Below are 140,949 nucleotides of genomic sequence, written 5' to 3' on the forward strand. Positions count from 1 at the left end.
CATGACCTGAGCCGAAGGCAGTCGCTTAACCAACTGAGCCACCCAGGCGCCCTCAGTGAGCTAATTGATCACTTCAAGTCTTTAGTGCATATGGAACAGGTGTGAGGCATTGTCCCAGGTGTCGGGGATACGTCCGTTAGCAAAACCAGACCCGCTTCTTGCTCGGGAGCTGGGGGGGACAAAAGTAAAGAAACCAATAAGACAATTTCAGATAAGATGGGGTGATTCAGTACAGTGACTGGTGGGTTGGTGTTCCCATTTTGGATACTGAACAGTGAAGGCCTCTCCGAGGAGTGGACTTAGAGCTGGAGTCTGGAGCAGAAGTGAGTCCTGGAAGGATCTGGGGGAAGAGTGTTCTAAGCACAAGGTACAGCAAATCCAAAGGCCCCGTGACAGGAGAAAGCTGGGGCTGTTCAAGGAACAGAAAGAAAGCCCAGGAGGCTGGGAGTATAGTGAGCAAGGGGAGAGGCTGGGAGATGGGGCAGAAAGGTGGGTAAGAGCCAGGTCGAGCAGGCCTTGGGACAACGCAGGACTCAGCTGTCCTCCCATGTTGTGGGAACCGATCTGAGTAAGCCCTACCACAGTTTCCCAATGCAGCTAATCCTCATGACAGCTCTTGGAGAGAGGCTCTTACTGTCCCCACCTGACAAGTGAGAAAACCGAGGCCAAGAGCGGCCAAGCGGCTTGTCCTGGGACTCTGCCACGGGAAACCCAGAGCACGGTTTCCCCGGACTTGTTCCCTCTGATGCCACAGCCCTGCCCTGGCACCCCAGTCTAGGTCAGGGGTTGGGCCTCTCCTGCATGCACCCCTGGCAAGGTCAGGTCTCCTGAGCAGAATAGTGCCAGGCAAGGCTCTCTCACCAGTATGTAGCGGGTGCTCAATAAATGCGGATTCAGGGCAGGCCCTGCTGCTTTCTTCCAGGGTTGAATGAGTTTCCGAAGGCCTCTTTCTGAGCCATCAGGGACCGGCCTGCCTTAGCCAGGTGTTGAGAACACTGCGTCCCACCCCATGTAAACCCCTACCAGTCCCTTGTCCTCTCAGTAGTCTGGTCTAGAGAATGAGGGGCTCGGCCTACATCCGGGCTGCAGAACTCAGTGTCAGGTGTGGGGTGGGGGGGCCTACAGGGGAACACATGCCCACCTGTTGTATCTTCTCGGGGCACTTGTTACCTGCAATTATCCATCGCTCATTTGCTCACTTGCTCATCATCTGTCTCGCTCTTCATTAGAAAGCAGACACTGAGGTCTGTTCACTTCACCTTCCTGTGCCTGCTTCCTTACCCGAAAAATGGAGCCATTCTGCGCAAGGGCCCAGCAACTCAAAGGCTCTGCATCTGTTCATTCTAAAGTGCTTATTGTGAGCAGGCATTACCTGCCAGGCAGTGTTCGAGCTGCCCGGGGACAGGGCAGGGGCCCAGAGAGACGAAGCGTCTGCCCGCAGCATTCTAGTTGGGGGGTGCGGGGGGGGGGGGGTTGGTCAGAATGCAAAGGACAAATGACTGTGTAACCTACCCGTGGTGCTCAGCGATAAGGGTGAGGGGTGGACGGGGAGAGCTGGCCCTATTTTGTTTTACACAAGGTGGCGGGGGAAGGCCTTTCTGATAAGGCGGCAGAGCAGTCATGAAGGAAGGAGCCAGGAAGATATCTGGGGGAACAGAATGCCAAGGGGTGGGGTGTATCAGGCACTGAGGGGGGAGTCTGCAAGGCCGGTTCCAGGGAGAGCCAGGCTAGAATAGAATGTGTGTGTGGTTGGGGACTTGGGGGATGGCAATGAGGTCCCCGCGGTGGGGATGGAGGCTCTGGTGTTTCTGACGAGTTGGGAAACTCCTACTAAGCGTGACCATGACGCTGGGCATGACACAGGAAGTGGGAGAGGAGGAGGGGCGGAGAGGAGGAGGGGGAGCAGGAGGGTCGGGGGGCTGCGGGAGGAGGGGGAGACGGAAGAGGGGAGGGAGCAGGTGATGGGCGGAGGAGCAGGGAAAGGGAGAAGCGGGGAGCGGGGAAGAGGAGGCAGGGGGAGCCCCACCGACCCCACCGCACTCGGTGCGCGAAGCTCCCCGCGCCGCCTCCCGCGGAAGCGGAAGCGAGGGCGCGGGGCCGAGACCACCCCCGCGGGGCGTGTCCTCCGGACCGTCCGATCCGCGCCCCGCCCCGGGCCCGCCCCGGGCCCGCCCCAACCCCGCCCCGGCCGGCGCAGCCCCCGCCCCCCGCCCCCGCCCGTGGGCTCCCGCCCGAATCCCGGTGCCCCGGGCGTCCCGGGGGCGGTCCGGCCGCGCCGGCGATGGCGCATAAAACCGCCGGCCACCTGCCCGGCCGCTCCTCCGTGCGCCGCGGTCCGGGCCCCGCCGTGCCGCTGCGGCCCGCGTCCCCAGAGTCGCCGCCTGTGTCGCCTGTGTCCCGGTCCCCGTCCCCCCCAGGCGCGGAGCCGCGGGAGCGCCGGGCGGGAGCCAGGGCGCGCAGACATGGGCAGCCGCTCCAGAGCGCGCCGGGCGGCCGCCGCGCTGGGCTTCACTGGGCTGCTGTGCGCCGTGCTGGGAGCCGTCATGATCGTGGTGGTGCCCACGCTCATCAAGCAGCAGGTCCTCAAGGTGGGTGAGGGGCGCCGGCCGGGGCCCGCGCGCGGTCGCGGCTGGAGGGCGCAGGGCGCCGAGGAGGGCGCGCAGCCGGCGGGCGGGCGGGCCGGCCGGAGCCGGGGTCGGCGCCCTGGGTCCGGGCCCCGGAGCGCCGGGAGCCCAGAGCGCATCGCGAGGGGCGGCGGCCGCCGCCGCAGGCCGAGGCTGGGGGCGAAGGGGGCATCTAAGGGCTGTCCTGGAGGGGCAGGCCCCGGGTTGGGGAGGCCTGAATGAGGGGCCTCACCGTCAGGAGTGTGGCGCCGAGGATGAGCACGTTAGGGTGCTCCTCTCGCGCCTCTTGACTGCCGCCGCCTGCGGCCGTATCTACTGAAATTAGGGCTGCACTTTGCCTGTTTCCTGTGAGCCCAGGACGACAGGAACCTTCCATTCAAGTGCTTCTGTGAGACTCACATGGGTGCCCGGGCCTCCGTAGGAGGGTGCTCAGCAGAGCACTCTGCTGTCGAGAATCTCCCCGTAGAAGGCCCTTCTCCGAGGCCCAGGGCTCCGTCCTCCCCGCAACACTGCCTTCCTGATGCAGATTGGAAATGATAAGCCGCTTTCTCCTTAGATTCACACAGGCAGGCACGAGCCCAAGGCTGCGCAAGCAGAGGGCTTTCCTCTGATCGTAACGTTACGCATAGTTGCCCTTTCAACCGTGGAGACAAATTAGCTGGCCTCAGACCATCAGACTCTGCCCTGGGTGTCTGGACAGCCTGCTTAAATGAGCTGGAGTTAAGGAAGGTTGGGGACACTGCAGAGGGTCACACCCTTTCAGAGCTTCGAAGCCAGAGACGGCACCAGCAGTGTGGGGAGGGGAGACTGAGGCTTGCCTTGCCCAGACACTAAGCAAGCACTGATAAAGATGGGGATAATGTCACTTGCCCGTTGACTTCTCTTTTCCCCTTAGCCTGCTTCTTTAGGTGGGTTTCTTAAGAATGGGACTTGTCCACGTTTCATGTCTGTGCCCCGGGCCCGGGACAGGATGCCTGGGAATGAATGAATCACTGGAGGAATGAAGGCTACAATCTGCTTACACCTCTCGCTGCCCCTTCTTGGGACCTGGCTGTCTTTAAACACGGTGCAACGGCTGGCTTTTCTCAAGGTCTCTGGGAGTTATATTGGCCACACTGTGTCTTTTTGTTTGTTTTCAAATCTTGTCCCATTAAGTCCTGTAGTCTGATTCCAAGGAGGTTCTGGCTGATGGTGACCCTGAGCCCTGAGTTCTTCTTGGTGGTTTTTTTTTTTTTGGCCTCTGAGGATGGCAGGAAAAACTTGTGTGGGGTCACCTCAGAGCCTTCGAACTGCTTTCTTCTCTCCCACGGTGGCCAAGGGGTTACACTTTTCAGAAGAGCTGTGAGAGCTCTATCTCAGTGAGAGCCTACGATGTCGTGGTTTCTGTGAGGTGTACCTCCTGCAGACACTGTCATCCAAGTGGTATAAACATGGGGAGCCGTCATGACCCTGTGCAAAGAGCCTCTTGCTTTGGAGGTGTGAGGGTGGGTAGGGTTTGTAGTTGAAGAATCTCAGCCCCATCATTCTTGGACCAATTTCAGGGTGGTTTCTTTTTTTTAAGATTTTATTTATTTATTTGAGAGAGAGAGAGAGCAAGAGAGAGAGAGAGAGAGAGCACAAGCGGGGCTAAGGAAGGAGGAGAAGCAGACTCTCTCGCTGAGCAGGGAGCCCGATGCGGGGCTTGATCCCAGGACCTACGGATCATGACCTGAGCCAAAGGCAGACGCTTAACTGGCTGAGCCACCCAGGTGCCCCCAGGGTGATTTCTTTCTGGGGATGTTGGTCAGTTCCGTGCATATCGGTTCATGCGTGGGCACCTCCTAATTCCCCATTTTAACTCTGGGCTTCCAGAGAGGAGAGTGCTATCATCCTCAGTTGTCCTGGAGCTAGAATTTCCAGGCTTAAAGTTGAGCAAGAGCCACCCAGCATCCTCTATGAATCTCCCAAAGATGATTGGTTTGGGTCCTAGTGGTGTGAAGGCAGGAAGGCAAGCCCAGCCCACAACAGCCACTTCTTGGGCAGCCCAGGCTGAGCCCTGGCCCAGTCCCTTCCCTTGGAAGAAGAATGCCTGTGTTCAGGGGACCAAGTGGGTGGGATGCAAAGAGAGGGAGGGACTGCCTGCCGGTGTTTTCTTTGGTGGCACGTGTCCATGTGCAACTTGAATGGGAAGCCTTGTGCTTTGCTTTCTATTTTTTTATGCTTTTTGGTTAACTAAAGAGTCTGCCTATAAAAGACATGAATTCTTGCTTGCAAAAAAAAAAAAAAATTCAAACGGAGGGAAAAAATTTCCCTCCATTTTATTCCCTTCCTCAGATAATACCACCATTGTTGGGATGTATTTATCTTTCTAGACCTTTATCGGTGCATACATCATGAGCACGTATTTATACACATTACTGCATATTTTTTGCATATACTGAACTATACTGCGTATAAATATTCTGCAGTTTGCTTTTCTTTTTTTTAAAGATTTTATTTATCCATTTGAGAGAGAGAATGAGATAGCGAGAGCATGAGAGGGGGGAGGGGCAGAGGGAGAAGCAGACCCCCCGCCGAGCAGGGAGCCTGATGCGGGACTCGATCCCAGGACTCCGGGATCATGACCTGAGCCGAAGGCAGTCGCTCAACCAACTGAGCCACCCAGGCACCCTGCAGTTTGCTTTTCAATTCACAGATAGCTCTTGAAAATGTTTCCATGTCACAACAGATAAATAGATTTTTTTTTTCCCCACTGCTGCCTGGTATTCCTTTAAATGGCTATCCCCTTAATTATTTCCCGGTTTCTCTACTGACTGGTAATTTTCTCTGTCTCAAGCAAGCGAACTGTGAGTGTCCTGGTACATACATACCTCTCCGCGTACATGTTATGAATACTCGTGCAGGGTAGATTTCCAGAACAGAAATCTCTAGACCACAAAGCATGTTTAGTTTGAATTTTGACAGTTACCGCCAAATTGCCTCTCTGAAAAGCTCTGGCATTTATACCTCTGCCAAGAGTATGAAAGTCCCACTTCCCCCACTTGTCTGCCATCGTTGGAGATTATGCTTTATTATGAGCATTTTGTTGTTGTTGTTGTTAATCTGATGGGTTTGATTTACATTTCTCAGGCTGCTGAGGGGGTTCAGTAGGGATGTGATGCATTCTGAAACCCATGTCAGCTTCCGGAGCCCAGGGCTGCAGAGCTGGCTCTGCCCTTTGGTAGGTGGGGACCTCACGCCACTCACTTCACCTCTGAGGCAGGGTTTCTTCAGCCCTGAGATGGGTCAGATGTAGTTTGCCTACCAGCAAGATTATAAAGTACAAAGGCGATTGATTACATGCGTGTGCAAATACTTTGGACATGCCTCGTTTCTTGTGTGACTCTGACCACAGCCTTGAGAAATAGGTTGAGGTGGTGCTTTTGTTCCCTCTTACAAGTAAGGAAACTGAGGCATAGCAAAGGTCCGCAGCTTGCTGTTTTTTTTTTTTTTTAAAGATTTTATTTATGGGACGCCTGGGTGGCTCAGTTGGTTGAGCGTCTGCCTTCGGCTCAGGTCGTGATCCCAGCATCCTGGGATCGAGTCCCGCATCGGGCTCCCTGCTCCGTGGGGAGCCGGCTTCTCCCTCCGCCTCTGCCTCTCTCTCTCCATCTCTCATGAATGAATAAATAAAATCTTAGAAAAAAAAAAGATTTTATTTATTTATTTGACAGAGAGAGACACAGCGAAAGAAGGAACACAAGCAGGGGGAGTGGGAGAGGGAGAAGCAGGCTTCCTGCCGAGCAGGGAGCCCAATGCAGGGCCCGATCCCAGAACCCCGGGATCATGACCTGAGCCGAAGGCAGACGCCCAACGACTGAGCCACCCAGGCGCCCCTTGCTGGGGGTTTTACACAGCTTGAGGCAGTGGTGGGTCAAGCCACAATCCTGAGTCGGGGCCTACGCGGCAGTAGGGGCATAGGAAATAAAGTGCGAGCCCTTCATCCAATGGATTTCTAGGCAAAAGTTAGAAAGAAGGGACTCAATGTGTATGTTTTAGCACAGATAGTTGGCAAAATATAGAAGTCATTGGAAAAAAGCTCAGGTCACAAAACAATAACCTGTATTTTCAATGGGTGACTATTAGTGCACATAAAATCAGAAAAGGGGGGGGAGGCTACATGTTGGACTGACAGAGTGCTCACTCTCAGGGAAAGGGCGAGGATCGGGCTGTGGCCGAGGGAAACATACTTTAACTGTAATACTGCTTCTTTTTTTTGTATTTATTTATTTATTTATTTGCGAGAGAGCTAGAGCACAAGCAGGGGGAGCAGCTGAGGGAGAAGGAGAAGCAGGCTCCCCGCTGAGCAGGGAGCCTGGCGCAGGACTCGATCATTCTATCCCAGGACCCCAGGACCCGGGGATCATGACCTGAGCTGAAGGCAGACGCTTCACCGACTGAGCCACCCAGGCGCCCCTACTTTTTTTTTTAAGCAAAGAGAATATTCATGTGTTAGGTGTTTAATTAAAAATTAGTAACGAATCCATAGCTCTCCCCAGAGAATGGCCAGTTGCATTAGACGCACCAGCCGTGGGAGGTGCGCAGTGGAGGAACCCTGGACTGAGGTTGCTGGGAGAGGCCCAGGGAAAGAAGTGAGACTCATTCCCTCTACTTGCCCTCAGTAGGAAGGAGTGGACAAGAGGCCGCAGCCGGGATGCGCTAAGGAGTGCAATCGTGAATTACCATGGGCCAGGCAGTGTCAGAGCATCTTTGTGAATGCCATCTTGTTTAGTCCTGGGAGAATTCTGTGACACTTCTCATTACCGTCATCAACTGTTAGGGAGACAGAGGCTTTGGAGAGTAATTTGCCCCAGGTAACCTTCCTGGTGTGTGTGTGTGTGTGTGTGTATGTGTGTGTGTGAGAAAATATCCTGGAAGAGAACGCCAGGAGAATGGGGACTCTTGTATCTACTGTCTAGAACCGAGCCTGGCATGCATGGCCCTCTATGTTTGAATGGATAAGGAATGCTCGGTCCAGGTCCCTGGTGGTACATTTCCAAGTTACCAGGTGTCTCTGGTCCAACAGGGAAGGCCCAGCGGTAGGAGGGGCCCCTTGCTGCAGCTGGGCCACAGGGAAGGGGCTCGTCTGCTGGGCCACCATAGGTTGATGGGCCTCTAAGCCTCCTCCACATCCAGGAGGGGAGCTGAGTCCCTTCTGCTGTCTCTAAGTTGGTTTTCTGGTTGGAATCAGCCTCAGTTGCTTTTTTTTTTTTTCTTCTTTTCTTTATTTGACACAGAGAGAGAGACAGCAAGAGAGGGAACACAAGCGGGGGGAGTAGGACAGGGAGAAGCAGGCTTCCCACCGAGCAGGGAGCCCGATGTGGGGCTCGATCCCAGGACCCTGAGATCATGACCCGAGCCGAAGGCAGACGCCCAACCAACTGAGCCACCTAGGTGCCCCAGCCTCAGTTGCTTTATCCACTAATTTTTTCAGCTGCTGAAGTCTTCCCTAACTTGTGTTTCCATCTCAATAAATGACACCTCGATTTGCTCCCCCAAGTATAGAGGTGAAGATCTTGGGTCATCCTTGATATGGTCTATCAGCAAATTCTATCAGCTTTATCTTCAAAGCATATCCGGATTTCAACCCCTTCTCAGCATCATGACAGCCTTCTCCATCTACTGCTTGGACTTGTGCAGTAGTCTCACTCTGGTCTCCATAGACAGCCAGAGGGATTCTGATAAAATACTCATCAGATCATGTGCCCCCTCAGCTGACAACCCTTCGAGGTTCCCTATGTTACTGTTGAGTGAATATCAAGGTCCTTTCAGTGGCCTGAAGGCCCCCACAATCTGGCCCTCCTTCCCTCTCTTACCTCACCGTCTTTTGGCCTCCCTGCTTACCTGCCACACTATCTCCTGATGTCCTTGAGCCTGCCTAGCCTGATCCTACCACAGAGTCTCTGGCTTGCATTCCCCTCTGTCTGGAAGGCTCACCCCCAGATATCTGTGTAGCTTGCCCGTCATGTCCCTAAAAGTAGTCTCCGTCAGGTTATATGTTTATTTGTGCGGCCTCTTTCTCCCTCCTGAGCCTGGACGTCTGCTGGGGCAGGGGCTGCATTGTCCCTCTCACTACAGTGTCCCCAAGGGCCAGAACGGCGCTTGCATTTGTGGTCGGATGTCGGAACAGACAGGTGGTCAGGGTTTTGAGGTCAGGCTGTTTCCTTATCCTCTCTCCCCCAACAAGACTCGGACTCAGACTCTATTTTGCTCCCTCTCCTCCCCCAACCCCTCCCTTCGAGAGCCACCCAGAGAGCCTCAGGAATGTCCTGCCCTACCCCTGGGTGGCTTTGTGCTGGGGGCAAATCTCCTTGGCCCATCAGTTAAAAGGTGGGGGTTGATGACAGATAAATGTTAATGAGCACTTCTTATTGGCCAGACACCATTCTAAGTGTTTTACACGTATTAAGTCATATCATTTAGCATCCAAATAGCTCCTGTTGCCTCCCTTTTACCCAGGGAACCAAAGCGCAGTTCCTTGAAGTCACTTGCCCCACTTCACACGGCTGCCATGGCAGGACCAGGATTTCCATCCAGAGAGCCTGCCGCCCTGCCCTCCCTGCTCTCTGTGTTTCTGAGTGGCTCGGGTTAATATTTGGCAGCAGGGCAGGCCCCTCCTGTATTCTCTGTTTGGGGTGACCTCCCCTTCTGCTTTCCCTGCATGACCAGCGGGGGCAGTGGGCTCCACAGGTCTTTCTCTTCATAATCACCTCCCCCAAACTGCTGGTCCAGAGCGCCTCCTGGATACGTCCCTTCCAGGGCTGTCCGCCCGGGGTGTGTGTGTGTTCTAGAATCATAGATGCCGAGGGAAGCGGGGAAGGGCGGCCTCTCTCCAGTCTTAGCAGCCTCCGGGGTGGGCCCTTGCCTCTCCCGCGGGGTCAGCTTGGCCAGCCCCGCTCCCGAAGCTCTGGGGAGCCCCGGGGTCACAGCGTGACCTCTCCTGAGCCCCGGACAGCGGGGGGGGGGGGGGTGTCTCCCGCAGGCCTCCTGCATCTGGCCGCGCGGGGCCGGGCTGTGGAAGTGATCAGCGCCGGCGGGTGGTGGGTGGTGGGTGGCGGGCGCCGGGCGCTCGGTCCTCGGGGGGGTTTGGGATCGCAGGTGCGCGCCCGCCCTGCGTTGTTTTGCTTCCTCTTTCCCGCAGGAGAGCCTCCTAGTCCCCCCTATGCCCGGGAGGCCGCTTCCTCTCACTCCGTGGTGACAGCTGGAAACCACGGGCCATTTTTAGTGTCCCTGAGTCGCGTTTGTTTTCCTCTGGTTTCACGAGGGTGCGTGTGTGCACACGCGAATGTTGATGCGTGCACGTGTGTGCCGACGGTGCACACGCCACTGGCGACCCGCGAACTCACGTCGGCACGCGCGCCGATGTGTGTTAACGGGGCTCGGGGCCCCTGGGTTGGCATCCACGTGGGCATGCGCCGGCACGTGGCATGGTACGTGTGGTCCTCGTGTGTTGGCACGCGTGTGTCTACGTGTGCGCTCACACGCGCAAGTGATGTGTGCCCACGTGTGGACACACACGGTGTGCGTGGTCACGTCTGTGGGCATGCGTGTGCACCCATGCTAGCGCGTGCCCGTGCGTGTCGGGTGCGTGTGTACACGATGTGCCCCGTCACCATCTGGCCTTTGCTGGCCTGGCACCAGGGGTGTATTCCGTGTGCCCGGCCCTTCCCGTTCCATGAAGCGTCCCCGGTCCCCTCCTGGAATGACTAATACTTGCCGCGCCGCCGCTCAGTGATTCCACTTGATTAGCTCGAACTCGGTTAAGCTCAATTACCTGGAATCACCTTGTGCCGGCCTTCCTCTAGCAGCAAATGACACAGAAGTAAGTCACGCGCTGGTGTCAAACACTCGGTGAAGTTTCCCGTGGGCACAGCCTGGCCGCAGCGGGGACCCGACACAGGCCCGTGTGCTCCTTCGTCATCTGCGGGCCGTGCTGGTCGCTGGCGCCCAGAAGGGTGATCCCGTGTCCTTGGTCGGCAGCAGAGAGGTCCCCGGCTCATCAGCCACCCCACACCCCCCAGGGCCGGTTTCCGCCACGAGGTGATGCAGACAGACTCCTGGTTCGCGAGCTGAGAGCCAGAGGACTCGGTGGAGGAGCGATGGCCCCTGCCCTTCTCCACGAAGAAAGATCTAATAACCTCGGCCCCATAAAGACGTTTACTGTGCAGAGAATTCGATTGTGCGCCTCGGCCAAAAATAAAAAAACAAAACAAAAGGAGACATTCTTTTATGTACCTCATTTCCCTCCCCCTTGTCAAAAGTGACCTTGGCCTCCACTGGCCCTGGGAGTGACTGGCAGGAGCAGAAATGCAAAGAGACACAAAACAACACAAAACAGTCCATTCTTGGCTCTGGAGCTTTATAGTGCTCAGCAGCTGCGATCACAGGGCATCCAGGGTGATTCTGATCCTGATTTGAAGCTGCTTGGTCTGCCCAGAACTTCCCAGAACCCAGAGGTCCAGGACCCTGGGGGCCCGAGGCCCTGGCTGTCGGTTTCGTGCCTCCTTCTCCCTCCCCCCACCGCACCGTGTCTTCCTGTTCACCGACAGCCTCATGCTGGGGATGGGGAAGGAACGGGAGTGGCCTGACCCTTGTTTGCTTCCTGGCATTTTGGGTGAAGTTCCTTCCACCTTTTCTGGAAGCTCCTAGAAAGACTCTTGAGACACTTTAAATGTCTGTTCTCTTGGTTTTCCTCCTACCTCCCTGGCTGCCTGCTCTTTGTCTCCTGTCTTGGTGCCTCCTTATTTCCCTGACCCCTTGCCTGTTGGCGAGTCCCGGGGCTCAGGCCTCGGACATCCTTTCTGGGTCACGCATTCCCTGGGTGAGCTCAGCCAGCGTCTAGCAGTAAGCGGCATCTTTGTCCCGGCTACTCCCAAATTGATGTCCCAGGCCCAGACCTTTCTCCTGAATTCCAGCCTCCGGCGTCCAGGGGCCAGCTCCGTATCTCAGTTGGGGTAGTGGAAGGCTGCTTGCACGACCCTGGCCCATGCCCCACTCCTCTCGCCACCCCCGGACCCCGTTCCCTCTGGCCGTATTCCTGTCTCTGGCCTCTGGCTGCCCAGGTGGAAAGGCTTGGACCCAGCCTTGGTTCTCGTCTCTCTCTCAACTTCCCACACTGGACCATCAGGATGTTTATGGCTCCCTCTTCACAGTATATCCAGAATCCTACCGCTTCCTGCCACACCTATGGCTACCACCCGGGTCCACGGGGCCACCAGCTCTTACCTGGCTTCCTGAGGGCCTCCCTGCGTCCACCTTGGCTCCCTGGCTGGGTTTTCTCCACGCAGCAGCCAAAGGGAACCTGTGACATTTGCGGTCAGATCACCATCCTCCTTTGTTCAAAACCCCCGCAGTGGGCCTGCCCCAGCCCCTCCTCAGAGTCAAAATTGCATCCTGTGTTGGCTCTGGAGGCTTGCAGCATCTGCCCCTCACCCCTGTCTGCCCTCCCCTTCACCTTGACCTTGCACACCAGCCTTCTGGCTGTTCCTGAGACATGCCGGCACACTCCAGCTTAGCTCTTCCCTCTGCCTGCAGCTCTCCCCTGGTGTGCGTGACATGCTCTCCCCGCTTCTTTAGGGCTTGATTCAGATCTCAGGTGCTCTTGGAGGCCTGCCCTGACCTCCCTTGTTTGAATTTGCCAGCCCCCTCCCCATTCCCCCTGGGCTCCGACCCCTCCTTACCCTGCTGTTTCTTCGGGAGCCCCGTCACCCTGTGAGATACTACATAATACGCCTGTGCATCGTGTTTATTGTTTGTTGTCTCTTTCTCCCTGTGAGGATGTGGGGCCCATGAGGGCAGGGACCTTGGTTTTGTTTGTTGCTGTGTCCCAAGCACCTGGAGTGATGCCTAGCACATAATCGTGAGTTCTCAAATATTTATTGAATGGATGTGTAGAAGACAAGGGTGGCTTCATGGGGAGGTTTGTGACTAGTGACAGGTTGTGGTCCTGTGCAGGGACGAGGGACTGTCTTCCCTCCCCTGCGTAGGCCCCCATTGCGGACCTCCTTCCAGCTTCCTCACCATGCTCTGTGTTCCTGCACCCTCCTGCCACCCTTCTTTCTGTCAGTTCTCTCTGCCGCAGCCGGAATGCTCTTTAGAAAATGCAAGTTGGATCATTTCACTGCCCTGATGAAAAACTTCTTGCATGAGGTAGGAAGCCTGCCTGCCCCCACAGCCTGTAAGTCCCTTCTTCACGGGCCCCTGCCTGCTTCCATTCTCAGAGCTCTTACCCTGTTCCAGCCCCACAGGCCTTCCTTTTCCTGCAGTGCACCGGTGTTCTTTCCCACCCCAGGGCCTTTGCATGTGCTGTTCCTGCTCCACAGAAGGCTTTTCCCCCTCTGGCTCTTATGCTTGGTTCCTCTTTTATGTTTTAGTTCTAATGTGACCTCTTGAAGAAGATACCCCCTGACCACCAACCCTCCCCCTGAGCCCCACTCCCACTGTCTACCCCATCTGTGTTATAACCACCCCATGTTACTCCCTCCCAGGGACCGGGTGTGTCCCCCAGCTAGGCGTTGATGTCTTTTGATGGACCCCTTTGCCGTCCCGACATGACTTACAAAGATGTCATCAGGGCCGTCTGTAAGTCGTGGGTAAAGAAACAGCGCCTGTCCTGGCCGGGGGCCCAGGGGAGGCATGGAGGCTGGTCTGGAGTCCCTTCCTTCTGCCTCATGGAGGGAGCAGGGATCCTCACAGCGGGTATGGGGCCCCAGCTGGCAGGCCGCTTGCATGGGGGAGGGGTGTGTTTCCCTTCCTGCTGCATTTAGGCCGAGGTTCAGCATTAAAGTGGAGTCGCTTATGTGCCATCTCGTCTCCACCAGCAGAGACTTAGTGAGGCTGGTGGGGGAGACTGCGGTCCATTCTGCTGATGGTTTTACTCTGTAAGGGTTGTGGAGGTGACTCACCCATGTAAAATCATTTCCCTGCACCTGCACCCAGTGAACCACCTGTTGCCTGGGTCCCCATCAGCCTGGAGAGTGGTGGTGGTGGCTGGGGGGGAGGATTTCCTGTGGCCCTGCTCTTCTTCCTGTGGGTCCTGAATGCAATCCTAGAATTAAAGATTCATTTTTTGGGGTATGTATACTTCCATACCACTCACTGGTATCTCTGTCTGGGGCTCAGAAAACAAATGGTCATCTGCACTATGTGGGGGAGAGACTGGTTGCTTTGAAGTTCCCCAGAGGTCTCCAAAGGGAACCTTGTGGAGGGACCTTTAAGGGTAATTGGAGAATTCTCCTAGTGGCTGGGAAAAGTTGTGCTGTGAATGTTCGTTGGCTCTGATTGGCTGGGCTTGTGTTACATGTTCCTCCCTGAGCCAATCACCGCGGCTTGAGAAATGGACTGCTGTGATTGGTCAGGCTTGGATCACATGCCCATCCCTGGAGCTGGGGAAGGAGTTTCCTTTTTCCCAAACCACAGGCAGTTAGGTGGGTGGGGTGGTGCCCTAAATGAGAAGGAGATGGGGTAGGGGGTAGGGGGAATGAGGGTGTTAGCAGAAAGAGGAAAAGGTGACAGGCAGCAAAAATGGTTGAAGGGCCCTTTGCCCCAGAAGAGCTTCCTCTCTTCATCTCATTGCCTCAGTGACTCTGGCAATTCCAATATTAGAGATTATTTTGTTTGGCTTCATCGAAGATCTCTTGAGGAGGTGGTAACTTTGAGCTAATTGTTTTTTTTTTTTTTTTAAAGATTTTATTTATTTATTTGACAGAGAGAGACACAGCGAGAGAGGGAACACAAGCAGGGGGAATGGGAGAGGGAGAAGCAGGCTTCCCGCGGAGCAAGGAGCCCGATGCGGGGCTCTATCCCAGGACCCTGGGATCATGACCTGAGCCGAAGGCAGACGCTTAACGACTGAGCCACCCAGGCGCCCCTGAGCTAATTGTTTTTATCAGGGAAGGTTTCACAATCTCTCAGATTGTTAGATCTGGAACTTGGGTTTTCCTCAGTCCCTTTTTTAATTTTTCCTTTGGGGAAAACAAAACCCAGAGGGAGCAGGGATTTACATGAGGCCCCAGAGCAAATTAGCAGTGAGTGCTGGAAGGGCAGATTGTCCCAGGTGAGTAGAGAAAGTGGGGTGCCGGTTGGAGGCCAGATGGGCCGGGGGAGCAGGGCTTGGAAGAGGCTGAACAGTTGCAAGAGCAGGTCGTTAACTAGTGTCCTCTGTCCCTGTCTGCCCCATCTCCTGGCGGCAGGATTGGGAGGAGGTGTTTTTTAATAAACTGGGAAAGATGTCAGAGCTGGAGTGTGCCAGAGTTCAGGCTTTGTCTGCCCCCGGTGGGAGGCTCCCCTGGGTATGTGCTGGAAGGGAGGGGAGGAGGGAGGGACGAGCTGGAGACCCTGTGGCCTTCATCACAGTCTGCCCAGGTACCGAGGGGAGAACTGATCTGGAATCCTTAGAGCCAGCAGGTGTATTCTGCAATGTGGCTCAGCACACAGGAGTGTGCTGAGTCCCTGGAGGAATGACTCCCAGCTTGCTGGGTCTTGCCCCAGACCTTGGGACATTTCCTTTTTAAGCTAGGACAGTGCGGAGGTGTGTGTGGAAGGGGCCTGCCTAGAGAGCCAGGCCTTCGGGGCCCCTGGGAACATCCCTGACGGAGTGCCCTGAGTGCCTACATGGTCGCCTTCCATCTGGGAGACAGGCATGGGGCACAGTGGGATGTCGGGCGCTGGAAGGTCGTACTGAATGAGGGGGTGCAGCATGTCACCGTCAAGATCAGTCGTGAGTTCTCGAATCCCCAGGGTTCTCTCCAGCCCTTGGCCAGGGTTTTGGTATCCAGGAGATTAGGTGGACCCAAGAGCATGGACTTTGGAGCCAGACGGTCCGGGTTCAGATCCTGACTCTGCCACTTGCCAGCTGTGTGCCTTTGGGCCGGTGACTTAACCACTCTTTGCCTTACTCCTTGCTTTGTAAAATGGAATGTCCTCTCTAGGGCTCTTAAAACATGGAGGAGTTGGCACACGTAAACCACTTAGGATAACAGCTCAGCAAGTGTCATGTAAGTGTTTGCTCTTGCCATTGTCTTAGCCTTATGGACACGTGCAGATAGAAGGATTGGCCTGCCTCAGTTTCCCCCAAGTGGGACCGTACTGGGCCCCCTTTCCTGCGTCTTGCTGTTCTCACTGCATTGTCGCTCTCTTCTCTAAGTCTTCCCGGCTCACCTGGGTGGCTCTCACTAGTCTGTCCGAAGGCCTGGGAAAGCTCCACCGTGTGGATGTCCCAGCCTTTCCCACAAGGGACCATTCGGCTCCATAAAACAACTGGGCAGCAACCCCTGCGTTCTTTTCCCACCTGAGGTTTCTAGTTTGAAAAATTTTAGTTTGGAGAAATTGCCAGAACCGTGTGGGGGACTGGTGGGAGCCCTCTGCCCAGCGGCACTGACTGTTTGCGAGGGGACTGGGCCAGTTTTCTTGGCAGGCTGCCCCTTGATTTGGATCTGTCCCATTGTTTCCTCGTGAGTGCACATTTTCTTCTAACAGATCCCTACACAAAAGCCTCCTTGTGTGAATCGGTTGGGAGTAGAGCTCTTGTGGCTCAATTGGAGTGGGTAGTCTGGACTCCCCCCAGCTTGGCAGCCCCACCTGCGGCAGGCCGGGACCCCAGGGAGGGTTTACACACACCCCCCCACCCCGGGACTGCAAGAGCCAGTGATTCCTTCCGGCCTTGCCCTTCTTGATCCTTCCTCCTGATCCTTCCTCCGCCTGCATCCTGTTCTCACTCTTGATTCTTCACCCTCATGTGAGGTGCCAACCAAGGCCCGAGGATCCTTCCAGCCGTCTCTGCGGGGCTGCATTCTCCCTTCCCTTCCCCGCCAAAGCATGACTGCCTGTGGGCTAGGCTGGGCCAGACACCCGCCTCCTCCTCTGGGCTGGAGAGCCGAGGTGGGGGGGCGGCCCTGGGACACCCAAGCGGCGGGTGGGGGCTCCCCTCTGTTCTGGGGCCTCCCGCCCATCCCTCTGAGTCCTGCAGCATCAGCCTGGCCCCTTCTGGCCTCTGGGCCGGCTGTGGAGGTCATGCTGGCCCTCCTCGGCCCCGAGCCCACTGCAGCCGGAATCCCTTGGCAGCAGCCAGTGACTCTCCAGCCCCGGGACTCTCTTCAACCGCCTGTTCCCAGGCTTCCCCGATTCCACCCACTGCAGCTTCCTGCTTCCTTGTTGCAACTCGGGAGTCTTTAATTTCTCTCTGGGATGAAATAGGATGCGCTTCAAGGGAAGTGCCTAAGACACGGCGGTGAAGTAGAGACCTCACGCGAACACCTGTGTGATCGCCCCCCAGAAGAAAAGCAGGACCCCGTGCTTCTGCAGGCAGAAGCCCCCGCAGAGGAGACGAGGCTCGTTCCCAGCTTGCTTGGCTTCCTGTTGCGTCCCCCCGTCTGCGTCCCCGATGCCCTGATGCAGTCATACTGCTGTAGTCTGAATGTCCGTTTTCCCAGAATTCATCTATTGGCAAACTGAATGCCCAGGGTGATGGTATGAGGAGGCGGGGACTTTGGGAGGTGACTGGGTCAGGAGGGTGGGGCCCTTATAAAAGCATTCGAGCCCTCTTATTTATTTAAGATTTTATTTTATTTATTTATTTATTTGCGAGAGAGAGAGAGACAAGCAGACTGTGTGGAGTGCAGAGCCCGTCATGGGGCTCTATCCCACGACCCTGAGATCATGACCTGAGCTGAAATCACGATTCGGAGGCTTAACTGACTGAGCCACCCAGGCGCCCTCCCATGAGTGCCCTTTTCAAAGAGTCCCCAGAGAGTCCCTTTTCGCCATGTGAGGACACAGCAGAAAACCTACGACGACCCAGAAGAGAGCTCTCACCTGACCCTGCCGGCACCTTGATCTCAGGCTTCCAGCCTCCAGACAGTGAGAAATAAAGGCCTATTGTTTATAAGCCGCCTTATCTTATTGATGGCATTTTGATTTCACAGCCCTGATGGACTAGAACAGGAATTGGTCCCCGGAGTGGGGTGCTGCTTTAATCACACCTACACCTGGGGAAGCGGCTTTGCACCTGGGTCATGGGCAGAGGCTGGGAGAGTGTGGGGTGCAAGCTGGAAGGAGCCCACATTGCCCCGAGTGGACCATTAAAATAAATCCTGGCGAGGGCTCAGAAGGAGGACAGGGAGGCTGGTGACAGCCCCCGTCTTCTTAGAGAACACCCTGGTGGTCGGGAGCAGAGTGTGGTGGCCTGCGGACATGACCTGCTTGGAAACCGGAGGAGAGGCCATCCTTGAGAGAACGTGCCCGAACTGTGTTTGCGATCCAGGGTTTTATGGCAGGTGGAGCTTGCAGGTGATGAAATTGGACACCTGAGCCCAGGATGGAAGGTGTGGCTTGGCTTCTTCCTGTGCTCATAGTAACATGCCAATGGAGAGAGGCGACCTACAGACTGTTCATCAGAGGGAGGCAGAACTGAAACATTGGAAACCTCCCAGCCTATCCACCGTGGAGACAACGAGGAAGCCTGTTCAGAAGTGAAGGCCAAGGGTGTGGCTGATGACCGTTTGATAAAGGGATCCGTGTGGGTGTGAGCCAGACTTCATTCACCTCTGTAGGAAGACAGCAAGCTGGAACCGAAGAGGAGGGACAGGGAAGGAGTTGAGGGAAGGTGGCTAGAAATACTAGATTTTATGGGATGGACCGTGGGACCGTTCGGCCACCTGTGTGCTGTTCTTCAAGACAAGGGCAGGACCCCAGGAATGATTCAGAGGCCATCGGGGGGATTATTTTCCAGCCCTGGGGTTTAGTGTGGTTTGCCCCATTGGGTTTTGGGCTCCCCTTGGACCTGTTCTCCCTTGTTTCTCCTTTTGGGAAGGGAGTGTCAAACCTGGGTCGGTCCCACTGTGGTATTCCAGAAGCCTGTAACATTTTCGATCTCACAGGCTCCAGGCTGGGGCCTTGCTCGTACCCGATGTTGATATCTAGATGAGGCTTTGGACTGGGACTTTCAGGTTGAGGACACGTGAGAAGGGTTTAGTGGGATTAGTGTCCCTTATAAAAGAGACCCCAGGGATGCCTGGGTGGCTCAGTCATTAAGCGTCTGCCTTCGGCTCAGGTCATGGTCCCAGGGTCCTGGGATCGAGCCCCGCATCGGGCTCCCTGCTCGGTGGGAAGCCTGCTTCTCCCTCTCCCATTCCCCCTGCTTGTGTTCCCTCTCTTGCTGTCAATCTCTCTGTCAAATAAATAAATAAAATCTTTAAAAAAATAAAAGAATAAAAGAGACCCCAGGGGGTGCCCATCGAGGGCACACTGAGAAGCCTGCCAGCAGAAGGAGGGCTCTCCCCCGACCACTCTGGCACCCACTGTAAGAAATAAATGTTTGCTGGGACTAAGCCACTCTGTGGTACTTTGTTCCGGCAGCTCAGCCCAGACGGACCGGGACCCACGTAGATAGTCTCTGGTCTGTTTTCGCTTCTCATTATGTTTGTGAGATCCGGCCTTGGGGTTGCAAGAAGCCACACCCGGTTTTCACGATTGTGCAGTATTCCATGAGGCCGTCTGGGTGTCTCCCGTTCACGATGGCTGGGGGTGTACACGCCCGCGTTCCCCGGGGGCCCACAGCCAGGGTAGGGCTGCTGGTCCCCGTATGTGCATCTCCGGCTCTGCCCGGACGTGTCAGCCTCATTCCCAGAGTGGTTGCACCAGCGCTCACGCCTCTCATTAAGTTTTTTATGCAATAATTGATGGAGATGAAATGCACATAATGTACAATTAGTCATTTCAAAGTGATCAGTTCAGTGGCCTTTCGTGCCTTCACAGTGTCGTGCTGCCACTGCTTCCGTGGGCTGCTGGGACAGTCCCGTGGCCCCACAGCGAAACCTGCTCCCCCTTAGCAGCCACTCCCCCCGCCGCCTTCCAGCCCCCCGGCGCCCGCTGCCTGGCGGTCTGCTTTCCGTGTCTGTGCGCTTGCCTCTCGAGACGCTTCGCACGCACGGGGTCTTACGGTCTGTGTCTTCTCGTGTCTGGAGGCTTCCCCTCGGCACCGTTTTCGAGGTCCATCGCCTTGTGGCAGGTGTCCACTGTGGGTAGAGCTGTGGAGAGCGTGGGTGTCCGCGTGCCTCTGTGGGCCTGTGCGCACAAGTGCGTGTGCAAGAGTGTGGGCACGCGTGGGCACACGCGTACGATCCCGCGTCGCGCTGGGACTCTGCACCCGGAACGGAGGTTCTGGATCCAGGCAGGAGGCGCCGGCTCCCCGCTCTTGGCTCTGCGTCCCGCTCGCTGTGTGACTCACGGCAAGTTCCTCCCGTCTCTGGGCTTTGTGAGGCTCCAGTAAACGGGGACAAGCGCACTCGCCCCGCAGACTCGAGGTGTCAGCTGCTTTGGGCGGGGTGCGGCCCGGCGGCCCCCAGGCGCGCCTCACGTTGGGTCACCGTGGGGACGGCTCCCCCTGGCTCCGGGCTCAGGACTCGGGTCTCCTTTTCCGGAGTCGTGCGCCGCTCCTCCAGGCCTGCCCGCGTCGCTGCTTGTCCGTACTGTGGGCTCTGGCCCCCCACCTTCCAGTTCTCGGGGACTTGGTCGGGACGTGCCGGGGGTGGAGGGCTGGGTCGTGGCGTGCAGGGAGCCTCCTCACTAACCATTGCTCCCGTATCCACGCCGGCGCCCGAGACCTTCAGGCCTTCCCGAGCCTCGCTGGTGGCGATGGGTGCGGTTTTGATGTGCATTTCTGAGTTTGAGCCATTTTTCTTTTGTATGTCAGTGGGGGTGCAGGGTCCCAGGCTCAGAGTTTGAGGGGCCTGTTGGGGGTCACACAAAGTGGGGGTAGACTCCAGGCCTCGGGCTTGGTTTAATCAGAAGTCTCAGGCTCCCGATGGCGGAGGTCACCGAAGCCTGGAGTGGCAGAGGACGTGAGGCTCTCCGGAGAGCGCTCAGAGCAGGAGGCCAGCGTGTGTCCAGGACTGGGAGAGAATGTGACTGACCCCCGCCCCCCCCGTCCCCTTCCTGCTGTCCCAAAGCGGCTTGGGCGTCCCCGCCTGCTAATAATGGGGTGCAACTGGGTATGCGTGTACTAATTTCCCAGGGTCTCTGTTCTCACGTGGCCATCCCCTCTGTGTGTCTCTGTGTCCTCCCCTCTTCTTATATGGACATCTGTCACTGGATTTAGGATTAACTCATCTCCAGATCCATAACTTGATTCCCTCTACAAAGATGCTGTTTCCAAATAGGGTCACATTCCGAGGTCCCAGCTGGACAGGAATTCTGGGGGACACTATTCAACCCACTCTAACTTGGTGTGTGCCCGATCCTCGGACCTGCAGATTTCCAGGTTCAGATCCAGCTCCAAGTTCTTGGGTTGTCTGGCAACTCGGTTTTCTTCTGGAAGCCACCCTGGACCTGTGCAGTGGGGCTGGTTTCCTCAGCTCACACGGCCTCAGCTGGTCCTGTTTCTCATGACAGTGGGACTGGACGTGCTCGCAGGGCCAGCGCATGCCCAGAAAGCCCCTGCTGACATCAGAAATGAGATAAAGAAGGAAAAACAAGGGCATGATTTTTGAAAATTGAAAGCATGCAAAAAACTAGTAGAAGCTCAGAAGAAGGCACAGCATGAAAAGTCACCGCTCCCTACCCTGATGATGGGTCCCGGCTCCAGGGGGGCTGCCTGGTGACTTGGTTTACTAGTCCCTTCCTGAAAACAGTGTGTGTGTCCACAGGGACCAGTACATGCTTCCTTCCCAGGCACACACGGCGCATGCCCATTCTCCGCCTTGGGTTTGGCACCTGGGGGTGGATCTTGGAGATCCCTGCTCTGGCACGTATGTCACCTCGGAGGGGCCCGGCCGGAGGCCTTCCCTCCACCCTATGCGCTTGGGAAACAGAACGTTGCGAAGGCAGAACTGTGGTTCCCTAGTTCCTGCCAGAGCCTTGCGGACGTGACCCAGGAAGCCACCGGTTGGGATCCATGGTAGAAAAGGCTTCTTGCTGGAAACACCTCTGTGTCTTCCGGAACTTTCTTGGGTGCCTGGGGCTGCCGTAGCAAATCGTCACAGACTTGGCGGTTCAAAGCAGTGGAAATCCAGCCTGTCACAGCTCTGGAGACCAGAAGTCTGGAATCAAGGTGTTGGCAGGGCCGCGCTCCCTGCAGAGGCTCTGGGGAAGCCTTGCTCTTCTGGTGGTTCCAGGTGGCCCTTGGCGGGAGGCCACATCCCTCCAATCTTTGCCTTCCTTTCCACACGACCCTTCTTTGAATCTTCTCTTCTGCTATAAGGACACTCGCCATTGGATTTGGGGCCCACCCGCGTGATCCAGGATAATCTCATTTTAAGATCCTTAACTGGATCGGCGGAGACCTTTCTTCCAAATAAGGTCACTTTAAGGTTCCAGGTAGACCTGTCTTTTGGGGGGGGCACCGTTCCTCTCCCTACAGGAAGGATGATGCTGACAACAGCAGTGAGCAATGACTGAGTGCTTGCTGTATGCCAGGCACCAAGCCGCGCGGGGAACAGCTTATCAGATCCTCACAGTGCCCCCATGGTGCGATTATGCGTGTTTTCCAAGTGGAGGCACAGAGGCTCAGAGGGGTCAAGAGACTGCCAGAGGTCACACAGCTGGTGGCCAAAGGGCAGCCCGGACCAATACCTGTGCTCTTCACTTTTGTTCCCAGGGATGTAGCCCAGATCTGGTTGGAGGGGTGTTTTGTGTAGCCCCACACAGCAATTAAAAAATTTATTTAAGTGGGGCACCTGGGTGGCTCAGTCGTTAGGCGTCTGCCTTTGGCTCAGGTCGTGATCCCAGGGTCCTGGGATTGAGCCCCACATCGGGCTCCCTACTCCACGGGAAGCCTGCTTCTCCCTCTCTCACTCCCCCTGCTTGTGTTCCCTCTCTCGCTGTGTCTCTCTCTGTCAAATAAATAAATAAAATCTTTAAAAAAAAAATTTATTTAAGTAAATTGGTAGCCAGCATTTAAAGATGGGCAGATTTATATGGAAATCTAGATTTCTAGGAGTTCATGACACAGTTCGTTGGGGTCTGTTCTTCGGTGAGCTGAGGTCTGCTCATCTCAGCAGGACGATGCTCTCCAGCTGTGTGGCTGTGGGCAAGTAATACTTGTCCTGGCCTTGGCTTCCTCATCTGTAAAATGGGGACAGTCCTAGCCCTGGCCACGCAGATGTTGCTGCGAGGGACACACAGGTTGGTAAATGGGGTGTGAGCAGGCCCCGCCCTGCATACTCAGCTGTGTGTTGGCTGCGACAGGCCGGCCCTGTCGCCATCAATTTCCAGTCTGTTTCTGGAGTAAATTCAGAGTTTGTTCACAGAGGCCGTCCAGGGTCCTGGGTGATGAAAGAGTTCTTAGAGGAAATCTGGGCCATCGGGAGCCCCTGGGGGTTCTGACGGCGCTGAAAGCCTTAAGCCTACCGCAAGCATCCTGCCCCAGTTTCCCCATCTGTCAGGTGAGGTGCTGTGAGCATCCACACGGCCGAGGACTGGGTGAGCACGGTGCTTTGGACACTGCCCGCTCCTGGCGAGAGCCTGGGGATGGTGACAGTGGGGGTGGCGAGGCAGGGCGTGTCCTGGGCACCTGGAACAGGAGGGTGGCAGACCAGTATGGCCCGGGGAGGTGGCAAGGAGGGGCTGTAGCGGGGGACACGGGGCGGGGAGGCTGTCCTTGGTGGGCAGCCTGGCCCTCACCATCCTCTCCCACAAGACGCAAGGACTGACGTCGCTGACCTCCAGGCTCCCTTGTGGCAGCGAGGGGGGGTTAGTGTGGGGGAGCTGTCAGCAGTCATGGCGACCTGTGTCCTTGGCGGGGAGGGAAGGAAGGCCGGGGGCTGGGACAGAGTCCAGCTGAGGTTTGAGATATCCTTCAACCCTGGGGGACAGTGTCGGAAGGGGCTTCTCGAACCCTCTTCATGGGTTTGGACGTACTAACAAGCAGCCTTGCATTTCTGCAGCATCTCTGACTTTTCGGGAGCTCTCACACCTGTGGTCTAGTGGACCGGCCGCGTGGGAGGCTGGGCAGGCTCCAGGTGACTGCAAGGTGGGTAGAAGCAGCACTAGCAGGGGGCCCCCGCCTCCAGCCAGGGGGGACGCTTTGCATTCATCATCAGCTGCCTCCTTAGCCACTCCGAAGGGCTCAGGGGATTTCAGTCCCCGTGGATGGATGGGACAGGCGGGTGGAGAATCGGCTCTGGGCAGCCCTGCTGTGAACCAGCTGAGGGAGTGATGCAGACAGGGTGGGTGGGGGGGAGCAGAAGGAGGCCATGTGCTGTGAGAAGGAGGGGTGCTGGGCTCCTGAGTGATCGGGAAGGTTGCTCATTCCTTTGGCACGTTTGCTGAGCACCTACTGTGTGCTGGGCCCTGAGCAGTGTGGGGCTGCCGTGTGGACAAAGTGACCGGGATCCACTCTCAGCTACTGACATCGTAGCAGGAGGGACGGCCCGTGCACAAGCAAATAGAGACGCTCACAAACGGCATCTGAAGGGAGCAAGGCGGGTGAGTTGACCTCAGGGTCTGGTGGGGTGGTTGGGCGGGCCTTTCTGAGGAGGAGTCAGGCATGGGAGCAGCTCACCGGGCAGAGGGCACAGCAGGTGCAAAGGCCCGGAGACAGGAAGTTGCTTACCAAGTGGTGGAGGTGGAAGCAGGCCAGTGGGGCTGGGGAGGGGGAGAGGCAGGCTGGGGCCCTAGAGGACGTGGTGAGGGGTTTAGATTTGGTATCAGTTCGTCGGGACGCCTTTGGAAGACAGGAATGGATTTGAGATTTCTTCTGCAGGGAGAGTCACTGGGTTGTGCCAATGGACTGTTCTTGGGGTGTGAGGGAAGGAGATCAAGGACAGCTCTCAGACTTCTGTTTGAGGGGTGTGAGGCTGTCTTCCAAGACAAAAAGACCAGGTAAGGGGGGCGATCAAGAACAGATGGACAATGTGGCCTTAAACCTGGCCTTAAATTCCTGGTAGGACAACTCAGCAAAAAAAAAAAAAACAGGCCAAGGACTTAATAGAGATTTCTCCGGAAAAGATGCACAAATGAATGCAAATGAAAACCACGGCGATCCCACCGCACACCCGTCAGGATGGCTACTACCCAAAACTGGAAAATCGTCAGCGTGGGCAAGGGTATGGAGAAACTGGAGCCCTTGTGCACTGTTGGTGGGGATGTGGCATGGTGTGGCTTCCGCGGAAAACCGGGCACAGATTCCTGGGAAAATTAAACGCAGAATTACCATATGACACAGCAATTCTCCTTCTGGGCATATGCCCCCAAAAAACTGAAAGCTGGGACACGAGCAGATTATCTGCACACCAGTATTCGTAGCCGTGTGACTCCAGCCACTCAGGGGTCCACGGACAGAGGAGCGGGGAAAGTGAGCCCCTCCATCCACTGGAATGTGAATCAGCTTCGAGACAAGGCTGTTCTGCCCCCTGCACCCCCGTGGAGGAGCTCAGAAGACACGGTGCTGAGTGAGGAGAGCAGCTGGCCACGAGAGCACCCGCACCGCAGGATTCCACTCCCGCGAGACAGCCAGAGGAGTCCTGGTCACAGAGACAGGACGCGGGATGGGGGCGCCAGGGGCCGGGGGAGGGGGCCGGGGCGCTGGGGTTTCCTGGGGACAGAGTCTCCGTTTGGGCAGATGAGAAAGTTCTGGAGGTGGATGGTGAGCCCGGTCGCAGAACAACATGAATTTGCCTGATTCCACTGAAGTGTGCACGTAAAAACAGTGAAGATGGTACATTTTATGCTATTTAAAAAAAATCATGATGGGGTTTCACCTGAGAGGGCGTTGGGTTCGGCGCTGTGGTCAGATTACAACAAGCTGAGTCTCTTGCAAAAGAGTGAGCCTTTGAAGGAGGCAACCCTGAGCTCCTGATTCCTACGAGCTCAAACCACGGTTGCCCCATTTTATGAGGCCTTGGCAGGCTCCCTGGCGCATTCTTGAACGGGGGCCAAGGCGAGCGAAGGAAGGCTCATTTAGTAATAGTTCTGGTGGCTCGTTGACAACGAGGTGCCTTCTTCAGAGCAGGTCCTGGGTCCCTCCCGGCTGTCTGCACGGCCGCCGGGGAGGAAGGAGAGGACACCCTGCGGCCGAGCGGGGGCCCGGGGTGGCGAGGACAGGGGCCAGTGGACTTTGTCTGGAAAGGGACACATAGTAAATATGTTGGGCTCTGCAGGCCAGACAGGTCCTGTGTCAGCCGCTGGAGTGCAGAGGATACACCCACGGGAGGGTGAGGCTGTGTACGCGACGGCATTCTTTACAGGCACTGAAATGTGAATTTTATGGAACTTTCACGTGTCCTGAAATAGCATTCTTCCTGTATTCTTCTCCCCCCAACATTAAGAAATGTAAAAGCAGGTGCACCTGGGGGGTTCCGTCGGTTGGGTATCTGACTTCGGTTTGGGTCATGATCTCAGAGTCCTGGGATTGAGCCCCCCCATCGGGCTCCCCGCTCAGCAGGGAGTCTGCTTCTCCTTCTGCCTCTGCCCCTCCCCCCGCTCATGCTCTCTCTTTCTCTCTCATGAATAAAAAAATCTTAAAAAAAAAGAAAAGTAAAACTGTTGTTAGCTTCTGGGATGAATGGAAGCAGGCATCAGGACAGAATTGGCCTGGGGGCTGCAGTTCGCTGGACCCTTCCTTGCTTGAAAACACCCCGCTTTGTTATTGGGAGTGGAGTGAAGGAATCGAAGGGCTGCTTATTCTCTGCCTGACACACGTGGAAAAATGGGGCCCTAGGGTGGTCTGTGCCTGCCAGAAAGAGTGTGGACAGGTGGACTGCCAGATTTTATCACGGCAGTGGAATTAGGGGGTCCAGGTGAGGCCCTGATTTGAGGGGTGGAGGGTAGGATTGGGCTTGATCCGCCTGGGGACAGGGGTCTCCCCACTCATCTGTGATCCTTACTCTTCCATACCTGTGGGGAGCCTGTCCTGAGACAGAAGATAGGGTGGTTAGAGCACAGGATTTGGGGCAGACTGGGGTTTGTGACCCTCTGCCTCTGCGGGGTTTGTACCCTTGGGCAAGTGAGTGGTTTAAAATCTCATTGTGCCTCAGTTTCCTCATCTATAAAACAGAACAAATAATGGTACTTGCCTCACAGACTAATTGTCAGGTTTAAATGAAAGAAAACATTGCTTCAGATGGGATGTTTTGGGCTACAAGCAACATAAAAACCTGCTTCCAAGTGGCTGGTACAATACGGATGTTTGTTATCGTGCTTCATAAGAGACTGGAGATGGTAGGTGTTTCCAGATTTGTTCAGCAGTTCAGTAATGTCAGGGCACTGGGTCAGTGTGTGGGTGCTTTCTTAGTCTTGTCCTCATGGTGTCATGATGGCTGCCACAGCGCCAGACATCACACCATCCCATACATCATTCAAAGCCTGAAGGAGGAAATTTAGGGCTTTCTACCCAATACTGGAAGCAAGTCAGGTTTCTCTTAGTTGAGGGATGGGATAGAGGTGGGCTTTGGGTGAGCAGCAACATGCTCTGCGTGTGCGCCAAACATTTAGCACGTGGCCTGGCCCCCAGAAAATGCTGCCATCCCCATTGACATTAGCCTACGACTATTGGGCAGATTCTTCACAGCTGAACATACCCAGATCAAGAAAGAGCAGTGCCCAGAATCCCCTGTGCTCCCCCCTAGTCACTACCTGCCCCAGGGGTAAGCACTACCCTGAGTTCTTACAGCGTAGATTGGTTTCAGCGGGGTTTGTCCTTGATCAGGATGGCATCACACAGCGGGCACTCCCGCAGGCTGGCTACTTCCGCTCGACATTGGCTCTTCCTTCTCACGGCTGGGTTAGTATACCACCCTGCGCGTGCTGGTTCACCTTCGGGTCGTTCCCAGTTCGGGGCCCCCAGGAATAAAGCTCTAGGAACATTTGTGTGCACGGCTTTGTGTGGCCATGTGTTCTCATTTCTTTCAGGCAATACCCAGGAAGGGGGTTAGCAGGATGTGGGGTGTGTGTGCGTTCTGCTTTGGTGGATCTTGCCCGACGGCACTCCCAACGTGGTTGTACCGGTTGACCGTCCTGCCGGTGGTAGACGGTGTCCGGATGCACCCTAGCGCACGTCTGCAGATCCGCCTGATGCCCCTGAGCTCCTCCGATGGCGTATCTGAGTCCTTTCAGATCGACAGATCTGCTCTCTCACTTGGCGCTCAGCTCCCGTCTCATGCACTTTCCCCCCATAAGCGCCAGCTTGGAGCATCATAGGTGCTCAGGCAGGGTTGGAATGAGCGAGGAGGGACTGCTGTATTCTCATCTCGAGGGTCTGGGATGCAGGGGCTGCGTGCAGACTCCGGCCCCCGTGAGGGCCGACAGGCGGCAGAGGTGACCGGGACAGCTTGGTGTGAAGGGACCGGGAGCCGTGGGGCCTGGGGTGGCCGGAGAGCAGGCCGCCAGCCAGCTCGGTTCCTGAAGCCTGGGGCCATGTGGCGACGCACATCTTCCCGGTTTTCAAAAGTTGCTGGAAATACGGCCTTTATCTTGCCATTTAAAAAATACTGTCAAGAGATTCAAATGTTTTGGAATACCATTTGATCCCAAACTCTTCCACTGGCCGAATCTGGCCCATGGGTGGACAGTCGGCTTCAGGAAGATGGGGGGTTCAGGCTATGGGTTTTTGTTTTTGTTTTGGAGGGGAGGGTGGTGGGAGAGGGCATTTAAGATATTTTGGGTAATTTTTAAAAACTTAGAAAACATTTCAGACATACGTAAAAGTAGAACATGTCATGACTCCCGTGTGCCCCTCACCTGCTTCCACAGACATCGAGTCGTGTGTCCTGAGATTTGTCTGTCCCCCCGCAAACCGTTTTCCCTTTCCCGAGTTATTCTGAAGCGTATGTTTGGCATTGTTTCCTCTGTGTCCCTAACACGGTGGTTCTCTAACTTTATCTACCAGCAGAGTCCCTGGGGGGGCTTGCTGACACACAGATGGCTGGGCCCCACCCCCAGAGTCTGAAATGGGGCCCGAGAGCCAGCATGTCTAACAGGTTTGCAGGGGATGCTGATGCTGCTGGTCCAGGGACCCCACTTGGAGAACCTCTGCTTGATCAGGTACAGAGTAAACAATGACACAAAGCAATAGAATCCCCCCACACCCCGACACTGCCGTGATACTGTTAGCACCCCCAAACTAATTTGAGGTAGAGAGATGAGGTTGCTCAGCTCCTTAGAAATCCCCTGGGCCATCCACCCCTTGTGCTTGGGTCCCTTTTAGGAGGTGAGGGACTGGGGCTCAGTGGTGGGTCGGTCCCTGCCCAGCCAGGAACTTCCTGGGACCCCCAGGAACCCCATGTTGCTCTGACCTCTGCTCTTCCCCATCTCTCCCCCTGGGGAACCTGCTGGCTTTTTGAGGTGGGCTTTGGCGGGACCCTCCTGGTTCTGACGCCATCCCAGGACAGGGGAGGCTGGCCTTCCGGGGCTCCTCGGCCCCCCTGATGTTCCTGGCTAGGGGTGTAGCTGGTTGAGCTCTTTTTGGGGTGTGCCTCAGTTGATGTTCTGACACCCTTGTGTCACTGTCAAGTGAGGCTGCCCTTGCGGTCGCTGAAGTCAGGAGGCAGTGGGGGTCTGCAGCCGGAAGGCGCTTGTCATCCAGATTCCTTTGTGAGAACAAAGGCCCCCCACTGCACAACTTGAAAGAAGCCGCCCAGAGTGTCCTGCCCTGGGTTTCTTTTAAGGCAGTTCAGGCTGCAAGTCAAGGAGGGGGTCCTTTGGTGGGGGGGGGGTGTGTGGACTGGGCATGCTAGAGCATGCTAGGCATAGGGCTTTACTTTAAGAAGACAATGGGCCTCCCATGGCGGGATCTGGTCCACCTTGTCCGGGGTCTTGCCTGCTGGCTGCAGACAAGAATGTTCCAGAAAGGAAGAGGCACCTGGGTGGCAAATGTCACTCTGCCCTGGTGCAGGGGTGTTGCCAGGTGTGGAGGGGGCTGTGTGGGAGGAAGCCCCACATCTCTGAGTAGGTGTGGGAAGCAGGACATTGGTCCCCCAAAGATGTCTATGTCCTAATCCTGGAATCTGTGAACCTGTTAGCTCACGTGGCAAAGGGGACTTGGCAGATGCCATGAAATCATGAATCTCGAGGCGGAAGGTGATCCTGGGTTATCTGGGTGGACATGTGACTTTCTTAGCCTCGTCCTTATGGTCTCATGATGGCTGCCACAGTGCCAGACATCACACCGTCCCATACATCATTCAAAGCCAGAAGGAAGGAGGATACAGTGGGAGGGCCCTGTTCTTTTATTGTCACAAGAGTCCTTAGAAGAGGGAGGGAGGGACGTCAGAGAGGATGTGATGATGAGGACAGGGTTTGGAGCGACGGGCCAGGCGCCAAGGGGCACGGTGGCTTCTGGAATCTGGAATAGGCAGGGAAGTGGATTCTCTCTGAGAGCCTCCAGAAGGAACCAGCCCTGCTGACCCCTTGATTTTAGCTCCATTTCAGGGTGAGACCCACTTTGGATATCCAACCTTCAAATTGTAAGAGGCTAAGTTTGTGATGTTGTAGACACGTAAGTTTTGTGTTTTTTTTTTAAGATTTTATTTATTTGCGAGAGAGCATGAGAGGGAGGAGGGTCAGAGGGAGAAGCAGACTCCCTGCCGAGCAGGGAGCCCGATGCGGGACTCGATCCCGGGACTCCAGGATCATGACCTGAGCCGAAGGCAGTCGCCCAGCCAACTGAGCCACCCAGGCGCCCGACACGTAAGTTTTTGATAACTTGTTAGAGCAGCACCAGGAAATTAACCCAATGAGTTTGCTTCCACTGATGCCAGAGAAATAAAATGACAACAAATTCTGGTTTGGGTTTAAGCAAAATATTTAAACTTAAAATAATATTGTGGGTTTTAATATATTTACTCGTAAGCATTTCAGTATTTTTTTCAGCGACTTTAGTGTTTGGGAAAAACATGTGGGCACACAGTTCTGGTTTTGCTTCGAGCTCTGATACGAGCTGGTAAGGCATTGACCCACAGCTTCGTGCTGGGGTCCGATTTGTGGTGAAATAACTTTCTATTTTAGAACAGTTTTAGATGTATAGGAGAACTGGGGAGAGAATACGGAGTTTCCACATTCCGCACGCCCCGTTTTCCCCGCTCATGCCTTTCGTTAGGGTGGCCTGTTTGTTACGGTAAGTGGACGGGCAATGACGCATTAGTGTTAAGTATGGTCCGCACTCTGTTCGGCTTTCCTTATTACTTAATACCCTTTTTCTGCTCCGGAAGTCCACCCGGGAGACCACGTCACATCTGGTCACAGCGTCTCCTTAGGCTCCTCTGCGCTGTGACGGTTTCTCAGACTTTCCCTGGTTTTTGGTGACCTGGATAGTTCAGGGATTTTGTAGGATGTCCCTCTGTTGGTATTTGTCTGATGTTTTTTGGGAGGAAGACACAGAGTCGGCGTGAGCCTGTCACCACATTATGTCAACATGGTGTTGCTCTTGGGGTAGGTCCTGTCTCTAGTCTCTTTTGCACAGATGAGAAACTGAGGCCCAGGAAGTTCTGTCGGGCTCCTGCTGGGAGGGGGCGAAGAGCAGGGTGAGGAGGAGGCAGGGAGGCAGGTGTGGCCGTCGGGCTGCGGCCTCTTTGCTTGTAGGGACGGCCCCATGCCTCTCCTCTCTCTCCTGGGTCCCCGGCAGCCTCCTTGCTGGTCTCCCAGAAATCAGATCTGGGGGGACACCAGCACCTTGTTGGGCTTCTGTGGGCTAAGGCTGTGCTTACCATCTTACAAGCGCTCACCTCTGCCTTACACATTTTTTTGCTTTAATTTTTTTCTTTTTAAAAATCAGAATTTAACATCTGTATGGGGAAGTACACAGTGTCGGGTGTAGACGTCAAAGAATTTTCATGTAGGTTGGCATGCTTGCCAAGCTCATCTGAGTCACCTACAGAAGACTGTCCTCCACCCTCCCTGTCAGCACCCACGCTGGGATACAGCTGCCCCCCCACCTCTGTCACCAGAGATCAGCTTCGCCTGCTCGCCGGATCGTCGCGGGAATGGACTCCGGCAGCACGTTCTCCTAGGTGTCCAGCTTCTGTTGGTTGATTCTGTGCTTGGTTCATCGTGTCATTGAGGGGATCCAGGGTCCCCTCCTGTTCTCCGTTGGGTGGCATCCTTTTGTGTGAATGTCACCCCTGTCATCCTTTCCCTTGTCTATGGACATCTGTGTTTCCAGTTTGGGGCTGCTGTGAGCACTCGGGGACACAGAATTTGTATGTGGATGGACATATGTTTTCATCTCTCTGGGGAAAACCCTAGGAGTGGGCTTGCTCTCTTGTGGGGTAAAAGTCTGTTCCACTTTAGCAGATAATGTCAAACGTTTTCTACTGACTGTACGACCTCTTCCACTTGCACAGTGCAGTGTGTGAGCATGCTGGTTGCCCCATTCCAGCCAGCATTCCTGTTGCCAGTGTTTTTTGTGTTAGCTATTCCGGTATAGGCTGGAGGATCTCACTGTGAGTTTTATGGACATTTCTCTGATGACTAGGCTGCCCTGGGTGGGTGGGGTGGCTCCATGAAGTCAGGGGATCTAGTGTCCTATCTTTCTGCTCCACCATCCTTTGTTTGTGACTTCTGATCTCAAGGCTGCCTCATGATCCAAAGCGGCTGCTCTAGCTCCATCCATCATGACGGCAGTCCAGGCAGCAGGCAGGGGGATTTGTCAACAAATATATAGGAATTCCTGACGTCGATAATGCCAGGAGGACAAAACAGGGTGATGGATGGAATGTGACTGTGGAAGGGCTATCTTAGAAAGGATGGTCTTCTTTTCCTTTTTGTTCACTGCTAATGGTCCCCAGACTTAGAACAGAGCCTGACATGTAGTGGGAACTCAGTAAATATTGTTGAGGGGATGAAGAGTGTTCAGGGAAGGTCTCACTGAGAAGGTGGCTTTAGACTTAAGAAGTGAGGGGGTCACCAATGAAGACGTGGGAGGGACGATTGCCCTGGAGGAGCAAGCAGTCAGTGCAAAGGCCCTGTGGCAGAAGCTTGCCTGGTGGGCTCCGGAGCAGCGAGGCCAGTGTGGCTGGAGCAGTGTGAGCGAGGTGGTTGATAAAGGGAGGGGTAATTGCAGTGGTTATAGGGAGCCTTGTAAATCACTGTCAGGGACTTGGATTTTATTCTGAGGTAAATAGGGAGCTTTGGGAGGTGTTTGAGCAGGGGAATGACATGAGCTGACTCAACTTTGAAAAGTATAACTCTGATCCTGGCGGGGGGAGGGCAAGCGGGGTCCACTCAGACCAGGGGAAAGAGGAGAAGCAGGAGAACCAGTGACGAAGTTAGCGTGTAGGTCCAAGCAAGCAGTGCTGGGTGCGGGGTGATGTTGGGGAGAAGTGGACGGACTCCAGGCGTGTCGGAGAGAGAGCAGCCAAGACATGCTGATGGAAGAGTGTTGGGTGGGAGGGAAGTTGAGGAGTCACGGATGGCTCAACTTCCTAACTGAAGAAACTCACCCCGTTGTCTTAGCAAACTACTCGGGTTTCCTATAAAAAGCTTTTCTTTTGTCTTACCTTTAAAATCAAGAGGTTGGAACAGTAGCCAAAGGTGTGGTGTTTCCAGGTTCCAGATTGACTCAGTCCATGCTGCGGTCCGCCCTGAGCTCACGGGCAGCCCAGGGCAGGGCGTGCCTCCGAGCCCGGGGATGCAGGAGGTAGTAAGTGCCTTGCTGGTCAATCCGGAGTAGGCGGGGGCTGGTCCTGCCTCCGAACTGGGCCATGTATGCCAAGTGGCCTCTTGGCTCAGTGGCTCGGAGGTGTGTTTCCTCCGGAGCCTGTTTCTTATCACCAGGGGAGGGATTCGGTTTTGCAATTCAATGGTCAGGTCAAGTTAATGATTATTCTGTGAAGCTGCATGGGGGAGCAGTGTGAGGATGTGGCCCCGTGTGTGGGTACAGAACCCGTGGGCTGGTCTCTCCCTCGCCCTGTGACCTTGGGGAGACACTTGGCCTTCAAGCCTCAGTGTCTTTATCTGTTAAATGAGCCTTAGCAAATTTAGTGAGGTGAAGTAGGCAGAAGTGTATTGTTACCTGAACAACATATACAGAGATGGTTGATAGGACTCGCCGGCTCTCTGCGTGTCCCCCAGCTTCTCAGGGGCAGAGGCCCCATGTTGTTCATCTTTGTGTCTTTAAATTCCTAGTGTCGCATCTAGCACGGGGTGGGTGATTGTGCACAGGATGAGTGGGGTCCTAATTAGATCAGGCAGGCTTGTTTCAGAGAGTTCCGGAAGACTTCTTGGAGGAAGTGGCACCTGGTGAGTGGGGTTTTGGATTTGGGTGTCAGGGGCATCCTGGGCATGGGGGCAAGGGCTGTGGGAGGCAGTGAGCTGAGCCTCCTTTCCAGAGTGGACTCGTGTGGGAGAACGAGGTGAGGCCTTGAATGCCAAGCACAGGAATTCATACTTGAAGATGGGTGGGAGCCCAGTGATAATCACAGCTGCCTCATATTGAGCGCCTACTGCATGCACTTGCTGTGCACTGACCCTAAATCTCATCCATGGCTCTGCCAAGTAGGGGCTGTGACTATTCCCATTTTACAGACGAGAAAGCTGAGGCACTAAGATGTTTCTGGAGGCTTCACAGCTAGGGAGGTGGAGGTGGGGTCCACTCGGGTCTTTCCACACTGGCGCTGCCTCAAAGAAGATAGCGCAGACCCCAAATATGAGTGCTGTGTGTGATTTGATATTTTCTAGGAGCCCCATTAAAAAAGAGCCACATAAAAAAAGGAGTAAGAAACAGGTGAAATTAGTGTTATTTACCCAGTACATCCAAAATATCCACTCAGTGTGTGATCAAAATAAAAACAATCAATGATGAGATAAATGTATATTCCTTTTTTTTTTTTTAAGATTTTATTTATTTATCTGAGAGAAAGCATGGGAGAGAGCCCATGAAGGAGCAGGGGGGAGGGGTAGAGGGAGAAGCAGGCTCCCCACGGAGCAGGGAGCCCGATGCAGGGCTCGATCCCAGGACCCTGGAATCACAACCTGAGCCGAAGGCAGACGCTTAACGACTGAGCCACCCAGGTGCCCTGATAAATGCATATTCTTTTGCTTTTTATTTTTTGGACAAAGCCGGCCTGTAGCTTACAGCTGGGCCCATCTCCGTGGGACTGGCCGCATTTCGGATGCTCAGGAGCGGTACGTGGCTGGCGCCTGCTGGACTGGGCGGGAAGGTCCACCCCGACGCCCCCGACGGGGAATTTCTGGGTAACCAAGAGTGTGCACCTTGGGAATTTCTATGCTGGGCTTCTTGAAACGGAGAAAAGCCCACGTGTGTGTTGGTTAAATGAAAAATAAGAGACTCCACTACTGAAGATGGCACATTCCTCTGGAATAGCTGAAGTATCACATTAAAAAAAAATTTTTTTTTTCTTAACATGCCAGTTGCTTCTGGAGGCTGTGACTTCTCCTTCAGCCTCAGTTGGAATGTCGCCTCCTCAGAGAGGCCCTCCTGGACTGCCCTGTTGGACATATCGGCCCCAGCCGGCTCCATCTGGCTTTATTTTTTCCCAGTCTGCATCAGGGTGGGAAGTTCTGTCCCGCAAGGATCTGTTGATCAGGTGCTGTTACCTCCACCCCGGCGGGGGTCTTGCTGGTTTCTTGTCTGGGGCATCCCCTGTGCTCAGGATGCTGCTGGGCCCCCAGCACGTGCCCAGTGAGTCTTTAGGGTGCCGGGGAGTGGTTGGGGTGCGTGGTGCATCTTTCCACGACTGTCCGGGAGCCCGGAGGTCGTCCTGATCTTTCTGCCTTGCCGCGAGCTGGAGGAACCTCGTGGGCGTCTGGCAGGCGTGCCGAGGAGCACTGAGGTGGGCCTGCAGCCCCGCTGCCGAACGCTTCCCTCTTCGTCCTGGCATCAGGGCAGTGCGGACGGGCCCTGTGAGCTTTGGGCCAGGATGCCAACCCGGCTGGGTGTGGGTGCAAGTGACACTCTGGTCGCTTAGCTTCGCCTTGCCCTTAGCCCCTGTATTGGGCTCAGTAGTGTCCCCCTCCAAAAAGATACGTCCCGAGTTCTAACTCCTGGTACCTGTGAATGTGACCTCATTTGAAAATAGGGTTTTTGCCGATGAAATTAAGGTAAGGAACCCCTCTCACCCCAGCCCCAGGTGTGACTTTGTTAGAGCAGCCGGGGGGGAACTCGGAGGCTTCCCTGACAGCGAGGTGGGCCGGGTGAGGGTTCCCGAGTGTGGTTTTAGCAGAGGTCTCGGACTTCCTAGCTCTTGGGATCTGGCAAGAGATGCTTTTCTGATCTCTGAACTGAGGTCTCGTGTTTTTGCCACTGGGGGCCAAGGGACAGTGAAGGCCCTGGGAGTCATGGGGCCCCCTCAGCCTCTGCCTGCTCTCCGGCTCACAGCTTATCCCGCATGCTGGAGGCCTGGCTGAAGGTCTGAATTCCCTGGAGGCACGTGAGTGCCCGGCCAATTCCTCCTTCCCTGGGCCTCTTGTGAAGTTAAGGGTTGGCCCAGGATCCCCCCCGCCCCCACCCCCCACCCCCCCCAGTCCACCAGGCCTCTCTGTGAAGGGCAGGGCTGACCCAGGATCCGCCCCCAGGCTTCTCTGTGAAGGGCAGGGCTGACCCAGGATCCCCCAGGCCTCTTTGTGAAGGGCAGGGCTGACCCAGGATCTGACCCCAGGCTTCTCTGTGACGGGCAGGGCTGACCTAGGATCCCTCAGGCCTCTCTGTGAAGGGCAGGGCTGACCCAGGATCTGCCCCCAGGCCTCTCTGTGAAGGGCAGGGCTGACCCAGGATGTGCCCCCAGGCTTCTCTGTGAGGCACAGGGCTGACCCAGGATGTGCCCCCAGGCCCCCCCAGGCCTCTCTGTGAAGGGCAGGGCTGACCCAGGATCCACCCCAGACCTCTCTGAAGGGCAGGGCTGACCCAGGATCCGCCCCCAGGCCTCTCTGTGAGGTGTAGGGCTGACTCAGGATCCCCTTCAGGCCTCTCTGTGAAGGGCAGGGCTGACCCAGGATCCCCCTTCGCCTTCTCTGTGAAGGGCAGGGCTGACCCAGGATCCCCCTTCGCCTTCTCTGTGAAGGGCAGGGCTGACCCAGGACCCACCCCCAGTGTCTGGAGCCCCTCCCTGCCCAGCCTGGAGAGGAGATGGCGGCTGACGAAGGAGCCTGTGGAGGTCACCCTCGCATGGAGGGTGGCCTGGCCTGTGCGGCTGCAGCTCATGAAGCCAGAGAATTTTACCACAATTGTCATTGTAAAGATTGACTTAATTGAAACATAGACTAATAGCTAAAAGTTAATGTATGTGACATTGTCATTTTTGCCATCCCATGTCCCCTGAGCTGCTGCTCTGGCCCAGGCTGGGCCCCAAATAGGCCATGCTCTCTATGTGTTAAAAAAAAAAAAATCTCCCTTAAGTAGGAGATGTTTAAAACACATACAAAGGAGGAAGCAGATAACTACTCTCTGGTCATTTGCATGTCGATATTAGTGTTCTAGAGCTCACACTGCTTATTGGCTCAGCAAAAATTTGCTGAGTGTTTTCTGGGTACCAAGCACTGTTCTGTGCTGAATCAATGAACTAAGCAGATGAAGATCCTGTCCTTGGGAGACTATGACCTAGTAGGGGAGACAGAGAAAGGACAGTAGACATAATTATAGGCGACAAGGACCACAGGAAACACAGCAGGTTAAGGGAGTTTAGGAATTTGGGGGTGGATCAGGTGAGAGATTTGACTGTGTGGCCACCTTGGGGAGAACATGAGAGGCAGCAAGAACAGCTAGTGCAAAGGCCCTGGGGCAGAAGTTTGCCTGCATATATAAGGGACAGCAGGGAGGCCAGCATGACTGGGCTGAGTGAATGACAGGGACAGGACAGGATGCGAGGCCCAGAGGGGCCACAGGAGCCAGACCAGGCCGAGGGACTTGCAGGCCAGTGTTAAGATGGCAGCTTTTATGTTCGTTTTATTTTCAAGACATCAACGGTTGCCCATTATTTTGTATATTGGACAAATTCCTTTAAAAAGGCGCATCCCAAGTGTGTCTTTCTGCAGCTTGTCTGTTTTCACTCAGGTCTTTTGAGACTTCCCGCAGTACGTCTGGTCCATTTGTTGTGCCCGCGGTGGTGTGTGCAGAAGTCAGCTCTGCTCGTGATCTCCAACAGCAGGCTGCGGAATGATTGGGGTGGGTGGGGGCCAGCATCTTGCCGGCGGATCGGAAGAGGATAGACTTTCGCGGCTCTAGGGACGTCCTCTAAGTGGAATCGCGGTATGTGTCCCGTGGCTGGCCCCTGTCACTCAGCATACTGTCCTCCAGGTTCATCCGTGGTGCGGACCCGCCTTCCTCGTTAAGACGGAGTCACAGCCCACGGAATGCGCTCACACACACGCCTTTTAACAGGTGTGATGAAGATGTTCCATCTCTTGAGTTTGCTTGTCATACAAGGGAGGTGTAGACCTTTGATAAAACTCAGCAAAGTGCTCTTGAAAAGCAGGCACGTTATGGATGCACCTTGCAAACATGGTGCTGGGGGGAAGAAGCCCCGTGTGGCCTTGGTCTGCTTGTTTTTAAGAAATTGGGTGTTATGCGGGGCGCCTGGGTGGCTCAGTCGTTAGGCGTCTGACTTTGGCTCGGGTCATGATCCCAGGGTCCTGGGATCGAGCCCCGCATCGGGTTCCCTGCTCAGCGGGAAGCCTGCTTCTCCCTCTCCCATTCCCCCTGCTTGTGTTCCCTCTCTCACTGTGTCTCTCTCTTCAAATAAATAAAGAAATTGGGTGTTATGGACATAAATCGACGACTCGTATTGTAGGATTCTGTTTAATGGAAAAAAGGCAAATCCGTGGAGATAGAAAGTAGACGCGGGGGTGCCAGGGGCTAGGGGAGCGTATTGCTAATGGGTACGGGGTTTTGTTTTGGGGTGATGAATATGTTCCGGCCTTAGACCGTGGTGGTGTCTGCACAATTCTGTGCGCACATCCACACCATTGAATTAGACACTTGAAGTGGGTGAATTGTATGGTATGTGAATCCTAAGTCATTAAACCGTCAAGAAATGCTAGCATCATGTTTTCACGGTGCATCCAGAACGTTCATCCTTTTTAGGTGTGCAGCCTGATGGGTTTTATCAGATGTGTACATCTTACCTATGTGGCGCCCGAAATCAAGAGATGGGATGTTTTCATGACCCTAAATAGTTTCTTGATGCCGTTTTGCAGTCGGTCCCCTCCCTCTGCCCGAGCCCTGTGACAATCACTGATCTGGTTTCAGTCCTTATGGTTTTCCTTTTCCCAGATGTCCTGTTATAAATGGACTCATGCAGTATGTCGCTGTTTGCATCGGACTTTTGTTACTTAGCATATGCTGTGGAGGTTCATGCATGTGCTGGACTGACCAGTAGTCGCTTCCTGTTTGTGATCGAGTAGTGCCCCGTTGTTTAGTTATGTGGCGGTTTGTTTATCTGTCGAGGGACGTTGGAGTTGTTTTAAAATATGTTTTGAGAATATTTTTGTTATTGATGGGCATGTAGGTAGCCATGCTCCTAAAGGCTTCCTAGCCTGGACACAGGCTGCAGGCCCTGCCAGGAATGCCCTCCCCATCTTCTTTCGCCGGCCAAGTCCAACTCCCTTCATCAGTGCTCAGCTCACATGTTTCCTCTTCCAGGCAGCGCTGCTGGCTGTCCAGGAATGGGCTCGGAGGGTCCGGTTGGGTGAGAGGCAGTGGTGTCCTGCAAGGACTCACGTTGGCCCTCTCTTCCAGTCTTTGTGTTCTGGGCCGTGGTCTTTGACCTTGGGGGAGGGAGTGAGGATAGAATGAGCCATATCAGGTGAAAGGCCGAGAGTGTGGCCAGCGCTGCTGTCTAATCAGCTGCTTGGTCTCATTGCCTCTGCTCAGATGCCGATCAAAACCAGTGCAAAGTCTGTCCCCACCTGTGGGTGCGGGTGGGGCAGTGTCAGTGACAGGGAGGAAGAGGAGTCGGTTACTTCAAGCCAGGTGACTACCTGGCTGACCTTCCAGATGCCTGGGGCTCTGCCATATCCTGCTCTAGCACTTTACCTATACAAACTCATTCAACCTCACACCAGCTCTATCACTGTGCTCATTTTATGGATGAGGAGATTGAGGTTCACAGAGGAGTGGTGACTTACCCACTGTCACCCAGCCAGAAGGCAGAGCTGGGCCATCAAATACTCCCCGTGAGCGAGTGCCCAGTGAATGGGGTGGACCCCCAGAGCCTGGAAGCCCCTTCTGTTGGAGAGAGAGAGGGACACATGGCTTTATCTGGTGACTCATTTCTTTGGCTGTGATTTGTCCCCAAAGCAGAGTGTATTGGAGGGTGGATGAGGGATTCTGGAGTTCTGAAGATTTCTCTGGGTCCAGCTGAGAAACAGAGCTGGGGAGCGAGGCAGGAACTGGAAACTTATTTTATTTTATTTTATTTAGGTTGAGACAGAGAGGGAGAGAGTGAGAGTGAGCACGCATGCACGCAGGGGGAGAGGGAGAGAGAGAATCCTAAGCAGGCTCCATATGGAGCTCGGAGCCCGACGAGGGGCCCCATCTCACGACCCTGAGATCACCACATGAGCCGAAATCAAGAGTTGGACGCTCAACCGACTGAGCCACCCAGGTGCCCCAGGAAACTGTCTTTTTAAAAACCACTTAGTTGAGGTATGATAGACATTTTAAAAAACTGTACATATTTAATGTATACAACTTGATGGGTTTGCAGATAAGTATACACCTTCAAAACCATCACCGCAATCTATGTGTAAAGATATCCATCACCTCCAAAACGTTCCATATGATGGCTTTTATTGTTTTAGTTATGCAAGACAAGTAAGCCTAGAGATCTACTGTATGCCATAGTGTGGCCACTTAACAAGATTGCATCCTACACTCAAATATTTGCTAAGAGGGTAGATCTTATGTGTTTTTATCGCGCACACACACACACACACACACACAGAAGAAGGAACTGGGACTGAGGTCACGTTCTTTCCCATTGGAGTTGCCGGCAGAAGCCAGGACAGGCAGGGGACCCCTAGTTACTAGCCCTGTGTGTGTCTTTTCTGTGGAGAGGGGATGGTGGAGAGGCATGACGGGACCATCTCCCTCTGTCGCTCCTCCCTGTTGAAGAGTTGAGGATTTCCATCCTGAGTGGACCCCACTCCCACCCAGCAGCCTCTCGCCTAAGGTTGGATTCCATCTGCCAAGCCTGTGCCCACGCCTCTGCTGTTGGACCTGCTGTGTGGGGCCTGGGGAAAGCCCCCCAACCGCGCCGGGCCTCGGTTTCCCCCTTAGAAACATGGGGAGGTCACCCTCCATCATCCAGGAGATGATGCTGGTCAAGTACGCCAGCAGGTGTGGCAGAGGGCGGCCCATGAGCCAGGTACGGCCCCAAGGTGTGTGTTCGATCAGCTCCCGGGTGTGCTCGATTTTGAAAAATAAATTGTTGGTATTAAACAATACGGAGGTCCCACAGAGTCTTTGTTGCTTTGTTCAAATCACACTTATTAGTTGCCTTTATTTGCCTGTATTAGATGCTCAGGTTATAAGAATGATCGTGTGGCTTCCATGGCAGGTAGGAAGATGTGTTTATCAAATGATTATTATTATACCCTGAAATCCAGATTTTATGTGACATCTTCTAGTTTTTTATTCTTGGCAATGAATTTAACTTTTCTTCATTTAAATGTCATGTTGGTGAAATGAAAAATGGCTGAGGCTCCTGGCCCCCATTGTATAGATGGGGAAACTGAGACTCAAGAGGTGACTGTTTTGCCCATGTGGCCCTGAGGTCTGGCTGCTTCTGTATTGTCTCTTTCCCAGAGTCTGCTGGCTGGGGACACGGGGCCGGGCCAGACCAGTGAGCTCCTGCCTTCTGCCTCCCCTGGAGCCTCTGCCCATTGGTTTTGGCTGTCTAGGGACAGAAAAGATGGCTGGCCTTGTTCTGGAAGGCCATGTTTGAAGGAACATGGACGGTGACGCAAGCCACCCTGTAGACCTCGCTTTGTGGTATCGGGTCTCACTCTGATGGGCTGGGTCACTCTGCCCCACCCAGGCTCGAAGCCTTGTGGGGCCCGTGATGTGGCCGGGCCCAGTTGGGGGGGGATTGGGTGGTACTGGGGGGACCTCCCTGTGACACAGGGACTTGCAGAGCTGAGGAGCCAGACGGGGATGAGAGGCCAGTGTATCTGATAGACAGGCTGCAGACCTGTTTTCTTCAGCTCTGTCTCAGCACCGCCCTGCCTCAGGGCCTTTGTGCTGGCCTTGCTTCTATGTGGAATTACCCCCCTGTCCACCAGATCCATGTGTCCCCCTCAGTGCCTTTTGTTTTTATTTATTTATTAATTTTTGTTCTGTTTTTGCTTGTGTTTCACCTGTGTAACTACTCTGTTTAAAGTTGCAATCCCCGGGGCGCCTGGGTGGCTCAGTTGGTTAAGCGACTGCCTTCAGCTCAGGTCATGATCCTGGAGTCCCTGGATCGAGTCCCGTATCGGGCTCCCTGCTCGGCGGGGAGTCTGCTTCTCCCTCTGACCCTCCCCCCTCTCATGTGCTCTCTCTCTCAGTCTCTCTCTCTCAAATAAATAAATAAAAAAATCTTAAAAAAAAAAAAGTTGCAATCCCCTTCCCCATCCCTGCCTCTCACACAAGCACACGTTACTGTACCTTCATGTTTAACACCTGCCTTTCCCTTGCTAGATTGAAGACCCCACAGAGTTGGGGAGTGGGGTCTGTCTTGTTCATTCTTTTATCCCCAGCCCTTGGAAGAGTGCCTGGCATATAACAGGTGCTCAGTAAAAGTTTGTTGAATGAATGAATGATACATTTGGACACATGGAGTATTCCAGCAGCAGCTGCTTCCTGGTGTCTGATCAGGCTACTGTTACTAAAACACGGTTACAAAAGTAGCATCTGCAAGAATGTGTTGCCTGTGAACTGATGCTCTGGAGCAGCGTGGATGGGGAACTTCCTCACCGCCAGGGGCCACCTCCGGACATGATGGTGGGACCCGGCTCTGGACAGCTGTTCTAGCTGCATGGAGGGGAGGCCCCGCTCGCCCTCCTCACGGGCGTGTTTGTTTTGCCCCCCACAGAATGTGCGCATCGACCCCAGTAGCCTGTCCTTCAACATGTGGAAGGAGATCCCCGTCCCCTTCTACCTGTCTATCTACTTCTTCGACATTGTCAACCCCGATGCCATCCTCCTGGGGGAGAAGCCGCAGGTGCAGGAGCGTGGACCCTACGTGTACAGGTGAGGACAGAGGGTGCTGGACTGGGTCTCCCAGGCGGGCCGTCTTAGCGGGCTCGGACCCCATTTTACAGATGAGGAAACCGAGGCCCCGAGTAGTAGAGGGGCTTGCTCAGGGTCAGTCTGCTTTCCCCAGTCTGGTGTTCTTGTGCTTGAGACTGTGCCCTCTGCAGAGTGACCTCCTGGGTTTAAACCGTGGCTTTCTGATTGCAGGCAAGGGGCGTTCCTTCCCCATGCCTCAGTTTCCCCATCTGTAAAATGGGGATGACAGTCTCCGCCTTGGGGTGGTTGTGAGGACTGGATGAGATAGCGGGAAGCCCTTAGCACAGTGCCTGGCCCGCAGTGAGCGCCCCGTAAACGTTTGTTACTAGCGTGTTATTACCACTGCGGCCACCACCTCTTCGCTGGATCGTGGTCTTTGGGAGAACGCGGCTTGTTGAATCTGCCGGAGCAGGTTTCCGAGAGGTGAGGGAGGACAGTTCTGGTAGAAGGCCCGATTCCCGGCTCCTGCCCATTCTGCCCTCGGGCACGGACCCTGTCACAGAATCGCCGTCCCTGCCAAGCTCGTCCGTGGAAGGCTTCTGTGTCAGAGCTGAGCCTGGCTTGCCAAAGTTTATATTTATTTCTTCATCCTGGAAGCATTTACTGAGCACCTCCTGTGGACTAGGCACCGTGCCAGACCCGAGCCCCTGCTCCACAGAGCTGACGTCTGATGGGAGAGAGTAAACTCTTAGACACATCAGGTGGCCATAAGTGTGGTGAGAGCAAGGAGGGTGAAGCATGGAGGGTGCTGGAGGGAGAGGCGAGGGCAGGGTTGGTCTAACTGGAGGGTCAGGGAGGACCTCTGCCAAGGGGGCACCCCCCTAAATGTGGGTGGTGAGAAGGGGGTGCCACTGTGTGAAGATGTGGGGGGAGGAGGGCCCCAGGCAGAGGTGGCAGCCGGTGCAAAGGCCCTGAGGCAGGCAGGGTCTGGGAGTCCGGGAAGGAGAAGGCCTGAGTGGCTGGCGTGGTATGAGTGAGGGGGAGATTGGCAGAGACGCGGCCCGAGCATTGGACGGGGTCGGGTGGTGAGGATCTCGGAGGCCACAGTAGGAGCTTGATTTTATCCTGTATGCAAAGGAGGGTTGTCGGGGAGAGAAGGACACCATCTCATTTCTACTTTTCAAAGATTCTCTGGCTATGTTATGGAGAATGGATTGCAGACAAGAGGGAGTAACGGCAGCAGCCACGAAAAGCCACTGGTACTCGCGTGCTGTCTTCCGTGCCTCGGGCCGCCCCTTGGTGGCTTGACAGGCACTGACCCACTCAGGGCTCACCACAGCCCTGCGAAGTGGCTCTTGTCATCACCCCCATTTTATAGATGGGAGAACGGAGGCCCTGGTAGTAAGTGATGGAGACAGGATGGGAGCCCGGGCCCTCCGTCTCCAGAGTGCACATTCCGAACCACTGTGCTGCGCTGTCTCCCTAAGCAGGCGCATGCGCGGGGGAAGCTGCTGTGAAGGACGGTGGCGCCTGGCTGGGGGGAGGGGGTGTGTCGGGATTGGGGTGCTCTCTGGGGTAGCTCTGATGAACCTCACAGGGTCCCGCCTTGGGCCGAGGGCCCCACGGCTCTCGGCGGGCGCCCCGTCCCTGTGTGGCCGGGCCCCACTGACCACCGGCTTCCTGCCCGCAGGGAATTCAGGCACAAGAGCAACATCACCTTCAATGACAACGACACGGTGTCGTTCCTCGAGTATCGCAGCTTCCAGTTCCAGCCCGACAAGTCCCATGGCCTGGAGAGCGACTATATCGTCATGCCCAACATCCTGGTCTTGGTAAGGCTGCCCCTGGCCGCGCCCCTTGTCCCAGCCCTCACCTTGCGCCCGAGGGCTTCCGTCTCTCTCGTCCTGCCTGCCCCCTGCGTGGGCCGCCCCGCGGTGGGGAGCACGGGGGGCAGCCGGCAGCTCATGGGACCCGACTCACAGCCCATCGAGTTTCCCAGGTGCATCCTCCTGTCTCTGGTTTGGGGGTACCGGCCAAAATTCTTGTCTTTCCCGTCTTAGTCTACAAATCTAGAATCTCCACAGGGAGGTACTAGTGGGGGGCTGCACGGGGCTCCCCCAGGCCACGTCCTCGTCTGCCCCATTTGCAGGCTGGGCCTCCGTGCTCTGTAGGTGGGGGTCATAGTTGTAGCTGGATTTACCGACTGTTGGCCCTGTGCGCCAGGGTTCCCAAGACCACCTCCAGGCTTGCTGACTCACTGGGAAGGCTCGCAGACGGTGTATTGTCCCACTCTTGGCTCTGATTTGTTACAGCAGAAGGGTGCAGAACCAAAAGCAGCAGAGGGAGAAGGCACATGGGGTGGAGGCCAGCCTCCAGCCTCCAGTGTCCTCTCCCAGGGGAGTCGCACAGGCACCCACCCCCAATTCACCCTGCAACAAGTCCTGATAGCACCTGGGAAGGTTTGTCACCACGGAAACCACTAGAGACTCCGTGCCCAGGGTTTTTTATTGGGGGCTGGTCACAGAGGCACCTTCTGCCTGGCATGTACCAAAATCCACCTCCCCAGAAGGAAGGCAGGTGGTCAGCATAAAGCATACTGTTCGTAGATGCAGTCCAGACACCGTGAGCCCCCCCTTATCACTCAAGGAGTGGTGGGAGCTCCCTCGAAACCCAAGCTCCCAGACGCAGGCTGAGGGTCAACCTTGCCAGCAGGCCTTTCTAGAGAGAGTGGCCTCAGGCCTGTTGTGTTAACTTTTTGCAAACACCGTGTGTCAGCACTTAGGGCTTATGGGCTTACACATATTACCTTGTTTACTTGTCAGTGACCCTGGGGCTGGTGCTGGGCTGGGCTCTGGATCCGAGGCGAACTCGCCTGCTGAGTCCATTGGATGGACAGGGCAGAAGAATAAATATGCCCCGAAACCTTACAGCTTCACCACCTGCCCCTGTGCGCCCCCACCCCCCACCCCAGTTACATCCTTAAGTTTTGGCAGTGAAGGCACTTGCCCCCACTGACCTGGTTGGCAAAGACCGCGTGATGATGCCCCAGGGGTCAGGAGCATTTGTGGAAACAGACGCTCTCCCATACCGTCGTGAGGAACAGAACTGGTATGAGCTGTTGGAAGGGGGTGACTTTAAATAGAAATTGCACACGCCTTGGACCTCAGGGATTTCATTTGTAGGCATGTGTCCTCTTGATAGAACCACACACGTAAAAGATGCTTGCACGCAAGGATATTCATTGTCAGAGCAAACTTCTAGAAACAACCTAAATATTGTTCCATCATGTTTCATTGTGGTAATTTATGGCAGCCAGCCAGGGCCAGAGCAGTCCCTGAGGTCTAAGTGAGGGAGAGGCAAGGTGCAGAACGCACGTACGGTGCCACACCTTATTACTTAAAAAGGAGAAATACTTGCACACACACACCCACTTATACACACATGCTTTTTTATTTACATGTTTCGAGCAGGGTGGGCAGACTTCTTCTGTAAAGTAAGTATTTTAGGCTTTGAGGGCCATGTGATTTCTGTTGGAACTGCTGATGCAGAAGCAGCCAAAGGCAATATAAAGGAGGAGGCATGGAGATGTTCCAACGAAACTTTATTTCATATAATTTTCATGTTTTTTCAAATATTCTTCCCCCCGCAACTATTTGAAAATATTAAAAAAAAAAAAACATTCTTAGCTCTCAGACTGTACAAAAATGGGTGGTGGGCTGGCTTTGGCCCATGGGCCATAGTTTGCTGGTCTCTGGTGTGGATGTCTCTGGAGGAAAGAACCCATAGCATTGGGTGGCCTTGAGGGAGAAGAATGGGAAGGAGACGGTCAGGGGTTGGAGAGGGACGTTTCTCCGATATTCTTTTGTGATTTTTTAAAAAATCATGTGTTTATTACCTTTCAAAAATGATTATAATGGCAAGGAGATCCTGGTGAGTTCCCAAGGAACCAGACCTCTTTGGCCCAGGTTTTAGGAAATGCTGGCTGTGTTCACTTTTCCACTTTTGGATGAGGTGCCTTTAAAAAATAAACCAAGTGCCAAGACAGTATCTCCAGAGGAAAGCAGAAATTAGAAAATAAATTCACCTGCATTCTCAGCACCCAGATATTGGGGAGAACAGATCTTTGGGACTCTTCGTGTTTGGGAAGGAGATATCAGGAAGTGGAGTCGAGTCTTCATTAAGATTCTTTTGAATGCAAGGTGACAATAAAAGGTACTCCAAACTGGCATAAGCAAAAAAGGAACTTATGGGCTCACATTACTGAAAGGGCAGAGGTTGGCTCATTTCAGGTGCGGCTTGATCTAGGGTGCAAATCGGGTTCCCTAGATCTGTGTTGGTGCCCTGCTCGGGCGGACCTCAGGGTGGCTACAGCCTTCGAGGAGGGCAGCAGGAAGCTCTCCTTTCTATCTGACAGCCCCAGGGGAATGTTTTCCGTTTCTTGGGGCTCTGATTGGGCCACATTACACATTCCGGAACCAATCACTATAGCTGGAGGGAAGAACGTTTCTGATTGGCCAGGTCCCTGCCATGTGCCCGCCTCTGGGACTGGGGATGGAGTTAATTTCACCTGAAATCCATGAACACAGGTGATCCTGTTACTGAAGGATTAGGGACTGGTTCTGGATGCCCCAGACACCCTATATGCCCGCTGCAGGGACCTTCCTGGGCCCGAAGTTCATGTCCCCTCATGAACTCTACCTTGGGCCTGGCTTGAAGTCCAGGATGCATGGACCCATTGGTGTCTAGCCTGTAACATGTAGTGTCCCCTCACTCTGCAGGCTGCAGCGATGATGATGGAAAATAAGCCCATGAGCCTGAAGCTGATCATGACCTTGGCGTTCAGCACACTCGGGGAGCGCGCCTTCATGAACCGCACTGTAGGCGAGATCATGTGGGGTTACGAGGACCCCCTCATACACCTCATCAACAAGTACCTCCCAAACATGTTTCCATTCAAGGGCAAGTTTGGGCTATTTGCAGAGGTAAGCATGGCCCACAACAAGTTCGGGGCCTGTGTCTTGTTCTCCATCGATACAGCCTGGAAATGGGTTAGCAGCCTGGCTGGGAATCTGGGGGCGGTGGGTTGGAAATGGCAGAAAACCCAACTCAAACTGGCTTAAGAGGAATAGAGAATTTATTGGCTCATATACCTGAAAACTCTAGGCAGAGATGTGGGTGCAGCTTGATCCAGGCTCTGAGAATGTGATTGAGCTGAGTGTGGACAGTTGGGGGCTGCTGCTGGGAGAAGGGGGAGAGGCTGCTGGGGAGGCAAGTCACAGATGTTGCCTATGACATTGCTCTGAGCTGCCTACTTTTTTCTTTCTTTAAAGATTTTATTTATTTGAGAGAGAGAGAGTGAGAGAGAGAGCACAAGCATGGGGAGCGGCAGAGGGAGAGGGAGAGGCCGACTCCCGGCTGAGCAGGGACCCCGATGCGGGGCTCGATCCCAGGACCCCGGGATCATGACCTGAGCCGAAGGCAGATGCTTAACCGACTGAGCCACCCAGGCGCCCCTGCCTGCTTTTTTCTTGATCTTGACCCTTGGTCACCTGGCAGTAACTGGGCTCCTGAGCCGTGATCTGATGCAGAGTCTGACCCCTGACTGTGGCTTCCTCCACCAAAGGTTCTGACGAGCCCTCTGGGTTGCTCCAGCCTCGGCCTCCCCTTTGGGCTCTGCTGATCTGTCTTGGGGGGAGGGGGAGGAAGACATTATGTTTCTGTACTTGGCACATGATAGACACTCAATACCTTTTTAACCAGAATGACAGATTCTGAGTCTGTGGGTAAGTTGGCAAGTTTGGAGCAACACGATTCCTTTGAAAGTATCTTGTAAACTTGTAAACAAATGAATATTATTACAAAGTGAGTAGCATACCTATAATATATGTTTGACTGTGTATAATGGAAACCCTGAAATAACATTCCAGCAGTGGCTGTTCAGTGTTGATGTGGTGTCTTCCTATCCTTCAGGGATCCAGAATTCTTCTACTACCCTGGTCTGCCATCCTTATGGTGTGGTTTTCATACGCCAGATTACCACATGGCCCAAGATGGCTGCTAGAGCACCAGCTACCACATCCACCTTCCAGGAAGCACAAGTGGAAGGAAGAGTGGTTGGGGATGGAGAGGCAGGCAGGGGGGTTGAGGACAAAACAGCATGTCCTAGCTGTCTCCCTCCTTGGGAGGGAGAAAAACCAATTTCTACTTTCGTTTGGCCCAAACTTAGTCAAGTGGCCACACCTAGTTGCAAGGGAAGCTGGGAAATGTAGCCTTTTAGCAGCTGTGCTGATGCCCTGAGTAAGGTTTGGGTTTTGTTATGAAGGAGGAAGGGGAGGATACTTTGGATACTAACTGGCCGTCTCTGATATACTTTGTCTGTAATGATTATTATTCTGGTGTCCTTTTGGGGGAGCCTTTATTAATAATAATGATAATGATAATAAAGACTAGCATTTGGAGTTCCTACTGTTTTTCAGGCACCACTTAACAGTGTTGACACATTCGCTTTTTCGTACCCCCAGTGTCTCCAGGCTCCTGTTACTCTCTCCTCATAATGGTTGAGGTCCCAGCTCATGAAGCTCAGAATGGACAGGTGACATGACACAGATATTAAGAGGCCAGAGCAGGGCTTTGGACTGGGCCCTACTCTGGAGCCTGTTTGCCTAACTAGTCAGTAATCAATTTAGCCATTCATCCGGGACACAACCCTATTGAGTTCTCAGCATGTTTTCCATTACTCAGCCTCCTCAGGGGGAACACGGTACTTCTAGATTTCGCCCCGCAGTTCGTATGCTTTGCGTGTCTTTGCTGTGAATTAGGCATCTGTCTCTAGGAAAGGACCTCAGAGTGCCAAAGCCTGGGGCTTCCGATCCAGACAGTGCTCAGTAAGCATTGGGTCCTGTATGGGTTAGGATAGACCAGGTCATGCTGTGTAACAAGCAGCCCCGGAATGTCAGTGGCTTGAAACAGCGAGTTGATTCCTTGTTTGTATGCCATGTCAGTGTGGGTGACCAGTGGGCCTTCTGCTCTTTTTGGTCACTCAGGGACCCAGGCTGAGGGAGGCAGCAGCTTGATAAACACTTCCACGACCCCTATGGAGCGGCAGAAAGCACGGTGACTTGTGCATGCACTAGCTTCTAAAGCTTCCATCCGGAAGTGGCATGCCCCATCTGCTTCTTTTTCGTTGATTGGAGAGGTCACATGACCATACTTCATTTTCAGTTGGGGCGAGGGGGTCATTCTGCTGTTCATCTGGGAGGAGAAGCCGACTCTCCTTGAGTCAGGAAGGGAAGGTGGGACCCTTTCTAGGAGGGACGCTGTCATCAAGGGAGTGCCCCTTCTAGAAAGCCCTCCTCCTCTTGGTCCCCAGGCACTGCGGATGCAGCCGTGAACAAGGTATCGAGGCCCCTGTCCTCTGGGTGAAGCGGGGAGTGGCCTCTAAGTAAACGGGTGGGCCTTTGCCCCTGTCCTGAGGCTTAAAGATGCTGGTCTCTGTCGTTGTCCACAGCTGAACAACTCCGATTCTGGGCTCTTCACCGTGTTCACGGGGGTCAAAGACTTCAGCAGGATCCACCTCGTGAACAAGTGGAACGGACTCAGCAAGGTGAGGGCAAGGGCGGTGGCCCTCCTACGTGGGGGCTGGGCAGGAGTGGCGGGGGGGGGGGCACCCAGGCTGCACACCTTGTCTCTCTTGCAACTCAGGACGGTGGTCACATCTGTGATGGCGAAGCTCTTGGAATCGGGGGTTCTACCTGTGGTCAAGGCTCAGCTGGCTCTTGGTTCCTGATCGGTGGGTGGGGAATGGAAACTCTACTTATTTAGCACCTAGTGTATACCAGGAAGTGAGTGATTTCTTTCCTTTTGTTCTTAATTTACGAAAACACTTCAAAAATACTGCACTGATGATATAACCACCCATTGCATTAAAAGATATTCCTGAGAAAAACAAAACAAAACAAAAACCACCCTAGAAACACAGGAAGACATTCACATAAGAAAACAATAGAGACAGATCTCAAGTGCCCTTTGCACCACCTCCCACGCCAGCCCCCCTGGTCCCTGGAGCACAGAGGGCACCCACGGTGGGCAGTGTCGCTATGGCCTTCCTGTCCACTTCTGTCCACTCCACGCCCACGTGCGTGCATAGAAACATGGAGGGTTTGCTGCTGCTTTGAAACGATGAAATCATGGTATGTGCGTGGTTCTGCAGCCTGCTTTTTTCCACCTTAGTTGCTTTTTCTCGTGCTTGCACCGGAGTGAGCTGTGCATGGGGCTGCTCACACCTCCCCAGTGCTCACCATGGTGACCGCTGCCAAGACCTGGGCTCTGGGGCCCAGTGACACCCCCATCCGTGCTCAGGGCGGCCACATCCCCATTTGCAGCCGGCAGTAACCATTCCCAGTGGAGACTCTCTGACTTCCCTGGCTTGTTCTTTACTTGCACAAATACACTTGTGCACATAACAGAACTCGCTCCGATGGCCCGGTGGGGGGTGGCGGGGAGGGGTGGCACAGAAAGGGAGAAGTCCGTGTTTTCTTATGATTTTAAATAGTTTATTTCGCATGCCGCCTCCTCCCTTTAACTGTTTTTAGGAAGTGTCTGCTGACTTCCTCTCTGAGAGATGAGGATGCTAGTGTTCCACCTCCCTCCTCCCCTGCTCACAGTGTCCCTTGGCGGTGGGGGTGATTTTGCAGACGAAGTCACTGAGTGCCCAGCAAACCTGCACGCTCAGGGATCCTCGTCAGCGAGTGGGCAGCTGTCATCAATGCTCTCTGGCTGTCCAGGTGCCCTGCCCGCTCACCTCCCACCCTGCCGGGCCATCTCTCTGAGGGGACTGGCTTCTGGAGCTGAGTGGTGGCATTCAGCCTGGGGGCCCCGGCCCGTGCAGTCGCCACCCCAAGCTGGGTGTACAGCACCCGAGAGGGCATTTCTGAGAGCCGTTGCTGAACTAAAGGCCGGGTCTGAATGCTTCCCCGCAGGTCAAGTTTTGGCATTCTGATCAGTGCAACATGATCAATGGGACCTCGGGACAGATGTGGGCGCCGTTCATGACTCCTGAGACCTCGCTGGAATTCTACAGTCCTGAGGCCTGCCGGTAATGGCTGGGACGTTCTGGGGCCTTCTGGGCCTCTTGGGCAGCGGAAATCGGCTTTGTGGACGGGACGCTTACAGCCTAATCGAGTGGCTTTTGGCGTGCGCTTGGGAAGCAGTTTGGCTCTTTGTGTCTTTGTTGGCCCTTGGCACTGTCCTGAATTCTCCTCGGTTACACCATGAAGAGCCAAACTCCTCATGCTGCTTTGGCAGGGCCCAGAGAGGCCCCTGGCAGCACAGTGCTTGGCATGCTGGTGGCAGGCAGGAAACCATCGGGTCGTGGGGGGCTGGGAATCAGGCAAGCCTGGGCTCCCTGGGGCATCTGTCCGGCTGCCCTCACGTCCACTTGGATGCTGAGACCTCTAGATGCCTCTCCTGCAACCCCTGCAGGCTCCAGAGCGTGGCCTCAGAGGCTTGCTTGGGGCTGACGGATTCCAGGGGCCCCAGCGCAGGTGAGACTAGACCGTGGACCCTAGAGCCCGCCTCCGGGTGCTGCCGGCACTCGGCTCCATTCCAGCCATTCTGGAAAAGTCCTTTAGTTGGGGATTCACTGATGTGAACTCGGACTCGTCTGCCTTCCCAGCAGACCTCTGTGGCGGCCGGCTGCGGACATGGCAGGGAGGGCATGGGCGCAGTCCCGGTCCCCCGGAGCCTCTGTCCTGCCCTGGGGACTCACGCAGACCCACCCGCAGGGCAGTGTCGGAGGGCCCGAAGTTCCCGTGCTGTGTGTGCGTTCACTTTTTAAAAATTAGACACTTCAACCCAGAGCAGAGTAGCAAGAGGGCACCATTTCACTCAGGTTTGGGAATGGTTTCTCTTTGGCCCCACGGCCCCGTCCCGGGCCTTCTCCATGCTTCAGTGGGTGTTTTCTGAAAACAAGGATGTTCTCTTGCGCAACCATGTTACCATCACCAGCCGTGTAACACTATGGTCTGGGCCCATGCTGACTATTCCCAACGCGGTGCCCGTCCCCGTTTGCAATCTTTCAAGTGGCTGCGTTAAAAAAAGCAACAAGAAGTAGGTGACATTAATTTTAACGATAGGTTTTACTTGACTTCCCGTATCCAAAATATTACGGTTTTGGTGTGTAAACAGCGTCCCATGTTACTGAGATGTTTCACATTTTTTTGGTATCCAGCTGTAGGAATCTGGAATGTATTTTGTGCTGACAGCACGTCCCACCCACACGCGCCCTGTCCAAGGGCTCTGGAGCCGTGTGCCAAGTTCGAGCGTAGAAGGGCCTTTGAGAAATACAGCGGGGTGCATCGGGTGGGGGGTGCGCGGCTGCAGCCTGCGGAGAGGTGACCGCCGAGTCACCGCCGTTGTGAAGAACTGCAGTCTGATGTGTGAACATCGAGGGAAGGGCAGACGGGGCAGCAGATACAAAGGCCCAGGGGCAGGAGGGAGCGCGTCTGAGCAACCGCCGGGAGGCCCGTAGGGTGCAATAAAGGGCAAGCAGGGGCTGGACCTCATAGAAGCTGCTGGGCCATGATGAGGTTGATGGATCTTGTTATAGATGAGACTGGAAGCAATTGCAGTTTTAAGTGGGCACATGATATACTCTGTTCTTGTTTTAGAGCACCATCTGCTTGCAGAGAACAGATGGGTGTGGGCGGGGACGCAGGGAGAGCAATTAGCAGGCTGTTGCAGTTCCCGGGGAGAGAGAGAGACGGTGGCTGCTGGGCTCCGCGGGCTGGCAGTGCCCGTGGGGAGAAGTGGCTCAGCTGGACCGGTCTAGCCACCATGTTCCGGGTGTCATCCTCCCTTCCCCCCGTCTGTCCCCCGCAGGTCCATGACCCTCATCTACAAGGAGTCGGGGATGTTTGAAGGCATTCCCACCTATCGCTTCGTGGCCCCCAGCACCTTATTTGCCAACGGCTCTGTCTACCCGCCCAACCAGGGCTTCTGCCCGTGCCTGGAGTCTGGAATTCAGAACATCAGCACCTGCAGATTCAGTACGTGCCATCTCCGGTGGGAGGGCGGGCGTGAGGACGCACTGCTCTGTCCCTCCGCGGTCTGCCTTATCTCCGGCCTCTTTACTCTTCATAATCCCATTAGGCCAGAGAGAAGGAGGGCAGCAGAAAGAATTTGAAAAGAAAAAAAAAATGCTGTGTAGATGACTTGCCGTTGTCATGGATTCCCATAACCTTAGTGGCTTAGAGCGGCATAGATGTGTATTATCTTAAACAGTTCCGAAGTCCCACACAGGCCTAGGGGCCAGGCGACAGCAGGCTGTGTTCCTCTGTGGAGGCTCGAGGGGAGGTCCGTGTGTTTGCCTTCCTGTGGCCATCAGAAGTCCGTGGCTCCCGGCCTCACTGCCAGCAACACCCCATCTCTCTGATCCCACCTCCGTGGCCTCATCTCTCCCGCTTCCCCCTTCTAGTTTAAAGACCCTGGAGACTATATCCGCCCCCCCTCGCCTCCCCGCCCCGGGATAATCCAGGCCACGCTCCCTATTTTAAAGCCAGCTGAGCAGCTTTGATACCACCTGCAGCCTTCCTTCCCCGTTGCCGTGGGACCAGACGTTTTCACAGGCCCTGCAGACTGGGATGCGGCCACCTTTGGGGAGGGCCCTGTTCTGCCTGCCGCACCTTGAGGATGTGGCTTCGTAGGAAGGGCCTGTTCCCTGTTGGGAGGGAAGGAAGCGGCCAACGGTCGTTCCATAAAGTCTGGTTGGGCGGGGTGGGGTTGCGGGGTGGGGTGTGAGCCGTGGTGCTGGCAGTGGCCTCTGGCTTCGTGGCTTGAAGCTCCGTGCCTGTCCCCAGGATGTCTGCCTCGGTTGCTCGATTTGAGCACTCGACTGTCACCCCCAGGGCCCTCCCCTGGCCCTCACCCAGCGTATCAGCAAGCCCACTGGCTCTGCCTGCAAAGGAAGGCAGTCCTTCCTCCCTCCCTTTACCCCGCCTCCTGGTGGTCCCGGCCCCTCCCGTTGGCCCCCCTGTGACATTGCCGTCACCCTCCACACCAGCTGTTCCCCAGACTGTCCAGTGCGGTCACCACTGGCCCTGGGGGACCATGTAAATTAAAACTGGTTTGAATGCAATCCAATTAAAAGGCAGTGTCTTAGTCACACTGGCCACATTTCAAATGAGCAGCACCCACATGTGCCTAGTGACTTCTGTATGGGATGGCCAGCGCAGAAGGAGAGCATCTTCATCAGGGTAGAAAGGTCTTTGCCTCAAAGTTCTCACGGCTCCCCCATGACATACAGTGAAGCCCTCAGCGTGGTCTCAGTGCTCTGCAGGATCTGGCCTGTGCCGGCCTCTCCAATATAATTTCTTTCTGTACTTCCCCCACTAACTAGTTTTCAGCCCCACGACCTCCCTGTTTCTAGAGTATATCAAGTTTGGTCCCACCTCAGGGCCTTTGCATCCACTGTTCACCCTGCCTTGAGAGTTCTTTCCCCAGATATCCATGTGGATCTGTGTGGCTCATTCCCTCCCTGCCTTTTGATCTCTTCCGGGGCCACCTCCTCCAGGAGGCCTGCTCTGATTTCCCATACTAAAGTTGTCCCTTCTTCCCCCCTCCCCCCCTTCCACCCCTGCCAGCTTCTCTCATTTCCCCCTTTATTGTGTTCTTGGTGCCCATCACTCCTCGAAATCACTGACTGCGTATTTTGTTTTACTTATTTATTGTCTGTGTCTTCTCCCAGACTGTAAATGCTGTTGGCAGGGCTCTGTCCTCAGCTGCTAGAATTGTGCCCAGTACGTAGTATTTGAATGTATGGGTGTGTGGGTGTACCGTGCACTTAGAAAATTGAGGCTCAAGGCTGGACATGCCCGAGGTCACACGGTGGATTGGACGAGAAGCCACTGTTCAGTCGACTGGGTCTTGCCTTCTGGGGGCCTGTTTGGCTGAAGCCGTTATGTCCAGCTGGAGATGGGGATTCGAGAGGGGTAGTTTGCAGCAGGGCTGGGGGGACAGACTGTAGGCTGGACGACTCCCCAAGCTCAGGCAGAATGGGGTGTTCTGTAGGTGAAGGGTTTGGAGCTGGGGCCTGGAAGTGCCCTCCCTGTCATGGCTTTGTATGACCCACCTGTCCTTGCCCTCTATTTAATTCTCCCCTCCCTGGGGTCTCTGGGAATTTCTGCTTGCAGGATGGGATGACGGTGCAGAGACCTGCCTGGCTGTGTGCTTCTGTTGCTGGGCCAGGGGAGAGAGCTGCTGCAGCCTAAGCCCTGAAGGGCATGCCCTGGTTTGCGTGATGTAAAGTTCCAGAGTAGATTCTTGTATTAGGCACGGCTCCAGAGCTCAGCTGTTGTGGGGAGCTGCTTCTCACTCCGGGTGCCAGCTCAGTTTTCCTCTGGGCTGGCTTCGCTGCCAGGCAGGCTCTCCCCTCTGGCTCCAAGGCTCCCCTCTTCCTCTCCCGGGGTTCCTGCGGGAGGGGCTCACCTGGGACCTCGTCACTCCAGCAGGTGCCCCAGTTCACTCTGATTGGTTTGTCTGGCATCCCATGGCCAGCTGTGGACCAATCACCGTGGCTCAGGGTGATGCTGATTGGCCAGGCCGTGTCACACGCTCCGCCCCTGATTCCGTGGGTGGGGCTAGCCCTGGCATGGCAGGTTCCAGAGTTGGGGTGTGGGTTCCAGAAGGAAGAGTGGGTGCCAAGCAGGTGCAAGCTCCATGTCCATCTACTTCAGAGGGCCAGGGATGAGGTTTGCTCTGCCTCATCTTAGCACATCTGCCAAAACAACTTCAAAAGTGAGGGGGAATTTTATTTTTATTTATCTTCTAAAGATTTATTTATCTATTTTAGAGCGAGAAGGGGGGGGGCAGAGGGAGGGGGAGAGAGAGTTACGAGCAGACTCTGCGCTGGGCACAGAGCCCGATGCGGGTCTTGATCCCGCAACCCTGAGATCATGACCTGAGCCAAAACCAAGAGTCCGTTGCTCGACCAACTGCCCCACCCAGGCGCCCCAAAAAGTGCAAAGGAATTTTCAAATATTTATGTAAAAAATATTTTTTCTTTTACGTGGAACTAAACACATGTACGGAGGGGTGTCCAAAGGACACGTGCAGTTTGAAATTCCACAAGGGGCCCACGTCCCTGTCACCAGCACCCGGATCGAGAACCGGGATAGGAGTGGCCCCGGACACCCCCAGGGCCTCTCCCAGGCCCTGGCCTGATGTCCAGCAGCACAGCTTTGCCTGCCTTTGGTCTTTATGTGAAAAGAATCATACAGCGTGCGCTCCTTTTTTTCTCTCTTTCTGGTCTCTTCCACCCTTTATTGCATTGGTGAGGTCCGTCCGCCCTGGGGCTGTTGTTTGCTGTATAGTGTGCCTTTGTGGGAACACACCTTAGTCTCCTTACCTCTTTGCCATTCACGGGCAGCCGAGTTCCTATCTTTTGAGCATTACCATAGTGCTGCTGGGAATGGTCCTGTCCTGTCCTTCAGTGCACCTGTGTCCGCAGGTCTGTGACCTTTTGTCTGAAGATAAGGAATACCATACATTTCCCTTTTAGGGCCTTGAAGATTTCTTGGACCTGGAGGACTCTTGCTTCTCAAACTTTGTGCTGCTCAAGGCCCTCAGATTTGCTCGACGGACCTCAGCATCATAATCTGTGGTGACCCTGGGCAATTAGATCTGGTTGGGCGTGCCATAAAGCTATAAATTAATGACCACTTATTACCCATGCTGTTTGGAAATAAAATAGAGAGGAATGCATGCATATGTGCTTGCTGTTAAAAGAACAAGCGACAGGCGTGTTTACTGTCTGAAGCAAGGGTCAGGTGATGGACATTGGTCTGACCCACTTCAGGTGCCTCCAGCCTGGGAGGCACACTGGGGCTCCTTGGAGATTTGCCACCTTTGAGGGCCTGATGTGGTGACCACACCTTACTGAGGGTCTCAGTAAACACGGGGGTCCTCGTGTTCGCTCTGGTAGTCTCCTTTCACAGCAGAAATGGGAGGATGGGAAAGGAGGTTTTCCAAATTGTAGGACATTGTCCCTGGGGGTGCTCAAGGTAACTTCAAAGGTCTAGGAGGTGGCTTTAAATGACACTGACTGACTTGGGAGAGAGGGTTTCTGTTTTCCCATTCCATTGCCCTTCTTCCAGTTAACCCCAGGAAAGAGTCTCTGTTGATGCTAAGAGACCTTTCCAGCACCCATCTATCTTTCTTTTTAAAAGATTTTTATTTTTTTATTTATATTTTTGAAAGATTTTATTTATTTATTTGTCAGAGAGAGAGAGAGAGAGCACAAGCAGGGGGAGGGGAAGAGGGAGAAGCAGGCTCCCCGCTGAGCAGGGAGCCCGATGCGGGTCTCGATTCCAGGACCCCAGGATCATGACCTGAGCTGAAGGCAGATGCTTAACCGACTGAGCCACCCAGGTGTCTCAAAAGATTTTTATTTTTAAATAATCTCTACACCCAACGTGTGGCTTGAACCTACAACACCAAGATCAAGAGCCGCACACTCCACCGACTGAGCCAGCCAGGCGCCCCTATGTTTCCTTTTAACCGAAAAGAGCGGGTCTGGGACTCAAAGCTCTGTGCGGGCAATGGTGTCTAGTTAGAATGTTCAACTTTTGTGGTTTCCATTGAATTTATTTCTATATTCAGTGTCTTGTTGTGGCAAGTGTGTTCCAGTTATAGCTCAGCTAGAAAGCTCCACTTTAAAATACAGCTATTTAAATAAAGCAATGGCATTGGGGTCAGAGAAGCACATTATATAATCGTGCAGGGGGACCCAGGTATGCCAAAATTGAAGAGGTACTTGGCTGAATAAATCAATGTCAAGAAAAATGAAGGCAATGTAAAAGTACTCCAGGAAAGATGAAATCAGGAGGCAATGAGATCCCAGCTTTTATTTCAAACCAGTGTTTGGTTTTGCCAAGAAAAGTGGAAAGAATCTAGATTTGAGGCTGCCAGACGTACATAACATGGATGCCGGTCACCTGGCAGGTGGTGGACGTGCTGTTGGTTTTAGGGAAGGAAACCTTGTGTGTTTTGTTGTCATTTTTCTTTTTTCTTTTTTTTTTTTTTTTTGAGGTACAGTTCACATAACATAGACTTAAGCATTTAAAAATATACAGTTCAGTGGCATTTAGTACATTGACAATATTGTGCACCCACCGTCTCTGTCTAGTTCTAGAACATTCTGATCCTTTCAGAAGGAGACCCCATACCTGTTAGCAGTCACTCCCTGTTAGCATCTCCCGTCCCCTAGCCCCTGGCTAGCACAATGTGCGGTGTTTGGTCTCTAGGATTTGCCTGTTCTGGATCCTTATGGATTTTTGAGAGAGGCTCATTCTTTTCCTTGTTAACTCATTGTCCATCAGGCCTTTTGTTCGTGGTCCTGAGCACATGAGGATGCGCTGGCATTTGCCTTGCTCGGTCAGTTGATGGAGAGGTTCGGCCTCATGTTTCTGGGTGTGAATTTCTCACACAGAGGGGCCTGAGTCAGCCCCTGTTCACACTCACTGGCATCCATCCTGCAGAGCAGCTGCTGGGAGAGAAGGAGCAAAGCAGGTGTGTCTTCTCCCTTCCCGTGGATAATAGGGAGACCTGGCCGCAGGTGTGCACACCTCAGCATCTCTGACAGCTGCCGCATTGCCTGCAGAAGACAGTCTGGACTGCTTGGCTTGGCCATCAAGATGCCCCTCCCCCGCCCAAGTTCAGATCTGGCCTCAACTTACCTTTGTATCCTCAACTCCCATAATTCGCCTCCACGTACTGTCTGCTCCACGTGCACTGTGCATTTCCCCATCTCCCCGCCTTTGCTTCTGCCAAACCTTCCACCTGGAATGCCGTTCCCTGGCCTTCCCTGCCTGGCATAGTTTAACCATCTTCCCTTCCTTCCTGTGATCTCCCCCACCCGAATCAGCAGCTCCCACATGACCACTCCTGCCGGCACAGAGCTTGTCCCTTCCCAGTGCCTTGTGTCTCTTGGGCACTCGGTAGACATTTACAGACTGGATGAAGGAATTCTCTCTGTCTAGGTATTGTTGTTTGCATCTTGTCATCATTTGGGTGCTCTGCAGGCTGTGGCCCTGCTCCGTCATCTGTGCATCGCCCTGGGCCTGGCACGATGCAGGCCTCTGGATGTGCCCGTGCTCTCCCTTGTCTGACGACCCCCTCTCCCCCCGCCTGCCTTCTAGATGCGCCCTTGTTTCTCTCCCACCCTCACTTCTACAACGCCGACCCGGTGCTGGCAGAGGCGGTGCTTGGCCTTCACCCCAATCAAGAGGAGCATTCCTTATTCCTGGACGTCCACCCGGTGAGTCCCTGCCTGTTAACCTGTGGGGGGTAGTGGGGCATTTCCCATTGGTGCCTCCTTGGCCCCCTTCTCTCTGCTCCCCTCTCCTGCCCCTGTCAGGCACTGAGCTATTCCAGGGCGGGGTGATAGGAAGCCTGGCTTTCCTTGGCATCGACAGCTTCTAGAGTAGCAAGTCATCAGAGTTCCCTACTTTGCCCTGACTCCATAGTTGAAGGAGTTCATAATCTCTTTACAAGGGAATCGTCTTTATTAAAGGACCATAAGACAGTAAATTAATTAGAATTATCAGTCTGCAAATTAGCCAGAGGAGCCCTCTGGCTGTACCAATGTATCATAAAGATCTTTAGGTCCCGACAAGAGCCTGTGATATCTTGCAAATAAATTGGGTTCTGGGGAATTTGTCCTCTGTGACATTCTGTCTGCAGGTGGCAAATAAGAAGGTGGCAGACCCACGCACGTAGTCCTCCTGCGGGCCTGTCTTCACCTGGTTGTCTTATCTTTTCGTATCTCTGCCACTGTAAAATGTGCCCATTTGGACTCGGTGGCCTTTGCTGTTGATTAAAAAATCCTACGGGTTTCTGTTGCCTGAGTGGACGCTCATGGTCTTGCCCGCAGGCCTTTTTCAGAGCTCTTCGACGTTCCACATTGTTTTTCTGTGTACTCAGATTTTCTGAGCTCCTGACTCGACCCCACCGGCCCCTGGCACTCCACCATGCCCTCCTCTCTCTTTTCACTAAAAACCCAGGCTAGTTAAGTTGACGGTGACCTCACACACTTCACATCCAGCAGATATTGGTCGCACACTCATTATGGTGCCGGCATGAGCTCGATACTTTCACACGCGGTAACTCAGTACACACTCACAATGATCTGGGGGGTGAGCACTGCTACTCCCATTGTACAGATGGGGAAGCTGTGGTCCAGACAGGTCACATGATAAACTCGTAAATGGGATTGTTGACTACACAGAGGAAAGGTCCCTTCTGTCTTGTTCGTTGCTTGGATTCCAGCATTTAGCCCAGAGACCCTAGCATCTCAGTAGTTATGAGCTTGATAAATGACCGAGAGTAAGTAAAGAACAAAGCTGAATTCAAACACGGGCTAAGATCTAGTTAATTTTAATGAGGTTGATACTGATTAATTAAATTGATAGCATTTAATATTAATATATTGTGTGTTCCACATTAAGTTCATTCTTTATCGCTAGAAGTGTTAAGGCTTTTCCATGTTGTCTTAACATTTTAACCAGTTTTTAAGAGTTTTTTGTTTTAAAGCTAACAGGTTGTCCACCTTCTTCTTTTTTAGTTCATTTATTTATTTATTAAAGATTTGTTTATTTATCTGAGAGAGAGTAGGGTGGGAGGGGCAGAGGGAAAGAATCTCCAGCAGACTCTCCACTGAGCAGGGTGCCCAGCGTGGGGATCCCACAACCCTGAGATCATGACCTGAGCCAAAATCAACACTCAACCGACTGAGCCACCCAGGCGCCCCTCGTTTGTTTTTTTTTACTGCCTCTCTCTCTCTCTGCTGCTTCTGGGGAATCTGGCAAGGACATGATCTCTGTTCTCATGGGGGACTTTCATTCGAGTGCACGGCTCTGCCCACCCCCATGCTGAGGAACAAGTGGCCAAGATTGGGGGACCAGACAGATGTCAGCAGGTGTCTTGTAGTGGCCACAGTAGGAACTGGCTTCTATTTCTGTTGTTTCGGGTCAGCTGGAGGCACACAGGGAAGGGAAGTGGCCTTTCGGTTTTTGGTTGCTGATTCGGGTACTTTTGGGGAGGAAGAGCTTGGGACCCGTTTGCTGCCTGGGCCGCGTTAGCCCCAAGAACAGAATACCTGTGGGGACTGCTTTCATGGTGGCTACTCTTCCGGCCCTGAAAGCATGAAGGGTGTGGGAAAAGGAGTGTGCTCACAGGTCCATGTTTTTGTTCTGTGGGGTGCTGGGAACGGGTGGGGTTTTGCCCACGGAGAAGAGGCCTGACAGCCCTGGAGGAGCGGGCCAAGGAGGGAAGGAAATAAATTTCCTGGGGAAGGAAGTGGCCCGGGTGGAGACCCCAGACTAGAGAGGCTGTTCTAGAAAGCAGGGGTGGGGGTGGCAGGTTATGTCAGGGTCTCTGAGGCCACCCCCAAGTTTGATGATTTGCTAGGAGGACTCCCAGGGCTCCGCATATGATGGAAATCCCAGCTGGGATGGATTACAAAGGACACAAAGCACCATCCACAAAGGGAAGAGGCACAGGGGGTAAAGCCGAGGGGAGCCAGGCACAGGGCCTTCTCCCAGGGAGGCCACACAGGACACACTGAATTCCCCCAGCAATGAGCTGTGTCATCTCCCAGGGAAGCCCATTAGAGACTCAGCACCCTGGGTGTTTACTGGCGGCCGCTCACACCGGCACCCTCTGCCTGGTACCTACCAAACTTCCAGACTCCCCGCAGGAAAGCTGGTGGTCAGCATAAATCACGTTTGTACAAACAGTCCAGGCGCAGTGAGCCCTGCTTATCAGTTCAGGAGTCAAGGGGGGGCCCTCCCGAAATCCAGGTTCCCAGACGCCAGCCACCGGCCAGTCTGGCCCACAGGCCTCTCTGAGGAGGACAGCCTCGGGCCCGCTGTGTTATCACTTTTCCACCCATGGGTGGACTCCCTCCCATCCCGCCGGCTTCTCGGGTTCAAGCTCTCCCCCATGTCAGGTGCCCGGCCTTTGCCCTGCCCCTCTGGGCAACCGGGGCCCACAAGGCCTGCTTATCACGGAAGATAACGCCCTTTACCACTGATGTACATGATAACCACACAAGCGTTGATGGCCCTGAGTATGGCTGTCTCGCGTGCCTCGTTTTGCTCTGCAGAAGCTCCGGGACATGGGGGGAACCAGCCCCTTTTGCAGATGAGGAAACAGGCCTCAGTGGAGAGGCAGTGGCCGTGGCCCCCTGACCTCAAGCCCGGTTCCTTTCCGCTTCTGGAGCTCCCTCCCTGAGTTTGGTCATGCACGTGTGTCCCCTCTCCTGCCACTTACTTACTACTTAAAAAAAAAAAAAAAGTGGTTTCTGCAACAAAGGAAGTTTCCTGTCACTACCTCATATTTGGAAATTAAAAAGTTCTCGAGAAAAAGAAAATTAAACACGAGGGAAAACTATCATTAGGTTTGAGACAGGAAAAGTGTGAGGAGAGTGACTTTTTTCCACATGCAAATCTATTTTGTTTAGCTTGGAGGATGGGGAAGGGATGATGAATACAGAATGTACTGTATCTGGGGACGCGTGGTGTTTGCCCAGAAGGGCTCAGAGCCCGTGGAGGGGGAGCCCCCCATGCCCACCCTCTGGGGCAGGACCAGGGGCTCCAGTAAGCCCAGGCCCGTCTCTGTGCTTTGTTCCCCAGGTCACCGGGATCCCCATGAACTGCTCCGTGAAATTGCAGCTGAGCCTCTATATCAAGGCTATCAAAGGCATCGGGTGAGTGGCTCTGGGAGCCGGGGCCCGGATCCCGGGGATGGGGGGACTGCAGTGACCTCCCCAGGGACCGGCAGTTGGGGAGGGAGACGGTCCTACTGGATGTGGAGTCTGTTCCCTGCCCTGGAATCCTGGTTTTGTCTCTCAACATCTGTCCCCCAAATTCGCCAGACTCTTCCATCCGAGCAGTTTCCCACTCGACAGAAAATTGGAAAAAAAAAAAAAAATTAAATCCCAGCAAGCAAGGATTGGACCACAGAAACGTACCAAACAGCATTTTAAAGTGGGACTCCTCGCTTTATGGAAGACATTTTTTTTAAGCCCTGATTTTCTTGTTGTTGTTTGTTTTGAATAATGGCCTTATTGAGATGTAATTCACATACCGTAAAACTCACCCTTTTAAAAGGTACGATTCGGTGATTTGTAGCGTATTCGCAGAGTTATGCAGCCATCACCCCCAAAGACACCGCGTCCCTGTTAGCAGTCACTCCCCATCCCCCTCCCCCAGCCCCTGGTGACCGCTCATCTATTTGCTGTCTCTGTGGATTTGCCTGTTCTGGACCCTTCCTATAAAGAGGATCGTGCATGGTGTGTGTGGCCTTTTGTGTCCAGCGTCTCTCACTCGGCATCATGTTTGCAAGGCTCACCCACGCTCTAGCAGATGTCACTGCTTCTTCCTCTTTAGGGCCGAATCGTAGTCCATTGTGTGCACTGGGCAGGTTTTATTTATCCATTGATGGACATTTGGGTTTTTCTCGGTTTTGGCCATCCTTGAGTAATGCCGCCATGACCACGCATAGATTAGTGCATCTAATCTAGATCAGATATAGATCTAATCTAGATGTACAGCATAGATCTCTGTGTGGATGCATGCTTTCATTTCTTTGGGGTAGATACCTTGGAGCATAATTGCTGGCTTAGACAGCCAGTCCACGATTGGGCGTTGGAGGGACCACCGGACTGTTTTGTCCAGCAGCTGCCTCGTTGACCTTCCTGCCAGCGGTGTGGGAACGTTCCAGCCTCCACATCCTCACCAGCTCTTGTCAGAACGTGGTGTCGTGATGGAGCTTGGCGAGAGGGTGCACTGATTTAGTCGTTAGGGTAGTGGCTGGGTTCTCATTTTTTTTTTTTTTCTTAGCATATTTGAAATAGTTTCGTTAAAAAGAAAAAATTCCCCTAGGAAGAGTTCTGGGCTGCAGGAATGTCAGCATCTCTTCAGCTTTGTAACATGCCTTTCAGCCGGAAAGAACATGCTCCCTCCCTCGTTCCCACCCTGGCTTTTTATCTGTGCATTGTGAGACTGTCAGAGGGTTTGCTCTGGGAGGATCTGGGGGTGGTGAAACGGCCTGCCGCCCACCAGCCTCGGGCTCTGGGGCCCACGTCACTTCACGGGGGGGGGGGGCGGGGGAGCGGGAGGTGACTAGGCAAAGCTGGGCAGGCTGGGTAGGGATGGGGGCCGAGGACCAGCCCCTGCCCCGCCCCGGGGAGCTCATGCCCGCTGTGGCCCCATCGGATGCGTTTTCAGATGCATTTTTCAAAATCTGGATTTTAACACGGGCTCTCTTAATTTTCACTTGTTGGCAATGAATTTGAATTCTTGGCAAATGCTGCTCAAGCTAGCAGTACACTTGGACCGTTGGATTCTGCGTGGTGGTGACCCCAGACCTCTACCCTGACCTCTCTGGGCCTCTGTCCCCGTCTGTTCAGAACAGGGCTTCGCAGCTGTCTGACCTCCCCTTCGGCTGGTGGCTTGTCCGGGGAACTTCCGTGCTCACAAGATAAAGGCAGTGGAGTTGCATGCTATTTGCATTTAATTTACATCCGTCCTTACAAACTCAGATAAAAGAGGCCAACGTGGACCTTCTATCGTATTCCTCTAGTGTTTTCTGTGTCTCTCCTCTGTAGGTAATGCTGTGTAAATTCGTTTCACTGCACAATACTCTTCTTAGCAGGTGGCCCGAGAGATTGTTAGGACTGGTGATTGAGGGATTTTGGCTTTTTGTGCCGACTTTGGTTCTGTCCCCCTAGTGCGTTCCATTTCTCTGTCCAGCTGTGCCTTCTTTAAGCAGACCCAAGCCTCCCCCCACTTCCACAGATAGCTGCAGAATATTTTCATCCATTTGTTTGCTAGGATTTAACAGTGACAACAGTAACAGACCTGGAGCTTTTTCTATATGGTGGGTGTTCCTCCAAGCACCTTGCTCATGTTATTGCATTTATTTATTTATTTATTTATTTATTTATTTATTTATTTATTTAAAAGATTTTATTTATTTATTTGAGACAGAGAGAATGAGAGAGAGAGAGCACATGAGAGGGGGGAGGGTCAGAGGGAGAAGCAGGCTCCCTGCCGAGCAGGGAGCCCGATGCGGGACTCGATCCCGGGACTCCAGGATCATGACCTGAGCCGAAGGCAGTCGCTTAACCAACTGAGCCACCCAGGCGCCCGCTCATGTTATTGCATTTAAAGCAGTAGAGCCCCATGAGGAGTCCCTGTGTAACCCCCACTTTACAGAGGAGACACAGAGAGGGTAGGTAGCGTGCCCGAGGTCACACAGTTAGCTAGTAAGGGGTCCCGAAGACCACTCTTAGGTTCCCTGCTTCAGTGGGAAGACTCACAGGACCCAGCACGTTGTTGTACTTGTGCTTTTATTACAGAGGGAGGATTCAAATAAAGTCAGCAAAGGAAAAGGTGCATGGGGTGAAGTCTGGGGGAGCTAGGCAGAAGCTTCCAGAGCCCTCTCCCCAGAGAGGCACACAGGATGCCCTTAATTCCTCCAGCAATGAGTTGTGACAATACGTGTGAAGTGTTTTCTACCAGGGAAGCCCGTTAGAGATTCAGCGCCAGCATGTTTATTGGGGGCCTGGTCACGTAGGCAGCCTCTGTCTGGCATGGACCCAGATTCCAGACTCTCCAAAGGAAAGCAGGAGGTGAGCATAGAATCTATTGTTAGTTAGCCGGGTGCATTGCCATCCCGAATAAATCTGGGGTTTTGTTTCTAAAGGGAACAGATGACCATCAGCCAGGTCACTGGCAGCCCCCACCTTATAGGAGATGTGAGTTTTTAATTCAAAAAGATATGATCGGATTGTCAGGTTGCTCCCCACCAGGAAATACCCATTACTCAAGCCTGCACCAATCCGGTTGTTGCCAACATCAAATCCCTCTTGACCCTGGAGCTTAGGATCACATGTCCAAAGCCGCCTTACATAAAACACCCAGACAAAAACTTCTCACTTGCTTTGTCTCGCTTATTTGCAGACAAACGGGGAACATCCAGCCCGTGGTCCTGCCGTTGGTGTGGTTCGAAGAGGTGAGGCTGCCTCGCGCTGCTCCTGGTGCCCTTGGGCGCCGCGTCTGGGACTCCGGGCAGCAGCCAGTGCGGGCTCTGGGGCCGGGGGGCTGTTTGTGGAGGGTGGGGGGCGGGCTGGTAGCTGGCATGTGGGATGCAGAGCAGTCCGTGAGGAGCCTCGCAGGCCCAAGCACCTCCTATCAGTGATCCCCCTGCCTCGATAGGATCACTTGAGCTGAGGAAGGCAGAAGGCGCACGAAACTGTACAGCCCTGGCCCAGGGTGTAATTTCCTAAACGCACTTGACCACTTCTCCGGAGAGAAGGGAAGTTGCTTCTCCGGGTGTCAGCTTTTCACTTGGACGTTCTTTCCTCCTGGCGTTTCGGGGTTCCTTCTGGCCAGGGCGTTTTCAATCACGCAGAGCTAACACCCGAACCGACAGCCGGCTCACGTCACAGGCTGGGCGGGTTGTGGGAGGCGGAGCTCCGCTCCTCGCGGTCATTCAGGGACACCCAGGCTCCTGCTGTCCCGTAGTCCCGCCCGGCCTCCTCCAGATCCTCAGAACCCTTCCCGTTCCAGGAACTGGGGCCCACGTGGAGAGAATCCGGGGCAGGTGTCTATGGGCCAGGCAGGAAGTTGTAGCATACTGGGCCCGCATCCCATTGGCCAGATGGGGTCACGTGGCCTTGCCCAGCTGCAAGGGAGTCTGGGAAATGTAGTCCCGTCATGCGCCTCCCCCCGCAGGCTCCATCACAAGCTCTGGCCTGTGGTCTTGAGATGAGGACGGGGCGAGGACGGGGATGTGGCATGGGGCAGCATCCGAGCCCCAGGCCTGCCGAGTGTGGCGCCAGCCCATGCGTTTGTCGTTGTCCATCCGCAGAGCGGGGCGATGGAAGGTGAGCCCCTGCAGACCTTCTACACCCAGCTGGTGTTGATGCCCAGTGTGTTGCACTACGCCCAGTACGTCCTCCTCGCGCTGGGCTGCGTCCTGCTGCTCATCCCCATCATCCACCAGATCCGGAGCCAAGTAGGTGGTGGCCAGAGCGAGGCCTGGTCTGAACAGCCCATTGCTTGCCTGCTGGGGGAAGGTGGGGCATGGGGTCCCCTGGGCGTCCCTCCAGTCGCCTCCGCGGACACCCTCAGCCTGGAGCCCACCTTGGGCAGCGGTCCCGCGTCTCTGCCTGGGGCAGGGAGCTGTCACTGCGTGCTTATCTCTATTGTCTCTCACACTGCCACTCCTCTGCCGATCCTGGGTGGCCTGGGGACCCTCCCTGGGGGGGGGGGGGCTGCCTGTGGGCTTTGGGTAATGAGACGTGGTACTTGAATGGCTTGTTCATCAAGTCAGCACCTGCTGGGTGCCAGGCTCTGTCAGGCGCAGCGCAGATAGCCGCGACCAAGACAGACACGTGCCCTGCCCTGGGGGACCGTGGCATTCTAGGTAGAGAGATGGATGAAAACCGAGTAGACAGAAAACGTAATTTTGCTGATGATAAAGATGATAGAAAACATGACAGACGAGGTTAGTGCTGTCCAGTAGAAATACGTGAGCCGTGGGTGTGATTTTAAATTTACGTTTTCTAATAGCCACATTAAGTAAAAAAAAAAAAATTAATTTTAATCGTATATTTTGTTTCACCCAGATGGGTCCAAAATATGACCACATCAACATGTAATCAATATAAAAAATATAAATACAACTGTATTTTCCATTATTTTTTCGTGTTAAGTCTTCAAAGTCCAGCGTGTATTTTATACTTACAGCAGGTCTTGATTCGGACTCACCCCATTTTAAAGGCTTAACAGCCATATGTGGTCCTGGACTTGACATCATAGCATTTAAGAGGGTTGGGGACACCTATGGAGACTCAGGAGAGGCTTCTCTGAAGAGGTAGGATTTAGGCTTCGAGGTGAATGCTGATGAGACACTCAGCACAGACTCACAGAAGGAGTGCTCCCGGAGAAGGAATGGCCAGTACAAAGGCCCCAAGGCAGGGATGGGCGAGGCATGTCGGAGGGCCCTTGGGCCCCCACGGTGCCTGATTTCTTGCTTCAGTGTCGGCAAACGGCTCTTCTGCTTTCTCCTCTTTCTTGGGGGCAGCTTGCGTGCCTGCTTGCTTGCTTGTTGGTGCAACGATAAACCTTCCCGGGCTCTTAACTTGAGTTTCAGCCCCTTAACCAGATTTGCCTTCCAAATTCCCCATCCTGTAGGGGGAAAGGTTTGCCCTGGTGAGAGGGTGCCAGGGCTCGTGAGCTCTCACCACTCCACCACTCTGGTGTTTGAGCTCCTGGTGATCGATGGGTGTAACCAGCCTGCTGGACTGAGTGGGACTGGCTCTCCAGGGAGCACAAGGGAACTCCCTATAGTTCTTTGACTGATTTATGCTGGGAGGGCGGAAGGGACTAGAAGCCAAGGCTCCCAGCCTGAGGATCCCTCCTTGGGCGTTTCCACCGCCACAGGCAGGGGATCCTGGGGCCTGCCTGGTGAGGGGCTGGCCCAGGGGAGGAGGCCAGGGCAGCCTCCGCATCTTCTGTCTCCTCTGTCTCTCTCCTGAGTGTCCATCAGGAGCAGGAGGGGGAAGGAGAGTGAGGAAACCCATGTGAAATGGCTGGCTAGGACCCCTTCCCTCCAGGCCTTACCCGCAGGTCAGTGTGCGGTCCCCAGACCCAACAAGGATGCCTGTTTCCACCGAGGACGCAGCTGAGACTCCCCCCGCCACAGGCGGCACTGGAGGCCACATGGTGGAAATTTATTCCGTGACATATATTTTTTTTTTGCAGGGGGAGCTTAGCAGGGGTTAGGCCTCACATATTTTTGTGTTATTTGTCCTGATTTAAGAAAAAAATCGTATGCTGATGAACTCAACATATTTTAATTTCCCAGAAATTTTTCTTCTTCAGTCATTCCTTTCAAATAGCAAGCCTTTTCAACAGAAACGTCTGTTTCTGGCCCATTTTAAAATGCCACCTGCTTGGCCCGCTGGTGCTTGGCCCGGCGTGCCTTGCCCACGGTGGCCCATCTCCCCACCTTGCTTCCCGTCCAAAGCCTAGACGTTCAAGTGGGCAGGCCCTTTCCCGCGTGGCTCGTCTGGTGGACCGAGCGTGTTTCCCGAAGGCATTTCTGTCTGGTGAAGGGCACCCACTCCCCAGATCTCCACATCTCCAGGTGTTAACGGTTGTTGGACTTACCACCCTGCTCTTTGCTTTCCAAAAATTGAAGAAGCGTGTCAACCTTTTGTCTTTGGCTGCAGCATCAACTATAAATTAGCTTGGTTATCTTCTAGGAGAAATGCTATTTATTTTGGAGTAGTAGTAAAAAGGGCTCAAAGGATAAGGAGGCCATTCAGGCCTATTCTGAATCCCTGATGACATCAGCTCCCAAGGGGACTGCACTGCAAGAAGCAAGACTGTAGGTGGGTACCAGGTAACGCGGCGCGCCCCCCTCCCCTCCCCGTCCCTTGAAACACTTGGGACCTTACGCATGTCTTCAGCCTGAACTTCACCTGGAGTGTCTACAGACTGAAAATTCGTGCTCGTGTATTTTGGCATTCGGAGCCAATGGCGGTTTCTTTGGCCCCAGGCGTGGCAGGAGACGGAGGGCGATGGTGCCGTGTGGACTGCGGTCTTACTTGCCAGGTTGTCTTAGAAAAGCTAGGCTCAGGTTCGAGGCAGCTGCTTCTCATACCTGTGGTGCAGGAGACACCTCTGGGAAAGGTGGCTCTAAGTGCGGACCCCTGGACATCCTTCTGGACCCTCTGGAGTAGAATCATGGATGGAGCCCAGGAATCCGTATTTTAATGGACACCCCCAAGGGGATTCTGATGTAGATGATCCAGTGTTTGAGAAACAGGAGTCTAAATAAATCTGGGATGAGGGTGCCTGGGGGGCTCAGTCGGATGAGCGTCCAGTTCTTGATTTTGGCTCAGGTCATGATCTCAGGGTCCTGAGATCGAGCCCCATGTCAGACTCCGTGCTGGGCATGGGGCCTGCTTAGGATTCTCTCTCTCCCTCTCCCTCTGCCCCTTTCCTCCCCCATTCCATCACCCATCCCCGCTCATGCGTGCTCTCTCTAAAAAAAACAAACCAAACCAAAACAAAAAAGCCCTGCAAACCCAAATTAAATAAATAAATCAATAAATCTGGGATGACTGACCAAGAAAAAGAGAATTTAAGCATCAGCTGAGCACCAGCTGAATACCAGGATTCAGCCTGAGGGTAGGTTTGCCAGACAGAGCAAAGACACACAGATCAACAACCCCCTGACCCCAAGAAACAACAACAAAAGGATGCCCAGTTAGGGCTGAATGTCAGGTAAACAATGAATAAATTTTAGGGTAGGTGTGTTCCGTGCAGTTACTGGGACGTGCGTATACTGAAAACTCAGTTATTTACCTGACATTCAGATTTAACTGGATGCCCCGATTTTATCTGGCAACTACCTTCAGGAGAAGCAGGCTTGTGCCTGTGGGAGTTCACCTTCTTGGCCGGGTTCCGTTAGGTCTGAGGTCCTGGGAGAGCCTAAGTCCTGCTTGGGGATGCGGCTGGCGGAGCCCTGGGCCCTGGAGTTTGGGGTCGGGCAGGGGTGAGTCGCTCTACGTACCTCTGATAAATAGCTGTTACCTTGGTTTCTCAAAAATGTGCCGCCCCCTCAAGCTTCTGGGGCCGAGCCTGCTTGGGTTTAAGTAGGTTTCTCAAGAGCCACAGAGCGAGGGCGAGGCAGCAGCCCTGCTCTTTGGGGCTAGTTGGCTGCCTCCACTTTTCTTCGATTGCCAGGGCAGGAGGCAGAAATAAAATAGAAAATGCAAAGTCGTGGTCACGGGAGCTGCCAGCCCTGCGAGGAGGGAGGGACAGCTGTGTCCGCAGCCAGGCTCTGGGGGGGGACGGCTCCTCCTGCCAACTGGGGAGTAGGAGGGTGGGGTATGAGCGCATCATGGCTGAGCGTGCACGGGATGCCCTCCTTGAGGACACAGTCCCCGGGCTCGGGAACAGGGTATCCTAGCTGGAGACTCGTCTCTCTTTCCTTCCGTGTCTCCCCAGAATCCCTCTGGGATCCCTTATTGTGTTCAGTTTGGCTTCACGGGCACCTCTGCCCCCTTCTAGCCACAATTCCCTTCTGTGGAAACTTGCTTGGCATTCTCAGGGAGCAGGGGTGGGGTCCTCAGGAATAGAGAAGGGCGTTATTCCCTTTTAGCACAGATAGGGGTGGTGGTTGGGAGGTCAGAGCCCTGGGCTGCCAGGGACACAGCCAGCACGTCATGCCACCCCCCCAATAAGACAAAACAAAACTGGGGTCTCCTCTTTATTTTACCCACAGAATCCAACTTTCAAGTTACTAGGGAAGTTTTTGCCATAGAGATTCTACTGCCCTGCCTTCTGGAAGGCAGCTCAGCCTCCACACCAGATGACGCTGCCCCTTACCCCAGTCATGTGTGCTTGGGGAATGCAGTGTCCTGTAATGTCCTATAGGCTTTGGTTTGGGGGGCGGGCACCTGGGAAGTGACCAGTGGTCCTGGAGACCTAGAATCCCTGCATGTTGGTCTCCAGCCTGTGCTGGAGCCTCAGTGTGGGTCCCTGGGGGAGGCCCCACATCTTGCCTTGCATCTGGGCAGGGGGGTAGTCTTGAGGGGCTCTCTTGCTTGGGAGAAAGCAGGAAATGGGGCCTGCACTACCCCAGAAGAGTATTTTTGGGTCGATAAGAAAGACAGCCACTCTGTGCAGACCGGGCCAGCTCTAGGGCAGAGGGTTTGGCAAATGGAACATGACGGCCCATTTGCAGCCCCCTTGGCTAGGTGCCCTTGTGCAGTGAACATCTTGGACAACTGTACACAGAAGCCCTTCAGGGAAATGTTCCAGGACCTTTCCTACCTTCTCATTAATTTCTCTCCCATTCTAAGTCCTCATTCCTCAGCTAAACAAAAGTGGAAGGGGGACAGGAAGTGGAGGAATCTGGTTCATGTTCTGGTTCCTTGGGGATTTGTTACATGTGTCTTCCTTGGGATAGACCAGGGGTCTTTTCAGTCTGGGACTAGTTTCCCTTTTTACTTCTGAGCAAGTCTTTCTTAAGTTGTGGCTCTTAGGGTCACGTTGCTGAGGTTCTGGCCACCCCTAGGTGTCCCATGCTGCTTCTCTGTGGTGGTGTTCGGGAGGGGGGGGCTGGTCTCACTCTGGCCTGGCCTCTCCGCACCCCCCCCATTTCTGCCCCTGGCTTGAATGGGCTCAATCCTGGAAGCCTTAGACCTGTCTCAGAGGGATTGAGGCCAGAGTGCAACCCTTCCCTTCCCTCTGTGCTGCCTAGAGTGGGGGTTTTGATTCTCTTCACCATCTGGAGAAGCAAGCCCTTGGGGTTGCAAGTGGGCACCTTCAGGGGAAGGAAGGCAGAGGGCTCAGAGGGATGAAGAGCACCCCGCCCCTCAGTCCTTATCATCCATCCTGTCTTTAACAGCTTGGTTGAGAAACTTAAAAAAAAAAAAAAGTAAAAGTAGGTAAATTACAGCATCTGCTGTTCCCTGTCACCCAGACTCAACAACATTAATTTCGAACATTCTGTTCTGTTTCACCTTTTACCCCAGAGGCAGGTCATTGCCAGGAATTTGGTGTGTGGGCTTTCCCCATCCAAGTCTGTATAAATATATCCAGGAACAATAGATGATTAAAACAATTCTCATGGGTCACTCCTCAGCTGGCTTTTCCCCTCCACAGGTCCGGGTTTGTGAAAGCTGTCCAGGTTCAGTGCCATCTTGTGATAACTCTTTTAAAAATGCATTCTCCTGTCGGTGGACATTTAGGTGGTTTCCAGTTTTGGTGTTCACAGTATTGCAGATAAGGCCTGGGCTCCTTCTCACTGTATTCGGCAAGTCCCCTTGGGCCTCGGTTTTCCCACCTCTGAAATGGGGTGAGGGCAGGGCAAGATGGCATGTAATGAGAGAGGAGGCCCTCGTAATTGCATTTCAGGGGTCTGTACGTCACTCCAGCTTTTCCTCATCTCGAGTTTGGCTAATGGGTGTTGCTGATGTGAGGGGGTTGTCTCTCGCTGGAGGAAGTGGGTGCAGGGCCAAGGGCGGGGCTGGGGACACGGGCGGTGCTCCCTGACAGGGCTCAGTGATCCAGCTCCTGTCTTCCTCCACAGGGTCCCGGAGATGCCACGAGCCAGCCCAGCGTGGCCACTCAGCCAGACCTGCTCCCCGGCCCCTACACCCCGCTTCTTCAGGACTCTCTCAGCGGACAACCCACCGGTCCTGAAGTCTGAGCCCCCTAGCTGCCACATGCGTGACCACACACTGCACACCCCCAGCACGTGTACATGCACGAGTCCACAGGCATGTGCAGGCACACTCAGGGATGAGCTGCTGCTGAGGAGACTCAGGGAGAGCTTCATCAACAAAGACTGTCTGGAACCTTCTGTCCAAGTGACCCGCACTGCTGTGGGCACTGGGTCCCCTCCCTTGAGTGAGCCTGGCCAGACCTGTTCAGCCAGGGGTCCTGGGCTCCGGACACCACCTCCCCCCCAGCGCCCTCTCCACCAGTCACGAAATCCTGCAGTCCCCGATTGGTGGCTCGGTCATGTAGGACAGGCCTTTTACTCTGAGGGACCGGCTACTGTCCCAAAATCCAGCCGGGGAACACAGACTTCTTGTGCCAAAGCCGTGTGGGCAGGGGGCTGCCCCGTCCAGCCCAGACCCAGAGCTTTGGCCCTGTACGTCCATCTGGGCTGGGGGCGAGGCGCCTTCACATGGGCCTCAGCAAACAGTGTGAGCTCCAGATGCATCTCGAGCCCGCTCTGACAGTCTCCTCATTCCCCAAGCAGACGTTGATCTCCCTGAAGTCTGCATGGGGACCAGGCTTGGGTGCCTGGGGCCCTTTCCTCCAGCCTAAACTGACATCCTCCTGTATACTGAGCCGGCCGCTCCCTGGTGGGGGTGGTGGGAGGCTCCACCCCAGGCTGCCCACCAGGAGGGCCCTCAGCTTTTAGGTGCCGCGGCGGCAGAGGTGCGGAAGCCCAGCCCCATTGGTCTGGGGTCTGGTCCGGTCGGGTGGGAGACCCATCGACCCGTGACTCCCACTCTGGGGTAAGCCTCTGCCTCTTTTCTACTGCAAGAAAAGTGAAGTTTATCATCTTTTAAAAATAATTCACTGTTGAAGTAATAAACCTTTTTTAAAAGTTAAGGCTCGAGTCTGTGACAGCCTGTTTGTGGGGGAGCAGGGGCTTCCTGGGAAATTCTGGGCTCTTAGTCAATAGCTCCTTTCTGGTAACTGCCAGGAGCGGCTGGGCCGCTGACTTGCCTTTCTATTGTTTTAAAATTTCAACCTTGTTTATATTTAACATTAAAAAAAATATTTTATTTATTTATTTGAGAGAGAGAGAATGAGAGAGAGCACATGAGAGGGGGGAGGGTCAGAGGGAGAAGCAGACGCCCTGTCGAGCAGGGAGCCCAATGGAGGACTCAATCCAGGGACTCCAGGATCATGACCTGAGCCGAAGGCAGTCGTTTAACCACTGAGCCACCCAGGCGCCCTATATTTAACATTTTATATAAATACTGCATGAATGCAGTTCTTGTTTAGAAAGAGTAGGACCCAAGGCTGCTTTGACCGGTATCCCAGGATAGCTTGCCACTTTGGCATGAAGCCTGGCTAGGCTTTTTTTCTGTGCATTTATATACAAATCGAGGTGCCTGTAGGAAATGCTCAGTATATTGTTCTGGGCTTTTGCTTTTTCTTGTTATGTAAGAAGCAGAAAAGAGCAGTGGTTAAGACAAAGTGTGGGAGCCAGATGGCCTGGGTTTGAATCTGAGCTCTGCCTCTTACCAATGTTGTGACTTCAGATGAGTCATTTGACAGCTCTGTGTCTCAGCTTGTCTACTCTGTGGAGTGGAGAGAGTAATAGTACCCGCCTCTGTCGGAGAGTGGCATTGTGAGGATGCAGGGAGTTAGTACATGGAATGCTCTTAGAACACAGTTGGCACGTGGGAAGGGCTACATAAATTTGCCATCATTACATTCCCCGTGACGATTTGTTATTCTTGTTTTTTTCCCCCCGAAGCTGACCCTTCCGCTGTTCCTGTCTTGGACACTGTTCCCTGCTCCTCATTCTTGTAAACATGGGGCTGCCTCATTCTTGTAAATGACAGCACAGCCTCCCAGGTACAGATGCTCACACAGCCCCTCTTGATGGTCGTCTAAGCTGTTTCCAGTTTTCTCCTACTGCAAACACACAACTTTCTGAAGGTCCGTCCTTCGCGGAATATCGAGCCCCCGCGCTACCCCGGGCACCGCCCCAGGAGCTGGGGTGTGTCGCGGCCGGACCACCCCGGCCGCGGGCTTTCCCTGGGCTAGGTGCGGAGGGGCCGCCGCCGCCGCGTCCCTGGGCATGCCACTCCGGCCTCCCGCCACTCCGGGGTGGCCCCCAGCGGGGATCAGCGGAAGCCAGGGTCACGTAGGCACGGGGCAGAGCAGGCCCCGAGCCTCCGCCCCACAGTGCTGTCAGGGCCCCACAAGAGCAGGAGCACGTCTTTGACAATCAGGAGGAACCCAAAACTTTAGGGCGAAAGGGCGTTTTTAAACCGCACGTGACCGTACTCATCTTTTAGGAGTGCTATTGCAAAACGCAACTTTTTAAAAAATATTTTTTGTTTGGTTTTGGTTTAGTCTGGGGTTTTTTCTGCAATCTTAAATATTCCTAACGCTGGAAGGGACTTGGGGAGGTCGTCTGCAGCCCCGCCCCGGGCCCCAGGGGCCCCTTCCGGCCGGAGGCGGCGTCCTTCACGCGACCAGTGCTGCGCGCCCCTTCGCGTCCAGAAGGACGTGCGTCCCCGTTCACTGTGCGCCGGTGACGTCAGAAGTGCCGTGACGACGTAGGCGGCGCCCGGTGATGACGCAGCGGTGCCGCGCTGAGACGGAGAGGCCTGTGAGGGCGCTGGGGGCGCCGTAATTGCGTCAAGGTGCCGTGAGAAGTCAGAGGCGGCGTGATGACGTCAGAGGCGGCGTGATGACGCGAGCCTCGGGCCGGAAGCCTTGCTTTCTGACTTCCGTGCTGTGAGCGGTCGGCTCAGCGGGTGCAGACCCGGGGTTCGGGCCGTGGGGTCCTCGCCTCCTCCGCCCTCCGCCCGCCCCGAGGCTTCCTGTGGAACCGTCCACCTGTTCGCCCTGACGTGGACATCGAAAAGCTTTCATCTAATCTTTAGCCCCCAGGATGAACTTTCCCCCACCCTGTGGTCACGGACGTTTGAAAATAAAACCATGTCAGGGGGCGCCTGGGGGCTCAGTCGGTGAAGCGTCTGCCTTCGGCTCAGGTCGTGATCCCGGGGTCCCGGGGTCGAGCCCCGCATCGGGCTCCCTGCTCCGCGGGGAGCCTGCTTCTCCCTCTGCTCCCCGGCTCCTGCTCTGTCGCTATCTCTTTCTCTCTCTCAAATAAATAAAATCTTAAAAAATGAGATAAAACCACGTCATCACTCTTTAAGTGGCCCGATGGGACCTAAATATGACACCACCACCGAAAAGAACCCACACGAACAAGCTCTCCCTTAGTTCACGTCCCGTCTTGAATGTGTTATTTCCTTCTCCCTTAGAAGTTAAGCGAAATGTTACAGAACTTATGCCATTAGATATTATTAATCATTCTGCTGTACTTTGCAACACGAGTATCTGCAGAAGGTCAAACGAGTGCTTTAATTTCTTCTTGTGACCCCAAAGGTTAAGTTCTGTGGGTCTGGACTGCCGTTCTCTGTAGGTACACAATGGACCGGCAACATCAGTGTTTCACATTTGTTACCTATCATATCACACAAAGAAGTAAAACTCTGTTGGAACGCATCTCCTTTTTTTATACTTTAGAAATTATATTTTATATTTTCTTTTTTTTTTTTAAGATTTTATTTATTTATTTGAGAGAGAGAGAATGAGAGAGAACAGAGAGGGGATAGGGTCGGAGGGCAAAGCAGACTCCCTGCCGAGCAGGGAGCCCGATGCGGGACTCGATCCCGGGACTCCAGGATCATGACCTGAGCCGAAGGCAGTCGCTTAACCACCTGAGCCACCCAGGCGCCCTATTTTATATTTTCTTAAATGTACAGAGTGGAATAGAAGTGTGTGTGTACAGTTCTAGGAATTGTAACACATACACATCCGAGTAACCACCACCAGCCAAGTTACAGAACAATATTATGTTCCCTCCAGATTTCCTCCTGCTTCTCCTTTGCAGGAAAACCTTCCCCTGAGGCCTAACCTCTGGCAACCAGACCGTTTTGCCTTTTTGAGAATGTCCCATGAAAGGAATCACACGGTATATGGACTTTTAACACTGCTTCTTGCACTTGGCATCACGTCTTGAGATTCACGTAAGTCCTTGAGTGTGTCAACAGATTGTTTCTCACAAAACAAACCAGTTTCTCTTTCTTGCAGAGTAGAATGCCATTGAATGTGTGCACCTCGGGTTTGTAGCCATCAGGAATTGCAAGACATTTAAAAGTGTTTCCAGTTTTGGGCGATTATGACTGATACCTAGGAGTGGGATTGGTGGGCCACATGGTAAGTCTGTGTTTAACCTTTTGAGGTGCAGGTGGGAGTGTCCATAGAAGCCGTAGTATTCTGTGGTCCCACCAGCAAGGTATGAGGGCTTCCCGTGTTGTGCATGATGGCCAGCACCGTGGTATTTTAAAAAATTTTAGTCATTTGTAGTGGAATCTCATGTTTTGTTTTTTTTTTAATTTTTATTTCTTTTAGTGAGAGGGAGAGAGAGAACATGCACGAAAGTGGGGGGGGGGCGAGGCAGGGGGAGAGAGAGAATCCTCAAGCAGACTCCCCACTGAGCACAGAGCCTGACACCGGCCGGATCCCATGACCTGAGCCGAAGTCAGATGCTTAACCGACTGAGCCACCCAGGCGCCCCTCATTGTGGTTTTTATTTGCCTGGAAATACATCTCCTAATGAGTTGAATGAGGCTTCCACTTCATCCCCAATTGATTCATGTATCCTTGAATGAGGAAACTTTGTACTAGGAAGAGACCAAATTTGTCATCATGTCCATTCTTATTTTCACAGATGTAAGATAGAAAAGGCTTGTTGACATAAATAAACAACAGGGAGTGAAAGGAACGTCCTGATAGCTGTGTCACTCAATTCTTACGCCCTTGAGTCACGGGCAAAAATCAGATGGCCATCTGTCATCAAAGAGTATTTTTGCTGATCTGTCAGCTGACAAGTCCATTTGACCTCTCTGCACGCTTGTAGAAGGCAGCAAAGTGGAAAGCACCCATTTGCATCAGGATTGCAAAAGGATTACTCAATCGTGAGATTAGTTCTGGAAACCAGTATTTGGGAGTGTCCCTCAGTGGGAACGGGACACGGGGGCGCCTCACAAAGGGGCTGGGAGAATGGTCTCCGCTGCCTGGGACTGCTCTTGGGTGGACCTGCTGGTGAAAAGCTCATGGGTCCACGCCTCCAAGACGGTTCCCTTAAAACCCCCATTTGTTCTCCTCCCAAAGCTGAACCCAGCATGCCCCAACTTGAGTTGGTAACCATTGAGGACTGTAGACTTCCCTGTACCTGAGTGTCAACACAGGCACTTTTTTTTTTTTTTTTTAACTCTTGCATGTACCTCTACCTGCTCCTAAAAAGGAAAAAAAGGGGCAATTATCCGTAAAGCATTCGGCTGCGTGTGTATCTGTCCCAAAAGAACACGGGATGGAAGAAGTGAATTTGCCCTTCACGTGTCTCACCTTGTGAACATCTTGCTTCTGAATATTTGTGTAAGGTAAACCTTACAAGTTGACTTGTGTTTTGGTACAAACCTCGTCCCTACACACATCCAGTGACTTCATTCAGGGCTCCCAGCGCTGGGAGGACCAGCTGTGTGGACACCTTAAGAGCCAATCTGTCAGACTTCTACAAGGCATGGGTCTAGGGAATTCTCAGGAGAGTCTTTGACTCTGAGACTTTCCCCCATCCTCTTACTTTACACCCTAACCCCCACCTACCACGTGCTTCTGTTAACTTAATATTTTTTAAAAAAAATTTTGACTCATTTTTTAAAAAAAGAATCGTCTTTTGAAAAAAAAGGCCGTTGTATCTCAACTTGTGGTCCAATGGGCAAGTGACATGTTTTCCAGTGTCCATTAAAACAAACACATAACTGTTAAAAGTTTAAAGATGTTCATGTAGGTACCACTAGACCTGCCCTATTTGAGAACTCGGCACGGTTCCTTGTCGTCACCTGCACTCCCCCATCTTCCCACTCCGCTTGTGGAGTAAATATTACCCCTGTACGAAAGGTTTCCCTCTGTCTCACTCAGTCCTGGCCACCATCAAAGGCTCAATTCCAGCCATGCCCTCTCCTCCAGGAAGCCTTCCTGATTACTTCTGCTCACACAGATTTCCCCCATCTTGGAATTCCCAGGACACTGTGTCTGTACCCGATAATACTAGAATGTTCTGGAATACCAGGAGTCCTAACTCTAGTTGCTGTAGCCCCCGCACCCCGACAGGCTGTAATGTTAAACCCCTGGTACTTACGATTGTGCAGAAACTGGAATATGCTTACCCAAGATGGTTACTCACATTCCTCGGCATTCTTTGTTCCTTTGTTCACTCAGATGGTCATTTGTTCAACATTGGTTGAGTGCTTGCTATACACCGTGAATAAAACCCCTAAGGTGGCTTTCCTCCTCTCAAAAAAATGGGGATAATGTGATTCCTGCTTCGCAGTGTGGAGCTCAAAAGAGTTGGTGGCCACACGTGAGGGGTTCAGGGCTGGGGACACCGCGTTCAAGCCCATGTTTTGGTGCTGCCCTGACTGATGCCACTGGAGTCCCTGCCCTGGAGGTTCTGCAGCCCGGCCCACAGTTCTGGCTCTCTGCTTGTCCCGTGCGGTCCGTTCTCCATGCGGTGGCCCGAGAGGTCTTTCTGAAGTGCGAACGATCACAAGGTTCATCCCCTGCTGAAGCCTGCGGGGCTTTTCCCCACCTTGATGATCAAGGCCCCCTCTTGGGGGCTTCCAGGAACATCCCTCCCCTCCTCCTGCCGCCGTGAGCGACTTCTGGGCAATTCCAGGCCGGGCCACTGGAGGGCGAGCTGTGCACACAGGTTGTTCAGAGGCCTGCCGAGAGCTGCGGATCAGCCCTGAGGGTGTTCCTTAAATTGGGGGACTGTTACCTGGGGTCACAGCCTGACTTCAGAAACTTGTAACTTCATGAAGTTGCATTTTATAAAAATGGGCATTTGTACTAGGAAGCGTTTCCTTAATATTCTTCAGATTTTCAAAGGGGCCTTGACACTTTCTAGGGGTATTATAGGCAAGAGTGACACCCCAAAAATGAAAACCAGAGTCATGTGATGTTTGCTTTCTCTTTGCACGCAACGGAAAAGGCTCTGGCCTTGGAGGCAGCTTACCTGCATGCTGATCCCTGTTCTGCTCCTGTTGCTGGTCAGCCTCGGAGAAATCTGTAACCTCTCTGAGCCTTGGGTTTCCTGGCTGTGAAATGGGAATAAAGATTGCTGCTCCATGACTGTCTGAGAACCCCTGAGGGTGGGGAATGAAAACGGACGTGTGAGCATTCTCTACAGGGTCGGGGCCTCCAGTGAGCATTTATTAGATATCTACCGTGCCGGGCACTTGTTGGGTACTGAGGGGGAGTCAAGCTGAGAGGGCTGTGTCCGGGCATGCATGCATTCATTCCTTCAACAAATGTTTTCTGGGAGCCCACGATGTGTCAGGCATTCATGTATATACTGGGAGTTGTCTTTGGTTGGGTCCCTCAGTTGGAGAGGCTGAGACAAAGGGCTGTCCTGAGCCAAGAGGTGTCCCAGGAGGACAGAGGGGGCTCTCAGAGCTCAAGGGCAGTTTTCCAAGGGTTTTGGGCGTGGAAGTACATTGAAGCCAGGGGTACACAAAAGCAGTCAAAAGGGGTCTATTTGGATCTGTTAGGGCACCAATGCTCTTCACCTCAGAAATGTGGTGGTGGATAAAGCAGGAGAGGACCCTGCCCTCACAGGCTTGCATTCTAATTGCGGAGGACAGCAAACAAGTAAAGGAAAAAGTAAGATACCTCCAGGGAGTGAGGAAAGTCAGGAAAGCGATAAAAGCAAGGTGGCATGATGAGAGGAGCATGCTAGGAGTGTTTCTAGAAGTGTCCTCTGAGGGTGCCATTGGTGCTGATTCCTGAGGGATTTGAAAAAATCAGGGAAGGAGCACTTTAGGAACTGGGACTGCATGTGCAAAGGCCCTGAGGTAGCAAGATGCAGACCAGAAACGAGTGGGCTGTGGCTGGAGTGTATTAAGCCAAGAGGGTGGGGGATTGGGAGGGAGATGAGGTGGAGTGTCAAGCAGGGACTTAATCCCTGTAGTTTGGATTTTCAGCATCATGGAAACCACTGGAGGGTTTTAAGTTGGGGAGCAAGATGATGGCTGTTCTGCTGTGTGGGGAGTTGCAGTGGGGACAGGTGTGGTGCAGAGGGATCCAGCAAGAGGCACTCTAGGCTATAAAACCCCTCCCGCCCCCTGCCCCTTGCCACAGGACCCTCGAAGCACCCCTGCAATGGCTGGGGCAGGACAATCAGGCCACTTTTATAGGTGAGGAAACTGAGGCACGTTCTATGCCTCTCCCGCCCTCTTGCTTCCTAAGTGACCTCTTTAGGGGAGGGTGCATCCCAGCGATCTTCCCTCTCAAGGTCCCGGAGGACCTGCCCTTTGCAGTTAGATCTCTGTGTGTAAGCACTTGGTCCCACTGGGCCTCCTTCCGTGGACTCCACGCTCCTGAGGGCGGGCACCGGGTGTGTGGGGGACCCCGCTGCGTCCCCAGCACCTGGTCAGGTGTGTGTGCCAGTGAGTCTTTGTTGAATAAGGAAAGGAATGACCGAGGAGTAGCAGAGCTGGGGGTGTGACCTGGGGGAGGAGAGCGCGAGTGCAGGCCGTGGCCACCAGGGGGCGCTGCGGGACCGAGCCACGACTGTACTTTGAGACTGGATAAACTACAGGTAAAAAATGAAAATTTGACAGAGCGGGACTGCACAATCTGTGCTCCCTTGTATGTTTGCGTTGAACAAGCTGACAGTTTGCACACATAAAGATACCCTGCAATATACCTGTGTGAAGTTAAGGGGGCCGTGAAAAATGGGAATTAACCATGTCCGCAGAAGGCAGGATTTGCTAAGGGAAAATGATTGTGATTCTTTCGTCTGGGTGGCGGGACCTCGCCTCCAGAGGGGCTCTGAGTCTGACCGTGGAATTCCCATGAGCGCAGGGCCCAGGCCGCACAGCAGCCCTTGGTCCCCCTGTCCTGATCAAACTTCGGATGCCCAGCAGATATAAAATGTCAGACCAGAGCTGGGCCCTGGTCTGTGGCTTCCTCTCCTAAAACAGGTTGTTGCTAACGTTGGTTGAGCGCCTACTGTGTGCCCTGCATTATTTTAAGCCCTCGGTGTGAGCTTGCTTCATTCTCTTCACCACCCAGGTGAATGCCTCTGTCATCACCATCAGGTTTTACAGATGAAGAAACAGAGGCACAGAGCGGGGAGTAAATGTCCGCGGTCTTATGGCCGGTCAGAGTCTGAGCCCAGATTTGAACCTGGGCAGCTGGGCCCAAGGCATGTGTGCTCCGTCACTGCCCTATGCATCTCCTTGATGTCCCGTTAACCAGGACTGATGGCTGGTGCTGGCGGCCAGGGACTCCTGCTTTCTCTTATCCCTCCTGGAATCCCACGGGGGAAACCAGCTTCTAGGAATGTCCTTTCCAATCAAAGGGACAGGCAGGTCCTGGTTCTGGAGAGTCTGCGAAGGTGGGGAGATGAAAGGGGATGGCAAGTCTTGTTTCCCCCAGACACAACCCCGAGTACATCTAGAAGGAGGCCCTGCACACCGGGGATGTGTCCGACCACCGTGGAAAGGCTCCCAGCAGGGGAACATTCAGGCTCATTCCAGAGAGGTTGAGAATAGAAGGGAAGAAGAGAAGTAAGAATAAACATTTCTAAAAATAGTACTTGGCTCTCCAAACCCCACAACAAAACTTGAAAGAGAGGGCAGCAGATGGGGGGTGGGGTGGGAAGCAGCCCAGGACTTTTGCCTAGGGTCCACTGCTTTGATTTGGGGAGGGGGTGTCCTGCTTCTCTGATCTCCCTCTCTGTGGCTCAAGAGCCAGCTCCCGGGGTGGGGTGGGGGGGCCGGGCCGGCTGTGTCTTCCTGAGGGTAAAGGCCAAATGGCAAGATCTTGGAGTCCGGAGTCGTGAGTGCCTCCAGATTTCATGGCACAATTGTCCCAAAACCTTCACCACAGCCAACTTGACAACATCCAGAAGTGCTTGGCTGAGGAAAAAGGCGGACCTTCAAGACAGAGCCGTTTGCATTCCGTGTTAAGCAACAGATGTGAGCAACATTGGCCGTGATGCACATTTCTGCAAACGAGGTCTCATTTACCTCCTCAACTTCCATGACGGAATGGGACTTCCTCTCCCCCAGGAAAACATTTCAGCAGATGGGTTGGAACGATGTGTGGTGGAGGCCACGAGAGCGGAGGCTGGGCCTGCGGCAGTTTTCCAGAACTGTGGAACATTCTTCTGGTCTCTGGGATCTTCTGTCTGTTTCCATGACCCACCCCATCTGCTCATCCCGGGGCTGCAAGATTTCTTCCATTTTAGGGGACGGAGTCTCCCTGATGAGACACTAGCGTCTCTGGGCCCTGTTTCATGGTGCTCTGTGCTCTGTGGTCTCTGGCCGTGGCCACAACAGCTGTTTGAGGGAAGGACATGATTTCTCCCATGATATCAGCCTTGGAGATCAGTCAGGCGGCAGGGCTTGGAAGCTAGAGCTGTTTGCTGAACAGGCCTGGATTCACTGTGTCCCTCAGGCAAGTCACTTTGACCCCCGTGTGTCCCGGCCAACAGGAATTAGAATTCCTGCCCCGTTCATTTCCCAGGTCCTCATGAGGATTGTGAAGGAGGACTTTTTATGCACTTCAGGCTGGAAATAGTTTGAGAAGGCTTTGAAATACATTGGCAAAGTAGTCTTGGAATAAACCCTAACATCGAGGATGCAGTTTATTTAAGCCATGACAAGGTCTAGTGGAGCTGAGCTGTAATACCAACTATCACCAGGAGGTGTCACTGTCAAACACATTGCCGGCATCCTCTCGCAGGTGAGTTCTTCGTGTGGCTTTTCTCCAAGTGTAAGACCGACTTCTTTAACTGATATATGTAGATCAGTGCAGGTGAGCTCAGATGCCCACAGAACGAGGCAGCAGTGTTAATAAGCCTGGAAGGCCAGCTGTTTGGTCGGGTAGCTTGTGTGCTAGCCAGAGGGTGGAGGTATGTCCTGCCCAGAGCTTGGCTGGACGGCCAGTGGGTGTGGGAGGGGCAGCTGATGCTTTGCCTTCCCCAAAGCAGCCCTTTGTCAACACTTTTAAAGGTACACAATGGATACCATTGTGGCTAAGACTGATGAAAATATGCAAAATCGTGAAAGTGTATTGTCCGACCCGTGCTTAAAGAGAGCGGCGTTTTCTGTGTTATGCTCTGGGTGAGTGACCCCCCCCCCCCAACAACTCGCCAGGCAGGGCTGCCTTTCTGTCACCGAGAACCTGGCGTTGCCTTCAGTCACGCGAACGGCCGCCTTATCAGGATGCAGGCTATTGTTGCCAAGTCTTCCTTTTTTTTTTTTTTTAAATTTTCAAGAGAAGATGGTTTTTAAAAATGTAAAATTTCCTGATTTTTAATTATTGGCAACAAATACCAATTAAATAAAATACTACGTGGGCCAAATGAAATGCATCTTGGACAAGACAGTCTGTCACTTTTCTGAGCAGGACTTGCCTTTGCTTGTGAGTTGTATGATCTAAGCATGCATATATGTGGCTCGAAACCCCTTCCTGGAGTGTCTGGGTGGGTGTCTTTCATTAGCCGAATTCATGCCATGTGTTTATCTTATATACAAACCGGTAAAATAGATCCTACTTTGGGGTTTATAAATGGTAACAGCGAAGACACAGGTTTTTAGAGTCAGAACTGGGTGTGAATTCCGGATCTGCTATTTACTAGCTGTGTGACCTTGGGCAAGTCACTTAACCTCTCGGAACCTCAACATCCTCATCTGTACAAATGGGGCTAATATAAATACATGGGTAGTGTGTACACCATATATTTCTAATTTTCACCTTCCGGGCACATGGGGGGATGATGCTTTCCTGGCCTCCTTGTGGTTGGTTGGGGTCCTGTGATTCCTAAGAGAGCGGAGTGTTATTTGTCATGTTTTGTGGGCTGCAGCATTTAATTGCTGGTGTGAGAACCTTCAGAAGTCCTTTTCCCTCTGCTCCATCAGCGTGGGTCCCAGAATGAGGACTGCGCAGAGCACAGTCCCGAGCTGACTTCTGCAGAATGAGCAAGAAATCAACCTTTGTTGTTTTAAGCTGCGAAGATCCGGGGGATTGTTTGTTCCTGCAGCATGCATAACCTGGACCATCCCAACCGATACAACCCGCTTCCAGGAACGTAGGGAGGGCTCAATGAAATAATGCACCGAAGGGGCTTAGCGCAGTACCTGGCATGTAACGAGCATGCAATAAACGGTAGAGTCTTCTTCGTTCGTTCAACCGGCATTTGTTGAGTGCCTACGTCTTGCCAGGCCGTATTCTAGGCAATGGGGACAGAGTAGTGAACAAAACCGACCCAGATTCCTGACCCCCTGAACTTCCATTCCACTGGCGTCTCCTCCCTCAGCTGGGTGCACGGGGAAAATGGGGCTATTCGCTTTGTTCTGGGCCCACGGGGGATTGAAAGCAAGACCCATCAGTGGCAGGCAAACAGGGATTGGGGGAGCTTCTCTCTTTCAAAGAGGCAGTGGGCAGATTGTGACGGTTTCCAGCCAGGTCACCCCGGGCTGCCCACGGTGACGTCAGTAATGGAGCCAGGCCTTGGGCAGAGGCCAGTATCGACTTTGCTTGGGGAGCAGGCGGACCGGCTGGTACGAGGCCTATCGGCTCCTAGCCAAGAAACTGTGGTGAAAGGGGGACATCAGGCATTTCTAAAAGGGCACTAACATTTTTCAAATGCCTTTGTATGTGCTTAGGGCTTGCCTCATGTCCTTTAGTCCCACCAGATTCCTCCTACAAGGAGGAATTACCCACATTTTACAGATGAGGAAGTTGAGGCTCAGAGAGGTCGAGCGAGCTGTTGAAAGCTGCACAGCAAGGTAGCTCGGCAGCTGGGATTCAAGCCCAGCTCTTCCTCCAAGTCCTTTGTGTGTCCCCTGTGCTGATCTCTCATGATATTCTTGGGAACAGAGGAAAATGCAGACACTACAGTCCTGGGCTCCCTTCCCTTCTCAAGGAGATTCCCAGCCAAGGCAATCGTTGTGCTTTCTGGTTTTGATTATTTTTACCCTGTTGACTGAGAACCTCCTGAGTGCCTGGCCCTGCAAGGCTACCTGCATCCCCTCATTCCATGCTCACAATGACCCACGGCAGTCACGTCCTTATCCCCATCGTACAGAAGAGGCCATCAGGGCCCGTAGATATGACGTGTCTAGCCGGGGGGCCAGGTGTGGAGCTGATGCGGCACAGAGCTCTGGAGGCAGAGAGAGGGGTCAGAGGGAGGCAAAGGGTCATTGAGCTCCAGATGCATGTCCCCTGGGGGCCAGTTGGCAGGGACCAGCTGTGGCTTGTTGTCTCTGGCCATGACCCAGTGCAGTGAAAATTCTAGGGTAACTCCAGGTCATGTCCCAGGGGAAAGGAATGGCCTTGGACCAGACCAGAGGGTGCAAGCTGGTGGCCTATAGACATGTTGACTTTGGCTTACAGAGTGTTTAAAGGGGGGAAACAAAAGCTAAATTAGTAGCCAATACTTGAAACTCAAGGGATTTTGTATAAAATCTGCATTTCAGAAATCACAAGATCTGGCCACACAGGGCCCGCCTGCCTGCCCGGCCGCTGTTCCCTGGGTGACAGCTGGTCAGATTCTGTCTTTGCTGGGGCCGGTCTCGCTCCTAATGCTGCCACGCCCTGGTGGCCTCGGAGCCTGCCACCCAGCACTGAGCCTGACCTTGGGGAACAGACTTCTAGAAGCTGGTGGAGGGTTGTCCCGGACACGGGAACACATCAGCAGAACCCGAGACTGCGTGACCTTACGTGGCTAAGGGGCTCTGCAGGTGTGGTTGGTTAAGGATCACGAAGTGGAGCACGTGTCCCACCCCGGGGTATCTGTCATGGCAGCCTCAGTAAATGAGCACGGTGAGGGGACCACACGGCTGGCCGCGGCCACCCGACAGTCCCGCCCCCGCCCAGCATATGCGCCTCTCTGTGTGAAGTCATTTCATCTCAGTAACCCTATGAGAAAGTGAGGCACTGAGAGGGCGAGCCACTTGACCCAGGTCACACAGCCCGTGGGGGCTCAGTGTGGACTTGAACCTGGGCTGTGGGACTTCCCATCTGCCTTCATGGCTCTCGCTGCTTCTTATAACCAACGGTCAGAAGCGCTTTGTTTTCTCTGTGCCTGTGGGCTGTGCTGTGCTGGGTCTTGGCCATTTGTCCCCGGCTCCCAGCCCCTCCTTCTCCAGCTTGCCCCTTGTCCCAGAGGGCGAGCCTGTGGTCTGACCCTCCTGCGGCTTCTGGTGGGGTTCACCAACAGGCAGCATTGGTGGGAGGTGGGAGGAAGGGAGAGGAGGGGGGAGGAGGGGGCAGGAGGGAGAGGAGGGGGAGGCGGTGGGGGAATGTGGGAGGAAGTGGGGGGAGTTGAGGGGAGGTGAGGGGAGGAGGGAGGAGGAGGGGGAGGAGGGGGGAGGAGAGGGAGGAGGTGGGGGGAGGTGAGAGGATGTGGGGGGAGGTGGGAGGAGGAGGGGGAGGATGTAGGGGGAGGAGGGTGAAGGAGGGGGAGGAGGGGGGAGGAGGGGGAGGAGGTGGGGGGAGGGGGGAGGATGCAGGGGGAGAAGGGGGAAGAGGGGGGAGGAGGGGGGAGGAGGAGGAGAAGGGGAGAGGTGTGCAGCCTACAGAGCCCTCCTGGCTCCTGTGGTCTGCGGCTGGTCCAGGCCCTGCCAGCCCGGCACCCGCCCTGCCCTCAAACCGCGGCCAGCTTCTGCCCGGCCCCCTCCACAGCCCCCGCATCCCTGGCTGAGCATCGTGTCGTGTCCTCTCCCTGGCCACGTCCCCCCTTCCCCGTGGCTGCTGGCCCTTGGACGTCTCCCCGTCCCGGCCTGGCTTTGCCCACGTCTCCGTCGATAGTTCCCTTGATGAAAACCTCTCGAACCACGGGCCCTGGATTCCATTTCCTGCTTGATATTCGGGGGCGATCGTGGCTGGTCCCCGCCGCCACCTCATGGGGTGGGTTTATGAGCCCATTTTATAGCTGAGGTAACACAGGCCCAGAGAGGCTGAGTTACTCCCCCAAGGTGACCAGCTGGCTAGTGATAGGGCCGGGATCCGAGCCCCGGCCGGCCTCCGCCCTGCACCCCATCTCCCTAACTGCGGCCGTGACAGGGCGTGCCCCCTGCCCCCAGCCTTGGGTTTCCTCCTCTGTAAAATAAAGAGGAAACAGAGTAACTACCCTGAAGTGTTGGTCTGTAGACAGAGTCGGTCTTTGTACTTACCGCCGCCCCCTTCCTCTGCCCATCTAGAAACTGTGGGTTGTGCTCCCTTTGTTTGGAGGTTGACCCTAGATGGTTAAGCTACGCGTGTGTCTGTTTTCTTCACAAAGTTGACCCCCGTACGGTCTTCTCACACCTTCTCACGCACATCCAGGCTCCTCACGTCCTTCGGCTGCCTATCAAGCCTTCGCTCGGGCGGTCAGACCTGCGGGTCTCAGCCCTGGTGCTGCTGGCCTCCGGGCTGTCCTGGCCGCTGTCCGACGCTTGGCGGCATTCCTGGCCTCGGCCCAGGATGACAAGCCCCCAGCCCTTGGTTGTGATGACCCAAAGAACCGGTTCCAGACAGCGCCCCGGTGTCCCCTGGGGTAGAATCACCCCGCCTGAGAACCACTGGTTTTGAGTCTGACTTTTCACTGTGTTTGGAGCAAAGAGACTTTTCAAAGTGTGATTTCACGGGGCCCTCCTTGCCCCAAAGTGTCCCCAGAAATGTTCATCGTGTGAGCCCGACTTTTGGTTGCCCCTTGAATCTCCGAAAGCCCTTTCTGTCATTGCAAAGGGGGTGTCCACCGTCTCTCTCTCTCTCTTTCTCCGCCCGTCCAAAGCCTGTGTTTGCCCGGTCCCCGAGGAGCCCCTCCCAGAGCCCTGTTCCCTCTGAACTTTGGCAAATGTTTCTTCCGCCCCTAAAGACCCAGAGGAGTTACAAAATGGGATTTCCTCCAGACGCTCTTCCCTCGACCTCCCTGCCCCTGGAGGGAATTAATTTCCTGGAAAAAAAAAATCACTGCTCGTCTCCTCTGCGCTACTAACCCACCGTGTTGCAGGACGAGTTGGTGGGCTGTTCCTCAGTGCCCCCTGATTTGGGGCTGGAGAGGAGGTGGGGGGGCGGCGGGGGCCGGGCAGAAGCCCAGCTGCTGCCCTGAAATCCCCCCTCCTTGCCACCTCCTGCCACCCTGTGAGCTTTGTCATTGAGGAGGCAGGACACACACAGGGCCCCAAGATATCCATTTGTCTCCCTCATTTGCAAGTACTGAATGAAATCGCTCAGCATTTCCCGACAGGGCAGAATGCAGCAACTCCAAATGAGCTATTTATGGGCTATTTTTTTCAGCATTACTTGCATATTATAATTAAGAGATAATGTCAGTGGAATAGAACATTGTCACCGGGTAATGGTCTCCCGCTGCTTCCGAAATGTCAAGGCAAAGTCACAGCATTTATCAAAAATAAATGTTGGCGGGAAGACGCGACGTTTGTTTTCACAGCAGGGACATTAATCCCGGGACAACGATGTGGCATTGTCTTTATTTCTCTTTTCCGGAGTGATGGATGCCAGCGATGATCCTGTCTGATGGATGTAGGGCCTTGCCGGTTGTTGGGGGGGTGGGCAGTTGGCGCAGAGGAGCCCGCTGCCTGGCCCGGTGGCCACGTTTGGGTGGGGTTGGCTGTCCTCAGCCGCAAATGCGCTCTGCACCGATGTGCTGGCGGTGGCCTGTGGGGATGTCCTGGCTCCCGATTGGGCAGGGCGTCTTCTGCAGCTGGAGGCGGCCTGCTGATTGGGTGGGCAGAGGGCGGACATTTGGCAGAGGTCCTCCTTCCTGCCACGGCGCTGGTCCCTGGGGAGTGGGCACGATGATGGAGAAGCGTACCCTGGGGCAACCCCAGTTTCTGCATCGCTGCCCAGGAGGGGGCCAGCCCGGGACAGGGCCGCTAAGACACTCGGCCGCCAGCCGCTCCCGGTGATCGGGGACCCACTGCCCTGCACTTTGGCACAGGGACATCTAGCTCTGCAGGCGGCCTTCACGGCTGTGCTGGGTGGCCTCCCAGCTGACATCTCCTCGGCATTGCTGGCCCGAGCGATCTTTCTCAAGGGCACAGCTGATCCTGCCGCTGATCCCGAAATCCCCCTGGGCCTTGAGGGTTCCAATACAGCTTTCTCAAAGTCCTTGCCGTTCCTCCAAGGGGCCTGCTCCGTTGCCCCCAGCAGAGGCCTCTACCCTTTCCTTCTGCCTGGGACGCCCTTCTCTGCTCCTGCCTACACACAACCCCCAACCTGGCTGTCTCCCACTTCTTCAGCCCTCCATTCCATCCACTCCTCCTCCAGGAAGCCCTCCCTGACTCCCAAGCCTCGGATATGTGTTCCCCCCGCGGCCCCTACGCTTTGGCCCTTCTCTGAATCACATTAGCATGACTACTTGGGTCTTGGCATGTGTCCCCCTCTCGGCTCTGGGTGGCATGAGGGCAGCGCTGTTCCTGATGTTGAATACGTGTGTGTTGCAACAGGTGACTCATGAATGAACGGAGGGAGGCCTTTTATGTGAGTTTCGTATGAGTTACCTACTGGCAGAATAATGCTGCATAACAAATAGCCCCAGATATCAGCGACCTCACACAAGAGGCCGTTCTTTGACTCGTGAGTTTGCAGGCCAGCAGTTGAGGCTGGGCGAGGCTGGGCGCGGCTGGCCGTCTTCTGTCTCAACTGGGCCCAGGCGCACGTCTGGGGTGGCTGACCGGTGGCCGATGGAGGGTGGGCGGCCTCAGCGGCGCTGCTTCCCCATCCCCCGTCTCTCCTCCAGCGAGCCCGTCTGGGCGTGATCCCCGGTGACGGCTGAGGCGCAGGAGGGCCGGCAGGAGCGTGGCAGGCCTGGCGTGGCCTCGCGGGGAGCCGGCACCCCCGGACTTCCATTGGTGGGAGCCAGTCTCCAGGCCGATTCCGACTCAAGGGCCGGGGAAATAAACTTTCCCTCCTTAGCGCGAGGAACTGAAAGCCCCGTGGCAAAGGGCGTGGAGACGGGGTGGGCCGTGGAATTGGGATCCTCAAGGCGATCTGTCGCCGTTTGAGTCAAGTTCTTACAACACACAGCAGGCGCTAGAGAGAGCTGCTCACCTATAGTGATTCTTCTGGGGGTGCGAAGCTGGCGGGGTGCACGCGTGTGTGCGTTTATTGTGGTGACATAAAATGGATGGTCTTCCCTGTTTTTAGTGCAGGCCAGTAGGGTTAGATACGTCCACAGGGTTGTCAAACCTCCGCAACCCTTTTCATCTGTCAAAGCGACGCTCTGTCCCCAGCCCCCGCGCCCAGCCCCCAGCGCCCCCACCCCTGTCCTGTCTCTAGGACCGGACTTGTCTGCCTGCCTCGTGTGAGTGGAATCTGGCGGGATCTGCCCTTTCTCGACTGGCTTCTTTCACGGAACACAACGTCCTTGAGGCTCGTCCATGCTGTAACAGGTGTCATGGCCTTCCTGTTTAAGGCTGAATCACAGTCGGCTGCGCGGACAGAGCACATTGTGCTCGTCCCTTCATCCGACGGACCGCCAGCTGCGGTGGTTACTGCTGGGGTGCATGTGGGCGTGCAGATGCCCCTTCGAGATCCTGCTTCGGCCCTCTTGGGAGTATGCCTACGAGTGGGATTGCTGGATCAGAAGTGCTGTGTCTGAGCCTCGGGGGGCGGGGGGGGCCCTCGGGACACGAACAGGGCCCCGCGCACTTGAGAGGGCAGCAGAAGTACGTTGGCGAGCTCTGGGGTCAGATGGCCTGGTTTAGAGCCCAGCTCTGCTGCTTCCTTATTGTGTTTTCTCACATGGGTCACTTGCTCTGATGCTCAGTTTTGTCTTCTGTGAAATGGGGATACTTAGTATTGATTCATAGAAAAGATGAGCATAGAGTGCGTACCCAGTAAATAACACCCATGTGTTGTTTTGGGCAACGTTCTTGCCTGATGATCTTGCCTTTGACCCCTCTCCCCCACCCCCAGCCCCCCACTGCAGGGGTGGAATGTGTTGGAGCTGACAGGTGGCTGGGGGAGATGCCTTTAGCCTCTATCAGAGCACACCCAGAGTAATCGGTGCTGGGGAAGCCCCAGGGAGGGCTGGGCTGGAGCTTGGGGACCAGCCTGGGCCTCAGGGGAGGCGGCGGGGGGGGGCTGCTGCCGGTGAGGCCGTGTGGCTGTGGGCAGGGCAGGAGGGAGGTTTCCTGCCTCCACAGATGCTCAGTGCCCTGATTCAGAGGCCTCCCCGGCCAAACCTCCTCTTCCCCTGCGCAGATTGCAATTTGGGCCCGGCAGGAAGAGAGAAATGAGCTTGCATAATAGAGGAACATTTGGTTCTTTCGGCTGGGCCTGGAGAGGGGGGAGGTTTTTGTGCCTAAGTGCGCAGCGTGGGGGGTAGACTGGAGAGGTTTCTTGCTGCTGGGCAGGGTGGGAGCCCAGTTCACCCGGAGGGGGGCCCCCTTGTGCTGAGGGCCAGATGGATGGCGGGGGAGACAGCTCCCCCCTCCCCGGGGGGAAGGGCAGACAGGGAGGGGGCAGGGGGCTCTGTGACTTCGCTATTTTCAGAGACGGGAGAGACGGTTCAAGAGAAACCACACAGGGCAGCGCTGTGGCCTCAGGGAGGCTGGGCCAAGCCCGCAGCCTCAGCCGGCCGTCCGTCTGTCCCGGGGCTGTTCAGGACATTTCCTTCTCAGCCCAGAGAGATCTGTGACCTCAGCACAGAGTTGAACCTGAACTTCCTGACCCAAGGGGATGGGTTTGAGCCGCCATGGTGGGCTCTCCCTAGGACCATGGGGCCAGACGAGAGAGAGAGAGAGACAGACGGACAGACAGACAACGGAGCGCAGACTGGCCAAGGTCAGTAGGTCAGTCCGCAGATGTGACAGCCCCACCTCTAACTGGATCCCTGCTCTGCTGTTTATCAGGGGATTGAGATGGGACAATCACCCTCTGCCACCCGGGGTGGGGTGCAAGGCCAAGATGGGGACACAGTCGTGACTCTCGAAGGGCTTTTGTAATTCTCGATGTGTTGTTCGTGTCCCTGACCTGGTTTAGGCCTTGTGACAGTGCAGGGAGCGTAGGGGCAAGCTCCAGTCCAACAAGTATCTGCTGGGTACGTCCTCCGTCCCGGGCCCTGTGCTAGGTGCTGGAGGTGCCACAGGGAGCAGAGCAGGTGAAGAGCCAGGCTGCAGGTGGAAGTTACGTCTTAGGGGAAAAGGCAGGTGCAGAGCAAGGACACACCTAACAAAGGCCATCACATCTGCACGGAGGGCACGTCTATGCCCTTTGCCGCGTGACTTGCCGCTTCTCCCCACCAACCGGGTAGGGTGTGTTTCCCCACCCCTTGACTGTGGGTGTGGCCAAGTGATCTGCTTCAACTTGCTTTGTCCGAGTGAATGAAGTGGAAGTGATTCTGCCCCAGTTCTGTCCCTGGTCCTCAAGGGACCTTGTACTTTTCTGCACCTTTGCCGTCGTAAGAGACAAACACATCCCGGATTGGTGGCAATGATCCAAGGAGGTGGAGAGACCAAGCCCAACCTAGATCAGCCAGTTGGCAGAGGTATAAATGATAATGCGTGATTGTTCTCTTGTTTTTTAAAGATTTTATTTTTAAGTCATCTCTACACCCAAGTGGAGCTCGAACTTATAACCCCGAGATCAAGACTGGCATGCTCCAGGCACCCGGGTGGCTCAGTTGGTTAAGCTTCTGCCTTTGGCTCAGGTCATGATCCCAGGGTCCTGGGATCAAGCCCCGCATCGGGCTCCCTGCTCTGCGGGGAGTCTGCTTCTCCTTCTGCCTGCTGCTCCCCCTGCTTGTGCGCACTCTCTCTCTCCCTCTCTCTCCCAAAGCCAGCCAGGCACCCCGTGTGATTGTTGTTTTAAGCCACTGAGTTGAGGGGTTGTTACGCTGACTGAGCCCCAAAGAGCTTGGTGAGCAGAGCTTCTTAACATTATAGAGTGAACGTGTCCAAGCCCAGATGAGAACCTGGCTGTCTTGACCCCACCTGGCTTTATTCATTCAGCACGTTTTGTTTTTTATTTAAAGATTTTATTCATTTATTCATGAGAGACAGAGAGAGAGAGAGAGAAGCAGAGGGAGAAGCAGGCTCCCAAGGAACAGGGAGCCCGATGTGGGACTCGATCCCAGGACCCTGGGACCATGACCTGAGCCGAAGGCAGACGCTTAACCATCTGAGCCACCCAGGCGCCCCATTCAGCATGTTTTTATCGAGCAACTACTGTGAGCTTGTAATTGTACTGGGAGCTGGAGATCGCGCATTCTTTCTGCAAGCAACCTTTGTTTAAAAAGGACTCGGCTTTTCTTAGAGTTTCCACCGAAGTCGCGACTTGAGTTGCATCCCCCCCATGTGTATACCCCCGCCCCCCGGAACCATTCACGGCCATGACAAGATGGGGGGGCTCCAGTTGGCCAAGCTGGATCATGTGTCCAACCCCTGTTGCTGGGAGAAGGATGGCCTGATGTGAACCAGACGGACTGACAGCAGAGGGGAGACGGTTTTCCCAAAGAAGACGTGGGTGCTGTTAAATCTTAAGAAGTGGGCAGAGGAAAAAAAAGCAATGCTCTCTCCAGACAGCTGGGGTCCTGAATGAGACCCCCGGGGAGCTCGGTGGTCCTCAGGGAAGGCCCCCTGGGTCCACAGCTGCTGCAGGCCTCCCCCTACCTCCGATGTCCTCACGGGAGCTCTGCCCGACTCTCGGAAGATCAGATGTGATTTATTCCTGGCATCTGTGTTCCTACTTGCTTGGGGGTGCTTTGCAGTAGAACAATAAGTTACAGGGCCATTTATCTTGTTGGCGGCTTCTGATAAAATGAGCAGCCTGAGCAGACAGGGCCTTTAACGAACACGATCAGGGCTGTTCATTTAGAAACCAGGAGACCTTGAAATTGGCTTTAATTGAAGGGGTGAGCAGAGAGGGGTTTGGCTGGGTTGGCTCAGATTGGAGACACCTTGTCTCCGGAAAAGGTCTCAGCAATGGGCCGACCCGGCTTTGAGTCTGGGCCGGGCCCCTATGTTTGACTTTGGGCAGGCTCTGTGACCTCTTCCAGACTCGGTTTTCTCACCTGTGAAATAGGCATATATCGGTCAGCACCAGCTCAGTTACGTTGTAGTAACAAACAACCCCCAAATCTCCTGGCTTGAAACAGGCAACGTTCATTTCTCATTTATGCTACATGTTTCCCGGGGGTCGGCTGTGGGCTCTGCTCTGCACGTCCTCACTCGGGCAGCCAGACGGATGGAGCATCCCGTCTGCAGTGGGGAGCATTCCTGGGCATGCGGCAAATTGTGCACTGGTTCTTACAGTGTCTTTGCGTGAGCAGCGTTCATCACCCCCACTCACGTCCCATTGGTCCAGGCAAATCACACGGTCGAGCCAGACTTCTGGGGGTGGGGGTGGGAGTAGAGAAAAATCCTATTGTGTGACTGTTAGCACGAAAGCCAGAAGCTTTATTATTTATCAGAGAGCAATTCTGCTGAGCCATCCTAGAAGTCAGGGTTTGTCTTCTCCCTCCTGGAGATGCTATTTATCTGTGGCTAATCCATGCCTTACTTGCAGGCCAGATTGGTCACCCTCCCTCACGTCACTCCTTCTGCTGCAAACCAGTGAACAGCAGTTCTTCTCTCTGCTGCTAAATATTAAAGCAGGTCAGACTTGTATTTAAAGTATACCTATGGTGGCCTCTCTCAAGGCCCCCAGATCTGGCCCAGAGAGGGCTGGGACCACGTATTTACCTCTCACTGTGTCCCCAGATTCTAGAACAGTGCCTGGTACACAGTGAGTGCTTGGTAATTACTTGTCGCAATTGCTAAATGCTACATCACATGCCCTGGAAAGTGTCAGAGGCAGGCTTCTAAGTGCTCAGTGCTGTTGTCCCCGGGGGTCAGTACTTAGTGCTGGGCACTCACCACGTGCTGGGCCTCCTGAGCCAACTGCCTGCATGCATTAACCCCTTAATCCTCCAAACAACCCCCTGCCCCACCATGGTGGGCACTACCAGGGCAGGATTCTTTAAAAAATTTTTTAAAATTTCCCCCAGTTTTATTAAGATATAATTTAATTAAGATATAATATAAGATATAATTGACATATAACATTGTTGTAGTTTTGGGTGTACAACTTGATGATCTGATATATGTGTATATTACAAAATGATCACCATAATAAGTTTAGTTACCATCCATCACCACACGCAGTTATTTTTTTTCTTAGGATGAGAACTTTAAAGATTTACTCTCTTAGCAACTTTCAAATATATGATACGGTATTGTTAACTTCAGGCAGGAATCCTTACTGAGATAGTCATTCATGTTTATTTACCCTGTAACTTTCCCTCCTCTGATTCCAAGACAGTATCTAGCCCTTTGTCTTTTCTTGATTTTTAAAAAGATTTATTTATTTATTTGAGAGAGAGAGAGAGCATGAGCATGAGCAGAGGGGAGGAGGCAGAGGGAGATGGAGGTGCAGACTCCCCGCTGACCACAGAGCCCGATGTGGGGCTTGATCCCAGGACCCCGAGATCATGACCTGAGCTGAAGGCAGACGCTTAACTGACTGAACTATCCTGGCGCCCTGATTTTTGTTTTTGCCAAGCAGAGGGTAGAAGCTTCTGGAAGATAGTCTGCCTACCTGCTTTGTATTAATCTGGACTCTCTAGAGACACAGAACAACAGGATCTCTCTCTCTCTCTCTCTCTCTGTAGATTTACTATAAAGAATTGGCTCATATGGTTATGGGGACTGAGAAGTATCAGTCTGCTATCTGCAAACTGAAGACTCAGGAGAGCCAATGGTGTAATCTTCAGTCCAAATCTGATTCCAAAACCAGGGGAAGACCAATGTCCCAGCCTGAAGACGGTCAGGCAGAGAGAGCAGATTCTCCCTTATTCACCTTTTTTGGTCTATTCAGACCTTCAACTGATTGGACAAGGCCCACCCACACTAGGGAGGGCAATCTGCTTTACTCAGTCTCCCAATTCAAATGTTAATCTCATCCAAAAACACCCTCATGGACACACCTGGGATAATGTTTAGCTAAATATCTGGGCAGCCCACATTCCAGTCAGGTTGGTACATAAAATTAACCATCACATACCTTTTGTGAAAAAACCATGCTTTAGGGTAGAGACTCAGCTGCTGTAACAGAACCCCTCCCCCCAAAACACATTGGCTGAAACAAGAGAGAAGCTTGTTTCTCTTTAATGGAAGAGTGCAGTCCTGGGGGAGGGGGGCGGGGGCTGGTCCTTCCATCTCATTCCAGCAACCCTAGGACATAGTCCTTCATGGCATGGGTGGAGTGGAGTCAAAGCCAGATCCACATCCAGCTCTCAGAAAGGGGGTGGGAAGGCGGCGGGCAGGCATTTCCTGGTAAGCAGGTGATGGGGAAACTGTGTACACCCCTTCTGCTCGCATTCCGACAGGAGCAGGGGGATGCTGGGAGGGGTGTCCCTGGCTCAGCAGCCATGGTCCAGTGGAAGTTTCCTCACAGTGGGACAGGAAGCATCCTGAGCTCGCAGAGAAGCTGCTGTTGGTTCTGGAGGGGGAGTCAGAGAGGGAGCGAGACTTTCACAGGCTGGGGTCAGCAGGAAGGAGGCAGTTCTGGTGACCTCATTCCAAGGAGGTGCCCCGAGGGAGGTGACAGGATCTAGAAGCTGCATCGTGCACCAGGAAGGGGGTGCTCTAAGCAAAGAGGCCCCAGTGTGGACAAACCCCTTCCTCCCATGCAACACGGATGCTGAAGAGTTTCACACCAGATGGGGCTGCATGGCCCCGGATCCCAAGCATCTCAGGGTCCTCAGTAGGGTGCAGTGGCCAGAGGGACCTCTCAGACACTCGGTCTCTGATGCAACCCAGCGTGGAGGAGTTCTCGTCCTGAGACGGAGACTGAATTTCCTATCATCTTGGAAGGATAAGGGCTTGGGATTGGCTCTATGTTGATTGGAAAGAGATAAAAATTTGTGTATCTTGCAGCTGTGGATTTGTGGCCTGGGCTGTATGCCCATTGCATTGATGTCCCTGTTTTACTGAGTGAGAAGATGTGCTCAGAGACATCAGGTCACTGAGCCCTGGTCACACAGCAAGTCCCTGATAACAGTGGGATTTGGAACGAGGGCTGCAGTGTGCAAACCTTACCTGTGCCTTGCTTGGGGTGCAGGCATCGTGTGGGTTTGAGTGCAGGGCAGGGAGGAGGAATTGGGGTGGTGGCAGATTCTGGGGGCCTGAGTAGATAGCTGTGATATGTGAGGTAGGTTTGCCAGGCATTCTAGAAAGTTCAGCAGGCTGCACCCTGAGAAGCCTCCCAGAGGCTCTTAATACATATGTCTCAGAAACAAAGGGTATTTTCTCAACTAGTTGTCCCCCACTGTCAGCCCCCCACCGCAGGCTGGGCGGAAGAGGCTGTGAATTATTCAAAGCTGCTCCTGGACCAGGCTCCTCCCTCGCTGAGCACCTGCTTGGAGAATGAAGCCGACTCTCAGGCTTGAAAGGGAGTTAGGGGTCGGATGCGTGGCGAAGAGCTCAGTCTGGTCTGCCACGTCCGGGCCAGGCCGGTTAATTCACCTCTCTGAGCCTCAGTGTCCTCATCTCTGAAACGGACCCAATAACAGCATTGCAGGTACAGTTCAATGAGAAAACAGGTGGATATTTTAGCCCTGTGCCTGGCGCAAGTAGAAAGAGCTCAGTGTAATGTTGGCATTTTCTTCTTATAAAGTTTTCCTGTCTAGTGCAACTCAGCAGTTTTTCTCTGAGGTACATGCCACAGTGAAGCTCTTGCATGTGCCCCAGGCAGCAATGTGCCCAGCTGCTGTTCACCGTAGCAAAACCTGCAGCCAACCAAAGCACTCCCGGGAAGGAAAGTGGATAAACTGTAGCATGTTCACAGGGTGGAATATTACACAGCAGTGGAAACCAGTGCACATCACCTCCAGGCCACCGCATGATGCATCTTAATGACGCAGTGCACAGCTGAGTTTCCCGACTTCCCTGCTCTTGTATTTATTTTCTCATTATTTTTCAACAGCAGCTTTATTGAGGCATAATTGACGTATAATAAATCATGCGACTCAATGGATCTTAGTCCCTTCACAGACTTGTGCAACCATCACCACAATCAATTTTCAAACATTTTCCTCACCCTGAAAGGAAACCCCATCCCGCTTAGCGGCCACGCCCTGTGGTCCACCGCCCAGCCCCCGGCAGCCACCAGTCTACTTTCTGTCTCCGTGGATTGGCCCTTTCTGGACACTTCCTAGTGGAATCACACAGCCTGTGATCTTTGGTTTCCCGCTCCTATCACTCAGCGTGCTGCCTCCGAAGTTCATCTGTGTTGTAGCAGGTGCGAAAGCTTCCCTCGTTTTTTACGGCTGAATCATAGTCCATTGGATGGAGGGGCCATGTTTTGTTGATATAAATTGGATGGACATTTGGGTGGTTCCCATTTCTGGGCTATTGTGAGTAGTGCTGATGTGAACATCTGTGTACAGATGTTTGTGCAGACTTCTGTTTTCGTCTCTCCTGGGACTGCTTACGTTTGGGGCAGGATAATTCTCGGTGGCATGTCACCCCCCAGCCACTGTGACAATCAGAGATGGCTCCAGACATTGCCCGATGTCCCCCAGAGGCAAAAATCGCCCCTGGTTGAGAACCACTGGGGTAGAAGGAGGACATCTAGTCACAGAAGGCTCCATACCACGGGACGCTCTGGGCGGGAAGTCTGAGAACAACTACAGCTCAGTCCTGCGTCGTTTAGGGCAATGGTTCTCCAAGTGCGGCCCCAGAGTGGCAGCATCCTCTCGGGACGTGTTAGAAATGCAAATTCTTAGGCCTGACTCCAGATCTTGGGGATCAGACACTCCGGGGGGTGGGGCCTCAAATCTGTTTTCACAAGCTTCGGGGTGATCCGGCGCACACTCGTGTGAGAACCACATTAGGCATGTGCACACGGACACCAATAACGTGTATGTAGAAAAGCAAGGGAATGATGAACGCACATTCAGGATCGTGCGCCTGGCCCCGGGTGAGGACAATATGGACGTGCATGAAATTGGGGAATGGTGCTCACTTCTCGGGAGAGCTGTGGGGCACGCGGGTCCCTGCATGGGTCCTACTCTTGTTCCTGCACAGAGGAGGAGGGCCAGGAGTGTCCATGATGTTAGGGAACAAGAAATTTAAAAGTGCAAACAGAAATGAAGAAATTGGGGCATCCGGGTGGCTCAGTCTGTTAAGCGTCTGCCTTCAGCTCAGATCATGATCCCGGGGTCCTGGGATCGAGTCCAGCATCGGGCTCCCTGCTCAGCGGGGAGCCTGCTTTTCCCTCTCCCTCTCCCTCTGCCCCTGCTCATGCCTTCTCTCTCTCACTCTCTCTCAAATAAATAAAATCTTAAAAAAAAAAAAAAAGAAATGAAGAAACAGACAAACCTATAAAATAAGAACAAGCACCCATCAATACTGGGAGTGAGTATGAGATTAGGATGAACCCAATTTTGTGGGCCCTACTGCTACGTCCAAGTTTATTTGTTGAAAGGGGAGTAGGGGTCTTGAACGGCCCCCACGAATCAGACCTGGCCTCTGCTGTCTGGCTGGTCACCATGAGTTTTTCCACACACCCCTTGGCTCTAGAAATCAGGAGTAGTTGCTACGGTTTCTTGAGCAGTTGCTGTGTGCCAAGTCTATGTTAGCTAAAGCACGCGCAATCACACTGGTTCCTGGTGTCCCATTTTACAGATGGGGAAACCGAGTCTCAGAGATTAATGGACTTGCCTGAGTGTCCAGTGGCTTGGGATTGGAGTCTCAGTGCAGGTCTGTCTATCGCTAGACCTGCAGGGGCTTGGGCAGGGTCACTCTGAACATCCAGGCCAAGGTCTCACTGGGATTTCCTCCAACAAAAGCCAAGTTCAAGATGTCTTCGTTTCTCTATGAATGGCCCTAATCCTCTTCATTATAGGCCTGGCTGGCTGGGGCTGAGGTCACAAGGCCCAGAGAGGTGAAGACATCCCCCCAAGATCTCCAGAAGAGGCAGGATTCATACCTAGTTTACCTCCTCCAGGAAGCACCCCCCTGCCTGCTGTATTCCCTCATCTCCCACAGAACTTGGGGGCTTAGGGACACATCCCCAGAGGCTGTTTGTCTTTCAACACAGCTCAGTTGGTTGTCAGCCCCTCCCAGGCCGAGCCCAAACCTTCATGTGTCTTCCCTCCCCTCCCTGCTTCTCCCCTCTCAACACAAGATGGGCACACACCAGACCTTCAGTAGGTGCTCTGGATGTGGGTGGGCAGAGCAGAGACAGCCCCGGGGCTCATGCAGAAGGCTCCCCTGAGCATTTGCTCCTTTGTCCCCCACCTCAAAGTGGTCTGGGGCAGAAACACCGAACTCTGCAAAGTACGCTGAGACCAAGAAGCTCCAGCTCCCCAAACAAGGCCTCCAGTGACTTTAGCTGCCAAGCACAACATGCCCAGAGCCCTGCCTGGATGACATCCTAGACCGCCCACGGCCTTCTCATAGTATTGTCATCCCCGTTTTACAGGTGGGGAAGCAGGCACAGAGAGGTTGACCGACTGGCCCAAGGTCACACAGCTACAGAGGGGCCTGGATGTGGGTGGAGAGACTCCAGTTAGGGTCATATTTATGGCTCCCATAGGGGAGGATATGGACCAAGGCCACAAGGCCCTTTAGACTGTTTTTAGGCTTCTCCCAGGTTAGATAGCCTGGGCAGGCAAGGAATGTCACAGCGGCTCAGCAGGGCCGGGGTGCGGGCATTTGGCGGCTGTAACAAATAGAAAGCAGACTGTGTTTCCCTTTGCTTCCGCCCCCAGCCGGGGGAGGGGATGCACCAAACCCAATTACCCACTTACAAAGGATGCTCTATTGTGGGATGAGGCAAGGTCAGGGGCAGGCGGGCTGGGGCGGGGCGGGGCGCAGCCCTGCTCGGGGCTCAGTGTCCCTGGCACAGCCAGTTGGCTGGGCCCCGGCTGACCTGGCTTCCTCCTGCAGGCCCCACCTCCCCCTCTGCTGGCTCACGAAGACTCAGCGTCTCTTTTCCAAAGCTGCGTGTTGCTCTCCAAGTAACCCTGATGCTCTCACTGTCTAGGACCTTCCACAAGAACCAAGGACCCTCCCCTGAGCACTCCAGGCTCATTCATTCATCCCTCCCCCACCCCCATCTCTGTCTCCACCTATCTGATTAATGATCTCGAAATGTTGATCAGTCAGACAGCTTGGCTTCCACTGAGATTCCTTTATGTCTTCACCAACCATCTGTTAAGCACCTACTATGAGTGGACGCTAAGGATATGTTCATCGACCAACCACTTGTGGAGCCCCTACTGTGTGTGGTCACTAGAGATGCTTTCGTTCATTTACCGAGTGTCTGTGGAGCATCCACAGGGATGCATGTGTTTATCAAATATTTGTGGAGCACCTACTACGTGCCAAATGCTAGGGCTATGTGCATTCGCTTGCCCAGTGTTTGTGGAGCACCTACTATGTGTCAGGTGTTTGGGATGCTGCAGCGAACAAGACAGACATGGTCTCAGGCAGCCTGTGGTCCACTGGGGGACAGACACTCAACAACAATTTGATTTGATGGACATTTATTGCACACCGAATACATGCAGGGCTGTTAGGCTCTTGGAGGACAGGATTGGAGATGCGTGATGGTCAGTGTGGGAAGCAGGAGGGTGACTCAAAATTCAGATTAAGATGGGAATCTTGCCTCTATCACGAACTAAGTTTATAACTTTGAGAGACTGATTTTACCTCCAGGATCTCAGTTTACTCGCCTGTGAAATGGGCAGTAATGAAACTTAGCAACGGGGCCTGAGAAATATCAGTTGGCTTCCGTGGGGACAGTGGTTGCCTTTGATGGCTTAGCATCTGCTCCTCCTTCTGCTAATGGCCCCCTGACCCTGTTGGTTCTCTTCTTTCCCTTCAGCACCTGCACTTCAGGTGGGGCTGAGCCGCCCACCAGGCTCCTGGAGAAGCATGTGACCAAACCTGGCCAATCAGATCATTTCATCCCCATTTCATCATTGGTTAGAGAGGAGGTCAGTGATCCAGGCAGGGTTCAATGAGATTCAGTTTGGGAACCATCAAGGACAGCATCTTTCTGCTGGGGATGGCAAGTGGAGGGGATCTGGGCCCCTGGTGTCATCTTGTCTCATGAGTGGAGGGCCTCCCTGTGATCGAAACCAACCCAGAAGAAACAGAGGGAATGAGTCCTGATGGTGCTATTTTGAGCCCCTGGATCCAGCTATGCTTGAAGCTTGTATAAATTCTGGACTTTTCAATAACACGAGCCAATAAACTCTCTTTGTTGCTGTAGTCAACTTGAATTGGGATTTTGTCACTTGAAACCAAGAGCCCTGACTCATAAGTAGGCCTTTGCTCCCCCTTATTTCATAACAGAAATCCCACTAACCTTGGTATACATGAACAGGGAAAATTAATTACCTGGCTTTCTAAAAAGCTAATGAGAAATGGATAGTGGGAGAGGCTGCATGACCACTCCTTTCTTTTTGGTGTGTGAGGACATCCATTCTCCCGTGGCCCCCGACCTCACCTCACTGAGCCAGACCAGGGATCACTTAACCTTCTGGGCCTTGGCTTTGAAAGGTTTATGATGGATGGCGCTCAGCCTCGTGGGCAGAAATGGAAAATTCTCGGCTGTCTGGTCTATCCCTTCCTTCTGCATTTCCCAGCTGGTCCAGGCCAGGAAAGCTGTTGGTGAGCAAAACCTGGGAAGAATCTAAGGAGGCTGACTTTTCCTGTAAAGAACCAAATAGAAAATGTTTCGGGCTCCATGGGCCCTAAGGTCTCAGTTGCACATTCTTCTTTGTTTTTTGTTTGTTTGTTTTGCTTTTTACAATCCTTTACACATGTAAGAAACAAACAAAAAAAAAGTAAAGGGACACCTGGGTAGCTCAGTCAGTTAAGTGTCTGCCTTCAGCTCAGGTCATGATCTCAGGGTCCTGGGATCGAGCCTCATGGGCTCCCTGCTCAGCGGGGAGCCTGCTTCTCCCCCTCCCTCTGCCCCTCCCCCTGCTCCATACTCTCTCTCTCTCAAATAAATAAATAAATAAATAAATAAATATTTTTTAATGTAAGAAATCATACTTAGGCTGCACAAAAATAGGCCACGGGCTGGATATGGCTCATGCTGATGGTTCGCTGACTCCTGGATTAGATTATAGTTATGGATACTGATGGTCCCTTTCCCCTCTCCTTCCCTCCCTCTCTTTCTTTCTTTCTTTTTCTTTTGACAAAACCTCATTCCCCCAAACCCAGGAAGTATCCTGGAAATTCTAATATTTTGGCGTAAAACCTCAGATTTACAAGTTGGCCCTGTCTCCCTTGCCTGCCATGTCTCTCTGGGGCACTTACCATGATTTGCAGCTATGGGGTTTATTTCTTTGATTATTTTCAGGTTTCTGCTCCTTGTTCTGGAACATAAGCTCCATGAGGAAGGAAACCTCCGGGAGGCCCAGGGTCTGGGTTCCTGGCAACTGGGGACTGATTTCAGTGACTGTGGGGCCAGCCCAGAAGGTGCGGGAAACCTGACAAGCGGAGACATGCTAGCTCTCCCTTGTGTGAGCAGAGCTGGGCGAGCGGGTGGCTGCCGGGAAGCCCTCTTTGCAGAGGCAAACTCGATCCACTGTCCCGAATCATGCACTCGGGGAGGAGTGAGCTCCCCATCCCTGGAAGTAAGTGGAAGCCAGTTGCCTGCCAGGGCCAGCTTGCAGATGGGATTCCTATCCCCAAAGGCAGGCCCTCCTCTGCCAAAGGACGCCCACAGCTCCTTGGCCTGGTTGAGAAGTCCTGGCTATGATTTGCTGGGATCCAGATTTGGCTTCTTAGGATCAGGTTGCTGCCAAGAGTCACCCGGTGATCTCATACTTGTCAAGCTGATCCAGAGACACATGTGGGTTCGGAAGTTCTTTCTGAGCCCAGCTCTCTGGGGAGCCTAGGCTTGGGAAATTCTAGCAGCTGGACTTAGAAAATCCCGAGCCGTCCACTTGCCACTCACACAGCCGCTGCCCGAGTCAGGGGAGAAGCCAGAGCACGGAGGGGACCAGGGCCTGGCAGGCCTCAGAGTGTCCCCTAGGTGTGGGGAGCCCGACCTGGGTGGGGAGTCAAGGGTGCTCCCTTCTGTTGTTTCCAGGCTTGGCAGCTGCCCCCCAAATCTGCAAACAGTTCCAGGGACTCACTCACCCTGGGCATCCTGCTCACGCCTGATCCCCCTGGCTCCCCCTGGCTGGTGTGGGCTGGTCCGAGGCCCAGAGCGCCTGGTGGCAGGACTATGCCCCAGCAGGTGCCCCGGGGGCATACTCACCTGCTTCCCCGCCCATCCCAGGTCTTTGCCGCGGGGTTCCTTCTGATGGCCGGGCTCCCAGGCTGTGGAGCTTGTTAAATATTTATAGCGTCACCCCTACAGGCTCTTTGGGGCAGTGTGACCTCACTCACTGACTTGCAGATTGAGACCCCCCCCCATTTCTTATTTGAATTCCTCATGAGAGCCCCTCCCAAGAGGTGGGGCTCAGGTACACCCTTGTCAAAGTAGATGCCATTATTATCCCCATTTCACAAAGGAGAAACTGAGGCACAAAAAGTTTAAGTGCCCAAGGTCACATGGCTTGGTTGCCTATCCATTTATTTATGTGTTTATGCATCCACTGAATGATGGTGCAGGGGGTCAGAGGTGAATGAGGCAGCCCTGTCCTCAGAGAGCACGGCGGCTGCCAGGGGCTCGGGGCGGGGCACAGCAGGAACTTGGTTACAATCCAGGGGCCCAGGAAGTCTGCCCTGAGGACCGTAAGTCACCAGCCTGGTACAGCTCCGGGGTTAAGCAACGAGCCCAGTGCCGGCGGTCTCATATCTTAGACTTTGGGGCAAGATTGGGTAATTTATGTGTATCTATAATAGATGGAACAGAGCCTGGTACATACTAAGTGCTATGTACATATTGTTAATTGTTTTTATTAATCTCAGTTGACTACATAAACAAACAGCGACATTTCTACTCAGTCCTTGAACATAGTGGGAGACAACAGCCAGTCAGAAGTATGGACAGCATGGGGAACAGTGTTCCAGGTAGAAGGAATAGCATGGGCAAAGACCTGTATCATTGCTGCACCTCAGTGCATGAAGAGCTGAGTGCAGGGCTCAGCACGGATATGGCAAAGGCTGAGCCCTGCCCTTTGGGGTTCACAGAGGATGAACCAGCCCCTTGAATGTGAGAGGTGGGAAAGGACCAGGTAGGTGTGTCTGGGGTGGGATGCAGAAGAGAGGTGAGGAGCCTTCTCTGGGGCCTCATTTTTCAGATGTGGCCAACAATTGCAGGGATCCTGTTGATTGAAATGGTAGCTCGGTCCTGGGGACCGAGACGTGCAGGGGTTCCTGGGAGAGTTTTCTTCAGTCCCTCTCCTCACTCCGTGAAAACCTTCCTGGCGAGGTGGCTGCCCGCCTTGCAGCAGTGGAAAATGCGGTATCTGTCTTTTCCGGGTGTGCACAGGGACCCGCTGTGACTCTCATTGAAGAGCGAGGTGCTTCCTGACCAGAAATGACTCAGATGGATTTGTTGGCGGAGGGCTGCCGCTGCCATCCTGGGATTAATTGGGAAGTGCTGGCTCAGGACGGCAGCGCTGCTGGCTGCCCGCGGAGGTCAGGCCTTCTCTGCGCCTTCTGTCTGGGTCACTCTCGGGGCCTCTCTCTGAGGAAGCTGCCACCTCCAGAGAGGAAATGACTGGCCTGCAATTCACCCCTGGAAAATTCTCCTAAGGCTCCCCTCTGCCCTCTGGTTCTAGTGATGGCCGCCAAGGGAGGGTGAGTGGGACGGTGTTTATTCCATTGTTCAATCAGCAAATTGTTATTCAGTCAACAAACGTTTGTGTAGCACCTCTGATGGGTCAGGCACTGTGCTGGGTCTGATGACATAGAGTTAAATAAGGTATTGGCTCTGCCCTCAGAGGATTTCAGCCTCGGGGCACCTGAGGGGCGCAGTCAGGTTAAGCAACCGACTTTTGGTTTTGGTTCAGATTATGATCTTAGGGTCATGAGATTGAGCCCCATGTGGGGCTTTGTGCTCAGCGTGGTGTCTGCTTGAGATTCTCTCTCTGAGAGAATTCTCTCTGCCCCTCCCCCCCAAATAAACAAATAAATCTTTAAAAAAAAGGATTTCAGCCTCACATGACGGAGACATGCAAGCTGGTAATTACTCATTGTGACATTCTTACATGTGGAGACTTGTATCAGTCAGGCCCTCTGTTTGCAAGTGATAAAACAAAACAAAATTTCAAAGTACTGTAGGCAAAAAAAGGTAACGTAATGATCATCATGTCACTGAAAAGTTAAATATACAGCTTCAGGTATGGTTTGACTCAGGGGCTCAAAACATTTACCAGGATTTACTTTCTTTCCACCTCAGTACTTGCTTTCCATGGTTTTGATCTCTGTGGTTGGCTAATGGCCCCAAAGATGCCTATGTTCCAATCCCAGCAAACCCGTGAATCTGTGACAAAAGGGACTTTGCCGATATGATTCAGTTAAGGATCTTGAGATGGGGTGAGTATCCTGGGTCATCATAAGGGTAATTTAACACAGTGGTTCCCATCAGTGAGAGAGACAGAAGAATCCAAGTCAGAGAGAGCTGTGAGCACAGAGGTAAAGACCGAGGGATGCCACAGCTGGAAGGGAACATCAACCACGGAATGTGGACAGACTCCAGAAGGGGCTGAGAAAGGCAAGGCGCGGATTTTTCCCTAGAACCGCCAGGAGCAACACAACCCTGCTGACATCTCGATTTTAGCCCAGTCGAGGCCCATTTCAGACTTCTGAGCTCCAGAATTGGAAAAGATAATAAATTTGTGTTGTTTTAACTCATATCTCCCTTGGTACGAGTCTAGCAGAAAAGATGCGATGTTTTCTCCCTGGTAACTCTTGACGCAAGTCCTAGTAATGACTCTGATTGGCCAGGCTTGGGCCACAGACTCCGCCCCTTGAGGGGGTGGAGCCCCCACCTGAATCTCCTTAACTGGGAGTCTTGGCAGGTGGAGGAAATCCAGAAACTCCGTTAAAAAGGGGAATGAATGCAGTGTAGCTAAAAATAGCCACGGTGCTCTACAGCCCAGGAGGGAGAATTGTCGGAGCGCTGGAGGGCATCAGGAGACTGGGTTTTATTCCCAATTTCCTGTCTCATGAACTGTGTGGCCTCAGGTAGGTGGTGCTGCCTCTCTGGTCCTCTGTTTCCTCACCTGTAAAATGGGACTGATGGCCACGGCCTTGCGACTTCCTGGGGCCGGGACCTTCCTTGCGTGGCAGGCCAGCTTTGAGCCACTCCTCAGTTACTGTCAAACTCACCCGGGGACCATGGAGGGGGGGCGGGCTCGAGCTTGGGGGCGGTGGCGGGGCGCTCTTGAGTTTTTCTCGGTGGTTTTGCTTTACTGGGGCATTCAGTGGAATCTTCGTCTGGCGACTCAGACTTCAAAGGAGACTGCCCTCCTTGGTCTGTTGGCGGTGTGTGAGAAAGCGCTGTGGCTCCTTCCTTTGTGGTTTGGGGCTCCTGACCTGTCTGCATGGATCTCTTGCTGGCACGGTGCCAGCCGTGGTCTGTCAGGGGTTCCTGCCAGAGGAAGCCTGGGACTCTGGCCCATTTTTGAGAAAGAAGGGGCTTCTTGAGGGCCAGTTTGTCCCCTGGTTGACTCAGAGTGGGGGCAAACGGTCACATGACCTATTCATCAGGACTTACTGGCTGCAGATGACCAAAGTCAAATCAAATGGGTTCAGATCTCAGCTCCACCTCTTACTAGCCAGCTGTGTGACCCTGGGCACGTCACTTAACCTCTCTGAAGGCCAGTTTCTTCATCTGTAGAATGGAGGTACCAGCCACTAGGAATCCCTGCGGATCCCCACCCTGCTCAGTAAATGGATTTTCTATTACATGCAACCCAGTGGAATTCTAACTTCTGACTTCGCCCTTCCCTGGCCCTTTGTCCTCTGACCCATGAAGGGGGGCCTGCTGGCTGCCTCCCAGGCCCCTGCTGAGGCTCTGCACGGGAGTCTGGCCTTCCCCTCGTGTGCCCCTGCTTCCCTTCAGCTCTGCTGGATCAGTCGAGGGCGACTACCTCACACAGAGTGAGGAGTCAGCAATTTGTGCTGTAAATTGGCCAGTGGAGGATTCCTGGTCAGACGGTGGACACGACCCTGGGGGTCTCTGCGCCGTCCTGGGGCTGGCCCCCTTGGGGTTTTGCTTCTGTACCAGGCCTCCACCGAAAGCTTTATCCTGTGTGGGAGGCAGAATCCTAAAATGGCCCCAAGGAGGGAGGGTGAGCGCGAGGGTGTTTATTTATTTATTTGTTTGTTTATTTTTAAAGATTTTATTTATTTATTCATGAGAGACAGAGAGAGAGAGAGAGGCAGAGGGAGAAGCAGGCTCCCAAGGAGCAGGGAGCCTGATGCGGGACTCGATCCCAGGACCCTGGGATCATGACCTGAGCCGAAGGCAGACGCTTAACCATCTGAGCCACCCAGGCGCCCATGAGGGTGTTTATTTAATTGTTCAATCAGCAAATTGTTATCCAATCAACAAACGTCCCTCCTCTGGTGTGTCCACCTTGTGTAATCCTCACCCCCTGAGTGTGAATATGATGGGATAGGCACTCCCTTGATTAGGTTACATTATATGTAAAAGATGTGAAGGTGTGGTCACTCCCATGTGACAGTACATAGAAGTTTGCGGTAGGAGATAGGAGAAAGACTCAGCCCCATAAATCTGTGTAATGTGATGGTCTTGTCTCCCTATCTAAAGTGTGTAGCCCTCCAACACCACTCCTTTCTCCTCCTGGAGAAATCCACAGTGAGAGAGAGAGGAAAGAAGTTCAGACTTTGGTTGGTCTATCGGTTTGGATTGGATTTGGCTGTGATTAACAGAAAACCCATTTAAGAGTTGATTAAATGAAAGAGTAGTTCTTTTTCTGAGTCTAAGAAGTCTGGAAGCAGGTAGGCAGTTGAGGGCTGCTGTCTTCAGGGACCCAGGCTCCTCCTCTTATTTTGCACCACCATTCTTATCGTGGCCTCTAACTTTGTCTCTTGGTTACAATGTAGCTGCTGTAGCTCCAGTCATCACTTCCACATGTAGGCAGGATGGTGGGGAAAGGGGCCAGGGCAGATTCAATAGGTGACTGGATAAATACACTGAAATATATCCATACAGTGAAATACTATTCAGCATCAAGTAAGAATGAGCTACTGCCCCATACAACAATGTGGGTAAGTCTCAAATTCATTTTGCTCTTTAGACATTTAGATGGCTTCTTAGCTGCTCCACCTGCCTCTAGGACTTCCAGAAAAAAGTAAAACTTCTCCAACAAAGCCCACAGCGCCCTCCTGGACTAGACTTAATATCCAGACTCAGGGCTGCATCCACCAGGCCCTCCCAATACGCCCGCAGGCAGCCTCGGCTGCAGACTGTCCTTTTGTTCCTTGCGCTGGTCGGCTCCCACTTCAGGGCTTTTGCGTCCACACACGTTCTACCTGGAACCACTTCCCCAAGCTCTTTGCCAGCTGCCTCCTCCCTACCCGGATTCCAGCTCAGATGGAGGCTGTGCATGCAGGCCCTGCCTGACCTCTCGGCCATCAGAATCCATGCATCATCAGCTTTGCTTTCATCCCTGCCCGGGGCGTTCTCTAAAATCGCCCTCTGTGTTTCTTTGTTTCTTGTCTGTCTCCCCTGGAGGACAGAGGCCCCGAGATGGGGGCGCTCGTTCCAGCAGGCTTCTGGGGAACTCAGGGCACCAGGCTCCTTCACCGCTCCCCGCAGAGTGAGCGAGGGCAAGTGCACGGCACACGCCGCTCACACACGTCCGTGCCGCCCAGACCCAGACCCACTCACACACGCGCCGTCCACTCACCCGGAGTTGCACAACCGCAAGTGCAGACTGGCCCTCGTGCCCAAACCCCGCTGTGCCCCCCCCACCGCCCCCGCTCCCACCTCAATGAGGGTGGAGCCCGCGTCGAATTGTTCCTGTTCCAGGCTGACCTCCCTCTTCAGAGCTGCTTCTGGGATTGCTGAGATGTTTCCCACACGGAAGCAGAAAACAAAGGGCTTTGAAGGTGGGGGCCAGTGCCCTCAGCTCTGGTCCGGATGTCTCAGGGGGGGTGGGGACAGGGGGCCCAGGACCCCTCTCCCAGAAAACCTGGGGGGTGGGGCTCCCATACCGTGCCCCTTGCTCCCAGCTGTGACCTCCACTGGGCCCTCTTGTGGGGAGAGGGACACTGGAGAACTAAGTTTTGGTGTTTGAGACGAGGTCACCTGGACTAGCCCTCAGCTTTTGCCCCTGTCACCTGTCAGGTCAGCAGCCTAGACATTCCTAAGATGGTGGCCGATTCAGCTGAACAGTCATCTGTGAGCCAGGCAGGCCCTGGTGGTCACCTTGCCAGCAACCATTCCCTCCCTTTCCTTTCCAGAAGAGCCTGGATTTTTTTATCTGGAGGGTGAGCTGCCTTGTCCTGGGGCATTAATCAGGTCTAAGGAAATCCTACTTCTGGTTGATCCAAGGTGGGCATGAGATACAGCTCTAGCCAGTGAGATGCCAGGGGGATCTGCTGGGGGCCGATTTCCCCCCTTTAGTAAGAGAGAAGCACAAGAGAATAAAGTTCCTCTTGCTGTCTCACCTTCCTTTCTGCATGGTTCACTGTTGTGTGAGGGAGTGTTGCCTGGAGCCACAGCAACTGTTTTGTGACTATGAGGCAAAACATGGCTGCCCCACTGAGGATGGTGGAGCAGAAAGTCAGTAAGCTTCTAGGTTTGTGGAGCCAAAATCATCTGGAAAAATGACACTCTCCAGACTTCTTATTATATGAGATCATTAAATTTCCTCGTAGCTGTTACCTGCAGCCAACAGCATCCTGACTCATTTGTAGGTATTTTATATGGACTTCTTTTCCCCTGCCTCCTCTCCCCCCGCCCCCAACTAGGTTGTACTTACTCATTCGGCAGAGCCCAGCTCAAATGCCACTTCCTCAGAGGAGCCTGCCCTGATTCCCTCCCTCCAAGGGCAGATGATGCTTCCCTGCTTCACTGTCCTTCTAGCATCTGTGCCTTTAAAGCCTCTGGAATTCACAGTTGATAAAAGCCAGGCTCCTAAAGGAAACCGAACACATCACACTCCCGGAGCCTGCTGCTTCCTGCTCAGAGCCGTGCCTGGAGTTGAGGCTGGTGCTTCACAGGTGCTCAGCAAATACTTGTTGAATGCATGAGTGAATATTCTGGACCTTGAAGATCTCACAGTCCAAACTCATGATGAGATACCACCGCAGAGCAACTGGAATGACTGCAATTAAAAAGATGGTCAGTATCAAGTGTCGGTGAGGTTATGGAGGCCCCGGGACTCTCGTCCTCAGCTGGAAAGAATGCAAAAGGGCGCAACCACTTGGGAAAACAGTTTGCGAGTTTCTGGAGACGTGAGTCACACACCCACCATGTGACCCAGCCGTCCTCACTCCTGGGTATTTACCCAAGAGAAATGAAAGCATACCTGTTCTTGTCCACCAACATCCATAGTGGCTTTCTTTGTAACAGCCCCAAATCGGAAACAGACCAGCGGCCCATCAACAGGTGCACGGATAAAACAAATGCTGCTTTATCCCCACAATGGAATACTGTTCAGCGGGAATCAAGAGCGAACTGTTGGTGCACAAAACAATGTGGATGACTCCATGTACTTGGGCTGCACGGAAGAAGCCAGACACGAAAAGGCGGCAGCCCGGGCTGAGGATGGATGGGGTGGGGGCAGCAGGCTCTGGAGCCCAGCGAGGAGCTCATCACTGCAGAGCGGAGGCCCGAGTCCTTACAACATGCCGCAAGGTCCTGAGACCCCTCTGATTGCATCTTCTCCCTCTCCCCCGGGCACTCCTGCCCCCCTGGCCTCTGCCCTGCTCCTCGAACCCAGCGGGCTCCAGCAGGCAGACTCCCACTGCAGGCCTCGGCACAGCTGCTCCCTCTGCCCGGGACACCGTTCCCTCACGTGTAAACATGGCTCAGACCCCTCGTCAGTCTTGCCTTATGCTTGATTTCCTTTTCGGCACTTCCCTCCATCTGGTAAAATGACATGTATACACACAAACAGCAACATGAATGGCTCTCAGAATAATTATGGTCCATGAAAGAAGTCAGATGAAGGAGCCCTCCGGCGTGATTCCATTTACACGAAATGATTTCATTTCTACGTATTCTAATCACCTGTCTCCTGCCTTCAGAACGGCATGGCCCAAAACGAGAGCCAGTGGCCACGGGTGGCTACTGAGCCCTTGAAATGTGGCTGGGGAGACCGAGGAACTGAATTTTAAATGTTACTTTGTTTTAATTAATTTAAATTTAAAATGAAATAACCAAAGTGGCTTTGATGACGTGGGTGCGAATATTAAAGCGAAATGCTTTTTTGATGTTCGGTGCCTGGAGGACTTTTAGGGCTCTGTGGAATAACTCGGGGAGGTCCGTCTACCTTTCCAGCTGCCGGCTTTCGGAAATCTAAATACAGATCATGTGCTTCGGTGGGGATTTGCAGCCATGGTGGGATGGGCTGCAGGTGTGGAAATCACAGTGGGTTTCAGTGTTTGTGTGGAAAAAAAAAAAAAAGAATGTAAACATCTCACCAATCATCTTTCATGTGGATTAGAAGCCGAAACGATGATGCTTGGGCTTGATGAGGTTAAATAAAACATTACACTTAATTTCATCTGTTTCTTTTTCCTTCGTGCATTTTATTAACATGGCAACTAGGAGGTTTTGAATTCTGCATGTGGCTCATCCCATCTCTGGGCTCACTTCTTCGATGGCCTCTAGAAGCTAGCCTGCTGTGTGCCCAGCGGAAGGGATCATCCTCAGTTTGCTGCCCGTGGGCGTCTGTCCGTAGAAGGAGGGCATTCCCACCCACAAGGAGGGCCTGGGCACGATGAGTCAGTTCCTGCCCTGGGAGGGGAGCTCGGGCATCTGCTCGAACTTTGGCATCACGGCTCTTCCCCAGATCCCCCGTGCCAAGCGCCTTTCCCCCCGCCCGCCCCTGGCCGGGTTGGAAATGGTTTGCATCATGTTGTACCCGAGGCCTGAGGGCATCTGAAGTTCAGATGTGCTGGAAGGAGCTCAGCCCATGCCTTGTTCTCCCCATGAAACACGAATCAATACAGCATTGATCCAGAGGAGCCTGCCTTCCTTACCAAGTGCCTCTGAGCAGCAGGGTCCAGAACCCCGGGTGGGGGAGCGGGGTCACAGATGGGCCGCCGCTGGGAGGACAGATTGTGCACATTGGCTCTTGGGGGTTTTTTTTTCTTCAATGTTAAAAAGTGTTATGGCCAAAAAATACATAACATAACATGTACCCCTTTCATCCTTTTTAGATGTACAGTTCTAAGCATATTCATGTTGCTGTGCCACCATCTAGAACTTGTGCATCTTCTCCCGCTCCCTGGCTCTCGGCCTTCGGGAAGGGCAGGGCTGGTGCTGGAAGGTCATGGGAGAAGGCAGGTGTCTCAGCCCGGGCTGGATTTCCTCTCCGATTCTCTCTGGGGGCGAGACCTCAGGAAATGTCGCAACAGTCACATAGGGTAATTCCAGGAGGCCTAATCAAGAGGCTATTTGCAAAGATGTGGGCAGGCATGGGGAAATCCTGGGCTAGAAATGGAGATGTTCCCACCCTGGGCTGGTAGAGGGGAGGGAGTGTTCCAGAAACCCAGCCGCAGAGAGGATATTGGAAAGGTGCCCCTGGGGCAGAGGGTTCCCAGGACCTCACGCTCCTCCAGGGCCCTGCGGGGGCTGCCCTTTGGCGGAGTCCATCCAGAAGGCAGAGAGTGGCATGCTGTGCGTGGTGTGGGTCAGCCTCAGGGCAGAAAGCCGGGGCAGGAAGGAGGAGAGAGATGGGCAAACAAAAGGAACTAGAACACTGGGTTGATTCGTTTCTTCGTGTAGCAAACACCTCTCTGTCTTCATAGCATCTGTTCCTCCTCCTTCTGGCAACTGCCCTACTTTTCATCAGAGGCTCTGGCCTCGACTCTCAGACTAGAGATTGTGCACCCCCACCTCCAGAGACAATGATGTGGATGTAACAAAAAATTCCCAGCAGCCATCTTGCCACTAGGTGTCATCTGTGAATGAAGCCAACGTGGAGGAGAGGACAGATTAGAGAGTGGGGGGTGGGGGGAGAGACTCAGACCTGATGACATTAGCTAAGCCCCTGGATCCAGCTGTGCCTGAAGCTGAACTACTCCTGGAATTTTAGTTACTTGAGCTAAAAAAAAAAAAAAAATCCCCTTTTTGCTTAAGCAAATTTGATTTGCATTGGCTTACAAGAAAGATTCCTGATATTATCAGATTTTTCTCCCCCCCCCCTTTTTCTTTTCTCTTTATTTAAAGTTCAGCAAGAATGCTGAGCAAGCAGCAGATGTGGAGAGCACCAAGCCATCTTCTGCCTCTGGTCTTTTGGGTCAGCATTACCTCAGCACAGAGCCAGTGATGGGCCTGGAAAGGGTGGGGTCCGTCAGGGCCTGTTCTACCAAGCCGGTGTGGCACAGAGAAGACAAAGCCCATTTGCCTGTCGCCCGGCATCTGCTGTCCCAGGGGAAGAGGGGGGGCGGGGAGCCTGGTGCTTAGAACACTGGCTCTGGGTCCGATAGAGAGCAGGTTTGCTTATTAGCTGTGTGGTCCTGAGCAACCCTCGTCACCTTGCAGGGCTCAGTTTCTGCCTTTGCAAAATGGGCTAACATAGGAAAGAAAGGCGATCATGCTGGCGGCTGGCTGTGCACAGGGCTCTGGGCTTGAGTCCTGGCCCCACCACTTCTTGGCTGTGGAACCCTGGGCACGTCCCTTCACCCTTCTGTGCCTCAGTTTCCTTGCCTAGAAAATGTGGATGGTGAGAACGTTTCTTTCTTACAGAAGTGTCACGGGGACTAAAGGATCGCATAGAGATGAAGCTGTTAGAAAGGCACCAGGCACGTGGGGACAGCATTCAGTAGCTTCTGCTCTTTTACCCAAAGCCTGGTAGACAGTGTCAATCCTGCCAACATTCACGAGCGCTCGTGTTCTTGGCAATTCTCTATGAAATCTCACTGAAGTTCTTCCTGATGTGTCCGAAGACCATTTGGCTCTCGATTCTGGCCGAGCATTAAATATTTAACCTCCAAATGTCCCGGTTTCCTCATCTGCAAAATGGAGCATTATCAGTTCTTAGTTCACAGGGCTCTCATCAGGATTAAATGAGGCCACGCTTGGTGTAGCATGCGCCCCATTCATGCACAGGGCTCAACAAATATGAGCCATTATCAATGACAGTATTTCTCCTCCCAGCAAGATCTCAGGGGGAAAAGCCTGAAGCTCATGCCATTCCAGTAGGCACTGGGGCCCAGACAGCCACTTCCTTCACCTCGTGCTATAATTTAAAGAAAACAATAAATTAAAATATATATGCACTCATAGTTCTTAAAAGAGAAGGGAGGTGTTTGGAACTTCACCCGTTTTCAGCATATAAACATCAACTAGCCCCTCATGTTAGCACCTGCCCTTGTTCTAGCAACTTCCTGACATTAACCAGCCCTGAAAGACCCACGAAAGTCTCATTCAATTCCTTGCTTGGTTTAAGAGGTCATGTGGGTCAGTGGTGGTCTAGGCTTTGGTGTCCCCCAGCCTGGTCTGAATCCCAGGCTGGTTTTGTCAACTGGGTGACGTTGGGCAAGGCACTAGAATAAGCCTCAATGTCCTCATCTGGAAAATGGAGATAATTTTACTTACCCTGCAGTATTAGGGTATGCATCAGAGCAGTTTTCCTCAAAAGGCATTGGTGCCTCCCCCTCATGCAGGACTTATCAGTGCCTTCAATATGCTCGCGTACATCTCTAAGCAGGGATGAGAACATGCAGTTTTTCATGGAATCCCTTTTTCAAAGGCATCTTTGTGCTTCAGCGCCTATGCTTTAAGCTGGGTTGGTGATGAGGACTGTGAAGACACTCAGGGAGTGGGGTCTGCTGCAATGATTATACCACTTCTTTGACCCTTGCCCTCCAGCTGCAGTTAGGGGGGAACAGCTATCTAGTGTGGCTGGAAAGAAGATAAAAACCCAGCAAGCAAATGAGTTGATCGCTTAACAAAGCATGCAAAAACACTTAGGTAAAACAAAACCCTACCACCTAGTGAAGAATGAGTTTTCAGGTTAAACAGAAGAGGAACCTGAAGAATAACACAGGTCCTTGAAGTTCTTCTGGAAGAACATCTCGAGAATATGGAAATAGAGGGTTCTGTGCTGGGCGTCAGCTGAAAGCAACAGAGTTGGACGAGTGAGCTGACACAACTCAATGTATTCATTATCCATTGTTGTGTAACAACGTACCACAAAATTAGCAGCTTAAAGTGACACATTATGGTTTCCGTGGGTCAGGAGTCTGGACATGGTTTAGCCGGTTCCTCTGTAAGGCTGCCCTAAATGTTGGCTCATGTGGAGGCCCAACTGGGGGCGGAGGCCCCATCTTGCAAGCTCACATGGTTGTTGGCAGGATTCAAGCTCCTTGTAGGCTGCCAGGTAGGGTAACCATTTGTTATGGGCTGAATTACATCCCCTCCAAAATTCATATGTTCAAGTCTAACCTCCAGCCTCCAGAACAGAGAAATAAAGTTTACTTGTTTAAGCCCCTCAGTCTGTGATATTTGTTATAGCAGCCCGAGCTGACTAATACACCGACCATTCCAGTGTGCAAGAAGACAGGACTTTCAGTTTTAAAACCAGGATAGTCCTGGGCAAGCCAGGGGTTTCCAGGGATGTGGGGCAAATGGGAAAGAGTTGGCTACCCTAGCTGCTGGGCTGAGGACGCCTGGTTCTTGCTGACCGCCAGCCAGGGGCCACTGTTGGTTCTTAGCTGGTCGTGGGAGGCCCCCTTGGCTCTATCTTGGGGGCCTCCCACAGGGTCACGTGCTTTGTCAAAGCCAGCAAGAAGCCACAGGTCCCAGCGACACTCCAGGGGAGGTGTGAGTGCCAGCTGCTGGGGGTCATAGGGACCACCCGAGAGCGTGCCAGCTACCCTTGTTGTCCGGATTTGCTTATGACTCTTAGAGATTGTTCAAGTAATAATAACAGTTAACAATTTGGGGTGCCCACTGCGGGCCTGGCGGTGTTCTGAGGACTCATTTAATCCTGTACCAGTCAGGGACGGTTAGCTTTTGCTGCAGTAACAAATGACCCCTAAATCCCCGCTTAACAATGACAGTTTCTCTTCTGTCCCTGGTAGGTCAGAGCAATCATCGTATGAAGGGAAGTGAATGCAGTGAATCATGGTGCATTGGGCACAGGCTCTTGAAGGGACACATACCCCTTCCATCTGAGTCACAGGAACACACCTACATTCGAGGGGGCGGGGGAAAGCAGTCCCACTGTGTGCTGGGGCCGAGAACGAGAAAGCCAGCAGCTGGCTTAGGGGACATCTACTGATGACCAGCCTGCATCCCCCATAGCTGTTATGAATAGGTACAATTATTAGGCACATTTTTCAGAGGAGAAAGCCGAGGCTCAGAGAGGTTAGAGCTGTATGCTCAAGGACATACAGCTTTTAAGTAGTTAAGCAAGGACATCATCCCACGTCCTCGAAAAGCCTTCACATTTCTCATTCATTCTAGGTCTGTTTAGGGGCCACTCTGGGACACACATATGGGCGCGCACACACACATCCCAGACTGCGTAGCAGGGTGATGGTTTGGAGCATGTGGGGCTATGGGAGGGCACGTGGCAGGGCCCTTCCAGCCTCCCCTCGTTCCTTCTGCAGCTCAGCTGAGATCACTGTGATTTCCTGTTACTTTGTAATAATTTATGGCAAATCTAATGTGCCCGCCGCTGCATGAGCTCATCCGAATCCCCTTCTATTGTCTGAGCCTCATACCAGGAGACGTCCTCTGAGGGCCCTGGTATCATCACTCGGTGATTTATGGCGCCAGCTTCGCCGCCAATTGAGGCCAACCCAGTTGGAGGCTCGCCGTGTTCAGGAGAGATGGCAAAAGATCTGGTCGGTTTGTTTTATCGCCAGAGGAGAACAAACCTGAGGAGCGAAGATTTTCAGAAGACTCAAACCAGACAGCGCATTACATTTTCTGCTGCTGTGTCCTTACAGAAAAACCTGGCTGGGCTACAGATGGCTCAGAGGCATCCCAAGCTGACTGTGTTGAAAATCGACCTCAGACCTGCTCCTCCAGCCACCTCCCCATCTCTGTGAATGCTAACTTCACCTCCGGTCGCCGGGCTAAAAACCTCGGAGTCATCCCTGACTTCTCTTGTTCTCATGCCCGATATCCAATTCATTAGGAAATGCTGTTGTTTTTATCTTCAGAATAGATCCAGAGTCTGACCACTTTTCACCACCTCCACTGCCTGCACCCCGGTTCACACCACTGTCGTCTCTCTTGCTTGGACTGGTGCAGTAGCCTCCTTCCTGGAGTCCTGGCAGACACCTTGGCCTCAGTGAGTCTAATGGCCACATGACAGCCAGAGGGATCCTGTTAAAACCCTAGTCAAGGCTGGCTGCTCCTGTGCTCAAAAGCCTCCCATGGCTCCCACCTGCCTCAGAGTGAAAATGAAAGTTCTCACTGAGGGCTCAGAGGTCCACGTGCTCTATCCCCCTTTCCTTTCTGCCTTTACCTCCCAGCATTGATCCCTTTGCTCACTCAGCATCAGCCACACCGACCTCCTTATAGTTCCTGACATTTGTCAGGCACATGCCAGCCTCCAGGCCTGGGCACTGGCTGTACCCTCCTCCCTCAGATTCTTGTGGCTCATTCTCTCACCTCTTTTAGAAACTTGCACCTCCTGGTATTCCCTGCCCCTGCCCTGGTTTGTTTTCTCTCCTTAGCACTTAGCAGTATCTGACATAGATATCTGATAGATATTTATAGTATATATCTAAAATATATCTATATAAAACATTTATATTTTATTGCACGTCTCCCCTTGCTACTTGAATGTTAGCATCTATAGGACAGGGAATCTTTCCATCTTGCTCAGTGCTGTATCCTTTGTACCTAGAACAGCAGGTACCTTGTACCTGGCACATAGTAGGTGCTCACTAAACTTTCACTGAGTGTGTGCATTCAGAGGTGAGCTTAGCACTTACTGAGGGCTCTCTGGGGTCCCAGCAGGAGGCCAGCCTGCTGTATACAGTCCGGTGATGGAGCTGGGAGACGGCAGAGGGTCCCCCAGTGTTACAACCCATGTGGCCAGGGCCTCTGTCTCATCTTCGGCAGAGCAGGGGTGGTCATGGTATTTCCCCCCCGGGGGGTTGCTATGAGGATTAGCAGCCTGGGTCTTTGTAGAGCACCTGCAAGCAAGCATCAGCAGGTGTTATCTTGTTCAGTTGAACTAGTGGGAGGGAGAAGGGAAGGGACATCCGCCCCTTCTTTCCAGAAGCAGGAGTCCTGCCGCCCTGTGCTTTAAGCGGAAACCTCTGAGAGTTGCTTTGAGTTGCACTTGACTTGTTAACAAAACCATACATTGTTCCCTTCTGTCGGTTTCCAAGTTGACAGCTATTAGCTTCGATTTTACCTCGTCTTCTCTATTTTGGAGGCAGCACGCTCTCTTCTTAAGGTCTCAGACATTGTCTCCCGCCCTGGGAGCTAGCAGGCTCTGACTGCCATGCCCGCCGGGCCAGCGGCTGCCAGGACCCGGGGGCCAGGGTTGGAGCATGCCCCCCGCCCCCCGCCGCAGGCCTCTTCCCTCCTGCAAGCTGTCCTCCCCTTCCTAGCAGGGTCTTTGCACCTGCCGAGCCCGCCTCCCACGCTTGTCCCTTCCCTCTTCACAAGGACATTTTCATCGCCCTTTCTCACATCTCAGCGCCATCCTTATTTCCCCAGGGGAAGCCTTCCCTCATCCCCCGGGGCTAGATCCGCTCCCTTATTACGGGGGCGCAGCAAAGTGCCTCTTGTTTGGAACACTAATCACAGCTGACATTCATGCACGCGGTACATTGTTTCGCGTCCTCCTCCTACACGCCCTGTGCCATCTACCGGGGCAGTGACTTCTCCGCTTTTGTTCCCAATTGTTTCTCCGGCACGCACAGTGCTGGTTGCACAGGGCCGGCTGGCAGGCACTCAGTAAATATTTGTGGAATGTATGAACCAGCGGCCCACACTTGGTATCCGGTAAACAATGCCTTCTTCAAGCAAATAGCACAGTCTGGCGAGAAGCGCGCATGCCGCGTAGCCACCGCCACTCGGGTTCTCCGCCCCCCGCGTCTCCACGCCTTTCCAGCTCCCCCACTGGGGGGGCGGGGCTTACTCTCCGGCCCTTGGACTTGGGCTGCAGCCGCGCGCCAGGTCTCCCGTAGTCCCCAGAGCCCTTGCTCGATTTTGCTCGCTCTTTCGCCCCTCCTCCACGGCGGCCACGAGGAGCGCATGCTGAGCTGCAGCTGGTCCCAGGGGGAGGATGCTGGAGCCGTGACGCTGAGCCGCCCCCACCAGGCACCCTGCGGCTCCACGGTCCCGGCGGGCGATGTCCACAGAGTCCGCGGGCCGAGCCAGCCCGGAGCAGCCGGTCCCTGCCAGCTGGCACTCACACAGGCTAGGTCCGCGCTTACTCCTTATGCCCTGGGCTCCTGGGGCTGTTGCTTACGCAGCTTATAGTAGGTGTTCAACAAATAGCGGTTGAATGTTTGCACATGCACCCAGAGAGCCGTGAAAGGCTTCCAAATAAAGCCCCCAGCACTGCGTCTGGCACATAGTAGGTGCTGCATTCATGCTCCCTTCTCCCTGCTTCTTCCTCTCAACAGTAGCGGCTCACGGAGGCGCGTATTTGGGCATCTTGGCAACCCTCACGTGGTCCACACTTGACTCTCATGACAGGTCACCCCCAATCCACCAGCCACCCCACAGCTGCCTTTGGTCAAACAGGGCCTGTCATTCTTGCATTCCGTCCTGGCAAAGACTCCTGTCCCCGAGGCAAAGAGGCCCGGGTCCAGCGGAAGCCACTCCACAGTCCCGACCACGGATGGCTGCCCTCTCTATGTGCAAAACTGGAACGCTCTCTCGATCCGACTTGGCTCCTGCTATTTACTATAAATAGTCAAATAAGATCCCCCCCTCCCCTTTCACGTGCAAAAGCCATCATTATGTCAGTGTCATTCCCTGTCACCAGCCCTTTCAGAAGACACAATTAGTGCTGTCTGGGGGCCCCATCTTTTATGTTTGGACACAGTGATTATTTCGGCAGAGAGGGTGAAGAGGGAACCTGGCCCCGTGCGGCCCTCTGAGACCCCTCTGCTCAGCCTCCGCCGCCGCGGAGAAGTGGGCTTGGCGCACCAAGCCGGGCCCTGTGCGTGCGTCCTCCTTCCCGCGGCGCGCTGCGAGCCCGCTGGCTTCCAGGACGCGGGAGCCCCGAGTCCCGGTCAGGCGCGCACCGCTGCAGGTTTCAAAAGGCGCAGTGGGCTTCCGGCGAGCAGGGCCGTGGGGCAGGGGCCCTTTTCCTGCTCCAGTGCCTGTCCCTGGCCATTCGCTCAAACCAGATTTTCCAGAGGCTTCTGAAGGACTGCTGGCAGCCTGGGGCAGGCGGGTGCTGTATCACCTTCTCACTTAGAGGGCCAGGCCAAGCCTGCCGAGCAGAAAGAAAGGGACAGGGATGGGACTCCTGGGTGGCTCAGTCGGTGAAGCGTCTGCCTTTGGCTCAGGTCACGATCTCAGGGTCCTGGGATCAAGTCCCCGCATCAAACTCCTTGTTTAGGGGGGAGCCTGCTTCTCCCTCTGTCCCCTACTTGTGCTCTCTCTGTCTCTGACAAACAAACAAACAAACAAACAAACAAATAGAGGCAGGATGCCACGGGCTGTGGGTCTGAGCCCCCACGTGGCCCCCTGCGCCCTCGCTCAGGCATAACCTTGGCCAAGGCATGGCGTTTCCCTGTACTGAGTCCCTGTTTCTCTGAAATAAGAGATTTCAACTACTACTCATCAAAGATGCTGATGTCCACTGGCTCCCATCCAGGGCTCACCTCTCATCGAGGGCTTCTGATGAGTTTATTTTAAAATTTCAGCCCTCCTGACTTAGATCAGTTTCTCAGAAGCATAGCCTGAGACAGGGATTCTTACAGGGGTGATTTATTGAGGAAGAAGAGGCAGGATTGAGCCCAGGAAAAGTCAAGTAAGCAAGTGGTCTCCGCCGATGACCAGCCTCAGCCTGGTCCCACACAGGGCTCTGGGCTCGGGAGGGCACACGTGGGTCAGCGTGTATGTGCTATAGTGGGGGGGTTTTTTGCTTTATGTTTTATTGTGGTAAAATATACTTGCTGTAGACTGAATGTTTGTTTCCCCTGCAAAATTCATATGTTGGAATTCCACAATATTTGTCCTTTTATGTCTGGCTTACCTAGCTGTGTTTTTGAGGTTCATCCATACTATAGCATGAGTCAGCACTAGGTTCCTTCCCCTCCCCCACTCTCTCCATATATATTTAATTAATTAATTAATAAGGCTTTTATTTATTTATTTTTGCAAAAGAGAGAGGGAGCGAGCACAAGCAGGGGGAGGGGCAGAGGGAGAAGCGACTCCCCGCTGAGCGGGGAGGCGGATGCAGGACTCAATCCCCGGACCCTGGGATTATGACCTGAGCCAAAGGCAAATCTTTAACCGACTGAGCCACCCAGGCGCCCTCCATATATATTTTAAATAGACTTCAATTTTTAGTTCTGGGTTCACAGTACCTTCACTCCTTTTTATGGCCAAACTATATTCTATTGTAGATATAAACCACATTTTGTTTATCCATTCTTCCGTTGACGGACACTTGGGCTGCTCCCACCTTTTGGCTACTGTGGATGGTGACGCCATGAACATGGGTGTGCAAGCGTCTGTTCATGTCCCTGTTTAGGGGACCCAGGCTTTTGTCCCACCACCCACCGTGTCAGTCAGTTGTGGGCCCCCTGGGAGGGGGGGTACGCCCGAGTGAGTAACTTGGGCTTCGGCAAAGGCCAGTCCCTGGAGAATGATGCAGCTGAGCCCCTCCCAGCCAATGCTCACGACAGCCAAGGAAAGGGAGTGCTGGCTAGTAAAGGGACATGGGGTGGGGGTACTAAGGGTGTCCCCTGCACTTCCTATCCCTCACCTGCCTCTATGACCTCCCAAGGACTTACCACCTTGATACGTGCAGCAAAGCACTTACTTCCTTGTTGTCTGGCTCCCCCCCCAGAAAGTGAGTGTCAGGAGCCCAGCACTGTGTCTGTTTTGCTCCTGGCGTGTAGCAGGGCTCAGTAAGCGTGTGAAGAACGAATGAGTAACACGTGCTGAGCACTGTGCCAGGCACTGTACCCACATGGTCTCTTAGAATTCTCGTTGTAAGTCTGGGATGTAGGCGCTGCGATGATACCTCTTTCACAGAAGGGAAAACTGAGACTGGGGATGTTCGGTGAATTCCCCACAGTCACAAGCCGTATGAGCGGCAGAGCAGGGACACGAATGCAAGGCTGCCACACTCCCGAGGGCACGCTTGCAGCAGCTGAGACCCTTGGCCCCTGTGCATAGTGGAGTGGACTTGTCAGCATGTGCTTCATTCATACTAATTCGGCTGTGTAGTTGGAGAGAGAAATTGCAACATGCAGGCAACTGCCAGGCCATCATGCGTAATGAGCCAGGCCGGGGGCAGACCCACCTCTGCACTTTCCACCGTCGGGGCTGGTCGTCTTGTGCCCACCTCAGTGGGAGCACAAGCTATGCTGAGGGAGCCCAAACTAAGAATTTTAAAATATTTTATTGAGGAACCGTACACAGGAAGATGCACGCATCTTAAGTGCGTAGCTTGATGGATTCTGACACATTTACACTAAATGTCATGAGCACCCTGATCAAGATGTGGAAGATTTCAACCAACCAGAAGGTTCTCCCATGCCCTGCAGAGCCTGCCCCTTACCCTCCAGGGGCAACCGTTACTGGGAACCCTATTGCCCCAGATTCCTTCTGCCTGTCCCTGACCCATGGCTGGCTTCCTCTGCGCAACACTGTCAGCGAGGGCCCTTCATGTTTCATGGAAGGTGGCAGTTTGTTCTTTATTGTCTGTGTGGTTTTCAGTTGCATGACTAGATGGCAATTTGTTTTTCATCCCAGTGCTGATGGACGTTTCGGCTCTTTCCCTTTTCTGGCTATTTCAGGTGAAGCTGCTGAGGATGGTCTTGGCTGCGTCTGTTAATGAAGGTTTGCATTCGTTTTCCTTGGGAGAATGTCCGGATCGCTGGGTCCTGGACTAGGCGTGGAGTGGCTGGCAGTTGTCCAAAGTCACGGTCCGGATTTTCACGGCCACCTGCAGCGTACGGGAGGTCCACACTCGGCACTGCCATCCGGAGGCACCTCTTTTTGGTGTAACGTGGCACCCAGACATTGTTCCAGTGCGTACACGTCCAATCAGGGTCCAATCAGGAAAACAGAAACCACTCCGGGTGTTTCAACAAGAGGAAATTAACGTGGGGAATTGGTTGCACAGGTGATGGAGGCGCTGAGAAGCAGGGAGTCGGCCCGGTGATCAGCAAAGGCCGGAAGCCACTACCAGCCTGAGACTAGAGGGACAAATGGAGGAGACAGTGGTACCAGAACTGGGGGCAGGGGCCCCCGAGGGAACTAGAGCTTCAGCAGAGCATTTTGGCGGGAGCTGGAGGCGCAAGAGAGATGGAGAGATGGAGGGGACACCCCCGGAGAAAGAGCAGGGTGCTCCCTTCGTCCCACCCTCCGGTTCCAATGGGCACCTCCCATTGACTGACCCCGGGTGGAAGCCAGCCGATTGGACAGCCCTGCAAATAAGGGTTATAGACAGGGGTGCACAGGACCAGGCACAGGGGAGGGAGCCCCTGAGAAATGTTGTACTTCCTGTGGGATGCTCCGCCGCTTACCTTACGGGAGATTGAAGAGACTTTTAAGGATAACTTTGATTCTCTTAATTTTTTGACTTCACAGTTCAATTTAGAACTGAAGCCACAGATAAAGAGTCTCTACTGATATTTAAAGTCTGGCTCGTCATGATGCTCACCCGTAGGCTGGTGTCAGCTGGTCTCATGGGACAGTCCCTGCCCAAGGTGCCTGAGAAAGCAGTGAGCTATCCTCTTCCCACAGGAGCACCGAAGGGTCCTGGCGAGGTGCCTGGGCTGAAAGCCGGTCAGCCTGGGTTTAGTTCCTGCCTCCCCTTTGAAAGCTGTGTGATCTTGGCCAAGTTTCTCAACCTCTCTGAGCCTCAGCTGTAAATGGATGTGGTCTTTTGCGGAGATGAAATGAGATAGTCTGCATAAAGCTCTTAGAACAAACCCCACCGCACAGTAAACAATAAATGCTTGTCTGCTTTTCTTTCATGAGCACCTGGGGTTGGTGCCCTCCATACTCTTCACAGCTGTAGCAGGCAGGGACCCAGGCTCACAGCTTTAAGGATGAGGATGTCTGATATCAACTAAAGGAACCCTCACGAAATGGACAAGCGGCTCAAAATCTTCCTGCAGAGAAATGGCAGATGGAAGATAATTCTAGTAACACACGAGCAGGTGAGCTGCAAGAAAACAACTGAGTAATATAGAAGTTCATGTGCATAATTTACAAGTTAAGAAATATTCATATCGTGGGGGTTGGTGCTCAACATTTATTTTTATCGTCACGGGGTACAATCAGAAATGTCTGGACCACTCCTGTTTGCCTGACCTTCAAGGAGCGTGGGCTCACAGAAGCCAGCCCTCGTGGGACGGGTTAGAGCATGTTCCCGACGGCTAGTGTACCTTTAGTCATGCGCCGCAGAATTTTCGCTGGCACACAGTTCAGCTTAAAAAAAATTTTTTTTTATTCTTATGTTAATCCCCATACATTACAACATTAGTTTTAGATGAAGTGTTCCATGATTCATTGTTTGTGCACAACACCCAGTGCTCCATGCGGAACATGCCCTCCTCAATACCCACCACCAGGCTAACCCATCCTCCCACCCCCCTCCCCTCTAGAACCCTCAGTTTGTTCTCAGAGTCCATCATCTCTCATGGTTCGTCTCCCCCTCCGATTTGCCCCCCTTCATTCTTCCCCTCCCGCTACCTTCTTCTTCTTCTTCTTTAAAAAAAAATTTTTTTGAGTAGTTACACATTTATCGTAATGCGTATGGGAGAAAAATAAAATAGCACATATGTCTTTGGGCAGTATTGGTGGAAAAAAATCTCCCCAAAGACCTACCGAGTCCCCATGGGTCCCGTATTTGTACATAAATTCTTGTGAAGGATGGCTTCAGCTCTGTGTGAGCAAATATTCAGAGGAATGAACTTAGAATAAGAAAGGGGATTTTATGGCTGCCTATTGTTTATGGAGACGTTCTGTGTAAGAGAAGCACTCAGACACTCACAGGAGTGATGCCCGCCCACTCCAGGTTTGGAGGCTGGGCGGGAGGAAGGGGTAGAGGAGGCTGTGTGTGTTTGTGGGAGGAGGAGAGTTTTAGCTGGGTGTGCAACCTTTTATTTCTGTAAAAAGAGAGATCTGAAGCAAATTTGGCAAAATGTTAAAATGTGTTTAATCCAAGCCGTTGGAGATATACAATCTGTTACATTATTAACTTTACCCTTTGTGTGTTTGAAATAGTTTGCTATTTCCATGATATGGAGAAGGTGAGTTTGGAATAGGGAGGGTGTAATAACTATTGGAGTCTGGTTTGTTATTTGAAATATTTTTCCCCAAGTGGGGAATACCAGACATATTAGAAGGATCTGAATCACATTGTCTGTACACATGAGTTCGAAATATACAAGCATAATGAAGTCCCTCTGTCACCACCTCTGTGATCAGTGCTAAGGCTTCGGGAACACCCTCAGAAAAGATCACCTCCTTTCAACCAAAACAAGGCCACCTGGAGGCTATCCCAACCTTCCTTGAAAACCTGTGACTACTCACTTTCCTACATTATGAGTTAGGAAAATCTTTGACAGAGAACCCCAGTAATGGGGATTTAAAAAAAAATAGAAGTTTACTTCTCAGAGGTAAACAAAATTAGGAGGGAGTCGTGGCTTCCCTCTTGTGGTCTAAGAAGGCTGCTGTCGCTCCAGCCATCTCATCTGCATTCCAGCCAGCAGAAAGGAGGAAGGCCAGAAGCTGACCATTCCTCCTCCCTGTAAGGATGCCCCCCAGACATTGAACATACCACTTCCACTTACATCTCAGCGGCCAGTGCTCAGTGCTTTGGCCATACCCACCTGCAAGGGAGCCTGGAGAATGTCCTCTATTCCTGCCAGCTGTGTGCCCAGCTAAAAGTCAGGGTTTCTCTTACTAAGGAAGAGGGGCCATTAGATACTGGGGGACAGCTAGAGCGGTCTCTGCCTCAGGGCTGTGGGGGTGGGAGGTCTGCCTCCGGAGGAAGGGTCCTGGGCCATTGCCCTGTCATTGCCTCCCCTAGCCCTGGAGCTCAGGTGGGGGCCTGGGGACCATGGCCATGGAGTTCCATCCTGGCAACCCCGTTTTGCCCACCACACGGTTCTTTGCTAAGTTCTTTCGTTGGCTCTAACTCCAGGATTTTGCTCAGTCACCCAGGGCATATGGAGCAAATTCAGGGATCTTCCAATAGAAATGAAAGCATTATTTTTACTCCTGCATAAAAATAATAGGTACTCATTATATTTAACAGAAAAGAGAAAATGGAAATGTGGCAATGTAAAAGATTTACCCTAAGTTCCACTACCCAAAGACAATCAGTACAATTCACATGTGGGGATTCTTCCTTCTAGACTTATATCTATATGTAATTTCTACTTTTCTTTTTAGCCTGGTTATAATCATACGGTGTATATGCTTTTTATTTGATTTCTTCATTGAGTGTTGTAAATAAGCCCTTTGCCGCCTCATCGCAGCCCTGGTTGAAATGGCTGCATTCTGTCCCAGCTGGTGGCTGGGTATCTTGGTTCGGTGGGGGTAACGGGGACAGAGCTCTGTTTTTTCTCCCCTCCTTACTCCATCTTGAGCAAAACGTGTCTGTGCCTTTTGCCTCAGGGAAGGGATATGGCAGAGATAGCCTTCGAGTCACTTTCTGGCTTTTGTTTTCCAAAAGCCTCAAGCTTTGGGAGCCCTTAGAGCACAGGTTTCCAAAGTGGGGTGGCCCAGGGGGTGCCTAGGGGGATGCACTGGGGAGCGGAGAGATTATCCCGAACAGAGTTCCCCAACCCTGGCCCCTGTTATCTGTTTGCACAACCCATTCCAACCCTCTCTCTCTCTTGCTTTCCCCCACCAGGAGCTGGAAGCCAAAAATTCCCCTTCCCAGTCTTCCTGGCAGCAAGGGTGGCCGAGAGAGACGCTCCTCGCTCATGAGAGGTAAGCAGAAGCGGGCTGGAAATTTCTTCGAGAGCCTTTGCGTCTCGGCCAGGCCCGCCCTTCCTCCCTCCCCTTTCCAGCGTGCATCCTCACCCAGTAAGAACTGTCTGTGGCCCAGGAGCCAGAGCCCTCCAACGCTCCCCAGTCCCCACTCTGCCCTGTTGCTCCCCATCACTGGCTGGTCACCCACCATTCCTCCTTCGACTGTCGGCTCCAGGAGGGCAGGGACGGGTCTCTTCTCTTCCCTCCTGTGTTCTCGTGGGGCCTGGATCAGTGCCTGATGCAGAGCGAAGTGCTTGGTAATCTTTGTTGAATGACTGGTTTGGCATGAGCTGCTGTGCTCTGTGTGCTCAGCTTGATTAACCAGTTACCTGCTGGGTCCAGATAGGCATCTGATTTTACAAGCCCAGGTGAAAGTGTCGCTTTTTCGTTTGTCAAAGTAGAAAGAATAATAATGATTCCTGACCTCTGAACAGGGCCTTAAAGTCTCCACACCCCCAAAGGCAGCATAACTTAGTAAGAGCAGAGGCTGAAGAACTTTTCCTGTAAGGGGCCAGATGTAAATATTTTTGGATTTGTGGGCCACACTGGGTTTTGGTTACGACTTCTCCACTTCACCAGCATAGCATGAAAACAGCCACAGACAATATGTAAATGAATGGGCCCGGGCCGGCTGTGTGTCAATAAACTTCATCGACAAAAACAAGAAGTGGGCCAGATTTGGCCAGAGGGCTGTAGTTTGCTGAGCCCTGGTTTAGAGTGTGGATTCTAGAACCGGACAGCCTGGGTTCAAGTCGACTCGCTAGTGGTGCAACTTTGGGCACTTTACTTAATCTTTCTGTGAGTCAGTGTCTACATCTATCAAATAAAGAGGGTGTGTCATTCCGGGTCCAGCAGGAGATGGTGTTTCCCTTGGATGGTCCAGTGAAGGAACTCTTCACGCAGGTGGGCAGAGTGAAGGGTAAAGAGATTGGCAATAGCAGGTATGGTTTCCTCTCCTGGGCCTGAGGGGGCAGAGGGGAGAAATGGTGTTATAATCACGCAGTGAGCCCCAGAGTCATAGAGGAGGAGCCTGCTGGCAAATGCTGTGGTCAAAGAAGATGGAGCTGTTGTCAGAACTGGATGAGATGAGAGGGACCTAGAGGAAAGAACACCCCTACCCCTCTCTCCTCCTGCCCCGCCAGTCTCCTGCTGTTCCTCCCGCTGGGAAGCCCGGCCAGAAACCAGAGGGCGCCTGGGTCAGCCTTCTGGTGCAGAGAGCCCAGTGGGATGTGGCTGTCAGGGGCAAACAATATCCGGCACTGAGGCTGGTAATGACGTTATAATTATGGTTTTAGAAAATACACCTGTCTGATGTTCGTACACCCAAGTTCATAGTAGCATTCCTCACCATAGTCAAAAGGGGAAGCCACTCAAGCACCCATCAACTAATACGTGGAGAAGCAAAATGTGGTCTCTCGGTCCCGTGGAGTAGTAGTCAGCCTTGAAAAGGAAGGCGAGCCTGACACCTGCTGTAACATGGATGGACCCGGAGGACAGCGCGCTGAGTGGAAGAAGCCAGTCACAAACGGACAGCCACCCTCTGGTGGCACTTACATGAGGCCCCCAGAGGAGTCACCTTCGCAGGAGTCACATCCACAGGCTCTAGGCAGACATGAGTTGTGGGGGACACTGCCGGCCCCAGGCCGCGGGGTTAGCGGGAGTCAGTCCGTGCACCTGCGCGCGTCGAGCACCACGGCCACCACAGGCCACCACAGGCCACCGTTGTTCCGAGGGAGGAATACAAATCCCCCTCTTGTTTAAGCCGCTGCTTGGGGGGCTCTGGTACATGCTGCCTGCCCCTCCCAGGGATCCTCCTCCACCCCCAGCCCACCCCCGTCCCCACCCCCACCCCCACTCAGCTGCAGGATTCGGTGGGGAGGGCGCAAGCTCACAGTACAACAGGGGAAGCTGCTCCCGTTCTGGCTTTCCAACAAGGAGGGCTTAATGAGGCAATTAAGCAGAACTATTTTCTCTTTATCTCCCTCTCCATCTTCCTGAGCCTGTCAGAGCATTGAGCCTGGAGGGCCCTCAAAGACGAGAGGAGCCTGTCCTTCCCCCCCACCCCAACCCCCAGTTTCTAGAATGGGTGAACAGGACTCAGAGAGGGGCAGTGGCTGGGCCAAGGTCACACAGCGAGTTAGTGGGACCACACCCAGAGCCCCAGGACCCTGGCAGGTGAGGGGAGTGGAATAGGGACGGTGGCCTGCTGGAAAGCTCATGGCCTGGCCAGAGAGCGTGCTCACTGCGAGGCCCCTGGACCATACCCGTGTGGGGGACACGGACCGTGTGTGACCAGGTCAGCTGAGTCTTCAAGAGAAACTAAAATCCACATTTGTAAGGAATACCCTATAGTAATTCAAAGTTCTAGAAAACCCGGTATAGGCCAAATAAAGAGGTCCTTGCTGAAAGTGTCTGCACTTGGATATTGTGGTGCCTGTGGGGGACACAGCCCCGAGGGTGGATGGGGAGGAGTGTAGGGCCCAGCACGGTGGACACCTGGCTTCTCCTGGTCCCCTGAGTAGTGAGGTGGGATCTTCTTGGACTGCCTACATTCGTGTTCCCTCCAAGACCCCCTTACAGCCAAGGAATCTGTAGCAGCCCAGCCCGCACAGTGTATATGTTGTGTACTGCACAAGGGTGCCCATGAAGAGGTCATCAGGGGTGATTTCAGGCCATGCTTGGCGGGCTTGCGTGGCCGCTCATCCTGGAAGAAGCATCCACCGCCTGTTGTAATGCATCCACCCAGAGGCGCTCCTTTTTCTAATTTCCTGCAGTGGTGCCAGGTCAGTCTGGGTCCTCCAAGAAGCAGATTCCAAGGGGAGGTTAGATGTGCAAGAGGTTGATTGGGGGAAATAGCTGTGAGGGGGGAGGGGAGGAGGAGACAGGAGAGCCTCCAGGCTGAGATGCTGGCCTGGCCTGTGGAGGAGCAAGGGGTGGAAGGGGGGGTCAGGTGGCAGGGGCTCCACACAGTCCCCGGGAAGTTTTGTTCGGGCTGATCTTGAGTCCTGGAGCCAAGGCGTGCCATGAGCGGCATCATTTCCCTTCCATGCTGGGCCGTTGGCGGGAGCCCCTGGGGACGCAGTGGGGGGGATCCAGAGCACAGCAATAGAGCTGTGAAGTACAAGACCCACAGGGCTCATGGTCAAGGCCAGCACACATGCTATATTTGCTACTGGGGGCCCTGGTCTGTGAAGGCATGCAGGCCTGGGATTTCTTTGATGCCTTATACTTCAGGGTAGCCGTGCAAGCGAGTTTTGCATCAATATCACAGTAGATCTAAAATTGCTGCAACATAAAAGCTGTCCCTTACCCCACAGCGTGACGCCTCATGCCCAAGGGGAGTGCATGGTCTTATAGAGATATATTAGTTTCTTGTTGCTGCTGGGACAGATCGCCAAAACTTAGTGGCTTCACACAACACATATTCTTGTACACTTCTGGAGGTCAGAAATTCAAAATGAGTCTCACGGGGTGAAAATCATGGTATCAGCAGGGCTGGGTCTTTCCTTGCATCTTTTAGCTTCTAGAGGAGGCCTGCATTCCTTGGCCATTGCCCCTGCTCCATCTTCAGAGCTAGCAACAGCTCCTTTGTTTTTTGGGGGAACCGCCCCCCCATCTTAGCCCACGTGCTGCATGTGGATGTGACTGTTCCCCTCTCCTCTCCAACTCAAGGATGAGCAAGAGGCTCAAGCCTGGCTCATCAGAGTGGTTCATGACCTAGGCCAGGCCAATGAGAGCTTTACCTGGAATTTGGGGTGAGCTCTTTTTCTGCAAGGTGGTTAAGCCAATAAAATGAAAATCTGGAGCTGCTGGTGGTCCTCCTGCCTCCAGGTATGAAGACCTGGCTTAAGAGTAAGGTCTACACAGAAGAAAGGCCAATTGCTATTGACCTTGAGACCTGGATCCAGCTGTACCTGAAGCTAGCTACATAGGCCCTGAAATTTTCAGATACTGAGATCTTAAATACCACTTTTGGCTTCAGCCAACCCAAATTGAGTTTGTAATTCTTGTTACTAGGAGTCCTGACTGGTACTCCCTTCTCCAATTTTGAATACCCAACCCAATACTGCAGAATGAACATGCTAAACTCATATCAGCCTCGCTCACTTTCCTTTCTCTCCCTTCTCCCCCACCCCCCAGCTGTGTTATTGGGTGATACATCCTAATGTATATTTAACAGTGGCTCAAAATCAAATTAATTTAGATTGGTTAATAAACTGTAACATCCGTTTCTAAATCAAGCTACATTTTCCTCTTGAGCAACTAAATTCATGCCTGTTGGTTTAATTTGTTGCTATTGTAATCCTTTAACGCTGATGAAATTATGGAAAGGTTTCTAGTGAAACTATCCAGATTTGATTAGGGTTGGACATATTAATATTTTTCCCTCCCCGTAGTCTTTGGAGAGAGATTGGCTGAGGGTATGCGGTTTCCACATGCTGTGGACTGTGATCTCAGAAAGCAGACTCATCCTGTCCCTTGGCAGATAATCCTTCTTTGGGTGTGCATTTATTGAGTGCTGACTGTACGCAGAGCCCTGGATGTTCATGTTCTCAGTGGAGGGTCTGAAAGAAGAAGAGCTTCCCGGCGTCTATGGAGGAGTTGTTGTGGGTGATTTAGGGGTGCCTCCCTATGGCCCCACCTCCAGTTATAGTGGAGCCTCGTGTCTTGTTCACTGTAACCCCAGTGCCACAGAAGTAGGTGCTCACATGCCACACTGTTTGACCTTGACCTTGACCCTGAAGAACCTCCTGATGACACAGGTGTGATAACACCTCTTTCTAAGGCCCCAGGGCCAACTGGTGGAGGCAAGGGAGGGGGGAAGGGGCGGGTCCAGGCCAGACACAGCCCCACGGAGAGGAGTGAAACCGGGCAGGTGGGTCTCCGTCTGCCCTCCCGCTGCGGGCCCTGCCCAGGTTGCCCCGCCCACCAGCTAACTCCATTTGTTGTGGAATATGCCAGGCCTCGCCCCAAATAGCACATAATCTGCAGAGGAATCTGAAGTGGGTTTCCAGGTTCCCTCCTTCAGGAAAGAGTGGGTTGGGCAGGGCCTGGGAGCTAAGACTCATGGTGCATGAGGTCAGGCACAGAGAGGCCCCCTAGGAGGGTCCCCCACCTCCAGTGTCCAGCCAGTCTGTGGGGAGGGGGGTCTCCACTCACTGGCATTCTGGTGGGTGATTCCTGGGCCTGGCAGAGTTCTCTAGAAGGGTTGCTGCCCCTTTACTCCACTTGGGTGAGTGATGCAACAACGGGGTGGGCCAAGTCTCTGCTCAACGCTGTTGCCTTTCAGATCCCCAGATGGGCGGAGCAAAGTCCCACTGCGGAGCCTTTGCCTGAGCCGCTCCCTCTGCTGGGCCTGCCTTTTCCCTGCCTCGAGTCTGCTCCCCTTCATGCCAGGAGCTGAGACCTGAGTCTCTTCCTCCTCCTCGGAGAAGCTTCCCTGTCTCCTTGGAACATGCTCTCCTAGCTCTGGGTGCTTCCCCTTTGGAGAGCCAACCGCAGGTGCTAATTGAGACTTGTGGAATTACTTCCTCATACCCAGCTCCCCCCCCCCCCCAGCCGGCCCTGCCCGGCTGCGAAGTTAATGAGAGGAGGAACCCCACATTTGTAACCCAGAGTTGCCCTGTGGTCCACAAATGTGTTTGGCTGCCCTTGCAAAGAGCTTTATGACTTTTAAGAAATTAATCGGCACCATTTTTTTAAAAAGATTTATTTATTTATTTGAGAGAGAGAGAGCACAAGCGGAGGGGAGAGGCAGAGGGAGAGGGAGGGAAATCCTCAGGCAGACTCCTTGCTGAGCGTGGAGCCAGACACCAGCCTTGAGACCACGACTCTGAGATCATGACCTGAGCCGAAATCAAAAGCCGCTGCTCAACTGACTGAGCCACCCAGGCGCCCCTAATCAGCACCATTTTAAAGTTAGGAGATTTCACCTGAAAATCTGGATTTGGGGCCTCTGTTTAAAACAAATCAGAAGATTCGGTAACCTTGGGCCCTATGTGCCTACATGAGGACAGTTGGCGGGAATTGGCCTTTAAACAGGGCGGTGAGCTCCTGTTCACTTGCCCCACTCCCCACCAGCCCCTATCGCCCACACCCAAGCTGCGTCGCCGGCTTACATTACTTGTCTGACCTCCATAAATGATGTGCTTCAGCCCTTCGCCGACTCCTTGTGTCCTGGCCCCTTTATGTCTGCCTTTATGTCCAGTCAATCCTCGAAACCACCTGGTGGGACACATGTCCACATTTTTAAGACAGGAAAACTAAAATTTAGGAGAAGTTAGTGCCCTTCCCTGTGTGGCCAGGTTGTGACTCGGCTTGAAAGCTTGGTTTTCATCGCTGGCTGCTGGGGCCAGGCTGCTTGCAGGGAAGCCCAGCCTCTTCGCCCACTGCTGTCAGGGGGCTGTGGTCAGGGCTGCCTTGGCTGGGCTGAGCATCTTTCGCAGGGCTCCTGAGGTCCCCAGGAGTTGGGAGGCATAGTGCCACAATCTCTGGACGCAGAATCACCAGCACTCTCCCTGACACTCACATGACCGCCGGGCCCTTCCCTCCTGGTGTTTGGCTATTTACCAGTCATTTATAAAAAAAGAAAAAGTATTGGCCACTTGCTAGTACCAGGCCCCATACAAAGCCCTGTGTAGCTTCCACAATGAAATCAGACGTGACTCCTAGAGTCTAAAGGAGAGGAGTTCTCCCACCTTCTAGAACGTCAGCTCCATAAGGGCTGGGCTATTGCCTGTCTTGTCCCCCACTGACTCCCACCGCCTCAAACATTCTCTGGCACATAGTAGGTGCTCAGCAAATGTTTGTTGAATGAAGACCAGCATGGCAGCATCTTTCCATACATTTGCTAATGGGAACTCCTCAAAAGGAGCTCTTCTTGTTATCCCTCCTTTTGGGATGGGGCATCTGAGAGGTGAGGGAATTGGCCCGCTCTGCCCTGCAGCTCGAGGTGGGGCCAGACACATTACATGGGCCTCCTCCTCAGGCCGGCCTCCTCTTCCTTCTGCATTTCCTTTCCAGCATGCAACTGTGGCTTGTTGTTGTTGTTTTGACACAGCGGATTTTCAGAGCCTCTGGTTGACACCCAGTGACTAAACAGATGGGTAGGGAAAGAGTGTCTCCCGTCACAGGTCATCAAAGCCCATCCAGGCCACTCCGGGGGGCTCACCTCCTGGAAAGGGGCCTCACCTCTTCTTCAGAAAGAACTTCATTCTGGAATCCAATCGGCATGGAGGAGTTGCTCCTGGAAGGGAATTTCGACATTCATCAGACGTAATTGTTTCCTTAAGTGAAATATTCAAACAGCTTCAAGGAATCCAACAAAAGAAAATGAGGTTTAGGGGAAATACACACACACACACACACACACACACTGCATTCTTTCCTCAAAACATAAGCTGGAAGGATTTTATCTGCTCTCAGAGGGAAAACTCAAGAGGTTTAATTTAAAACTTGGGAGGGCTCATGGCTTTTCAATGGGGTGATTGTTTCATAGTCAGGGAATGAGATAATACGAAAACGTTTACGAGCCAGTGTTTGGTTTGGCTTCAGAAATTCAAACCCAGCGTCCTTCTGAGAGCTTTCGGGCCTCGAGCGTCGCTGGGCTGGTGTCTCCGCTGGTCGGAGAGCAGATCTGCAATAGCATTTACGCCGCCAGAGCTGTCCAGGGGGGGATGCAGGCGGAGGGAGGGGCTTGTGCTCATATGCGGCCCGGGACCGGGTTACCAACCCCGCCTCCTTGTCACCCAGCCTCGGGGTGCCCGGAACCCTGGCGACAGTGTAACATACGGACTGAGCATCTGGAAGCCCCTTGACATGACATTATCTTTTGCTCTGTCAGGGTTCATAACTATCCCCCCATCTTCATCAACCCGCTGGATGGAGAATCCAAACCAACCTTCTCAGAAGGGCAGGCTGCATTGTCCCGCCTTCCTGGGAGTCCTTTCCTGTGGGTTTTATCAGGTGAAAACGAGCAAAATGAGCCCCGACCATGTTGGTGTGAAAGTCGACGATGCTTCTCCCCTTGGCTTTGCCTCTTTCATTCTGCTCCAGGCTCTTTTGGGAAAATGCTCATTTCTAGGAGAACAGGGTTTCTTCCCAGGGCCCGAACTCAGGGAGAAGGGAAACCGGCGAGGACAAAACCGGGTGGCCTTTGCTCTTGGAAGGAGCCTTTCGAGGAGGGAGAGCCTGCCTCGTGGGTGGCTGGACAGGAAGGGAGCTCCACCGGGTCCCCCGATGGTCTCAATTCAGAGGCAGCATGTCCCTTGGGGAACCTGGTTCATCAGCCACCCGGTCCTGCCCTGCATGGAGCCCCCTGGGCTGTGGACACCAGTGGGGGAAGGTGAGGCCTGATCTCAGAGAGTGTGCCTCTCAAAAGGCTGCTCGCCTTACCTTCTGCAACTGGCTGCTGACTTTTGGAGACACCCCCCCTGCAAAAAAGGGTTTCTCTTCTCAAGAATTCTCCCCGTGGAGCCCTGCCTCTCAACGTCACCTAGGACTGGCCCTAACTTTGCCCCCAGCTCTCACCCACCAACACCCATCCTTACCTTAACCTTACCCTCCTGTGAGGCCTGGGCAGCTGGAGGTGAACTTCGGCTCTCCTGGTGGCTGTCCCAGCGTCCCCTCAGCCCCTCAGCCCTGCTGAGGACCCCGCGGGGCGGGCTGTTCTCCTGAGCAACCACACCAGCATCCCCCAGCGGTGAGATGCTGGAGAACGCCAGCCACTGTCAAGGGCTCCCCCATGTGCCGAATCCACCCCGCTCTCAGAAACCCACGGGGCAGCGGGGTCGCACTCCCTGAGGGCCCTAGGGCAGGATCTCTCCTGGCTTCTCTGGCCTCTGGGGGCTGCCGGCAATCCTTGGCCTCCTTGCCTGCGTCACTGGCTGTCCTCTCTCTGGGTCCCTGTGTGGTCACATGGTCTTTGTACCCATTTGCCTGTCATTGGCTTCAGGGCCCAGAGGGATCTTGACCTGACTTGACACCATCCACAAAGACCCCGTTTCCAAACAAGATCACGCTCACAGGTTCTGAGTAGACATGGATTTGGGGGGGTGGACACTCTTCGACCCGGTGTGCTCCCCGTGAGCCTGCACTGGGCTGCACTTTCCATGTTTCCCCACGCCATCCTCACAGCAGCCCACAGATACCCCCACGGCCAAGGCCACAGCGCATGTTCCCATGCGCGGAGAGGGCGCAGAGGTTCAGATCCGTGGAGAGACGAGTGTCCCCGGTCACGCAGCTGGAGCGACAGTGACGCTGCCATCCAAGCCCCAAGCAGCTGACTCTGGAGCTCTCTGGCTCTGTTGAAACCTCTACAGTGTCTGGCCCTCCATGCACTTAGCCCAAGAGCAGCCCGAGGGAGAATCCTCCGGCTCGCAAAGCTCATTTCTTTGGGGCACTTATTTCTAGAGCCTCCTTCCAAGCAGACAGACCCAACCAGCCCATGCTGGGGGCACAAGGGACTGAAAGGTGATCTGGGCCAATCGGTGCAGACAACACAGAGCATCAGGTGCCAGGCCTGCTCGGAGCTCCGAGGTCTGCTTTGGGGTGAAGACAGAATTGTGCACTTTACTGGGCTTAATTTTATGTGAGTTTTACCTAGAATTTTTTTCTGTCTTCACATTTTTCCTTTATCAAAAATCTCACCACTAGAGTTAGTCTTCGGTCTTGAGGCACTAGAAAGGCCACCACTGGGGTCCCTTGTTTCGTCGGAGCCGCGGTGTCCAGGAGGCCCAGGGTAGAATGCACATATGTCTCCTGAGAGGTGGGGAGAGAGAGCCAGGCTACCACCAGAGTGGGGCGGGGGTGTCTCCTTGGCCAGCTGGGGACGCGGTGCCGGACAGGTGAATTTAATGGTGTTTCTGGGAAAGGAATATAGAAAAAGGGAGGGCAGCCGGGAGGCAGAAGGTTGAAGTCCACCTGCTTCTCCTGTTTTGGCTGCTGGCCAATCCAGCACATCCCTGTCCTCACTCCATCAACTGTCCCCAGGCCCCTGTCCGTCCCCCCGCCCCCCCCCCCCCCACCAGGGGAGCGGCGTGGCTGAACTGTCAGCCCTGGGAGCATAGCTCCCTGTGTATTTGCCAAAAGGTCTGATACAGCAATAGCTCAATTTTATTGATCGTGTCAATGGCAATAATTCAAGAAAGCTATTTAAATTCACGGGAGGAAGCCAGAGCAATTATCCGCATCTGCCTCAGATTCTCCATCATTTTTGTTGTTGGCTATTGAGCATGGAGACAGACATTTTGTGTAAGGCTGATGTGGCAGCACAGGGGGCTGGTGAGGGCTGGGGTTTTATTTGCAGCCCAGGAGAAAAAAATCATAATCAACAGTTCGCCAGATATAAATCTATATGCACAAAGGTTTACGGGGCGTTATCACGGGGCGTGCGGGCACCCAGCGGTTTAAATTCATTTTGTCCCTAATCCCAGCCAAATCCCCTTGGCATATTCCCGCAGTCCCTATTTCAGCACATAATAACATTGTGATTTGTGATGGAGCA

At 53.6% G+C, this 140,949-nt stretch overlaps 1 protein-coding gene across 5 annotated transcripts; it reads left to right on the top strand.

Moving 5' to 3' along the window:
- The first annotated feature begins 2,228 nt into the window (after positions 1-2,228).
- SCARB1 (scavenger receptor class B member 1) lies at positions 2,229-74,945 on the top strand. Of its 5 annotated transcripts, XM_054510574.2 has the most exons (14): positions 2,230-2,588; positions 23,522-23,607; positions 42,599-42,756; positions 44,426-44,567; positions 47,514-47,717; positions 50,243-50,338; positions 51,714-51,829; positions 53,614-53,780; positions 59,928-60,046; positions 63,423-63,496; positions 66,756-66,807; positions 67,666-67,812; positions 70,067-70,195; positions 73,909-74,945. In XM_054510574.2, exons 1-13 carry the CDS (start codon positions 2,282-2,284, stop codon positions 70,193-70,195), a joined length of 1,797 nt encoding a protein of 598 aa, XP_054366549.1. In that variant the 5' UTR covers positions 2,230-2,281; the 3' UTR covers positions 73,909-74,945. The 5 variants fall into 5 exon arrangements, with proteins under 5 accessions (XP_054366550.1, XP_054366551.1, XP_054366549.1 ...); XM_054510575.2 differs by lacking the exon at positions 70,067-70,195 and having other exon boundaries at positions 2,229-2,588; XM_054510576.2 differs by lacking the exon at positions 73,909-74,945 and having other exon boundaries at positions 2,229-2,588; positions 70,034-70,173.
- Positions 74,946-140,949: the final 66,004 nt, after the last annotated feature.

The sequence above is a fragment of the Mirounga angustirostris genome, unplaced genomic scaffold (genome assembly GCF_029215605.1).
Source record: "Mirounga angustirostris isolate CCGP_5_RB_7025 unplaced genomic scaffold, mMirAng1.0.hap1 SCAF_14, whole genome shotgun sequence".
Lineage (NCBI taxonomy): Eukaryota > Metazoa > Chordata > Mammalia > Carnivora > Phocidae > Mirounga > Mirounga angustirostris.

Coding starts and splice junctions, on each gene's coding strand:
- SCARB1 (XM_054510574.2), top strand. CDS start 2,282: ATGGCGCATAAAACCGCCGGCCACCTGCCCGGCCGCTCCTCCGTGCGC. Junction 2,589..23,521: donor TCAAGCAGCAGGTCCTCAAG/GTGGGTGAGGGG, acceptor GCATTTCTGCAG/CATCTCTGACTTTTCGGGAG. Junction 66,808..67,665: donor CGTTGGTGTGGTTCGAAGAG/GTGAGGCTGCCT, acceptor GTCCATCCGCAG/AGCGGGGCGATGGAAGGTGA.